The 142,433-nt window shown below is 38.2% G+C and overlaps 12 protein-coding genes, 1 long non-coding RNA gene, 2 other non-coding genes and 1 pseudogene across 17 annotated transcripts; 3 read left to right on the plus strand and 13 right to left on the minus strand.

Annotated features, from left to right (window-relative positions):
* Positions 1-19,944: 19,944 nt before the first annotated feature.
* On the minus strand, positions 19,945-24,671 carry LOC122002324 (probable protein phosphatase 2C 35). The gene is made up of 4 exons (XM_042557455.1): positions 23,489-24,671; positions 20,874-21,005; positions 20,563-20,788; positions 19,945-20,477 (listed from the first exon to the last, which is right to left on the minus strand). The coding sequence occupies exons 1-4, from the start codon at positions 24,476-24,478 to the stop codon at positions 20,461-20,463; spliced, it is 1,365 nt and encodes a 454-aa protein (XP_042413389.1). The 5' UTR covers positions 24,479-24,671; the 3' UTR covers positions 19,945-20,460.
* A 605-nt stretch (positions 24,672-25,276) lies between these two features.
* LOC122002325 (BTB/POZ and MATH domain-containing protein 1-like) lies at positions 25,277-31,571 on the minus strand. Its single transcript, XM_042557456.1, has 4 exons — positions 30,996-31,571; positions 29,903-30,251; positions 25,771-26,047; positions 25,277-25,675 (listed from the first exon to the last, which is right to left on the minus strand). Exons 1-4 carry the CDS (start codon positions 31,439-31,441, stop codon positions 25,509-25,511), a joined length of 1,239 nt encoding a protein of 412 aa, XP_042413390.1. The 5' UTR covers positions 31,442-31,571; the 3' UTR covers positions 25,277-25,508.
* A 3,576-nt stretch (positions 31,572-35,147) lies between these two features.
* Positions 35,148-40,413, plus strand: LOC122002327 (diphosphomevalonate decarboxylase MVD2, peroxisomal-like). Its single transcript, XM_042557458.1, has 10 exons — positions 35,148-35,432; positions 35,533-35,731; positions 35,805-35,868; positions 36,077-36,140; positions 36,228-36,308; positions 37,045-37,131; positions 37,394-37,551; positions 37,703-37,751; positions 39,717-39,841; positions 39,906-40,413. The coding sequence occupies exons 1-10, from the start codon at positions 35,217-35,219 to the stop codon at positions 40,123-40,125; spliced, it is 1,263 nt and encodes a 420-aa protein (XP_042413392.1). The 5' UTR covers positions 35,148-35,216; the 3' UTR covers positions 40,126-40,413.
* A 90-nt stretch (positions 40,414-40,503) lies between these two features.
* LOC122002326 (DUF21 domain-containing protein At4g14240-like) lies at positions 40,504-57,701 on the minus strand. Its single transcript, XM_042557457.1, has 13 exons — positions 57,315-57,701; positions 56,222-56,298; positions 48,662-48,745; positions 48,471-48,584; positions 44,162-44,248; positions 44,016-44,087; positions 43,280-43,347; positions 42,433-42,520; positions 42,258-42,331; positions 41,813-42,191; positions 41,477-41,523; positions 41,316-41,397; positions 40,504-40,859 (listed from the first exon to the last, which is right to left on the minus strand). Exons 1-13 carry the CDS (start codon positions 57,574-57,576, stop codon positions 40,737-40,739), a joined length of 1,557 nt encoding a protein of 518 aa, XP_042413391.1. The 5' UTR covers positions 57,577-57,701; the 3' UTR covers positions 40,504-40,736.
* Positions 57,702-58,183: 482 nt separating this feature from the next.
* On the plus strand, positions 58,184-61,490 carry LOC122002328 (RNA-binding protein Y14A-like). The gene is made up of 4 exons (XM_042557459.1): positions 58,184-58,517; positions 59,851-59,987; positions 60,796-60,941; positions 61,185-61,490. The coding sequence occupies exons 1-4, from the start codon at positions 58,247-58,249 to the stop codon at positions 61,231-61,233; spliced, it is 603 nt and encodes a 200-aa protein (XP_042413393.1). The 5' UTR covers positions 58,184-58,246; the 3' UTR covers positions 61,234-61,490.
* Positions 61,491-61,823: 333 nt separating this feature from the next.
* Positions 61,824-65,281, minus strand: LOC122002330 (nascent polypeptide-associated complex subunit beta-like). The gene is made up of 6 exons (XM_042557461.1): positions 65,213-65,281; positions 64,131-64,198; positions 63,813-63,961; positions 63,682-63,738; positions 63,505-63,543; positions 61,824-62,225 (listed from the first exon to the last, which is right to left on the minus strand). Exons 2-6 carry the CDS (start codon positions 64,196-64,198, stop codon positions 62,071-62,073), a joined length of 468 nt encoding a protein of 155 aa, XP_042413395.1. The 5' UTR covers positions 65,213-65,281; the 3' UTR covers positions 61,824-62,070.
* LOC122002331 (OVARIAN TUMOR DOMAIN-containing deubiquitinating enzyme 12-like) lies at positions 64,131-72,952 on the minus strand. The gene is made up of 12 exons (XM_042557462.1): positions 72,799-72,952; positions 69,987-70,157; positions 69,722-69,795; positions 69,004-69,058; positions 68,844-68,918; positions 68,425-68,498; positions 68,135-68,183; position 67,716; positions 67,192-67,275; positions 66,180-66,236; positions 65,213-66,095; positions 64,131-64,198 (listed from the first exon to the last, which is right to left on the minus strand). Exons 2-11 carry the CDS (start codon positions 70,149-70,151, stop codon positions 66,049-66,051), a joined length of 681 nt encoding a protein of 226 aa, XP_042413396.1. The 5' UTR covers positions 70,152-70,157; positions 72,799-72,952; the 3' UTR covers positions 64,131-64,198; positions 65,213-66,048.
* Positions 72,953-73,490: 538 nt separating this feature from the next.
* On the minus strand, positions 73,491-73,571 carry TRNAL-AAG. Its single transcript has one exon. It is a non-coding gene; the product is annotated as a tRNA-Leu (tRNA).
* Positions 73,572-77,295: 3,724 nt separating this feature from the next.
* Positions 77,296-80,057, minus strand: LOC122002329 (ethylene-responsive transcription factor ERF113-like). Its single transcript, XM_042557460.1, has 2 exons — positions 78,673-80,057; positions 77,296-78,243 (listed from the first exon to the last, which is right to left on the minus strand). The coding sequence occupies exons 1-2, from the start codon at positions 78,821-78,823 to the stop codon at positions 77,519-77,521; spliced, it is 876 nt and encodes a 291-aa protein (XP_042413394.1). The 5' UTR covers positions 78,824-80,057; the 3' UTR covers positions 77,296-77,518.
* A 6,639-nt stretch (positions 80,058-86,696) lies between these two features.
* On the minus strand, positions 86,697-88,019 carry LOC122000443. Its single transcript, XR_006117132.1, has 2 exons — positions 87,032-88,019; positions 86,697-86,950 (listed from the first exon to the last, which is right to left on the minus strand). It is a non-coding gene; the product is annotated as an uncharacterized LOC122000443 (long non-coding RNA).
* Positions 88,020-89,448: 1,429 nt separating this feature from the next.
* TRNAL-AAG lies at positions 89,449-89,529 on the minus strand. The gene has a single exon. It is a non-coding gene; the product is annotated as a tRNA-Leu (tRNA).
* A 3,721-nt stretch (positions 89,530-93,250) lies between these two features.
* LOC122002332 (ethylene-responsive transcription factor ERF113-like) lies at positions 93,251-105,215 on the minus strand. 3 transcript variants are annotated; one of them, XM_042557463.1, is made up of 5 exons: positions 104,916-105,215; positions 103,131-103,238; positions 102,999-103,049; positions 94,628-94,930; positions 93,251-94,198 (listed from the first exon to the last, which is right to left on the minus strand). In XM_042557463.1, the coding sequence occupies exons 4-5, from the start codon at positions 94,776-94,778 to the stop codon at positions 93,474-93,476; spliced, it is 876 nt and encodes a 291-aa protein (XP_042413397.1). In that variant the 5' UTR covers positions 94,779-94,930; positions 102,999-103,049; positions 103,131-103,238; positions 104,916-105,215; the 3' UTR covers positions 93,251-93,473. The 3 variants fall into 3 exon arrangements, with proteins under 3 accessions (XP_042413397.1, XP_042413398.1, XP_042413399.1); XM_042557464.1 differs by lacking the exons at positions 102,999-103,049; positions 103,131-103,238; XM_042557465.1 differs by lacking the exons at positions 102,999-103,049; positions 103,131-103,238 and having other exon boundaries at positions 94,628-95,566.
* On the plus strand, positions 99,039-99,153 carry LOC122003322 (annotated as a pseudogene).
* A 1,074-nt stretch (positions 105,216-106,289) lies between the features above and the next one.
* LOC122000445 (glutaredoxin-C5-like) lies at positions 106,290-106,925 on the minus strand. Its single transcript, XM_042554841.1, has one exon. The coding sequence runs from the start codon at positions 106,867-106,869 to the stop codon at positions 106,495-106,497; it is 375 nt and encodes a 124-aa protein (XP_042410775.1). The 5' UTR covers positions 106,870-106,925; the 3' UTR covers positions 106,290-106,494.
* Positions 106,926-108,544: 1,619 nt separating this feature from the next.
* On the minus strand, positions 108,545-109,117 carry LOC121999686. Its single transcript, XM_042554332.1, has one exon. It carries the CDS (start codon positions 109,115-109,117, stop codon positions 108,545-108,547), a length of 573 nt encoding a protein of 190 aa, XP_042410266.1.
* A 1,711-nt stretch (positions 109,118-110,828) lies between these two features.
* Positions 110,829-115,007, minus strand: LOC122002334. Its single transcript, XM_042557466.1, has 2 exons — positions 114,678-115,007; positions 110,829-113,535 (listed from the first exon to the last, which is right to left on the minus strand). The coding sequence occupies exon 2, from the start codon at positions 113,506-113,508 to the stop codon at positions 110,989-110,991; it is 2,520 nt and encodes an 839-aa protein (XP_042413400.1). The 5' UTR covers positions 113,509-113,535; positions 114,678-115,007; the 3' UTR covers positions 110,829-110,988.
* Between the last annotated feature and the right edge of the window lie 27,426 nt (positions 115,008-142,433).

Below are 142,433 nucleotides of genomic sequence, written 5' to 3' on the forward strand. Positions count from 1 at the left end.
AGGTGGCCTATTTATTTTTTTTAAATTTACCTCTCTATAAATAATTATGATCTCCCCAAATGCGCATAACATTTTAGAATTCTTAAAAGGCATACAAATGTGTCATTATTTCCAAAAGTACACTAAATTATAATTTTACTTCCTCGTATACATGGAACCTTTGTTTTTCTTTTTTTTTCTCTCTTTTATATGCATGCAATTTCTCTTTCCTCTTTTCTCTTCCTCCTAATTAATTTAATTTAAACATCATTTAAATTTTAATAAATAATCATCTAAATTTATTTATTTATTTATTTTTATTTCTAAAACTAATAAACAAATTTAAAAATATATAAAAAGAAGGTAAGTAAAACATTAAAAATATTTTTTAAAATATTTCCAATTTTTAATATATAATTATAAAAGAGTAAAAAATAAAAATAAAATTAATAACCATAGTTGATTTTATTAATAAAAATAATAAAAAAAATAAAAAATCTCTTTGGTGCTAGGTTGACTAGCACCACATTGGCACTAGTTTTTTTAATGGTATTAGTCTTCAGAAATCAGTATCACAATATTCTAAAAGTTTCAAAAGTGTTGGGAGGACTTTAAAATAGTAAAAGAGAACTTATTTGGACTCATGTTCACCTAATAAATCCATTAAAATTGGAATGAGTCTGATCAGAACTCTCTAGGTCCATCAATGGATATCGATCGAAACTCATTAATGGATCTAGATGACTTGAATTTCTAAAATTTTACAATGAGATAGAAGTGTACCATGTGTAGAAGGTAGATATAATGAGGAATCTTGATCCTGAGTCTCCTATACAAAGTTATAGACTCGCGCCAATTTGCACAAAGTTGGAAACTTTCTAAGCCTTTTGAACAATGCTGGAAATCCTTTACAATAACAACGGAGGACGCATTTGAAATCATGGGCACTACAGAACCTACATGAATTAGAATGAGCCCGATCAGAGCTCTCTAAGTCCATCAATGATTTTGACCAAAATTCATTGATGGACATAAAGACTTGGATTTCTAAAATTTTATAATATATGAAAGTGTGGAGTATATAAAAGGTAAATATGATAAGAAATCTTGATCCCGAGTCTTCTACACGAAGTTATAAGTCCATGCCAATTTACTCAAAGTCTTAAATTTTTTAAACTTTTTGAGCAATGCTAGAAATGCTTTGCGATGATAACGGAGGACACATTTGGACTCTTGGGTACTGTAAAAATCTACATGAGTTGGAATAAGCTCAATCAGAGCTCTTTAACTCCATCAATGGGTTTTGACCGAAACTCATTAATCGATCAAGGGTATTTGAATTGTTAAAATTTTGCCATGAGATCGGAGAGGTTAGTGTGTAGAAGGTATATATGTCGTCTAATCTTGGTCCTAATACACGTAAGCGAAGTTGTGGTTGTATTCCAACTAGCACAAACTGTGGTGCTTGTTTTTTAAGACTGGCACCATAGTATTGGTTCTGATTATACACTGCAGTATGTGCTAGTTGGCACGCGATCATAACTTCGTCTACATGTATTTTTGATCATACACTATAGTATGTGCTAGTTGGCACGTGATCATAATTTCGTCTACATGTATTCGGACTAGGATTGGACATTATATATATCTTCTACACACTCCACACTTCTCATTATAAAATTTCATAAATACAAGTTATCTAGGTCCATTAATAGGTTTTGGTCAAAACTTAATAATGGACTCAGAGAGCTATGATCGTACTCATTCCAACTACTGCAAGTTTCTACAATTCCTTGGAGGTCAAGCGTGCCCTCCGTTATCATTATAAAAGATTCTCAGCATTACTCAGAAGGTTTAGAAAGTTTCAAATTTTGTGTCAATTGACACGAGCCTATAACTTCAAGTAGAAGACTTATAACCAAGATTTCTCACCGTATCCACCTTTTACACACTCCACACTTTCATCTCATTATAAAAATTTTGAAATATAAGTCATCTAGGTTTATCAATAGGTTTTTGATCAAAATCTATTAATGGACCTAAAGAGCTCTAATCGGACTCATTCCAACTCCTATAGGTTTTTACACTGCCCTATAGTCTAAGGGTGCCCTCTATTTGTTGGGACACTATGGGAGCCAGAGGGGTGAGGGGGTGCTTAGTTTCATTCACTTCGTCGATAATGATTTGCAGTGGAAAACTTGAAGCAAATGCTAATGTTTTGATTTACTTGGTATCTACCTCAACGAGATGACTAATCTAAGAATCTGATCCTCTCTCATACATCTACTATGAAATAACTCCTTCTCGGAAATACTCTGGATGTGGAGAAATCTTGTACAAGCTCTAAGCAAGAATTCAATACAAACAAGGAGTAAATACAAGAATACAAATGGGAAACCTCTTCTTGCTTAATCTCTTATAGCTTGTAAACACCTCTTAAACCTTGGAAGTCCAGCAACACTTGCCTCCAAGAAGTTTAAAGAACTGACGGAAAAAATTGGAGAAGAAGGGATCTGATTTGAACTCGATGAAACCTTTTATGTCTCGCGATCTAGGGTTTTCAATCAATTAGTCTTACCCCCAATCAATTGCCATGTTAGATCGGATTAAATTTAGCCATCCAAACCTCACAATGACTCTTTTCTTCTTCTCTCAATCGATTACATGGCTTCAATTGATCACCCGATCGATTAAAAAGTCCACTATTTGTCATAAGTTTCTCCTCCCAATCGATTGGATCAGGAAGAAATGCTCTCAATCGATCACCTGATCGATTGGAAGCTTCAATTGATTACCTAATTAATTCAAAAGCTCATTGTTCGCTTATAAACTCTCCCAATTGATTACCCAGTCGATTGGGGAATATCTTGATAAATTACCCAATCGATCAAAACACTTTCTGCACTATTCTTTGTCAACTAATTGATTATCTGATCGATTGTGCCCCCAATTAATTAGCTAATTTATTGGTAAATAGTAGAATGTGTAGATCTCTAAATGAGCTTCGTTTCACATATGAGATCACCTTATTCCGATATCTAAGTCAAAGTTATAACCTTCGGAAGTTTTTTACGTCGGAACTTCCTCGTTTCATGACAACTCCCTGTTGGACTTACTGCTGCCAAGTGCCCGGTTAACTTTTAACCCACTTGGATTTTCTATTTGCAAATTTTCTATTGGACTTTCAATCACCAAGTGTGATTCTCCTTGACCCACTTGAATATTCCTCTTGCCTAACTACAATCAGGACTTTACCTTGCCAACGTGCAATCCTCCATGACCTACTTGGATTTCCAAACATCGGGTGTCTAGTCAACCTTTGACCCCACTTAGATTTTCCAAGCTTCACTCACCAGGACTTTTCTCCACCCAACTTCACTCACTAGGATTTTTCCCCCTGACTTCACTCACCAGGGTTTTTACTGCCTAGCTTTACTCACTAGGATTTTCTCACTCTCTAATTTCACTCACTAGGGCTTCCCAATTGCGTGGCTTCACTCACTTGGACTTTTCATCTGTTTAGCTTCACTCACCAAGACTTTTTAACTATCTGACTTTACTCACCAAGACTTTTTAACTATCTAACTTTACTCACCAAGACTTTCTATCTATCTAGCTTCACTCAATAGGATTTTTCCCATCTACTTAGCATGATTCACTAGGGTTTTTCACCTGACTTCAATTACCGGGACTTTTTCACACCAAGTGTCCAGTCAACATTGATCCACTTAAATTCTCCTTCTTCTGCCAACCTTGTTGGTGCAACATTAGGTCAAGATTGATCTGGGTGACCCGACTTGAGTTGACCTGACTCGAGGTATATTTTGATGTTTGACAAGAATAGAGAATTTATATTTTGATGTTTGACAAGAATAGGAACTTGGGGGATTGTGGGTGCAACCTTTCGTCAAGGTTGACCTGGTTGACCTGACTTGAGTTGACCTGATTCGGGAAAAGTCCAAGTATAGAGACTTGGCACGGAAAAGTCCAAGCAGGGAGCTGGGCACGGGAAAAGTCCAAGCAGGGAGCTTGGCATGGGAAAAGTCCAAGCAGGGAGCTTGGCACGAGAAAAGTCCAAGGATGGAGATTTGGCACGGAAAAGTCCAAGCAGGGAGTTTGGCACGGGAAAAGTCCAAGCAGGGAGCTTGGCACGGGGAAAAGTCCAAGTATGGAAGCTTGGCATGGGAGGTCAGAGAGGGCTCGGTAGCTCGTTCTCTGGACTGGATGGAGTCGGAGATGGCTCGGTAGCTCGTTCTCTGGATTAGGTCAGAGAGGGCTCCGTAGCTCGTTCTCTGGACTGGATGGAGTCAGAGAGGGCTCGGTAGCTCGTTCTCCGGACTAGGTCAGAGAGGACTCGGTAGCTCGTTATCTGGTCTGGACGAAGTTGGAGAGGGCTCGGTAGCTCGTTCTCTGGATTAGGTCAGAGAGGGCTCGGTAGCTCGTTCTCTGGACCGGACGTGGAAGTTGGAGAGGGCTCGGTAGCTCGTTCTCCGGACTAGGTCAGAGAGGGCTCGGTAGCTCGTTCTCTAGACCGGACATGGAAGTCGGAGAGGGCTCGGTAGCTCATTCTCCGGACTAGGTCAGAGAGGGCTCGGTAGCTCGTTCTATAGATCAGAAAGGCTTTAGGGTTTAAGGCTGGGAAATTGGATCGGTCTGTTGACCGATTCAGTGATACACTGGGTCATCTGATCGATCTGGTGACCGATCAGTAACCAAACAGATTGGGAGAAGGAATGGCCTGTTCGGTCCACAGACCGATCAGAGCTCTGGCAACCAACTCTCTGTGAGAGTTGGGATTGGTCTGGGGACCGATCAGCCTAGGGCCTGATCGGTCCACAGACCGATCAGGGATCGCAACCAACTCTCTGTGAGAGTTGGGATCGGTCTGGGGACCGATCAGCGTAGGGCCTGATCGGTCCCCTGACCGATCAGATCCGCCCTGGACCGATCAGGGTGGAGCCTGATCGGTCCAGACCTAGCCGTTGAGTCACAACGACTAGATTTCTGCTTCTTCTTTGTCTTCTTCGCAGGTTCATATAAGAGTGCCACTACAGGGAAGCAGACTAGTTCTTCCTTCTTGCTATCTGAGCTTTGCTAAGCTCTTCATCGCTGAAGCTTCGTGTGAGCTTCCCTCGGCTAAGTTTCCAACTGAACAGCTGCTATTGTGGTTGGCATTCGTGAAGTTGCTGCTTCATCAACAGTCGACGAGAAGGCAAGCAAACTAGTGTTTTACATTCATATTGTTCTTGACTTCTTGCTGTATTTCTTGTACTCTGATCTTGCTGTTGCAAGAGAGATTGTGGAGAGGTTTCTCCACCCAGAAGGAGTATTTATTAGCCGGTTTCCCGGGGTCTCATCCACCGACGGATTGATAGGATTCGTCTACCTTACGGACACGCCGAGGAGTAGGAGTATCATCTCCGAACCTCGTTATATCGTCATGTTTGAGGTTTGATCTTCTCCATTTTCGTTTCTACTTTTTATTTCCGCTGCGCTAACTCAAATTGTAGGAAGAAACGAGAATTTGGGGTCGGCTATTCACACCCTCCCTCTCTAGCCGCATCCGAAGGTCCTAACAAGTGGTATCAGAGCGAGGTCGCTCTTCGTCGGATTAACACTCGGGGGAGCACGAGCTAGAGAATGGATCAACTTGGAGAAAACATCACGATTCCACCCTTCTATGATCGCGACGACTTTGCGTATTGGAAGGTAAGAATGAAGTATTTTCTTATGACTAACCTAGTAAATTGGAATTGTGTACAAGTAGGCTTTATTCCTCCGGTGGATAAAGAAGGAGAACCTCTCGAGAAGAAGAAGTGGACGAAGGAACAAATCCACCAATCCATAATCAACGATGAGGTAACGAAAATCTTTGAATTTTCATTACCTAATGATATCTTGTGTAAGATAGGTGGATACAACAATGCCAAGGAGTTGTGGAACAACTTGGCTAAGTTCCATGAGAAGAGCTCCAATTCAAGTCATGAAAAGGAGTCAAGTGAGTCAAGTAGCTCACATCATGGAGATATGGAATTAGAAGTTGAGGGCTACTCAACATCTAAGGAAGAAGAGGAGGAGAGTTCTTCTTCAAGATTGGAGCAAGAAGAAGAAGCATCTACCTCCGGAAGGGATGAAGGAGAGAGCTTATATCCATCCTCAACCCTAGGTAACTCAAGCAACTTAATTTCAAGTAAATTACATATAATGTGCTTTGAGTGTAGGGAATATGGGCATTACAAAAGTAAATGTCCAAAGAGGATTACGAAGACTCCACCTGCACCAAAAGTCAAGGAAGCCGGAGTCTCGATACGCAAGGGCAAGGAGCACGTGGTGTGCTTCCAATGCAAGCAAAGGGGACATTATAGGAGTCAATGTACAAGGGGGAGGCAACCTCACAAGGACAAGAGACCAAGCACATCTATGGGGGAAGCTAAGGCAAACCCTAAGGTATCCTTTAAGGCACATTCTTGCAATTCTAATAAGACACATGCTAGTAGTTTTATTGCAATTATCAATAATGATAAGCATGATAACCATAGAAACCGATACATGTGCTTAGGTGCCAAACATGTTATCCTAGATAAGGACAATGCTAGAAATGCCAACCCTAGAGGTAACTCATCTAAGGTTAAGAAAAACCTAGATAGGAATCCCAAAACAACTAGACATTGTTGGTGCAATCGACCTAGGTTTTGATGTGTGTGTCAAAGAGTTTAAGTTAGGCTTTCATATGTATTTGATATGTGTTTGAGTCTTGCAGGACTTGGTGGAACACATGAGAACTTGGTGCGGCCAAGTATGGGAAACTTATCCAAGGGCTCGGATCCTTGAGTCGGTGAAGGATGGTGTGGAAGACATCCGAGGGACCGCCGGACGAGGAGCAATGGAGTGGAGCCGAGGGAAGTGGACTTCAAGGCAGCGTGAAGGATGGCACGGAGAGGAGCCGCGGGCTCAGGTGCATCTGAGGGACGAAGGACAAGGAAGATAATTTGCTACAATTGCCAAGGAGAAGGACACATAAGAGATGATTGTCCTCTCTTGAAAAAGAAGGAAGGGAAGAAGAAAAAGAAGGAGAAGACAAAAGAAAAGGGGAAGAAGGCTCAAAACCTAAAAGCAACATGGGATGATCCTTCATCATCATCGGAGGAAGAAGAGCATCACATAGTCAATTTTGCTCTCATGGGGATTGATGATGTAGCCTCCACCTCATCCGAACAAGAAGAAGGAAGGAGCTCAAGTGAAGATGAAGAGGGGAGCTCAAGTGAAGGGGGAGGTCAATCATCGGATTCGGACTTCTCGGTAAGTGAGGTACATAATCTTCCTCCCTATATCTTAATTAAAATTATTTCAAGCACAAATGATGATTTGTTTAAGGCAAAAAGAAAGAACAAATCTTTGAAAAATGACATTTGCATGCTTAAAGAAAAATTAGAATCCATGCCTATTATGGATAATGATTTGCATGCTTCCTCTACAAGTTCAAATGATTCATGTTTAGAAGAGGAAAATAGGAAATTAAGGGAAAAGGTAGAATACCTCACCATAGCCCTTAGAAAATTTGAAATTGGCTCAAATACCTTAAACATGATTATTGGGAGCAAAAGGGCAAGTTTTAAGAAAAATGGGCTAGGATACAATGAACCCAATAATGAAAAGACTTATCATTGTCTACTTGCTAGGGGAAATCAAAGACAAAGATCATAGATAGAAAATGGATCCCCAAGGAATATTTGGTTAACCCAATTAGAAAGAATTTCTATTGGGTGCCAAAATCAATCCTTAAGGGTTAGGGGATTTTGGGTTTAGTCAACCAATGAAATCATAACTCAAATTTTTGAAAAATGGTTGACTTGAGACCTTAAGGGGGAGGACTTAGCCTTGATAGTGATTCATGATCAAGAGGACTAAGTAAAGGTTACCTTTATCTCACAATGATTTGTATTATTTTCTAACCATGAATGTGAGATATTAGGATGATACAAGTAATTCACTTATGCTTATGGCATTTTGATGAGTTATGAAGTGTATAAATGTTTAGTGATCATAGGCCAACTATGGGGAAAGCAAATGTTTAATTAATGGACATCTTGCCCATAGATCATAGTTGGACATTTCAAATGTTTTGAAAATAATTCTATGTTTTATTTACTGTGGTCTAGCTATTTTAAAACATATGAGTGCAAAACTGAGCTTGAAATTGATACAAACTCGCATATTTTCGATATTTTTGAAACTTAGTCAAAATTTTTGAAAATAGGTTGACTTTTCATGAAAACATATTTTTATTAGTTAAAGAACATTATAAGAAATATGTGTTCAAAATTTCATGATTTTTTGAATTTTCTAGAATTTTTTATGGATTTCTGAAGTTGGTTGCCGTAGGCTGAAATTGATGTTCAGTTTGTGCCAGTCGACTGGTGCAGATACCAGTCGACTGGTACCAGCCTTTCAGCATTCTGTTGGTCTTTAAAATAAAATTTTTGGTTCAAATTTGGTTGGAACTGATACCATAGTATGTGCACGTATCTGGTACAATATTTTTGATGGTGTCAAAGGGGGAGAAATGGGTAGGTTTAAGTTAGAAATCTATTTGGGTGTAAATCTTTGAAAATTAAGATTAAGAGCATGTGTTAAGGGGGAGCTTGGGTTTTATGCTTCATATTTACATATTGCTTATACTTTTCAAAGTTGTTATTGGTGCCTAACTTAAACATATTGCCACACATCAAAAAGGGGGAGATTGATGGTGCAATCGACCTAGGTTTTGATGTGTGTGTCAAAGAGTTTAAGTTAGGCTTTCATATGTATTTGATATGTGTTTGAGTCTTGCAGGACTTGGTGGAACACATGAGAACTTGGTGCGGCCAAGTATGGGAAAATCATCCAAGGGCTCGGATCCTTGAGTCGGTGAAGGATGGTGTGGAAGACATCCGAGGGACCGCCGGACGAGGAGCAATGGAGTGGAGCCGAGGGAAGTGGACTTCAAGACAGCGTGAAGGATGGCACGGAGAGGAGCCGCGGGCTCAGGTGCATCTGAGGGACGAAGGCCGAGGAAGAGGACTTCAAAGGCGATTCCGGAAAGGATGAGAGGAGTGAATGTACTGGGACCAGTCGACTGATCCCAATTCACAGAATGCACAGAATGGTTATGTGCTTGTCGGCTACGAGCATCAGTCGACTGGTCCTGAGACCAGTCGACTGGTACATAGCCGTTGGCAGAATTTGGGGTTCTGCAAAGAGCCGTTGGCTGGGTCCAACGGCACACCAGTCGACTGGTGCTTGGACCAGTCGACTGGTGTCGGGGTTTGAGTTGATTTGTGATCAACTCTCTCCTCTTATTTAAGGGGAGCTTTGGGGCATTGAGGAGGTTACTGATGATTGTAGTTTAACTCCTATTCTGTGCCCAAAGCTCCCAAGTCAATTCTCTTCCTCCTAATTCTAACTCCATCTTGTAAAGAGGAAGAGTGCCCTTGTGAGAGGTTTGCTCCACCGAGAAGGAGAAGCTTTAGCCGGAGATTGCCGGGGACTGATCCACCGAAGGACCAAGGGATCGTCCACCTCAAGGACACGCCGTGGAGTAGGAGCATCATCTCCGAACCACGTTACATCGAGTTTGTTAGCGTTTGCATTCTTGTTTGTTTCATTGCCTTAGTTTTAGTATATTCCGTTGTGAACTAACCCTTGTGTAGAGAAGAAATCGATTTGGGGGTGGCCTAACTATCCAATCCCCCTTCAAGCCAGCCACCGATCCTCCAACAGACATATGCCTAGGAATACCTCAAAGAGAAATGGAAAATTAAAGCTTGAGGTATTAAAGAAGAAAAATCAAGTCTTGAGGTCAAGACTTGACACTTTAGAAAAGGCTCTTAAGAATTTGGAGAAGTCAACTCTAGGGTCTAAGGGTCAAAAATCAAAGCCCAAGGATATGAGAGGTTTGGGTCACAAACCTAAGTCTCAAGTGGTCAAGCCCGCTTATCATAATGTTCCATTCGATTATGGAACAAGACCTAGGGCTAAGAAGACCATCACCAAGATCACAAGGGGAGTCACCCCTAGAGTTGATCTTGATGAGTCCCAAATGACCAAGGCTTTAAAGTCTAGGAGAGTCATCAGGAGGGTTGCTAGGGAAGTCATCCCTAGTGAATATTTAGTGAACCCAATGAGCTCAAATAGGTATTGGGTTCCTAGGAGCGTGATTCCTTCACGCTAGATGGTTTAGGGTGTGTCAACCTTAATTGGATAGGTAGTTAACCTAATCATAGCAAAAGATGGCATTTTAGGAATTTTCAAGGTGTAATCAAGTCTTGAAAATGAAATTAAAAATTATTCCTAAGGTGATTAGGATGTGACAACCACATTTGAGGAAGTTTTCTAGGGTCCATCTAATTGGCACATAGTGATCTAAAAATCTTTAGTATATGACTTTAGGTCTATTACACTTAGGAATATAGAATTTATGGTAAAATGATCAAAAATTATCAAAAATGGCAACTAAGGCTAGAATTAGGTATTTTCTATACCTTTATATGTTATTTGCCATATATTGTTTGCCATATGTCATGTCATGACATCATATTTAATTTATTATCATTTGAAATGTCATGATAATGCTTAGGTTAGTTATATGTCATGCCTTATTTAAGTTTCATACTTTATGCCATGACATCATGACATTGGCACATATTTCCACTTATGATATTACTTTATGCCATGTCATCATCTCTTGCATTTATGATCAATTAATTTGATTTAAGGATAGAAACACAATTTGATATGGAGATCAAATTATTGTTTAGAAAATGCATGAGAACTTAGCTTAAGATGACCTAAACTTATATCTCACATCAAAATTGACTTGGATGTGTTTGATACACCTTATATGTGTGTGAGATATTAGGATTATGAGTTAGGATCAAGGTGCATAGTTCTTGTACCTAGATGAGCCTAATTCGAATTTGAGGATCATAGGGAAAACTTGTGTACAAGTCATGTACATTTAGCCCTAAGATTGTGGTCCTAAATTGAATGGTTTAAGATCATTTCAAAATTGATTTGAAAAACCTTGATGAAGCTTTTCTAGTGATAGCATTCATCATTGAGCAAGTTGATACAAAGATGGATTAACCTTGAGCTATTTCAAAGTCTTTCGAACTTTGTATCAAGATTAAAAAATGGGAGTTATTTTCATAGAAAACTATTTTTCCATGATAATATATGTTATGAGGAATGTATCCTCAAAATTTTACAAATTTTGAAATTTTCTATAATTTTTTAAGGGTTTCTGAATTTCGGGAGAAAAATCAGAAATTCTTATCAGAGAATTGTGGACCGATCAGAGAAGATTCTGATTGGTCCAGGGAAGTCTGGATCGGTCACTGGACCGATCCAGGGCAGTGTGGATCGGTCTGGTGACCGATCCAGTAGAGGCCTGATTGGTCTGTTGACCGATCAGAGCGTGCCAAAATGCTGATTTTCGACTGTTGTCTGAAATTTCAGCTGTGGAAGTTGGTGTTTTAGATTTCTAAAGGGTTGAAACTCTCCAAGACATTGTTGGTGCAATGGTCAAGGAGGAGTTGACCTTTAGGGGGAGTTTTACCTATTGGTCAAGGGGGAGTTGACTTTTAGGGGGAGTTTTTACTCGTCAAGATTTCTGAGGATGAGTGATATGGGATTATCACTAAGTTGAGTGTTGACTTTAGTATCAAGGGGAAAATTAAGGGTTTCAATGAAAGGTATGGAACTTTCATTAGGAAGAAACTCTTGACCTTGATTCACTCTTTTTGATGTGTGTCAAAAAGGGGGAGAATGTCTAGAGAATGTTCAAGGAAGAACATTGGAGTTTGGGGAGAATGCTCAGAGAATGTTCAAGGAAGAACATTGGAGAACTATTGGAAAACCTAAGTTAGGTTATCGGGTTAACCTAACTTGATTATGGTTTTTATCAAACATCAAAAAGGGGGAGATTGTTGGTGCAACCTTAGGTCAAGGTTGATCTGGGTGACCCGACTCGAGTTGACCTGACTCGAGGTATATTTTGATGTTTGACAAGAATAGAGAAGTTATATTTTGATGTTTGACAAGAATAAGAACTTGGGGGATTGTGGGTGCAACCTTTGGTCAAGGTTGACCTGACTTGAGTTGACCTGATTCGGGAAAAGTCCAAGTATGGAGACTTGGCACGGAAAAGTCCAAGCAGGGAGCTGGGCACGGGAAAAGTCCAAGCAGGGAGCTTGGCACGGGAAAAGTCCAAGCAGGGAGCTTGGCACGGGAAAAGTCCAAGGATGGAGATTTGGCACGGAAAAGTCCAAGCAGGGAGCTTGGCACGGGAAAAGTCCAAGCAAGGAGCTTGGCACGGGGAAAAGTCCAAGTATAGAAGCTTGGCATGGGAGGTCAGAAAGGGCTCGGTAGCTCGTTCTCTGGACTGGATGGAGTCGGAGAGGGCTCAGTAGCTCATTCTCCAGATTAGGTCAGAGAGGGCTCCGTAGCTCGTTCTCTGGACTGGATGGAGTCGGAGAGGGCTCGGTAGCTCATTCTCCGGACTAGGTCAGAGAGGGCTCGGTAGCTCGTTATCTGGACCGGACGAAGTTGGAGAGGGCTCGGTAGCTCGTTCTCTAGACTAAGTCAGAGAGGGCTCGGTAGCTCGTTCTCTGGACCGGACGTGGAAGTCGGAGAGGGCTCGGTAGCTCGTTCTCCGGACTAGGTCAGAGAGGGCTCGGTAGCTCGTTCTCTGGACCGGACGTGGAAGTCGGAGAGGGCTCGGTAGCTCATTCTCCGGACTAGGTCAGAGAGGGCTCGGTAGCTCGTTCTCTAGATCAGGAAGGCTTTAGGGTTTAAGGCTGGGAAATTGGATCGGTCTGCTGACCGATCCAGTGATACACTGGGTCATCTGATCGATCTGGTGACCAATCAGTAACCAAACAGATTGGGAGAAGGAATGGCATGTTCGGTCCACAGACCGATCAGAGCTCTGGCAACCAACTCTCTGTGAGAGTTGGGATCGGTCTGGGGACCGATCAGCCTAGACCTGATCGGTCCACAGACCGATCAGGGATCGCAACCAACTCTCTGTGAGAGTTGGGATCGGTCTGGGGACCGATTAGCGTAGGGCCTGATCGGTCCCCTGACCGATCAGATCCGCCCTGGACCGATCAGGGTGGAGCCTGATCGGTCCAGACCTAGCCGTTGAGTCACAACGGCTAGATTTCTGCTTCTTCTTTGTCTTCTTCGCAGGTTCATATAAGAGGGCCACTATAGGGAAGCAGACTAGTTCTTCCTTCTTGCTATCTGAGCTTTGCTGAGCTCTTCATCGCTGAAGCTTCGTGTGAGCTTCCCTCGGCTGAGTTTCCAACTGAACAGCTGCTGCTGTGGTTGGCATCCGTGAAGTTGCTGCTTCATCAACAGTCAACGAGAAGGCAAGCAAACTAGTGTTTTACATTCATATTGTTCTTGACTTCTTGCTGTATTTCTTGTACTCTGATCTTGCTGTTGCAAGAGAGATTGTGGAGAGGTTTCTCCACCCAGAAGGAGTATTTATTAGCCGGTTTCCCGGGGTCTCATCCACCGACGGATTGATAGGATTCGTCCACCTTACGGACACGCCGAGGAGTAGGAGTATCATCTCCGAACCTCGTTATATCGTCATGTTTGAGGTTTGATCTTCTCCATTTTCGTTTCTACTTTTTATTTCCGCTGCGCTAACTCAAATTGTAGGAAGAAATGAGAATTTGGGGTAGGCTATTCACACCCCCCCTCTCTAGCCACATCCGAAGGTCCTAACAAACCTTTCCGTTGGTTTTACCCTTACCTAATCTTCAATTAGGACTTTCCCAGTCAACTATCTAGTCAACCTTGACTTACTTAACTTCTGATCAACCTTTGACTGTCAATCTCCAGATAAACAATTGCACCAGTAATCTTCATATATTGTCAAACGCAAAAACTCAAATATCAAACCTCAAACTTAAGCGAACACAATCTTAGTCAACATGGTCAACTTTGACTCAGGGTAAATTGTACCAACAATCTCCTCCTTTTTGATATTTAGCAATACATTTAAATTAGACTCATCCACTAGTCTCAACTTTTGGTTATGCCAAAGCATGAATGAGGGTCTTCTTTATTTTTCCCCTTAACAAGAGGGTAATCTCCCCCTTTAGGTAAGTGAAGGTTTCCTAACTTAAATCCTATATTCTCCCCTTTTAGCACACATTAAAAACTCTCCCCCCGAGGAGTTATCCTCATGTTATTCATAATCTTACTTGTTGTTCACAACATCACAATGAAAGTCTCATACCCTTCATTATATTATCTCCAAATACTCATCTTTGAGCATACACCCATCATCCAATGATCATCCTAGAGCATTCACGACAATGAAGGTTTACAACCTTCCATTGCTTCCTTGTTAAAAAAATATTAAATCAAGTCTTTAAGTAGTATCTCCCCTTGAAACATGCTTTAATTTTTTATCATTGTACCAACAATAACTTGAAATTTCTAAACCTTTAGAAAACCCCAAATTTGAGGTTATGAGGTTAAAATCAACATTGAATGTAAACCTTCTCCTAAACTTCAAATTAGTTTTCTTTAACCAGCTCTTTCTTATTTTCAATCAGAAAACTACTCTTAAATACATATAAATGCATTTTTTTAGGGTTACGGATGGTTAACGCGACTAAATGTGGCTTAATAGATTGAAATCATACCACTTAAGTCAAAATTAGTTTTTTCAATTGATTGTAGTTGGGACTCAAATAATCAAAGTCACTCAATTGATCAACTGATCAATTTTGCGAGTCTCTGTTCGTGGAAAAATACTTTAATCGATCAACTGATCAATTAATGTTCGGGCCAATCGATCACCTGATCGATTCTGTGAGCCCCTGTGCTTAGGAAAAACCTAGTTTAATCGATAATTGATCGATTGAACATCTCCAATCGATTGGGTTTCTAATTTTTATTAAATCAGCTTCCAGCCGAATTTCAAATATTCCTAAATAATTCTACGTTTTTCTAAAAATCATAAAATTTTGTGTAGATATTATTTATGTCATATACTATCATGAAAGAATAATTTTCTAAGAAAATACTTCATATTTTTAAAGATTGACATAAAGTTAAAACCTTTGAAAATTTCAATGTTTCTTCCAAACTTGGGTCTAACTATATAATGGTGATTACTATCAAAAGATAGCCTTCACCAAGGTTTTCCAAAGTATTTTTAAAATAATTTTCAAAATATAGTTTTCAGTTTTGTTCCTTGGGCTAAATGCACATGACTTATATACTAGCTTACCCAATGATTAGATAACACATAATCTATATGTTTTGAAGAAACTAAAGCTTAAAAAGATGCACTAAATCAACATCTTGAGTTTTGTTGATCCTTCTAACATCTCACTTGTATCTAATGTGTATCCAAGTACATACAAGTCAATTTATAGTTCTTATGAGATGTAAATATTAGGTTTCCCTAATTTAAGGAATCATGCATTTCGAGCTAGACATTTTAAGTTTTGATCATCCACATAGAATGTTACTAGATAATCAATATCATTGTCCTTAATTACAAGAAATTAAAATAGTGCATGATGATGATCATGACATATATCACATGCAAATTTCTCAAAATAAATTCTAAGAATAAATTCTAGATCTATCATAAGTGACATGATGCATGTATGAATGTTTTAAAATATCATGGCAAGGTGCATGTGTGATAATGATGACACGTCATGTGATAGGGCATACAAAGCATGACAACATTAGAAACAAAATACCTAGATTATTTATTTAAGTGTCTTTATCCTTAATCTATTTGCTAAGCCAAAAATAATCCTAGGTTGTCCTCATCTCCCAAGAAAATGTAAAAAAATTCCAACTTGGTATTTCTTTGATTTATCCTATTTGTGCCAATTTTAATTATATCCAAATCTTTAATTTTTGACACATTTTACTCTTTCAAAGAGTAAACATCAACTTCTCATTTTTAAAGTGTAACAATACCTTGAAAATGCTCTCAAAGTGTCAACTTCATCAATGGTTGGATTAACTACCATTTTCAATTAGAGTTAACACTCTCTAAACTCATCTAGGGTGCAGAGAATACACTCTTAAGAACTTAAAGTCTATTGGTACTCCTTAGGTGTGCTATATACTCACTAGGTATAACTTCCCTAGTTACCTTCCTAATGACCTTTCTAGACTTCTTAGAAGCATTGGTCACACTAGTCTCCTTAAGGTCAACTCTAGGGATAACTTCTCTTGTGACCTTCTTAGTAACTTTCTTAAGCTTATTAAAAGCCTTAGTCACATTGGTCTTTTCAAGGTTACTTCTAGATATAACTTCCCTTGTCACCTTGATTTGACTCCTAGACCTAGGATTGGTTCCATAACTATATGGAATTCTATGGTACGAAGCCACATCTTTCTTGGCTTTAGGTTTGTATCCCAAACCTCTATGCTCATTGAATGACTCTTGCTTATCTCTTCCTAGATTTTGTTCATTTGACCCTATAAAGACATCTTTCATTCTTTTAAGGGTCTTTTCTAATTTATCAAGTCTTGACCTCAAGACTTAATTTTTCATCCTTAAATCCTTAGATTTAGATTTTTCTTGATTGCATTGGACACTTTTATTTCTAGGCCTATATCTAAAGTCCTTAGAATTTTTGCCTAAATTATTTTCTACCTTCCTATTCTTATGTGAGATAGTCCTAGCATAATATGATACATATTTTTTCCTTAATTATATAATGCTTCCTATTTTCATGATAAATAGCATTAAAATGATAAAAATTATTTCTAACATGCTTCTTATCATGATTAACATAAGTACCATTAACTAGTGATACCTTAATTTTGTTCTTGAAAGATCCCCTTGATTTAAGCTTCCTTCTTGATTCTTGACTGAAATCTTCTTCCTTGTGTATTGATTCTGGTAATGTCCCTTTTGATTGCAAAGGAAACAAATGCTCCTTGCCTTTACACACCAAGGCTTGTGTCTTCTTTGACTTCTTCTTAGCCTTGGATGTCACTTTACCTTTCTTTTTGGTCAATTTTAGACACTTATTCTTGTAGTATTCATTTTGCCTACACTCAAAGCAAATAATATTATTTTTTTTTACAAATTAAAATCATTATACCTTTGCTGGTAAGGGAGGGACTTGGTTCTTCATCAATTGATCTAGAAATTGAAGCTTGTTCTTATTCTTGTGTTGATGATCTATGCTCCCCTCAATCCTTGAGGTGGATGCCTCTTCAATTTCTTCCTTAGTTGTTGAGCATTCCTCAACCTCCGAATCCTCATGCACATGAAACAAAGAGTATCCACGCTTTGCCTTTGTCTTAATTTGCACTCTCTTGAGGATGGATCTTCTTCAATTTCTTTTTCTTCGGATGTTGAATATCTCTCAACCTTTGAATCTTCTTCTTCTTAATCCAATGAGTCTCCCTCTTTAAATTTATCTTGATTTGGTACAGTGAAGGGATCTTCATGAACCTTTGCTAATTTTCTCCAAAGTTCCTTAGCATCTTCATACTCTCCAATTTGCTCAAGATGTTGCTTAGAAATAAATTGACTAATAATTTGGTCACTTTGTCATTGGCTTCACATCTTTGGATTTGTTTCTCGCTCCATTTGCTCTTCTTGAGAATCTTTCCTTTGTTATTTGTTAGAGCTTGAAAACTTCCATTAGAGTAAAACATTACTCTATCTCTATCATTACAAATTTTCAATCCTTGATTTTCAAAGACCGAAGCTTGCCGATATGAATGGTGGTGAGACTTTTGTATCATATCTGAGTTCATCTCAGGAATTCATCTTGAAGTTGAGCTCTCTAGATGAAGTCTTTGACTTGTTGACTTTAGGACTTCAACTTCTTCTTCTTACCCTAACTCGTTGCCCTTTCCAACGATGAGTTTGGTGAAAAGCGGTATTGCTCTGATACCAAGGGGGAGGGGATGATTAACTCCGTTTGCTTCGTCGATGATGATTTGCAATGGAAAACTCAAAGCAAACGCTAACACCTTGATTTACTTGGTATCCACTTCAATGAGGTGACTAATCCAAGGATCTAAACATCTCTCACATATCCACTATGAAATAAGTCTTTCTCGAAAACACTCTAGAGATGGAGAAATCTCGTAGAAGCTCTCAAAAAGAATACAATACAAACAAGAAGTAAATACAAGAATACTCTTTCTTGATCTCTTGTAGCTTGTAAACACCTTTTGAACCTTGGAAGTACCGCAACACTTGTCTCCAAGAAACTTCAAGAATTGGCAGAAAGAGTCAGAGAAAAAGGGATCTGATTTGAACTCAACGAAACCCATTATACCTCGTGATTTAGGGTTTCCAATCGATTGATTTTACCCCCTAATCTATTACCATGTCAGATCCGACCAAATCCAGCCATCCAAACCTCGCAATAACTCTTTTCTTCTTCTCTCAATCGATTATGTGGCTTCAATCAATCACCTGATTGATTAAGAATCCCACTAATTGTCGTGAGTTTCTCCTCCAACCTAATCGATTGGGAAACTCACTGTTCGTCAAGAAGAAACACTCTCAATCTATTACCTAATCGATTGGAAGCTTCAATCAATCACCTAATTAATTTAGAAGCTCACTGTTCACTCACACACTCTCCCAATCTATTGTCCAATTGATTGGGGAAGATCTTGATCGATTACCCAATCGATCAAGAAACTTTCTGCACTTTTCTTCATCAACCAATTGATTACCTGATTGATTGAGCCTCCCAATCGATTACCTAATCGATTGGTAAGTTGTAAAATGTGTACATCTTTAAACGAGCTTCGTTTTGCATCTGAGATTACCTCATTCCGATATCCGAGTCAAAAGTTATGACCTTCGAAAGTTTGTTACGTTGGAACTTTCTTGTTTCATGGCAACTCTCTGTTGGACTTACGACTGTCAAGTGTCTGGTCAACCTTTAACCCACTTGGCCTTTCTCTTTGCAAACTCCCGTTGGACTTCTGATCACCAAGTACAGTTTTTCTTGACCCACTTGGATATTCCTCTTGTCTAATTGTAGTTAGGACTTTACTTTGCTAACGTGCGGTCCTCCTTGACCCACTTAGACTTCCAAATATCAAGTGTCCGGTCAACTTTTGATCCACCTGGATTTTCCAATGCCTAGCTCACCAGAACTTTTCTCCACCTAACTTTACTTACTAGGATTTTTCCACCTAACTTTACTCACTAGGGTTTCCACCACCTACCTTTACTTACTAGGATTTCTTCACTGCCTAGTTTCACTCACTAGGGTTTTCCAATTATCTGACTTCACTCACCATGACTTTTCATCTATTTGGCTTCACTTACCAAGATTTTCTAACTGTCTGGCTTCACTCATCAGGACTTTCCATCTGTTTGATTTTACTCACCAAGACTTTTTACGTTGCTTCACTCACCAGGACTTTTTCTATCTGCTTAGCTTCACTCACACGGTTGTCTAGGTCTATCAATGGATGACCCTCCTCATTAGGAAAGATGAGACCAGAACATTTTACCTAGTTACCTCCTCACGGACTAGGACTTTCATATGATAGTGAAAGATAAAATTCATCATCCCAACGATTTCATACGATCGATCATACCATTTGAAGAGATAAATCAAGAAACTATAATTAATTAGTCCAAGAAAAATTATTTTTCCTTGACTTTATCAAAATTTAAACTCTTATCATATGATAATAATTCTATCCCACGTTAACCAACTCACTCCTGCCCGGAGGCTGAAACATCTACTTCGCAGCTGCTACGGAATATGGGATATTTTCAAGATAATCACCATGAGATGCATGTTTTCTCCTAAAGAGACGCCCTTTGATTTATAAAATTTGGATGGCTCTTTTAATTTCTGCCCCATTATAATCTAGTAGCAGTTCATTTATATATAAACCTACACACATTTAATTTCATGAGCAAACAACACTCCCTTATGTTAACACACCACGCTAATATCAAAAAACTATAGAATTTTAGTACAACCAGCCTAAATACTATCTGTTACAGAGAGTTTGGCAATACATAACATACCCATTTCATTCTGCAAGTTCCGCTCGATTTTGTTACATGACTCAGCTTACGACCATTGAAGAGTTGTGAGAATTAGCCGGCCAGGCCAGTAGGAACATCAGTCGTTTAGCGTCTCTGCCGCCTTCGCTTGTGTGGTAGAAGTCGTCACAAAGTTCATGTGCAGAAATGGTTTACAATGACGACAACATTGCCAAGGTGATGATAGCATAGGTTCTTTTCAGTATCATTATCCTGACTGATATATCAATTATATCGATTGGAAGGAGCTAGCAGATTGAAACTTGATCCATATGCATGATAAGAGTGAAACACATTTCATTTGAGAAAAAAGGGAAAGTAGGATGAAGAGACTTCCAAATAATCATTGTGCTAATACAAGCAATGAGAGGTCAGAGGCACGAATGCTGTAGCTTCAGTCAGTCTGGATTAATCACTGAGATAGTAGGAAAAATGATCAAACTGAAAATTTAGAGAACATAAAAGAAATAATGGAGGCAGGTTTGAAGTAGAAGCCGTACCATTTAAATCAACCGAGCGCGTGGTAGGTGAAGTTACAGTACGTTCAGGACATGCATTTACTGCCGATCCAAGAGAGCATGAATTGGAGTCCGAGCTGCTTTTTACATTGTTACTGGGTTCACTGATCGTTTGCCTTTCAAATTTTACCGTCTCAGAACTTATGGAAGCATTGTTGCAGGTTTGAATGGTTTTCAGAGTTGCTAGAGAATCTGACTGATACGTACTCTGGTGGAAGGTTGCATTAAAATTTTTAACATAGGAACCATAGATAAAGTCTGAGGAGCATCAGATGAAAAAAAGTTGAACTTACATCTTCCATATCTTTGATATGCACAATAATAACTGTTATATCATCTGTCCGGTTTTCATGTCCTAACCACAACTTGTAAGATTCAGCAGTAATTGCTGAACAGGCATCTCGAGGATCAGGAAATCTAGACACCTGAAGGAAAAGATGAATCCAAGATGGAAGAAAATAGTAAGTAACTGAATCTTTCAATAGAGAAGGTGTAGCAAAGTCCATATGTACAGTAAAAGAAGATCGTAAGCTATACCTATTGGAATCAGTTAGTCTGAAATGTCTAGATGTGTATCTTTTCTGACATGTGAGAATTTTGAGTTTTCTACTGCAAGAAATACAATGTGTCTCAATAGCCTAGGGAGAGATACAAGTTGGTTGACACCAGTTGCTGAATGCATAGGCATACAAGTCTATGGACACTTGGCCTATGTAGTAACTGAGTGCATAAGCAAGTTCGATAAGAAAAAGAAAAATCCACATAGGCATACAAACTTACACGGTTGTTTTTTTATACACGTTCAACTTCTTCCATACCACAAAATTTTTGAACTTGACAATTCAAGGCGATCATCAATTACATTTAACATTCTACATTTTTCTAGACATAGCCCTACATAAGAAAAGCTATCCTACATTCTACATTTTACACATAGAATCTGGTTGCAGATTTAGGATAGCCCTACATTTAGGATAGCCTTATATTTGCTCTCTAGATAGGTTCATAGCCGGATTCAGCCAAAATCGGCTAATAGACCTAGAGCTCAGAATGATACGAAACCAGATTCTATGTGTTCGTCTAGTTTTCCTGATTATATAAATGCCCTCAAACATAATTTGACCCACTATATTGAGAGTAATAATTTTTTGAATACGAATGTATCTGAACAATCTAATTCGTATTTTTAAAATCATTGCTCCCAATATATTAGATCAAATTGATGTTTGAGGACATGAATATAATCATAAGAACTAGAAGAACTCATAGAATCTAGTTTCATGCCATTCCGAGTCCTCTAGGTTCATCAACCGATTTTGGTTGAATGAACCTAAAGAGTTTCGGCCAAAACCGGATGATGAATCTAAAGAGCTCGGAATGATGTGAAACTAGATCCAATGTGTTCTAGTTCTCCTGATTATATAAATGCCCTCAAACATCAATTTAACACACTATATTGAGAGCAGTGATTTTTTTAACACGAATGTGTTCAAAAAAATCTAATTTGTATTAAAAAAATCATTACTCTCAATATATTAGATCAAATTGATATTTGAAGACATAGATATAATCATAAGAACTAACGAACTCATAGGTTAATTTCACATTATTCCGAGCCCTTTAGGTCCATCAACCGATTTTGGCCGAACTAACCTAAAGAGTTTCGGCCAAAATCAGTTGATAGACCTACAAAGCTCAGAATGACGTGAAACTAGGTCTTATGAGGTCATATAGTTCTTCTGATTATATTTATGCCCCTAAACATCAATTTGACTTAATATATTTTTTAACATGAATTAGTTTTTCGCACACTTTTGTGTTCAAAAAATCACTATACTCAATTTAGTAGGTCAAATTGATGTTTGAGGGTATTTATATAGTCAAGAGAACTAGACGAACACATAGAATCTAGTTTCATGGAATTCCGAGCTCTTTAGGTCCATCAGTCGATTTTGGCCGAAACTGTCTGATGGACATAGAAAGCTCGGAATGCCATGAAATCATATCCTATGTGTTCGTCTAGTTCTCTTGATTATATAAATGCACTCAAACATCAATTTGACCCACTATATTGAGAGCAGTGATTTTTTGAACACGAATTGGTATTTTTTTTGAAGCTGTAAAATTAATCGAGTCAGACTGCTACAATTGTAACAGGGGCAAAAATGGAATTGGATACGTATTTGGTAATTTTGAAACTATGGTACATGATTTAGGTATTTCAGAAACTTTCCTACGTGGTTCGGTAAAAAGTTGTTTTCTATTTACCCAAATTACTTCAATTGATGAACAACTTTCTATTAGTATTTCTTACAGCAGGCACATGCACCTTTAGGTAGAAAAAGGTGCATATGTTGATGATATTAAAGAACATAAGCACTAAAATAGTCTTGTAGGTTAGTAGTTATAGTTACTATGTTATCCTAGTAGAGAAATCTAAAATAGAAGGAAGCCGAACATCTTTAGCAAGATATAAATACATATGAAAGAGAATCTAGCAACACCACTCCTTTAATACCTCAAACATTAGGCAATTATTGCTTTTAGGAAGTCCCTGTTCACCTTTCCATTTTTAAATGAGCTATTCAAAGTAATTTAATGAAAAACATAATTGGGAACAAAATATAATAGTTTGTGATCTATGGAATTGGAAAGTTGACAATTGTTGTGAGGAATAGCAATGACCAATGAAGGTCTAATGTGAAGTTCAAGTATACTAATCATGGTGACTAAATGTGGGTTTGTTAGCCTTCATATTCATAACTTCACCTGATAAACTAGCTCTCAATTTGAGCAGGGAATTGGAACTTGCACAGCAATTTGTCAATTAGTAAATAGCAGTAAGGAGAAGAGTCTAATGACAACGAAAGCATGAAACAAATAAGAGTTAATCAAACAAGATTATTACCATATCGACCACCATGTGACTTGATAGGAACTCAAAAATACCATCACTTGCTATAACAAAGAAGAGATGGTTTGGCGTAATCTTTACAGTCTTGACCTCTGGAACGGCGATCACGCCGATGCTCTCAGCCGTCATATCTCCAATGCTCCTGGTGAACGCAGTGCCCGGATACATGCCGTTCTGCACCCACAGCCTTGGAGGATCCCCATTCCCATCCTCTTCATCGCCCCAGCTCTGGATATCAGGATCCATCATCCCTTCCACTTGATCAACACACAACACTCTTGCACCGCACTGCTTCACCCTCTGATACTCATCCTTCCGGTATGGTGTCTGGTCAATGGACAACTCCTGGGCCACCACGCGACCCTCACTCCAAACTCCGGCCACCGCTCTCGAATCCCCCACATTTGCAACATAGAGAGTGTCGCCGCTGACGAGAACCGTGATCGCAGTCGTGCCGCTCATCGAATCGTCGATCTCACTATCGTGGAGCGCGGAATTGGTGGCGACGAAAGCAGAAAGGAAGGCCATCACAGGGTCATCCGGAAGGCGAGAATCGGAGTTCAATAAGTCCGTGAGCATATCGCGGACGAACTCGGCGCACTGGGCGCCGAACTGGCCGTGGCCATCAAAGACGCCGAAGAAGTGGAGGTCGGGGTTGGCCTGGAAGCTGGTCCGGACGCAGAAGCTGTCCTGGTTCACACGGTCTAAGGAGTCCGGGTAGTGTCCTCTCTGGGTGAGGGAGGCGAAACGGAGGCAGACGCCAGCGGAGGGGACGGGCACGGTGCCGCCCGGGCCAGCACGATTCGAGAACGCGCGGAGAAGGCAGCGCGGCGAGCCGATCTCATGGACCCTAAGAGGGTCGGGTCCTTCGACGGCGCCGTCGGTGGATATGGAGGGGGGATGGTAGTGGCAGCAGCACCAGCAGCAGTAGCGGCAGTTCAGGCAGCGACAGCGACCGCGGTTCGTGCCCTGCACGCAGCCCATGTCTCGGAGCTAAATTGTCGGCGGCGGTCGGAGCAGCCGGAAAGCGAGCGACCGAGGGCCGTGGAAAGCTCGATCACATCAAGAAGAGGAACAGCGACGGAGCGGGGGGACCATGGCGGCTTGACACGATGAATGAGGGAGGAGATGTGGGGAGATCAATGAGATGGTATCAGTGTGGACCAACAGTCCATGTGTGGGCACTGGGCAAGCGACAAGTCTTCTGTTAATGTGTTTGTTATTGTTATTGTTATTATTATTTTTATTTTTATTTTACTCTTTTTCTAAAAAAAGTATTGTAATTTTTGTCAAATATTTATCAATAAGAAAGTAAATTTTATTGTTCAAAAACGTCTAAAAAATATTAGTAAAGATATATTTTAATCACTTTTAAATTTCTAAATTATGTTTTGGAAACTTAAAGAAAATCATGAACTAGCAAAGATAAAACCCTTTGTGCCTTTTTTTCTAGAATGGAAACGGAATCGCTAGCAAAGGGACAGATTGACTGGATAGTGGATACTCATTAAACACGTTAGCTAGAGCCGATGATAAAGACTTTGGAATGTGATTACGAAGTGTTAATTTCAATATCGACTTCATAAAAAAGTGTTGACGAAAGCTCCAGTGCTTTCTATATTTAAAAAAAAACGAATTAAATAGCCACAAAACTCATACATATCCAACTTAATTTCACTGATTTAATCAAACCTCAATTAGAAAAAGTGCTGATTCAGCCAAGGATATCGCCAATATTTCGACTGTTCTGAACAAATAATTGAAGTGTAGAAGAATAGACACTTGATTAGAACCAGACTAGCAATTTCAATAGCGACGACGGTTTACTTAGGTTACACTTAGAAACCAAACTGGGCTTTTGACAAGTTCAGTTTGGCTCTCCCAAGGTGGGGGTTAATAAAGTAGTAGTACAGGGGCCATGAGTGATTTAACCAGGATATTTAGGAGAACAAAAAATTACGATCTTTACAAATAGTGAGGCTTTTGACAGTACTGATCCATACATGCCACGACATTATATTCGCGGTTTCACACGCCTTCCATTTGCATCGCTGCCATCGAGGGCGTCTTTTGTGTAGACTACAGAGTTTTCTCCAATCCTGACGACGTATTCCAGAAGCTCAGATAGAATAGTTGGGCAACTGAGCTTCAAGTATTCAAATCCCTCAGTTTGCATCACAGCTGCAAAATTCACCAGAAGAGAAGATGATAAAGAGTTTTGATTTAGTGTATTCATGATATGAAAATGGGGCGGTAAGGTCGAATATGAATTGCACCTCGCAAGTTCTCAGGTAATGCAACAAACTTGAGACAAACTGATTTAAGCTGAAAACAGTGGTGTTGCTCAGCAAGTGCTAGAGTAGTGGCCACAGTATTTATGGCAACATCTTCACACAGCTTTGCTTCACATAGTAGTTTAAGCCTATCCAATGCATAGCGATCAGCAGCAGCAAGCATATGTTGAGCCATTAGAGTGGAAGCACATTTTGTATTTAGACCGGCAAGGTCTTCCATATCAGGTAAACAGTCCCAATAAATGTAATGGAGTAGAGCCTGACAATAAAAATACCAAGTTATGAAAATTCAATTCAAGAATCAAAGATAACCATAATAAGAGGTGCAAGTAGATCAATCTTGCTAAAGTAGTGACAAAATCAAGTTATACGGGATTGTACGGCATTCTCCTTCACATGTAAATGGCAAAAAAGATGAATTTGAGACTTCGACATTTCCAGATGATGCATACTATACAAAATGCTTCATATGAGGTATCTGTTAATAGAGAACTTAAACAATATAATACAACAGCAGAAAAAACATGTTAGCCTAAAGTTTCAATACCTAGGTCACCAAAACAATACAAGTTTTGAAGATAAAAAAACAAATTTTGCAGATAATAAAACATATAATATGCTGATATCTTGAGCATGTCGATAAGGTTTAACTCATCTAAGTATCTCAAATGACCAAAGATGGAACAACCAAATACAAGCAAACATAAGATGAAGAAATATTCAAAGGGAATGTGATGGAACAATTCAACACAGAAGCATTAAGAACAGAACTTGCAAGTATCAATCTACTTATTTGGTAACATTTGACGTACAATTGTTTGATATAATCTCTAATCTTGTTTAAATTCTTTCATCAGCAAGCTACATCAGAGTCTATATTGACAAAATTGTGTCAAAAATGACAATAAAATATTAAAAAACTGTCTTTGATATTAGTAATCTAACAAACTCTTCTATGAATCGAGTAATGGACAAAAACAAGTTGCTGTAAAATGTTCTGTTTGGCCTTATTCACCCTCAAAACATTTATTGGCTAACAGGATTTAAACTCTATAAATACCTCATATGAGCCATCAAACCCTTCTTAACGATATTAGAAAGGAAATATTGAGGCATAATGAGTACATTATTTGCATTCAAGTGGGATTTTGACTTAACCAAGAAACCACTCATCTCTAAGTGGAACCATCTGACGTCCAAGACATCAAGAAGCATCCAAAAGTTCAAAATGGCATAAAGATGATCTTTTTTATTATAGCAAGCATAATGTTTCTTCGCTTTGTTGATTCTTTCTGCGTTCTTGCTAAATTTGAGTGCTTAGTTGCAAGCACCTTTGAGATTGGCAACAATTTCAAAAGTTTATGCTTAGTTCTAAGTTCGTGAGTATTTTAAGTAAGCACCCTTGACACCTTAGATTTTCTTATTTTTAATGAAACCTTTAGGAAGAACTAGTTTGGCAGTAGGAGTGATACACTATCTAAGGGTGAGCAAGGAATCCCTACGCAAACATAAGAATAGGATTCTTATTTAATTGTAATATAGAACTATTAATCATAAATGATTTGGCCCTAGAAATTCTAGAAACAAGATCATTAATGTTATGAATCCTTAGAGAGAGAAAATAGGAGCAAGAAATGAAAGGCAGGGAAAGAAAATAAAGAGAAGATTGAAACAAAAGATGAATTTTTGTGGATCCTTAAAGAGAGAGAAATTAAGGAAGCAAACATAAAAGACCGTAATACCCTCTTTTTTTTACATTGAAACACCCATTGCTAATGTTCCACTACATCTTCGACATTGTACAAGGAATTTATGTCATAATGCACAAGAGCTGTGCTATCTCAACTCACAAGAGTTATGTTGCTCATATAAGAGCATTACTGCTTCCATGTCCACATGTTCATCCATAGCCATGTGCAAGAGCTCCAGCTATCAGGACTTGGAGTTAGCAAGAAAAATAGAGAAGCTGAAGGCCAGTCTTGAAAGTTTGTAGCATAAAAGATTTTCCTCCTAATTTCAGAGGAAACACATCAGAAAAATGGAATTTTTTCCTCACAATTAAATCTTCCTTCCCTCAAAATAAGCATTTGATTTTAGTCTTCCTCTTCTTTCCTTTTACCTTCTTTCCCTCCTATTTTCTCTCAAAAGAAACAACATAAATGAGGATTGCCTCAATTGAATAATCCTTCTGAAAATCTCATTGTAAATATTGTGAATCGACTTGTTTTGTACTTCCATGTCTAAGTGAATTTGCTAATTGTATAACGTCAGAATTCAATAAACTATTATTCTAATAACATCATTTATTTGGCACTCACATTAATATACTGGCTAATTGGCAAACTATCTCTTGAATAGATTGTCTGTAAGCCAAGCATTCTTTTAAGGTTATGTTACAATTTGAGTAATTTCATCTAGCACCTGTTGTACAACTCATCAAGTTGTGAAAACTGAAAGCACACTGTATGAAAAGTTTTCCTCATGCTTACCCTTTATCACACAATTCACCCATATCTTGTGTATTTGATCTACTTTCAGACTATGAACTAGAGATTTAAGAAATGATGAAATCAACTGACTAAATAATGGAGTGCTGCATCTAGCTCATATAAGTGAACAGACATTCATTTCATAAACACAATGTTGGTCTCCAGCTGCTTTTAAGACTAGTCAGGGAAACAAACTTCCACATACTTTGTACAAGATGGAAAGCACATATATATATGGCTCACGATTTATCTACTTATATCTCCAAATTCTGAGTTTCATATATAATGCAGAATCTAAGTTAACATATATGTTATATGTACCTCCTTCCCCCAACAAGCACACGTACAAATGCCTTACTGGATGAATGGGATCAGGGGAATAGATTGGCTCACACAAAATGGTCACTTCATAGGCATGAAAGAAATTAGGTACTATTTTTTTGATGAATCACAATTAGAACTTCAGCAGAAGCCAAGTGGTAAAAGAAGAAAGATAAGAGTATATGAAAAAAATCATTAAACACAAATCTATGCAAAGGACCAACAAGCAAAAGTAGCATGCTCACACTAACCATAACTATGACATCCACCAAATTTAATATTTATAATGGCAGATGTAACATTATGCCTTATTTGACAACTGAATAACAAACTGTTTTTAGTTTGTAATTTTCAAAACAAATAAAATCATTAAAAATATTTATCACATCATTCACCTCTAATAGATTCAAATATGTAAAAAAAATGTAAGTATTGATTCTATTTTTCTTTTCAACTTTTAAATTCTATTTTCTAAGTAACAAGAATAATTTTCAAAAAAAAAAATCTAAAACAAATAAGGTCTTTGCATCTATAGCACATGGTACAACTGCTGATAAAGGTTACCAGAGTAATGATTTCCCAGAAGTTGGAAAAGGGGTCATTCTATGAATTGAATTATTAACACCACCTCATGTGTGAAAAAATGGAGTAGACTAGCTGAAGCAATGTAGACTATCTCATCCAGAGCAATATGTCTTTTGTATATCACAAACACTGGTAAGATTTGGATGCAGAACATCTTGCTATTATACCATGGTAAGTTAATTGGTTAATCACTAATATAAAAAATCCCCAGCTTTTAATAAAGGCACATTATGCACATTTTTATTCTTAAAAACACACAAGAAAGGCTTAGTACAAGAACGAAAGGTGTAATAAATCAATAATCACACAACTATGTCATATAAAACAAATAGATTCCTGATTGATGCAATCGCACAAGAATCTTTTATGGTAACAGATTGCATCTTCCATACATCATTGCATAAGTGAAAATAAGAGTGCTGATCTTCATGACTAATACACATTCAGTTAACTGCGGCAATTGTATAGCACTGGCAGATCAAAATTATTTAAATTAAATATTAGATATATAATCATAGCACAGATAGGATAAGTTTGTTATGAAGTCATTACAGTGGAAGAAAGTTAGGAGCTACGATGTCTTAGAAACAGCTTAATCTTACAAAAAAAGAGTGAAAAAACTACATAAGGGAATAACAGCAACCAATGTTGTGCAAGTTAAATGGTTAAAGATGCCATCAAACAAAGTAGCAAGTAGAAAGTAGATGAGACGAGACTACCTTAAAAACAGGAGCTTCAATATCTTCGACCTTTAAGCAATGCAAGTTCCTGTCTTTCATTGGACCAAAAAGCTGGGCCCTGAACACAGGTGACCGAGCTGCAAGTACCAATTTGTGAGCATTGAACATCTCACCATCTACCTCAAAACACACATCAGTGCCCTCTCCACTTTGTAGAAACTGGCCAAAATGCTGGGCTATATTTGAAGGTGGTACTGCTATGGTGTAGATCTTGGGTGCCTCAGTATGTGATCTAACGACGCCAACAGTACAGTTAACTAAGAGACAGTCATCTTTAAGGTAATCTGATGCCTCTAAAGCAGTTCTTTTGAAAAAACGTTTATAGCCCCTGCGTCATTCAAAGAAAAGCACAGCCATGCAATTAGTCATCCATAGTGTGCATTACTGCAAAGTACTTTATTTGAAATAAATGTAAGTACTCAACCTGCAAACAAAATGAATATAGTACCAAAGGAGACAATATGTTACCTTTACTATCAACAGAATCCATTTCATTACCCACTTCACTAATTACTTCAAATCACTACATTGTTTGATTGGAAGTTTGAACTTTTACAACTACCATCGTCATCATTGTCAACCGGTGTTTATCTCAACTGTTTGGTGTTGGCGAGATTTTTCACCCCAGTGAGTTCTATTCCCTTGCATTATTCAAATCAATTGAATCACTCCTTAATACATTGATAAATGCTTTCTTTGGTCACCCTCTATCCTTTACACCTTCCACTCTAATTGATTTAACTATTCACTACCCATGGCCTTTGAACATGTCTCATTTCACCCTATTTTCTCATTTTATCTCTGTTGGAGGTATAATAACTAATTGCTCTCAGATATTAGTAATTTTGTATCCTTTTTAGTAAATCTACACATCCATCACATCTTCATCTTTTACAACTACCACGACCTCCAAAATAGCAGAAAGAAGCAATTTGGAGCAGATGAAAAGTGAAGACGCTAAGTAAAACTAAGTCTATGATGCCAATGTGATTTAAGAGTATTCAGGATATAACATTTACAAGCGAACAAAAAAAAATGAAGCAATTCAATCCTTGTGATCAACCAAACTCACCACATGCTGCCTCGGTACTTGAGGGTGTAGGGTCCGCTCTCAAGCCTCCTTCCGAAGTGGCTGTGGACTTTGTGCCGCTCTCTCCCGCTCTGATCCAAAAGCGTCAGCTCGAACAGCGCCCTGACATCGGCCCCCTCGCTGGCCAGAGCAATGAACAGAGACACATACGCCGCAGCATCCTCCGTGCTCTTCCCGTCGGGGTAGAAGTAGACAGCCCAGTCGTAACCCCCCACGGAGAACGTGTCCGACGTCGTGTATTTGCCGATTCCGATCCCCTTAAGCAACGAGAATCCGGCGATCTTGAAGTGGTGCGACCCGTTCAAGGTGTCAGTGACGGACGTCGAAGCCGTCTCAGTCGGAGGGGCCGCGGGGACCGCCGGCGAGGACGAAGCGGACAAGGAAGTCCGGGCTGAGGGGCCACCCCTGCAGACCCTGCCGCCACCCATCCGAGAAGCGCGAGATCGAAGCCGATCGATCGTGGCGGAACGGAACTAGGGTTTCCGAGGCGACCGAGAATGAATCTGCGACCGCGAGTAAGAGACAATGAATTGGGGAAAGAGCAAAACGGAAAGGGCCGGTGAGGTGTATTTAATGGAGAGGGGAAGCAAGCCACCCAGCCACACGATTTGCACCCTACCGAATGATTAGAAGAAGTGAGCGGGGCCCGCCCAAGGACCAAAGCCCCACCTGCCGCGGTGGACTTCGGCGACTAGCAAGAGAGGCCGAGGAACGGGTATTATTTGGGTAGATGAGTAACGTCAGGAGAAGACAAATCTACTTCTCACTGTTCTCATGTGTCCAGTTGACTAGAGTGACGATAATAAGGAACGCATAATCTCTCCCAAAAAAAAAAAAAAACCCTGATTTATCTTCCTTCCTCTAATTAGAACGAATGATAAATAAATAAATAAAAATAATCATCTTTTACCCCCAACAAATCGATCAGCCTAATATTATTTCCGAGAATAATATATGATCCGGCGATGGCGTAGGGTGGGGCCCCTTCGCTAGGGAGGTTCAACGATCGGATGATCATCACATACAGAGGAGAGTCAGTTAAGAGACGAGTCAGGCGGCAGGCCCATGTGGCCGAGCGGTGGGGTAAACTCACGAAGGTTAGGTCGAGCCCACAACCTAACCAGGCTGAAGAGTTCAAAGAGGCCGATCTGAACCTAGGAAGAGCCGAGAGAATGAAGTCCAATTCGATCGGAATATATATATGTAGAATGTCACAAAGTGGGCTGGCCGGATAGATCAAAGAAAGTACCATGATTAGCGGCTGACATTTAAGAAGAAAAGGGAAATATGTTTTAAACATCCTTTTGGGAGTCAATGTCGCTGGCTGACGGCGCGAATGGACAGGAAATCGTACAGACAAAGATTGCGCCGCCCTAGCATAAATGCGTCTGCCCCTTTAAGGTAAGGTGTCAGGGATCCCTTCCCGATGTTAACTATTGAGAAAAACGTGGGAAGTCACGTCCGCTCGGGAAGTGTGTAGTCAGCCCATCGAAGCTCTATATAAGAAGAGGAGTGGTTATCCGTGGAGGTACGCGCAAAAACGCTTTTGAGCACCACTATTTCACTTCTTCATTTCTTTATATTTTCTTAGAGCCGATTATGTGACTTGAGTGTCGGAGGACCGTCGCCGGGAACCCCCTCCCGGCTTGGCACTAACGACTTGTGACTGCAGGAGCGAGATGTTTCCACCACCCGCGGAGGAGCGAGGTGTTTCCACCACGCGCGAAGATCCACATCAACGGTATTTCCCGGTAGCCATCCACTCAGCTTCGGGGCAGGATTAATATATATTATTTATTTATCATTCATTTTATTTCTCGTAATTTGAAATTTTATATATCTATCCTAAATAATTTATAAAATGAAAATATATTTGTTTTATTAATATAGATCCTAACGGAATATTTCTTCCCCTATAATAGGAGGAGAATTCCCTCTTCTCTTTGTTAACTGAGGTTGAAGCTTTGTCGTCCAATTAGATAATAATTTATATTTTAATCTTTTTTAAAAAGTTAAGATTGTAAGAAATTAAAGGGAGTTTTGATCCAATGATAAAATTACTCGTGTGATTTAGATGTTATAAGTTCAAGTCCTCAAAAAGAAGATATACAATAAATATTTCACTAGAATTTTAAGGGAATATAAGTGGGGAATGAGAATGAGAATTATTGATTGTCATTGTTAATGTTTGGATTATAAAAATAGGAATACAAATAAGGGAATGAATCCTTGAAATTGGATAATAATTCATTCTCATGTACCTCCCCTTCAATGAGTCATTACCCTATTTTCATCAATCAAAATATTCCCTTATTCCAAAAAAGCTCTTGATCTAAAATTAAAATTTTCTCCCTTAATATCAAATATCAAAATATATTTATTTATTTTTTTCTTACATATCACTTTTCTCTCCTTGTTCTCTCTCATCATATTTTCTCTCTCGTCATTTTATCACACACTTTCTCTCTCCTATCACACTCTCTTTCCTCTTTTTTCTCATTACAATTTCTCTCTCCTCAATCTCTTCCATTGCACTTTCTTCTTTTTTTTCTCATCATACTTTCTCTCTCCTCAATTTCTCCCGTCACTCTCTTTTCTCTTTTTTTCTTATCACACTTTCTCTCTCCTCAATATCTCTTATCACACTCCCTCCTTTTTTTTCCTCAACACACTTTCTTTCTCATCATACTTTCTCTCTCCTCAATCTCCCTCATCTCACTCATTGTTTTTTCTCATACACTTTCTCTCTCATCATACTTTCTCTCTTACCATACTTTCTCTCTCCTCTCTCTCTCATCACACTCTCTCTCCTCATTTCCCCTCATTACATTTTCTCTCTCTTCATCCTCTCCCATCATATTTTATCTCACATCATATTTTCTCTCTCATCTTCTCTCATCATGCTCTCTCCTATCACATTCTCTTTTCTCATTTTCTCTCATCACACTTTCTCTCTCATCATTATCTTTCATCATATTTTTCTCCCACATTCATCTTTCTCTCACATCTAATTTTTTTCTCTTATTTTCCTTTAAGGGTAAAAAAGAAAATTTTAATTTATTCCGATAGAAAATATGCAACTAACCAAATATTGCTTTTAAGAATGATATTTATGCTCATACTCATTCCCATTTCACAATACAATGATTCTCATTCCGATTTCTATTCCTAGGAAAGAACCAAATACCCCCTTAGATTGATAAGAACATTGTGCACCGACTTATCATTTTAAGATGATAGAGAATTAACATTTAAGGTGCAAGAGCCTATAACCAAATGCATTGTTAAGTTCATTTATCATTAGTAGTCACAGTAATAATGTATTTCTCATGGTTCGGCTAACCACTTTTAACGATCAAGTCTAATCATATTGGAGAGATTTTTCAGTATGCACATTATTATTCAGAGCTATTATTTGTTAACTAAAGGAGAGCTATTAGTGTTTATTTTTTGATTAAAAATTATACTTTTACTAATAGTTTAGTAATATAAAATAAATAACGGAAATAATAAGGTTTGATGAGAAAAATAACACCTACTACTTTGATATAAATGCTCTACGTCCAAAAAAATAATATTTAAATCTCAAGTTTTCTATATAGAAAGCAATTTCACAACCTACGGCATTTAATAAAAATCTAGTTAGCAAGTAGTTTATACTTTAATTAAATATTATATCATACTACATTCATTACAACAATTTTAAAATATTATTTGTTTTACTTTATATGAACATGGATTTAATATTAAATTTGAAATATCCAATATCATGTAAAAGATATGGTAATATATTATAATTTAATATTATTAATTTCTTTTCTATCCAATCTCTTGATTTAATATTTTATTGTAAAATGTAGAAAACTCTTATCTGGAAACTCTTTTTTTATCCTTCAATTTTTTATTAAGTTTTAATTTTTTATTCAAATTTTCCTTTTAAAAATCAAAAAATATATTTTATGCTTTCTAGTAGCATTGCATTACTCATTTGATAATAATAAAAAAATTGGAATGTTGTTAACCTTTGAATGTTTTAGGAATTATTAAAATATTGACGGTGTTTTGCAAAAAAAACATTTGCTTAAGAGGTAAAATGCAATTAACCTCGCATGATTTAGTTCTATATAAGACGGCAATTATTCCTCAACATTCGGCCGCCTTCCACCAAATTTCGTCGATTTTTCCAGATCGAAGTTTGAGCCGATGGCGTCCGAGGCGGAGGGTTGGATCCTGACGGCGACGGGACGAGCTCCGACCAACATCGCAGTGATCAAGTACTGGGGGAAGCGCGACGAGGCCCTCATCCTCCCCGTGAACGATAGCATCAGCGTCACCCTCGATCCCGACCACCTCTCTGCCACTACCACCGTCGCCGTTAGCCCCACCTTCGATCGCGATCGGATGTGGCTTAATGGCCAGGTAAACTCCCCCCACTTAAATCTTGGCCTGCAACTCTTAGTCTGAGTGAGCTGATGATTTTGATGGGATTAAATCTAGTAACTTTTTTCTGATTTTGTAGGAGATTTCTGTTTCCGGGGACAGGTTCCAGAATTGTTTGAGGGAAATCAGGAAGCTCGCGAGAGATGTGGAGGATGTGGACAAAGGCGTCCTGATCCGGAAGGAAGATTGGCAGAAACTGCATGTCCACATTGCTTCTTATAATAACTTCCCCACTGCTGCAGGGTTGGCTTCTTCAGCTGCTGGCTTTGCTTGCCTTGGTTAGAACTTGTCTTCCCTGCAGTTTATGATTATTGCTTCGAAAATGGCTCTAATGAAATGTATTTCTGATAGTTTTCACCCTGGCAAAGCTAATGAACGTAGACCAGGATCACGGAAAGCTTTCATCTATAGCGAGGTTTGTGTTCCTACTATGGATTTACAGTTGTCAATGATCTCATTTACCTGTGGTGCTCATAGTGTAAATGTTTGTTCATTGGCCTCCGCTGTAGATTTATTCTACTGCTATCTTGTGTAAAAGAATCCAGGGCTTAGTAATATGGTGAAATGCCAATTACAGTAGACATGTAATACATGGTGCAAATTTGTGTGGCATTGTTGTGTAGGCAGGGATCAGGTAGCGCGTGCCGTAGTCTGTATGGTGGTTTTGTTAAATGGGCGATGGGTGATGTAAGTTAAAAATGATAAGTCAGGATGTTTCAGTTGATGGTATGTTCAAATTTTATCAGTTGATGACTTGATAGTGCTATTTTTCAGGATGCTAGCGGAAGTGATAGCATTGCAGTTCCCCTTGCCCCAGAATCTCATTGGAATGATCTTGTTATTATCATTGCTGTGGTATGTTGTCATTAAATATCCAGACTTGGTGTTTCTATTAGAGTTCATGGAGATTTAGTCTATGATTTGGAATTTTTAGGCTTTCCCAACGATGCAATCTTGCTTATAAGATGTACAAGTCACATTATGTAGCCAAATTCACATTATGCAATCTTATAAAATTTTAAGATTAGAATTTGCTAACTTTTTTAGTTTAAGCACTTGGGCCAAATTCACATTATGTAGCCAAATGTTACATGCATTTTGTGATACACACACACACACATAGATATATATCAATTTTCCTGATAAACTATACAGAATCATTTGAAAAGTAGTTATGCCCTGCCATCAAATTAAATTTTGCAAGTCTAAATGATCAGAAATCTAATATAAGTACCATAGTAAAATACAACTTCCCTATATTCTCAAGTTTTTTCAGAGTTTGATAGGTTGTGGTTACTTTCTTGCTCTACATCATTTGTTACTTATGAAATCCAACATTTCTTTGACAGCTATATTGAATGACAGGAGTTACATGTGTGAAATTTTCTAACCTCTTTAGAGATGAATTGTTTGCTAGCTCACTTCTCATCTTGCATGGCATTCTTGCTTGTAATTTGTAACTTGAATGGCAAACCTGGCAACAGATTTTTGTTTGTGATCAACATTCCCTTGTTAATGTATTCTTGTATTTTTTCTCAAATTTGGGCATTTAAGTGGTCTCCCGATTTTAATTAACCAAAAAAAAATCCAGGTTAGCGCAAAGCAAAAGGAAACTAGTAGCACTAGTGGGATGCGTGATAGTGTTGAGACAAGTCCCCTTTTGCAGTATAGGGCACAGGTTTGTTCTGCCCAAACTCTTTGCATCTTTTTCTTTTCCAACCGATGAAAATTCATTATTTTCTGTTCAAAGTTCTTAAAATTTGCAGCTTGTATTCTGTGATTTTTAGGAAATATTATTTTTATGCTTAGATACTTTTTACTTTGAAATACCTTTGAATCTTATTACATTCAATTATCTTCAAGAAGTGACACCAACTTACTTTCTTCGTTCTTTTCTTCTCTTTTGTGTAATTCTTTTGTTCTCTTGTTCTCAACCCCAGACTGTTGTCCCTCATCGAGTTCAGAAAATGGAAGAAGCCATTAGAAGTCGTGATTTTGCATCTTTTGCTATGTTGACTTGCTCAGACAGCAATCAATTTCATGCTGTTTGCTTGGATACTAGCCCTCCTATATTCTACATGAATGATACATCACACAGGCACGATATCATATACTTTACATATGAATCATTTTTTTACTTGATTGATTTTTTCATAATCAGAAATGATTGATTTTTTACTATATGCAATATAATAAGCTATGTTTTTCTTGGGATCTAATGTCAATGACTATCATGTCAAATATTTCAGGATAATCAGTCTTGTTGAGAGATGGAACAAAGCTGAAGGAATTCCACAGGTTTGTATGCGCAGATATATGGAGAGCTTATTTTCTGAATTTTTCGGTTATCCATATAAGATGGTCTTTGTTCTGTTTCGGTTATCCATATAAGACCCGGTTTCTTATTTTTGCTTGATTGACTGCTCTCAAGTTACTTAACTCCTCTACATGTATGCTTTATATAAGATCTTGAAAATTTCTGTTTTTTTTAAATTGAATGCTGTAGAACCATTATTATTCGTGTAGCAATTATTGAAAATTTACTAGTCCCAACAGTACTGGTGTCAGGAAGGTCATGCTACACATAAGCTGACAATAAATTGATATTGGAGATCAAAGAACATGTTAGAGAAAGGGCAAAATGATAATTCCACTTTTAATTATAGGAAGCAGATCTTCCTTGAATTCTTAAAGCTTTGACTCCTATTGTTTCAACTCAGCCAAGTACAGATCGTATTGCTCATTTTCAAACATATCCATAGTATCTTGATCTATTTTCTCTCATTTTATCATCATTCGGGCTACTTCTGATTGCTCACAGGTAGTAGTACTTTGGTTTTGTTTCTCTAATGACCCCGCATCCATCTTAGAATCTTATATTTGCTATATTATCTTTTCTATGCACCATAGACGGACAATTTAATCCATATAGTTTATTTTTCTTTTGGCCTAAAAGATTCACAATTATCACACAATATTCTAGAAGCTCTACCCAAACTTCTTCATAGTATCCCCTTGATGTGCTATAAATTCAAGATATCTAAATCTATTATTTTCCAGATTTTTTTTTCATGCACATTCATAAGCGTGGACAGTGCAAGTTGCATCCCCAAGTTAAACATTAGTCTAATATGGACATATGTACAAAAACTACTCGATGGAACATGTAAGCCAATTTTTAGAGTAAAGCATATGCACAAGTATAAAACTATAGAAGGTGAAACTTAAGGAAGAACAACTTCGCTCAAGCTTCGAATGACAAAAAAGAAATAACCAGTATCCATTGTCAGGTGGAAAAACATGTATATTGAACTTGACTGAAGGTGCCTTAGGTTTATGAGTAAACTTTTTATGTTTAGATTCTCAATCATTAAGTTGGATATTTTCAGGGGAAAAAAATTATAACTCAGTTATTTATACTATTTCATGATGTTTATAGGAATTCACAGGTCTTGTGATATCACAGATCATCCAACTCAAAGTGCTTAACTGGATTGACCAAAAAGACCTATTTTTTTCCTAGTTAGAAAAAGATGCATCTTGATTGGATGAATGTTGTTAGTCAACATGAGTCACATAGATCACTGCATGGTTGTGAACATTCAATCTAATCAATTCCTTCATAGTTCTCTGGGTTCTGATTTTAGTTATGAATGCTTCAACTAATGCATCAGTAAAATTGTCAAATCTCTGGTTTGCAAAATTTGTTTGTATGTAATTTATCCAGAAATCATCAGGAATTCAGATATTATTGACCCAATATTCTTTAGAACATTTAGTCTCATAGAATAAACATAACAAGATTGTCTAGAGATTGTTGTCCCAATGGAAAGCAAATATCATTTAAGATGTACTGTTTTTTCAAGATCATGATGAAAGCAAAGTATCATTATGTGGAGCTTACAAATTCAAAGAGAAATCAAGGTCAGACACAAAAAAAATGGAAATCTCAGACTTAAGCCAAATATGCGCCGAGAATTGCGCCCTCAACAATGACCCTATTGCTAATATTCCGAAAACTTAATTACACTCAGTTCAGTGCAACTATATAGTGGTTTGAACAGATCAAATTGATGTAAACTAGGAAGAGACATTGATTTAAATTTTGAAATTACAATTGATTTTGGTACTTGTCCTCTTTTAGGTGTAGAAAGCTTGGTATCTTTTAATTTGGTTAGAGATTAACAGCTATCTTTTAGTTTGACAGGAGGATTTTGATATCGTGAAATATTTTTATCATTCAATGATTTGAATTTTTTTCAGGTAGCCTATACCTTCGATGCGGGGCCAAATGCTGTCTTGATTTCACAAAACAGAAACACTGCAGGGCTTCTGCTTCGGCAACTATTGTTCTGCTTCCCTCCACCACCAGACAGTGAACTATCTAGGTAACTGAATTTCACATGTTAGCAAAACTCTAAAATCAATATAGTCACACATCTACTTTTTCAGTTATGTAATAGGAGACAAATCAATTCTTGGTGAAGCTGGTGTGCAGTCTATGAATGATATCAAAGCCCTTCCACCACCTTTTCTAAATAAGGATGGATCTCCATGTCAAAAAATTGCAGGCGAAATTAGCTATTTTATCTGTACCAAGCTTGGAAGTGGACCAAAGCTACTCGACCAGAGCCAGTCTCTGATAAGTCCATCAAGCGGGCTTCCAAAGTGAGCTAGCTCACTATAACTCCTGTTCCCAAATAAATCCACACTCATGTTGCCATGCTTAATTGCTGCCCTCACCTGCCTTTCTTTTTGTCCTTCGTGATTGTTGTTCGGTCGTCATCCTAGGAATAGCTAACCCATAAGAGGCTGAAATTTATTTTTGGGCTAAATTGCTATCTATTTAAAGTGATACTATCTGGTGTCTGAGTCCAAACTTGGCTTCCTGTAATCTGTTGCGTTTGCTTCACAATTTCCCGTCTTTGAGATGCTTCGAAGTGGTCATTAGTTTGATTCACACATTAAGAGCCTTGAAATGGTTATTTACTTTTAAACAATAATTTCCTACATACATTTGACTAACTAACTAGATCGTGGACATCAAACCTACACTAAATAACTCATCTTTATTCAGCAAAATTATATCCCAGCCATGGGGATCCAACTTAACCATACAAATGTCCGAGTCCAGATAGGTTCCACATCCTCCAACCATATCGTCCGTCCTTATTTTACTTGCAATCGCTAATTACATCCATTACCAGCGATAAATAGCTCTTACACATGCATCACAAAGCTTTTACACGAGGAGATTCCTTCTGGGGCAAAATTTTAGGGTTGTTATCTTTTGGTTCCCAATAGCGGTTCCACCAGGTTCACTTGATGCCGTGGCGTGTGCAAGTCTCCTTCAGTGGGTTTCTTTAGGATGCCGGCGGGCTGTTGTCCTTGCCGACTTAGAGCTCCCTGGATGAGTAAAAATGGAATGATTCACTGCTAAATTTGGAAACTACATCGCGGAATACAAATATGGTGAACACAGCTGAATTTTAGTTATAATTATTTTACAGACTAAACTGAATTGGATATTTTCTTTAGAAACTGAGTCGAACAAATTTGGAATGCTTCAAATATTAGCTTGGCTCAGTTTTAGAAATACTATGTGACACCAGAACTAAACTGAATTTTGATATAGAAAATTTGGAATAAAAAAAAAAAGCAGGTTTGTGCGTGTGAAAATTGAACTGAACTAATATTATATAGATAGATATTTCGATTTTTTATATGAACCAAACAATGATCACTCCTAAACCTAGACTCTTCCAAACACAGATCATTGTTTAATGATGATAGCAAGAGTTTGATAAACTGTAAGCTCAAAGATGAAAACAGAGAAACCATTGGAGTTATAAAGATACTAACCGCTGATTTTTGTTTAGTCAACCTCCTGTAAGATGGAGCTCGTGCGACTGAAGAAGCAGCGGCGGCAGCTGCCACACGTATCCTGAAAAAAGATACTTCTGTAAACGAAAGGTTTTAAAGGGAGGAAACATCATATGCCAAAAAATGGAATTGCTCAACACCTTTTATGAACATCAACATATTCGTCGGTCTCGTCAACTATCTCCTCCTGCATGTGGATCATTTTGTACATGGTCAGCGTCTTACAATAATGAAATCTACTATATTTTACTCGTAAGTAGTTTAACATAACTTCAACTGTTAGGTTTGCACGTTGTTAGGAAGTAAAAAAATTCAAAATCTTGTTTCAAAATTCAATAATGCGCGCCTAGTTTAACATCCAACACCTCGATACATTGAACGTATAGCAGTATCTACCTCAAGAAAAAGCAATTTAGCAGCATTGAATGACCACAACCAATGATGTTGGGACAAGTGTGATGATTTTTTAACTTTACCTGTAAGAGTTCTTCAAAAACATCCTCAAGTGTGATGATCCCAATAACTTCTCCTTCTTCGGTATCTTCTGATAATCGAGAAACTACCTTTGCTTCTGCATCATTCTGTTGCAAAGTCGTGGGTTTATCTTCACTAATAATTTTATTTTCATACCTATCAACGTCGACGACAACACTGTCCAAATTTTCCTTTGTCTTAGACAATAAAGGGGTCGTAGCATTGGATTCAATATTTAGTTCTTTATTTTCTCCAGATTTTTCACCATCGGTCAGTGACATACTCTTAGGTTTCCCTTTCGACTTGACAACAGCAGCCATATGACTGCTTCCTTTCTGAAATTCATTTAGTATGTCATACAGAGGCATATCGGCAGGCACCCTGAACATTCCAAATATGAGGGCATCGTTCAATGAATACAGTAAGTGTATACAACAAGGCAAATACCTGGGGATTCTTCTAATTGATATAGCACTGACAGGTGTTTCAGTCTCAGGTCGAACTGTAAGAAGACTTTTCACCTGATATTGTTGCAAAGTATTATATGAGACCAGACCAGAACAAAATTACCAGGAATTTGTGATAGGACAAGGAAAAAAAAGGAAATGATAATAATACCTACCAACAAAAGGCCTATAATATTCTTTGGGTTCCCTGAATAAACAGGGACACGACTGTGGCCCCGAGCAAGAATCTTGCCAATAGCCTCCCTATCATAATAACTTTATTAATCACAGGCATAAGTTACAAAAGTACAAAAACGTAACACAACTAGTCTAAATAGGCTACTATAAACCTCCTCATCTCCCAAATTCAATAATTACTCAGAGGTTCATGACTAAGGCGATACAGCAATTCTAATGGGAGAAGGATAGCTTATGCTGGTTATTTTATTTAAACTGCAATTGAACTATAAGCAGGCTTAAACCCAGTGTTACTCCATTTAATATGTTCAAAGAATTTTTCACACATACTATTATTATTCAAGTTAATTTCCAGTATTAGAAGGAAACCAAATAAAAATTGGTGAACTGGTTCACCAAAAAACCACCTGCCAAGGAGTCGAAAGACATCTGCAAATTTCAAAGAATTGAATCAAACTCCTTGAATCAGTCTCCATCGTATTATTTCCTGCATCCCTAATGTCTGAATATTGTCCTTCCAACTATAACATGCAGTAAATCTAGAGAAACCAGAAGTTTGAAATGCAGTAAGCCAAGATGGCCCACCATGTCTCTCTGTAATTTCAGATTCCGATGTAAAAACAAGCCAATCTTGCATCAATTTGATTTCTTGCTTAAAGAATGGGAGTTCTGCATATACCTGAATAGTTTTGAAACAGTTGCAAGTAGCAAGGAATAATAGATCACGATTTACAAAGTACTATTCTTAGAATGTCATGTATCTCTTGAAAATAGATCACTGGTATCACAGGAAAGGAAAGATTTATTATATGTACAGAGTCTCACCAGTCTAATTTTGAATTGACGTCTAAGGAGAAGGTAGACTCAATGGGTGTCATAGCAGCCTCAGCTGTCTGTACATATGATCATATCATTAGAAATTAGAAGACCTAAATTTACAACATTCTAGACAAGGCAAAACATGGATCCATTACAGAAAGTCAGAGTACTATTATTTATATCATCAAAGAAGCAGCATAACACTTAACTATCTTGCTTAATCAAGATTCTAATTATAACCTAGACAATTAGACATGCACGATCCACGTATTCAAAATTACAAATTAAATTAATGGTAGACACGAAGCCGACCCCACCTAATGGAATAAGGTTTGGTTGTTGTTATTGTTGTCATCAAATAGGAAGATGAAGTACATTAACGGGAAAAGACACGATGTTTAGACATAGTTAAGAAACAGGTTAATGGCATAAAGTCCCGTATCATTCTTGAGGGGCAAAGAAAATATGTTTTGACATAGTTAAGAGAAAGAACAATGGAATGAGAGATTTATTAATCTATATTTACGAGTACCAACCAAGAGAAAGAAGAATAAAAGATAAGAGGGTAATGGAAGAGAGGATAATGACACAGGAGACTGATTAGTCTATATTTACTAGTACTAATCAAGAGACAGGGACAGGAGATTAGATTAGAATTTCGACATCTACTGCACGAGCAGACAAATGTAGGAAGGAATCTAAATTTGTGACATGCAACTGGAACAAACTTAGTAAAATACACCTTTTCAGTCAAATCAAGTGCCCCACTTATTATTGTGGTTTCATCGTGTGTAAGCTCTCCACCTTTTCCTGCCTAAAATGGTTGAGAGCAATTGTAAGCACCACAAATTGCAATTGCTGATATAGTAAGAATGTAAATAACTATACCTCTTTGCTGTGGATAGAGACCAGAGCTTTTAACTGAGCGCGCCTAAAAAGCGCAGACTCATTATGTCCAAGTGCACAATCTAGAATCTGAATCCACAATTACAGTTGGAAAAAAAAATCAATCTTAGGTAAACAAAGAATGTGTTTGAAACTCTAACGTTATGTTGTAGATAGAATACACCATACACTACTAATAACCAGGACAACTCTAAGAAAACCGTAGAGCTACAAGCTTAAAATAACAAAATGGAAAAGACAACAAATTACTAAATAGTCCAACACAATCTCTATTGTCTAGGTTGGCATCCAAACTCTCTAGAGATTAGAAGTTACAATGAAAAATATGGTAGTTCTATGATCCTACTGATTGTTTAAGTACCAATGGCTGCAACAAGGTAAGCAATTGGACAAAAGCAATAAAATATCAATTTTAAGAAGATATAAATCTGTTCCTGCATTTTCAAGTTGGTGTTCTGCTTCCTCAAATTACTTTGGAAGCAGGCCAGTTTATAAGAGGCAATGTGTATCTAAGCCTCTATTGCTATGTATATATATATAAGTGCATATGATCTATAAGAAAATATAAAGAAAACAAATTGCAAATTCAATATGTCAAATTTAGCAACTTAGATTGTAGACTGGAAAACTTTATTCATTTTAGAGGTTGTTGTAGAACTATCTTATTTATAAGATAAAAATGACAACATGTATCTACAAGATTCCTATTAAAGCAAAAAAGACTGAACGAATGCTCCTCTAGCTAATTCAATAATAATTCAGTAACTAACATTGGAAATTTTTTGCCAATGTAAAATATCACATATTGCCAATTTTGGAAAGGTAACATTGCATAAGACAAACAAAATCAACTAATGATCAACTAATGGAAGCCTACATATTGTCCCTATATTAGTATTAACCCTAGTACCAATTATAAGATGATTGACAAGGCCACTTTTTGTATCATATTTCACTTATTAATAAAAGACAATATTGGTTATTATATTTACTTCAGTTCAGTGTCGAATGAATAAGTATAATAATGTTATAGAGTAGAAGGTTCTAGTATCAGTTGGTTGAATTGATAGTGGGATATTGTGGATATATAGAACACTACTCTTAACCATTCCTAGTCAAACATTAATATACAAGGACAATATTAATGCGTTGAGATTAACATGTAGGTCAACGGATGACTTAATCTCACAAGTCATGGATATGCAATATTAGATTGACACATGAGTATATATTAGAAAATATGTACTGAATTGACTCGCCATGAGATGTTTCATGGATCGTTATATGAGTTTCATAAGCATTCTCATAGTGACTATTAGTGTGAATAGTCCTTAGATCTGAAGTCACTACGGTTCCCTACATAAGGAGTTGTGTACTTTGGTATCGACAAACGTCACCTATAACAAGGTGGAATATAAAGTCGATCACTAGGTATGCAATAAGTTATGCGGAGGGATGTGAGTGATGTAGATGAGATCTATCTCTTCCATATGACGAAGTGATATCTATGGGCCCTTGATTAGTAGGACACAAGAATGCATGGTCATGCTCAAATAAGTCAATATACGATATTGAGCTTATTTGATTGAGTGTGTCTACTTAGAGATCAAGAAACACAAAAATTGACAAGAGGATGACACGGTCTATGCCTAATTGATCAATTTAAATATCAAGGATAAAAGGATTGAGTCATACAAGATAGTGGACACGGAAAGGTTAAGTCAGATGATCTCGATATTTTCGCCATTTGGGTAGCAATGATGTATCGCTAGATGTCATTAATTGTTTATGTATCTAAATTAGTTTTAGAGACTCAACGCTACGAGAATCTATTGGGTCACATACAAAGAACAAGTTTATTTGGAGATAGGTTTATATGATGGATCATTGGATTAAGTCTAATTTAAATTGGACTCATTGAGTCAGACTCACTATTGGATTGAGTCCAATTCGAATTAGACTCATTGAATCAATTTGGATTGATGATTAATGAGTTAGACTCATTGAGTGATTTGATGAATTTAAATTCATGAAGGAAGAGGAGTGCTCAATTTAGAATTGATCATGAATTGGATGAAAAGTGATCAATTTTGAATTGCTCATGTATTAGATGCATTGGATGTAGTCAAATATTAATGTTAATTAAGGCAATTGACATTAAGGTAATTTCATGAATGAGTACACAAGAGGTTTTGATTCATTTTCATGAAGAGACTTTTGTGTTCTTGCTCCTTCTCTTCCTTCTTCAACTCTTGGTCGAAACTTCCAAAGAGGTTGCTAGCACAACCTTTGGTTGTTTTTCTTCTCCACTTCGTGAGTTCGTGAGACGAACGGAAGGCTTGTTTGTGTGGATACCCAAAGAGGCGCGAACACTTGATCGTGCTGAGATCCAAGCTATCGGGAGTTCATGTTTACGCAACAAAGGTAACTCTCTTTAACAAATACTTAGCATATGGTTTTTCTTCACATGGATCTTCTGGAAAGGAACTAATTTTTCCGTTGCGCTTTTTACGTGTTTAGCGCAATAGTTCCTTACAAACGAACGGAAGACTTATTCGTGTGGATACTGAAAGAGGCGTGAACACTTGATCGTATTGAGATCCAAGCTGTCGAGAGTTCGTGTTTACGCAACAAAGGTAACTCCCTTTAACAAATACTTAGTATATAATTTTCCTTCGCATGGATCTTCTAGAAAGGAACTAATTTTTCCACTGCGCTTTCTGCGTGTTTAGCGCAATAGTTCCTTACACCCTAGACGACACAAATTAAAGTGGGGCAATCGCTTTGTGTTAATGAAAAAACACCAAAAAATCATCCAGTTAGTTTCATTTATAAAGTGACGAAGACAATCGAACCATAGTTTGAAATCTCATGCCAAGTCAAGCAGATAGAAATATATGATTCAAATAAATTTATAAAACTTGATACTACTCGGCCAGGGAACATCTCATGTGTCGTTATGTCAATTATATAGATGAGTAACACCGAACTTGGGACGACTGGCCTGACCTACTCCAACGGAAGTTTTCCACCGGCCGCGCAGAGTAAAATGGGAAGTGCTCGGGCGGCCCAGAATGTCAACATCTCGTGGTTACACGCCCCATTTGGAGGAAAAAAACCCTGCAAATGCACCGTAGCTGGGATTGAACCGTGGATGCATGCCTGGATGACAACTTGGCGCCCTTCCGCTGTACATTTGTTTTTACCATCGTTTGACATGCAACAAGACATGCCAAAATGAATTGAAATTTTGTAGCTTGTGTTTGTACAATATAATATCAAAATTGTACCATTTCAGATTGAACACAAATTATGAACTAGGTATGTTGGTGTTTTCACTTTTTTTTTCCCTTTCATGATGCCCTTCCTCATACTTCCAATTTGCTACTACACCATAACGGAGAATGTCAACGCGGTATCAAAATCATATTGATCATTCCAGTCAAAATTTGAAACTTTGACAAGATTCAAGATTTTAAACCTTAAATTGAATAAAAACATGAATATGAATTTTACAATTAAAAAAGTGGAAACTCTCTGGACTAGTTTAATTCTAATGCTTTGGCACTTGAACTCTCCGTCTACTCCTTTGTATGAATGTCACACATTGACACTTGGATAGTGACACTTTGAATGGACACTTAATACCCTTATTGTTCATATGCAAAAAAATTTCAAAGCAGCTATGTTGGACACCTATATCCAGAGACATGTGAATACTCATACCCAAATCCAAGTAGCATAGCTCTAAAGTTACTTACATTTCAGTGCATGATTTGATCCTTTTTTAGTTTATCTATAAACGCAATCAATACCACCTACTAAATTAAAGTGGCTTATTCTAAACACAAGTAAAAGATCTTAGAAGGCATTAGGAAAAACATTCTGAAATCTCTACAGACTATACACACAGATTTATAAACATCAGCAATTATTTGATGGTCAGAATCGGCATCATAGTAGCATTGCTCCTTTGTAATGTGCATGGCCAGTGTTCAAGACAAAAAGCTGCATTGCAAGCCTCATACTGGTGTGAGATTTTTTCTAGAATAATTTTGAAATAGGCACGGGAAGAAAGTAGGCTAACAAGAAGATGCTTAACATGAGCTCTTATTCAATAATTTATGACTCAACAGTCAAAGGAATTTCTAAGAAGAAAAAAAAGGAATGAAGCCTCCAAGTTTGCAGAATTGGAGAGTATTACTTGCATCATCAAATTATGTTGTTTCTTGTTGTGATGGCTATAAAATAATTGTCAACATTAGTTACAATCGCACAAACAAAAAATTACCTTGCCAACAGGATAAGCTATTGGGTAGCACATGATCATTAATATTCGCACTAGCCAGACCAAGTTAGCCCCCACTGCTAACCCATATCTTGTGCATATGGCTTGAGGAATAACCTGGACAAAATACAACATAATAAGTTCTAAAGAGAGAACAATGGAGCTATAATCTATCAATAGTGAAGCACAATTACCTCCCCAAAAGCCAGGACGAAGGTCACAGACAACACAATAGCAACAAATGGATTGAATATTCTATCAAGATAGAGAGGAAGAGCCTGCAATAAACAAATATTTTAGCCTCATTAATTGTAGTTCCATTTCAAAGAATCAAGTATCAAAAGATAAAATTTAACAAGTGAGCTAAACTACAAAGTTATACAATACATTAAAAAGATCATTTACGGATATGTAGTGTTGGTATACCCTTTCCCTTTTTCTTAAAACATAATTACAGTTAATCATAATGAAATTATCTTAATTGGGATGATTATATAAATGCACCGAATTCTGATTGTCAACTTTCATGAGCATATAGAAGAATGTCCCGAATGTAGTAAGTCTAGTAGTGAACTTACTGAAAGTGCCCAAATTTTGAAAAGAAATCCTTGGGGTGACAACTCTATAAGTTGTTGATGCAATTGTCCCTTGGTCGAAGTTGATCAATTTGACTCAAGCTTGAATTTTGATATTTGACAATATATGGAGATTGGAGGCGCAATTGTCCTGGTAAAATTCTCCACTGGTCAAAGGTTGATCAGTTTGATATGAGAGAGTAGTCAAGTAAGTCAAGGTTGATTGGAAAATTCTTAATTGGAGGTTAGATAAGGGCAAGACTAACAGGATAATTGGCAGAAGAAGAAAAATCAAGTGAATCATGGAGGACCGGACAATTGGTGTGAGAAGCCATATGCACAAGAGCTTCAGCGATTAAGGCACCCGAGATAATCCTAGAAAAGGATTTTGCGTAGCAGCTCTCGAAACAACACTCAGTATTGGCAGTTCTTGGAGCTAAGTGTCATTGCATTTCCTTCTACCAAGAGGGAGATTCGAGCAACAAGAAGAGAGTAAGCTGAGATTTCATTATTGTAATCTCATGTAAGATTTCATTATATTTGTTCTTGCTCTTCTTGGTATATTTCGTGTTGTGAGCGTGTACGAAGCTTCTCTACCTCCGGATTGTTTCCAAGGAGTGTTTTCATAGTGTAGATGTGCGCATTGTGTGGATCCTTAGATTAGTCATCTCAAGGAGGTAGATACCAAGTAAATCCTCGTGTTGGCATTGGAGAATTCTTCGCTTCAAGCATTCCGCTGCAACTCATCTTCGTCGAAGCGAGAGAAGTTATCCCCCCCCCCCCCCCCAACTCCCCTTAGTCTCAACAAGTGATATTAGAGCGAGGCCACTCTTCACCGAACTCATCGCCGAAAAGGGAAAGGAGCTAGAGGAAGAAGTTGAAGCCCTAAAGTCAACAAGTCAAAGATTTCATCTAGAGAGCTCAACTTCAAGATAGATTTCCGAGATGGACTTAGATTTGATACTCGAGCACCTCCACCATTCACATCAACAAGCTTCGGCCTTTGAAAATCAAGGATCGAGAATTTCTTGATGATAGAGATAAAGCAATGGTTTGCTCTAATGGAGGGGATTCAAGCTCCAACGAATGACAAAGGAAAAATTCTTAAGAAGAACAATTAGAGTGAGGAACAAATCAAGAGATGCAAGGTCAATGACAAAGTAACCAAATTATTGGTTAACTTATTGCCTAGCAACATTTGAGTAAGCTCGGAGAATATCAAGATGTAAAAGAGCAATGAAGCAAATTGGTAAAGCTCAGATCCATCCTCAATGGAGTGTAACGACAAAAACAAAGAGAAATACTCTTTGTTTCATGTACATGAGGATTCAGAAATTGAGAGATGCTCAACGTCCGAGGAAATTGAAGAAATATCCACCTCAAGGAATGAGGAGGAGCGTCAATCTTTGACACCGAAGCAAGAAGAAGCCTTTACTTCTTGGTCAAATGAAGAAGAGTCTTGTGTCATCCCTACCAGCAAAGAAGGTATAGCAATTTCAATTTGTAAAAATATAAATCATATCATTTGCTTGAGTGTAGAGAAAATGGAAACTACAAGAGCAAGTGTCCAAAGTTGACCAAAAAGAAGGGTCAAGTGGCACCCAAGGACAAGAAGAAGCCAAAGAAGGTCGGTCCCTTGGTACGTAAAAGCCAGGAGCATATTAGATGCTTTTATTGCAATTAAAAGGGCCACTACCGAAATTAATGTCCAAAGGGAGGGGGGGATTCCAATCAAAAACCAAGAAGGAAGTTCAATTCAAGGGAGAACTCTTAAAAGTAAAAGGTATCATTTATTGATGCAATTCCTTTAAGAAATGATAAAAAATATGCTAGAAATAATTTATATCATTTTAATGCTATTTATCATGAAAATAAGAAATATGATAGGATTAAAGAAAAATATGTAACATATCATGCTAGAACTACCTTATCTAAGGATAGGAAGGTAAAAAATAATTTAGGGATGAAATCTAAGAAAAATAGATATATGCCTAAAAAGAAAAATTCTCAAAAGATAAATGAAAAATCTAAGTTTAAGGATTTATAGAAGGAAAATCAAGTCTTAAGGTCAAGACTTGGAAAATTATAGAGAAAACTTAGAAAAATGACAAATGAAGAAAAGGGGTCCTTGAACAAAAACCTAGGTCAAAATAAACAAGAACCATCCAATGGTAGGAGGCGTTTGGGATACAAACCAAAAGCCAAGAAGGATGTATCTTCATACCATAAAGTTCCATATAACTATGAAACTAACCCTAGGTCTAGGAGTCAAGTCAAAGTTACAAGGGAAGTTACCTCTAGAGTTAACTTTGAGAAAACTAGTGGGACTAAGGCTTTAAAAAAGCCTAAGAAACTAATTAGGAAGGTTTCTAGGAAATTATCCCTAGTGAGTATCTAGCACATCCAAGGATCACCAATAGGTTTTGGATTCCTAAGAGTGTGTTCTCTACACCTTAGATGGGTTTAGAGGATGTCAACCCTAAGTGGAAGGGTAGTTAACCTATCCATGAAAAAGTTGGCATCTTAGGGCATTTTCAAGATGTTGTAACACTTTGAAAATGAAAATTTGATTTTTAAGAGTAAATGTGTCAATTAAAATATTTGAGGAATTGAGCTTAATTAAATTGACACAACTATGATAGAAGGCAAAATATACTAAGTTGGGATTTTGGCACATTTAAAGAAAAAAGGTGCTTTTAGGTCTAATTAGGTTTAACTTAGCAAAAATAGATTAATGACAAAACTTAGATGAAAATCTAGGTATTCTTATTATGCTAAATTGTCATGCTTTGTTTGCCCTATCACATGTCATGCTATCATGACATCATATTTGATATTCATATTTTATTATGAAAAATGGCATGATATTTTTAATACATCTCATACATGCATCATTCCATTTATGATATATTTAGATTGAATTTTTGGAAAGTAAGCATGTGATATATGTCATGATTATATTCATGCATTATTTTAATCTTTTATAATTAAGGACAATGACATTAATTATCAAATGACATCCTAGGTGGATGATCAAAATTTAAAATGTCTAAATAGAAATGCATGATCCTTTAAATTAGGGAAAACCAATATCTACATCTCACAAGGATAATAAGTTGGCTTGTATGTGTTTTGATGCATATATATACCAGTGAAATGTTAGGAGGATGAACAAAACTCAAGATATTGATTTAGTATATCTATTTGAGTTTTAATTTTATCAAAACACATAGATTATGTGTTATATAATCATGGGAAAAGCAAGTGTACAAGTCATGTACATGTAGCTCCAAGATCATGGTTGGAAATTGGTTTTAAAAATGATTTCAAAAATGTTTTTGAAAACTTTGGTGAAGACCATTTGTTGATAACAATCACTATTGAATAGCTAGAAACAAAATTAAGAGAAATATTGAAGTTTTTAAATGGTTTCCAATTACGTGGCAATCTTTGAAAATAGGGGTTATTTTCATAGAAAATTATTTTTCCCTGATAGTATATGACATAAGTAATGTCTACCCAAAGTTTCATAATTTTTAAAATTTTATAGAATTATTTATGCATTTCTGAAATTCGGTCTGAAATCAAAATCAGAGATTTAGTTATGGTAATCGATTGGATCAATCGATTACTACACCCAAATCGATTATGGTAATCGATTGGAGCGAATTTCCACGAGCACAGGCTCGCAGAATCGATCAAGTGATTGATTAAGAGGTACTAATCGATTAAGTCAATCGATTAGAACTGCAGTAATTGATTGAAACCCAACTTCAATCGATTCAGAGACGCTATAATTGATTGATAGCTAAAATCAATCAATTAAGAATGTTGATTTTGGTTGAAATGGTCTGATTTCAGTCCATTAAGCTACGTTTAGTCGAGTTAATCATCCCCAACCCTCTGAAATGCATTTATAAGTATTTAAGGGAAATTTTCTTAATAAAAACAAGAATGGAATGGTTAAGGAAGACCAACTTGGAGTTTAGAAGGAGGTTTAGTTTCAAAGTTAAATTTTGAATCTCAAAACTTCAAGTTTAGATTTCCTAAAAATTTAGGAATTCTGAATCTTTGTTGGTATAATGATAGAAGTTTGGAGCATATTTTACGGAGGAGTTTTTCCTTAAAAGCATGATTTAGATGTTTTTTTAATGGAAGATTGGAAATCTTCATTGAAACGAATGAATGTTCTAGGATGAGCATACAATATATACTTAAAGGCGAACATAAGATAAAATGAATGGTATGAGACTGTCATTGAGTTACTTTACAAAATTGACTACCAAGGGGAAGAGTTTTTGAAGTTTGTCAAAGGGGGAGAAAATGTGAGGTTTAAGCTAGAAACTCACATTCATGCTTCGAGCATGGGATGAAATTGGAAGTTGGGCTAATATGGGCTAGCCTAACTTAAACATATTGTTAAATATTAAAAAGGAGGAGATTATTGGTGCAATTTTCCCTGGTCAAAGTTAATCAATTTGATTCAAGTTTGAGTTGTGATGTTTGACAATATATGGAGACTGCAGGTGCAATTGTCCATTTGGGATATTGTTGGCGTAAGGTTGACTAGTTTGATATAAGAGAGTAGTCAAGTATGTCAAAGTTGATGGGATACTTGACTAGGAAAGTCGTAATCGGAGGTTAGGCAAGGGCAAGACCAACGGGATGGTTGGCAGAAGAAGAAAAACCAAGTGGATCATGGAGGATCAGACACTTGGTGTGAGAAGTAGGGGTGTAATTGAATCAAGCCGAGCTCGAACTTTATTTAACGAATATATTCATGGCTCACGAGCTTATTCAAGCTTTTATCAAGCCTAAACGAGATTAATAAATATAAATTATAAATTTAAATATTCATTAAAAATTAAATTATATATTTAGAAAATTATAATATTTATAATTTTATTCTAATAAATAAATTTAATATATTTGCCTATATTTTTCATAAGTAGGGTGTAAAATCTATAAATTCAATATCAAAATTATTATTTTTTCATTTAAAAGTTGATTCATGAGCTTACTAGCCAACATGTTCACGAGCTAACGAGCTAAGTATTATAAAATTTGAGCTTGGTTTGTTTATCTTAACGAGCCTTATTAAACAAGCTTAAACGAGTATTTATCGAATCGACCTTCGAATAGCTCATGAGCGGCTTGGTTCATTTACACCCCTAGTGAGAAGTCCTGGTGAGTGAGAAGGACCTAGTGAATGAAGCCAGGCAAATAGAAAGTCCTGGTGAGTGAAGTCAGACAATTGGAAAATCCTGATAAGTGAAGTTAGGCAATTGAAAAGTTCTGGTGAGTGAAGCCAGACAATTAGGAAGTTCTAATGAGTGAAGCTAGGCAGTGAGAAACATTGGTGAATGAAACTAGGTGAGAAAATTCTAGTGAGTGAAGTTAGGTGGAGAAAAGTCCTAGTGAGTAAAGCTAGACATTGGAAAGTCCAGGTGGGCCAAAGGTTAACCGGGCACCTGGTGTTTGGAAGTCAAAGTGGGTCATGGAGGTCCGGATACTTGACACGAGAAGAAAAGTCCAGGTGGATCAAAGGTTGACTAAACACTTGGTGTTTGGAAGTTGAAGTGGGTCATCGAGGACCAAACACTTGGCACAAGGAGAAAAATCCAAGTGGGTCAAAGGATTAGCCGGACACTTGGCGGAGAAGTCCCAGTAGGTCACGGTTGACCGGAGATTAGACAAGAGAACCCTAGACTTGGATTCAGCAAATTAGGGATCGATTGACTCTATGCAAATCGATTAGGTAATCTATTAGGAGGTTCTTGCGAGAACACAGAAAGGGCCCGAATCGATTGGGCGAGCCTAATCGATCAAACCAATCAATTAGGGCTAGGAGATTTGTGAAGAGGAATTCACGAAAAACAAGGTTGAATCGATTGGCCCAATCGATTCAGCCACTTTTAATCGATTGGGTCAATCGATTAGGAAGTGCTTTGCCGCGAGAAGAGAGAATTGATTGAGGCAATCGATTAAGAAGACTTAATCGATTGAGCTAATTGATTAAGGCTTTTTTTGTGAGTGATATAGAGTTGCGGAATTGATTGAGCAATCGATTAAGGCCTTTTTGCGAGTGAACAGAGAGTTGCGAAATCAATTAAGACTCCCTGAATCGATTGGGATGGCTCACCAAACGATTAGAGTTCGAAAAAAAATCGTTATGCAGGTTCTGAGCATGTTGTTGGTGTGGTAATCGCTTAAGGGAAAGCTTAAGCGAGTAAGGCGCCGGAGGTAATCCTAAAAAAGGGTTTTTTTTTTTACAACTCTCGAAACAACACTCAATGCCAATTCTTGGGAGTTCTTGGAGCTAAGTGTTGTTGCATTTCCTTCTATCAAGAGCAGATTCAAGCAACAAGAAGAAAGCAAGCTAAGATTTCATTGTTGTAATCTTGTGTAAGATTTCATTGTATTTGTTCTTGCTGTTATGAGTGTGTATGAGGTTTCTCCGCCTCCGGATTATTTCCGAGAATGAGTGTTAGATTTTTGCACATCACTTCAAAAGTTGACCATTCAAGCCGAACCTAAACAGAAAATGTAACCTATTTATATCTGCTTGGAAACTGCTTGAGGTTGGGTCACTATTTTTCAACTTGTTGCTTTAGAAAGAGGCAAAGATAGAAAGTTATCAAATAGAAACTGATGGCATACGCTGTTTGTTCATTGACAATGAATTCACTCCGGCATCTACCATAAAATCACATGTTTGTAGGTCATTTTTACTTCCATAGTTTGCAAAGTGATTTGGCGTTCACGTGTTTCTTATATAACAGTATGAGTTGACAATAGATGGCATGCAACTATCAATCCCTAAACTAACCGAAACAAGGAATATGGTTCAAGTATATTGCAGGAGTCTTGTAGTGTTAAAAGTATAATGGAAGGCAAGAGATCAAAAGTCATTAATCATCTTACTAGCTAATCTTTGAATCAGGAAATAAGTGGTGGCATGATCTTAAAACTTATGAAAATAAAATACTAGTTACTGAAAATTGTAATGTAGTTTGTTTTTGTCAAGATCCAACAAAGCGCGATAGACATTTATTTGTGGTACTTAATGCATTAAGAGTTTCTGACTTTCATACCATAATTACTGCAGCTAAGGCACTTAAGAAACTAGAAGAATTTAGAACAAATCAATTATTCAGACAGAAACAATTAAACGCACACCTCCATGGCAGCAGCATTACACAAAAGCAAAGTTACAAGAAGCTGGTGTTGCTTTTGAACAACAGGTAGAATTGTAGCTGCAATGGAAGTGCAATGCAATCAACAGAAAAAATACAAGAAGATACAGATAATATGCAAAAAAAACAGTACATAACACAAAACTTTGGTAATGTGTGAGGGTGAAATATAATTCCTAACAACATATAATCGGCTATAATGTTCAGGTCAACATAGTGAGCATGCCAAAAAACTAATCATCTATCTCTCATTCTTTAACAGTAAAAGTAACTCGACAGATTGCTATTTTTTCCTTAAGAAGCTTAGAACAACGTAATTGGCAGTGGAAGTAATTTTTAATCCTCTTATCTTACGAATGTGATCAGGTACAGTGGATTAGCTAGGAGTAACTCCAAAATATACAAAGACACCCATGTGCACGAAGCAAGTGCAATAGCAGTCAACAATCTTATTCATAGATCAAGTGACATACTGCAATCTAAGATGGCCCATATTGTGGCAAAAAGGCGAATACGCTCGCCCCAGTGCCCCGTCAATCTGTCTCAGGACCAACACGGAGGAGATAAATCACAATGACTGAGAAGGCAAGTGGCAGATTAGGCGAGTTTACATGGGTTGCAGGGATTTACGCCCTGCCAGTCCCGAGATTTAATGCCAAGACCTTATGTGACAATCAACCTGTCACTTACCAACTCAGCTAAGATGGCCCATATTGTGGAATGTAGCATCATTAAGTGCAATCTAATCCGTTCAAGTGACATACTGTAAGATTCCATACTTTTTTAACTACATCCACTGACTGATCTACATACATGACATTTCAGCAAAACATTTATGTAGAATATATTATCTCGCAGGCAATCCGCCTCCCATTGCGTTAAAAAAAAAAAAAAATCCAAACTGTCGGAATGAAAATAAATTGGCCGAGTGGAAAAATCAAGTAAATAACAAAAAAGACATCTTTTTATCCTAGAAAAGAAAACATCGTCACTCTTCATTAAAAAAACAGGAAAAGAAACCATCCATCCCGGCAAAAGGAATTAGAAGAGTAGTCTAAAAGCATCGAAGAGCCTACCTGCCTGCTTCTTCTCGATGGGAGTCCCACTGCGCTGCAGGATCTCGAGCTCGACGAGGCCGAGCGACATCAACCCCAGGGTAAGACCCGACATGATCCCCGCAAATAGAACGAGAAAGCACGAGATACCTGCGTACGCGTACCACATAAACGACCCGAAGGGGATGTCCTCTCCCTTCAGCATCACCGCCCCGTCATTCACCGCCGACGAGGCCACCGTCGTCAGCATCCTCGCCGCCACCATCGCATTAATCGCGTGCATCGTCGCCTTACCTCGTGATCCCACTCGGATCCCCCCTCCTTTCGCTGACCGATCCGACCGACCGCGAAGAGGCTCGGCGACGGGACAACAAGAGGCGTACGACGACACGGATCGGGAAGGAAGCCGGAGATTTTTATTTATGAAGATGCAGCACAGCAAGACACCAATCAGGATCCACAGAATAAACCCACGTTTACAAATAAAGGACAGATTCATCCCATGGAAACCCAATTCTCTATGGCGACTTTTGAAACGTGTGTGTCTCCCCCACGACAGCGATTAAAGGAGTGCGGTACAGCGTACTTGCGGAACAGTGAAGCATTTAACTGGTCTCACCCGTAACTGTCGTGAGAATTGAGCCCGGTTTCAGGAAATTTGAACGGCTAGATGAGATGCGGCTGGGTTATTTGGACGGATGAAAAAAATTAGGAATTGGTTATATAAATTAGTAGAAAAGAAATATCGACCCGATTCACTTATTTCAAACTATTGATTATATTCTTTACTAAATAAATTTTAATTCTAAAACTAAAATAAAGTTTTTAAATGTTTATTATAATCATTTTTATATATTTATTAAACAATATTGCTTATCTTTAAATAGTGTAGCTTAACATTTCCTAAGCCATACAGAGCGGGAGGACAGAGAGAGAGGGGGGAGGGGAAGACCATGGCGGCTGCTGTAGGTGACGTTGAGGTGGTGGATTTTGAGCCCGACGAGGACGATCTCATGGACGAGGAGGTTGGCATCGCCGAGGCGGATCCCTCGCCTGCCCCTAAGCTCCGATCCACCATCGCTGGCGTCGGCTCCTCCGGATTAATACCCAGGAAGACCAAAGGCCGGGGCTTCCGCGAGGAGGCGGGTCCGGATCGCGGCAGCCATCTGTCTGCCAGGGATTTCGATTCTCTCGATTCAGATGGAGGTCCGGGGCCACAGCGATGTAAGTCGGGAAACCCTAATGCTGAGCGATGCTTCCTTTTTTATGCCTTTTCGTTGTTTTTTTTAGCATAGTACTCCATTTTGTATGTTCATCTTATTTACCATATCATGGCAACGTTCATAGATCTCTTAATTTTCTTTAAGAAAAAAAAACATTTTTTTTGTAAAAACAAGTGAAAGGATAACGGGAAAAAATGTGCAACAATGTAGGATGTTGTCATTTGTGATCGTCTATGAGATTCAGTCCAATCCTTTTAACTGATCGGTGTGATTCCACCTGTTGTTTTGAGATAGGATGCCCTGCAACTATTTTTTTTTTTATAAACATCTGAACATTGTATCCTTTGAATTCATTGTCATAGTTTTGTAATGCCTGATTCAAGTTATCCGAGCAGAATTTATGGTTGTCGTGATTGTCGACATGAGAAACATGATATATGTCAAAAACATGGATTCTTGTATCTAGTATAGTCTAATCCCAACAAAGGCAATCCATACCCTGCTTGCTCAATTGTATGGTAAAAAGAATGGATTCTTTCTGTTCGTTTTCCTCATCATGCTATGTGTATCCCTTGAGTTATGGTGTATCATTGTATGCATGGATGTTTATCTACTTACCTTTGCAGCAAATGAGAAGAATATATCTGAAATGAATGAGGAAACCCTCTAAAAGTTAGCATATCCAACACCAGCTTGATTTACCTAGGCTTCAAACTTGGTTGTAGTGTTTAAGTCTTATGATTTGTGAAAAATGATGGTGATTCTTTTCTTTGTAGTTTTTTAAAACTTTGTACAAAATGGGATATTCATTTTTCTTATAGAGATTTATATCTTTTAAGTGCAAGTTTCAAATCAAGTTAAACAATTGAGATGCTGATTTTTGGTCTAGCATATTCTACGGTTTTTTTTAATATTAGGGAATTTAAATTTAGCAATAACATGATCAAGATTTTAAATTTTTGTGTGTTGGTGATGTATTGGCAATGGGATATATGGTACAAGTTGTTTCTAAGTCTTCTCATATTTCAATTTATAATGACAATTGATGATTTGGAGCATGAACGATGAAATAAATCTTCATTGCAGGATGTTTATCTCTTTCATTGTGTTTAGGATTCTCTTATTGTATATGAAACAGACCTTTATTATAAGATATTTGTTTCTTTCATGTTGTTTAAGATTCTATGTTTGTACTTGGTTTTTTTTTTTGTTCTAAAAGGTTATTGTTTTGTTTTACCTTTTGTTTCATTTTTTGTGGTGAAGAAGTCCCAAATTTTTGCTTAGTCATGCCATTTATGGAATTGCTTATGACTAATACAAATTTCCTCTTGCAGCTATTGAGGGATGGATTGTGTTAGTATCTGGAGTTCATGAAGAAGCACAGGAAGATGATCTTCATAATGCCTTTCGTGAATTTGGTCAAGTAAAAAATTTGCATTTAAATCTTGACCGCCGCACTGGTTTTGTGAAGGTAGTTATAATAATATTTTTAAACTTGGTAAAATTATCCATGTTTGAAGTACTGGAAAAGAAGATATTACTGAATAATTGCCCATTTTGTTGTACAAAGTATTATGCATTATAGTATTCATTTGCACTGAACAGAAAGGCTTTAGTTGGCTAATTTCTTTAGAATGACTTAGTGGTCCCATTCTACCATGTCATAGCTATTCTAGATGAATAATTTGAAACACTAACAGATGAAAGCATTCAAATCAATATTTTTAGGTGGTACCTTGAGAATTCTCTCATATCTACCATGTCATAGCAAATTAGTCTTGTAACTGGGTAGTCAATGTAGCCTGGTTTATGTTGCTTGCTTTGTGCATCACTTTTGTCTTTCTGTTCCATTTATCTACAACTGCATTTGTGTTTTGTAAATATTAAATATAAACATGAAGCCGTGGTTCATATTAACTATACCATATGTTTAGATCACAATGTCACCATCCTGAATCTGTCAACTAGGATTGAATGCCAATCAAGCTAATGATTAAATATGGGTGAGTGTAGTTTAGGGGCAGCAATAAGGGGTCTTGGGTTCAAGAATGGGTGTCTCGTTTGTTACAAATATATCTTACAGAATAGTTGTTTTTAAATACTTCTTGAGAATGACATCCAGAGGAAAGCAAACAAAATTAATCACATTCTTGATGCTAGATCTATTAAAACTTGTGTCAAAACTTCAACATGGCAAAATTAAACTTATCTATCTTCTTTTTCTAACATTTCCTCTTTTTTTGCATTAAAGTTTTGACGTGTACTTTTTGCTTGTTTAGGGTTATGCTCTAATTGAATATGAGAACTATGAGGAAGCACAGGCTGCAATTACAACACTTAATGGAACTGAGCTCCTTACACAGACAATTTTTGTTGATTGGGCCTTCAGCAAAGGTCCAGTTATGCGGAGAATCACTAGGAGAAGGTAATTTCTTATAAGATGTGATTTTTTTGCGACCTCATATCTAGGCATCTAATTATTTGATTTTTCAAGAATTGAGCTATGAATAAATTTCCATTTCTGCATTCTCAAACATGGTGGTTTATTCATCTCATCTATGTTGCAAATATTATTTGATATTTTTTCCTGCTTTATTCAGTCTTTTTGAAAGTATGTGAGAAGTCTGAAATTGCCTTTTCATCTATTTTGTTCTGTTTCTCACCACAGATCCCCACGAGCTCATCGTTCAAGGAGCCCCCCTAGGAGAAGATACTGAAGCTACGTTGCTTGACCAGTGTGATTTTGGATGTTATCCTCTTACCTTTGGATCTCTATTAGATAAAATTCAATGGGAAAACACAGGACTGCAATGGAATCTTGAGAAGTTGAAGAGTGATTGTGCTTGTATTTCATATTAATGCTTACCATTGTCTGCCTTAGTTGATGTTTGTGGCATTGCTTAGTGATTTTAATGGCACCTTGGTTATTTCATATTTTGCTAAGTCATGATATATCCGAGGTTAGTTTTGACAATTGGTTTGTCAGTTATCGTATACCAATTCAAGATGCAATATTTTTAGGCTTTGTGATTTGCTGATGTCTAATGACATGTAGTGTATCTTTAATTACTGGATAACAAATAACTTGATCGAGTAATTTTGTTGCTACTAGAGATATTCTTGCTAGTGATTATCCAGCAACTTGGATCTACTCATAGGTTCTAAGACACTTATGAGCCCAAACGTTTTCCAACAGTGACTTTCTTATTGCACTGGTTCCAACGGCTTAAAGCAGAATTACAATTTACATGAGCAATCTGCGTGCTAGGATCTTTAATAATGACAGTAAAATGTCATTCAAGACGGGTGAAAGACAATGAACCGTAATTTTGGTTTGAGGAAATAATTTGTTAGAAAGAGTTAAACGAGGTACATTGCCATTTGGGAAATCCATGATCTTGAGCTTCAGGTGGAACTCCGCCACCAAATACAGTGCGAGTTACTCTAAACCATTCTAAAGAAAAGGAAAGAACAAAAAAGATTTGCATCTTGAATGCTAAGACGTAACAAGCACCTGAAATGTCTAAAATAAATTATCTGAAAGTATAATTTCTCTACGAAGCTTGATTTCCGTCTGCAGTAGCTTCAAATGTCTCTCCGGACACCAGCTCAGGGACGTCGTCGTCATCATCCTGCTCGGTCTTAGCAGCAGGCGCATGCTTCTGTAGGTGCTCAGCAAGCCTCTTCAGGTTCTCTAAGTTGTCAGGGCCTGGAAGAAGGAACACAATAGTGCATACTTAGGAGCATAATTGTGAAAACAAAACCAAAATTTGAACCAAGCTCGAAGGTACTGATTCACAGATCAAACTGATTAAACAATTAGATTAATCAGTCCAGTTTATATTTATTACAACCATCCGAAAAGTTAGTTATGATAAATCATAATTGTATATAAAGCAATAGAAGATCCTATTTACTAAAACCTAAGAAGTATTAATTAGAAACTGATCCTTAACAACTAATCTAATACAGGTTTTAAAACTAAAGTCCTACATTAAATATGAAAGATTCAGAAGAGAACCTATCGGTTAGGTTGACCAGTGTTGGTCCATAACCTAGAGGCATTGGATGGCTGGACTTGCTGGTGTGGGAATGGAATAGCAGAAGACAGGCTACGGAAACAACCAACAGAGTGAAGGTGTGAAATGCTTGGTGTGCCTACATTAGTCGTCAACCATCAACAGGGAGATTTGTTCGGTGGGGCAGCAGATGCAGGCAAGGGCATTAGGAAATCTAGGATTGGTTATTGAGCACAGGGCAAAGAGGAGGCCAGCAGGTGTCTGTTTGCAGCTGTCAGCAAGGTTAAGAGAGTAGGAGTATGTGTCAACTGCAGTTTTGAGGGAAACTAGATTTGTTATATAATTAGATTTGGTTAAAACAAGTGTGTTTTCAACCATTCAAGGTCTTTGACAATGCTGCTCTGATTTTGGTTGGACTGGCTGATTTTCACTAGTTACTAAAACAAGCCAATTCATTTGAGCTTTCCCAATTTTTGAACATTTTAGATCTCATAAACAACTAAACCAGTGAGGGAATCAGGTCCCCTTTTATGGTCAGGTAGGCTAGTTCAGTTCGACTTTAAACAACCATACCTTGAAGGACAAAGTAACAACTTGAGTCATAATAACATTTCACCATTCCAATATAAACGAATTGAGTTATTAAGTCACCATCCCATATAAACAAATGCAAACAGAGAAGAAATGACCACCTAAGGGTATAGCATACTAAATACAATTGAGCTAACAGAGGGAAAATACGATTCCATAAATATCTATCTAACAATCAACAACAAAAAGTGAACAACCTAAGGGTATGGCTTAAAAACCTGTTTCAAGTGAAGATTATTCTGTTGGCCTATGAACATTATGTCATGGGTCGGACAACTATAAATCAGTGAAAATAGTATTGAAGATTAACAAATGAAAGTCAAGAACGGTCACTAAAGATAGTGCTGAACAACCACAGAGGGGTAGAGATAAAAGTACCAAGTTGGTTAATGATCCCGGGCAGCAGATCTTGAAGTTCTGTCAAGAAAATTTTGAATTAGTGATTCTCAAAGAATGATGAAATTTGAAAGAAGATATACAAACTATAGTTAATGTATATCAGATTCTTATATTAGACTAATAACTCTTCCGCTTGATATTAATCAGATAACTTACTCTTTGTCTGAGAAGCCCCACTGACAACCCATGTGTTTGCAGCAATTGAAGCTTGTACTGAGTAAACAAAGGGAAACCAGAGCGTAAATCAGCAATTAATCAATGCCTTTTTATGCTTATGATGTGCTTACCTTTAGGATTAATAAATTGAATGACATGATCATCCTTAAAAATATTGACTTCTTCTATAGCAGGGATGGAATTTACGCCTATTCTTTTCAAAGTGCTTTGAAGCCTCTTGTCATCTGTTGTTGTAGCCTTGTGAACCACCTTCTTCTTTCTGATAAAAGGGACAAGGAAAAATAAATATGTTCAACCAACCACCATAAGCTATTAACAAAATTGCACATGAGCAAGAATTCTAGAATCGGGCTATAATCAATGATAAGCAAATAAACAGTTAAATTTGTGTAAATTTGTCCCAAATGTGGCAATAAAACAAAATTTACCTCCGTACACTTCCTTTTCCGCCGGTGCGAACGACACCAGCCATCCTCCTAAGCTTCTCCACATCCATCTGCACAGAATTTAAACATTTTGTGACTTCAGAATTACATGGTGCCTTATCAAGCTAGAAAATTGTCCTTGAGCAAAAGCTTTCAATTTTTACAGCTGGCAAACACCAACTTAGTGGCAAGATCATAAGGTTTTTTCAAGAAATGTCCTGATTACTCACTCCTCTTTGATCAAAAATTTTAAAATTCAAACAAAAACAATAATCCTCATTACACATATTTTGGTATAGACCAAGAAGCCACTATGTTTTATTTTTCACTCTAAATATTAGTAAGTACTAGGTGAAAAAATAAGCCTAAGTCACCCATCCACCAAATGGCGATGGATTAAAGCTCTCCAACGGAAGATTATAACAAAAAAAAACTTAGCAACCGATATGTTGACTATAAACAATTAAATCCATTGGCAACGCTATAGATGATCAAAATATGAACATACATAGCTAGTAGCACAAGTTTTGGAAGCCCATCAAAGTCCCCTAATCACCTACGTAAAATCAATAATCCCCTCATAAATAATTACTGCCTAATACAATTACTTAGAAATAAGTTTGCAGGAGAAGACAATAAAAGCACATCTCCACTGTCCATAAATTGACAGCAGGGAAGAGTTACACAGGTGACACTCGTCCAAGCGTGGAAACCATAGAGAAGAGAAAGGTAGGAGCGACTTCGGAATAGGAAAATAAACTCAAAATCCATAAAATGGTTATCAAAAAAGCCAAAAAAAAAAAAAAGTACTCGATTCACAGGCAAAAGTAGAGCCTATTACCAAAGACGCGGCTAGCGGAAAAAATGAGTAGACAAAGATCAGGATGGATCTCCCAACAAAAGGACAAACCTATAGGCAAGAAGCACAGCAGACAGAAACCAGATCTTGCTCTTCAACATTCGTAAAATCGATTAAAAAAAAAACAGAAGCCTTAATAAGCCAGAAACCCATAAACGCACAGGTAAAAAAAAAACATACATCAAAAGTAATGGATTTAGCAACGGAAAAGAAGAAAATTCGTTACCTTTGCGATGCAGCCTGCGATTGAGCAGAGAGGAGGCCGCTGACGCCGCAACTTGATTCGAAGGGAAGAGATAGGGCGAAGAAGCGCATATAAATGGCTGACTACGACGACAACCTAATTACTAAATTAGCCCTGAACGCCAATGAAAATGACGAAAGTGGCAACACGATCATCGGGCTAATGCCCGAAACCCGGTAGGAATAAACCGATCCGTGTTGGCTGATGCATCTTGGATCCGCGTTTGCTGATACACCACATTGTTTATATAGAAATATTTTTTTTTGACTGCGAAAACTTTTTTTTTATATATTTTTATTAATCGAGGTGCAAGCTGTGCTATCACACTATTTGTGAACATGAGCATACAGCGTAATCTTCATTTAAGCATTTATAGCGCCCTCAGATCACGCGGTCTCCTAAATATTCATGATTTCATTTTAATTATGATGATGGGATGTCGTCTGCAAAATTAATCAGTTAAAAAAATTAGATAAAAAAATAAAGCATTTATAGCTCGTAATCCAGTGTGTGATTCACGAGATACGTACAACAGATGCTCAAAAATGGCTGACCTGAGTGAAAGAGTCTTGAACAAAATTATGGAAGCTCGGATATTGTGGGGCTAGTTTTGCTAACAGATACAAAATAAATGTCGATAGTTATAAAGAATACAAAGAATGGCATTAATAGTACCAGTGTCATAGTACAAGTAAAAATCTGTGCATAAGTAATAAAACGAGAAGCAAATTATATGAAAAATCAAAATCAGTGATGTTTTTTTTAATGTACATAGCCATCCAAATGGTTCTGTGTCATTCCCAACATATAAGAAGACATTAGAATAGCCAATACTTCTTTCTAGGCTTGGGTTGCATACGAAGATCTGTAGAAACAATTGAATGCAAATGTTATTAGTAGACAGCGGTAATGTAAAATACCATCTCAAAATGGTTGATTGATCGAGAACCTCGTAGTTCGTAGATGGAATTATAGTGCACCTCGGACCAGAAACTCAGCCATAGCTCTGGAATATAAAATAAGCAAATAAATAAAACATTATGCACAAAGAAATTAAGGCAATAATTGTGGCATTCTTAGGGAAAAGAAAACTGAAACAAACTTCTGAAAATGAGCTTTCTAACTCACATGCTTCCTAGATCCTACCACTATCTGTACCCTATAAAGGTTGTATCGAATAAATAAATAAAACATGATGCATAAAAAAATCCGAAACGAACTTACAAAAATGAGTTCTCCAATTCACCTACTGCCTAGTTCCTACCACTATCTTAACCCTGTAAAGGTCCATGTCTCAATCCCGAAGAAGACCTTACCGCATCGACACCAACTGATGGCAATATGGTATAAGAGTTGATGCCTGAGCTGTGTTTTCTGTGCAGGTTCCTGAGACACCTTCGCAATGAATGCCTACAACTGGGGAAGAAGAGAACACCAAGAACGGAGTTCTGCACCTGTTCCCTTATGGTAGGAGTTCTAATGTTAAAAGTTTAAGGCAGATCAGATAGTTGAGTGTAAGATTAGACCCGTCTTAAATAAAACATGTATACTTGTCGAACAACTTTCTATGATTGGTTGTCATGATTACTTTTCGATCAGCAAAACATGATTATCAATTTACTTTAGTGCTGAAGAATCTGAGTCAATTGACACAATACAGTAATGAACATGAGATTTCAAGTGATTACATGCATGGGTGGATGAGCACGGTAGATACTGTCACATAAGTTTGTGAAGCTCACTACTCAGGCGGTCATTAGATAACATATTAACTTGGGAACTATTATTTTTCTAACACAGCTCGTTTAGTAGCGCAAAATAATGTGATAAAAAACCACTTTTGCAGGCTTAGCAACAGAAAACAAACATCACATTTGTCTACTTATTTTATCATAGTTAAAGTACTGGAAAGAAGAGTGCAAAAAAGAAGCAACACTGCTAATAGAAGTATGCAGAATTACCTCTTTGAGGTGCCTGATTTTGTGGCATGATCTCAATAAAAGACGTATCTCTAAATGAAGTTAGAAGGCATATTTTGCTTGAAACTGCACATAAATAAACAAAATTACTTTTTATCAATATTGATTAATGCACAAAGAATCTAGAATAACTAACAGAAATTGCTCATATTACAACTAGATCTTCTAAGAAATATTTTGGTCAAAAACAGATTCTCAAATCAATTAGAATACAAAATCAGCCAACTATAAAAGAAACATTATTTAGGCAGTCCTCTTGCCAGAACTATGATAAAGAGTGTCAATCTTAAGTGTGCATAAACATAATTCCGCATTGATCTCACTCATTCTTGTCACTCAGGGAACAAAAGGAAGGGTAGTGTGGTCATAATTGTTTGGAATAAAACTAGAGTGCAAATAGGGATGGATGAAATAGCAACAATCAGATTACCACTCAGATTACCACATGTGAAATTCAAATAGTCATCCATGAACTCCTAATAGTTATTGTTATTTCTGTTGGCAGCACTATTAATTTACACATGTCAAAGGGGCAAAAAGTTCACTTCATGAGAAGCCATCCATATCAAAGATAGGCCATCCATATAAGGATTAAAAATGAAAATTTGCCAGTACATCATAATATAGAGCAGGCTCTGATAAGTTCAGAGTAGTTAAAACTCCAAAAGAGTCATTTGAGCAGCTAAATTCCCTGATTGTTCCAAGAAAGAGGATAAGATTTAAATTTCTATTGCATTGCTGACTCAAAATTAAAGTTCCTCATAGAAGAATGTATGAATTCATCTTTCATCAATAAACATTGAGTCAGAATTTGGCAGGTGCTAATGCTTCAAAAATAACAAGATCAGCAAAAACAAGAATGTATCGGAACAAAGTAAACATTGGTGCAGATCAGTATCATTCAAATGAACCAAAATCTATATACCTTATCAGCTGCAGCTTGTAAGGTAACATGATCTCCCCATTCACCGAATCTGTATAATAATATTACATCAATGGCCTATACTAGTAGCTCATTCATAATGAAATACAAAGAATTTTTCATTTTTTAAAAGCAAGCAGCTAGCCACTAGGCAGACATCACAAGGCATAACGAGAACAAGATGTGGGCAACCTTTAGCCTGATTCATTTTTGACATGGTTAAGCCAGCACTTCCTAACCTCTAAATCAATAAAACACTAAATCAAAAATGTAAATTAGAGTAAATGACTTACTTGGCCATTTTCTTATAATAACGCTTGTACTTCATGGGTACATATCCTTCATAGTAAGAGCGGAACTCCTTAAGCTGCATTATAAAATGATTAAAAAAAGAATGTAAGAAATCATAAACACCTTTATTGTTCCTTTGAAATACAACAAAATTAAGATAACCTTCTAATAAACCAACAAAACAAGACCAGAGCAAGAGTAACATAAACAATCCGGATAATTAGATATCAATCAGAATTTTTTATCAAATATAATATTTTATAATAAAAAAGGCTTTAAAGTAGAAAAGTAGGAACTATTCCATGAAGCTAAATATTAGAATGGCATAAGCTACTCAAACTTATAGAAATGCCACAATAATCCATAATGATAATAAAACAATAAACCAAATAATATATAAACAGAATAAACTTAGTCAAACCTGCTTCACTATCTCTTTACGAACATGCTTGTGATATTCTGCAGACCTGTATAGCTGATCTGAGAGTGCACGAAACTTCAATATGGAGAGGACATCAGTAGGCATTGAGTCTTCCAAGATCATATGTAATCACTGAAAACATGAAGTACCAAGTATCTACCTGACAATTGCCATCCCCGGAGACCTTAACTTCATATAGGCCATAAGCATTTAATCTAGCATAGAATATAATTGTCAGTGTTAAATCTAATAAAACAAGAAAGGACTACAATTTATTGTATAATTTCACATTTTTTGGGTGCTAATCACATATATGAACTGATATAAATTTTCAATTGGGCTTGTCTATCAAAATAACTTAATAAACCCAAACATAAAGCTGACTTTGTCATCCAATCAAACATTTTTAATTTAAATATATATTATTACTTTAAGAGGGCAAAGTTTCTTTCTTTCCCTCTATCTACCTCTCTCTCCCTTTCTTCTCTCTTTAACTCTCCCTCTTCACCCAAAGTTTCTTTCTTTCCCTCACATCTTCCTCCATCCATCTCTTGTCATTTTCTTCCTACGAAGCAATGGCCATTGTCCTTGTTTCTCTCTTCCTCGCTTCTCTAGAACCCTCTCTCTTTTTCTCATCTCCCTTAGTGATGCTGTCCCTTTTCCTTCCTTTCTATCTCCTTTTCTCTCTTACTCTATAGGTTGTCTCCCCTCCTTATAATTTAAAGTGGGTAGCAAATATCATGGAAAAGAAAACAACATTATAGTAGAGCTTATAAGAGGTTTTAACTAGAGGAAATTAGAAAAGCATGCAATACAAGCATCACAACTATAAGCATCTGTGTGTAGCCAATTAAAAATTTCCAAGAAAGGAAAAGAACCTCTGAAAAAGTCGTTGGTGATCTAGACTGGCATCACTAAAGCTTGGGAAGAATGAATTTACTCGTGGTACGTGCTGCCAGAATATCAAATGTTAGAAGTTTAAAGTTACTTAGGAAAAACTAGTTGAAACAAAAAAGACAAATATCAAACATACATGCAATTTCATCTGCTTCCATAATGTTTCTATACATAAAAGGACTCACAACCGCAATGAAACATTGACTAATTCACATAGCACCCAAAAAGCAAGAAACAACATCATACAGGCACTGAAGACAAATTGGAAAGGCGTCTAGCAATGGCATTGTCTAAGTTGGCATATTCTTCTGAGAGAATGAGTGCAATCGTCCTATCATCCTTAGTGTCATTCTCGTAACTGCTTAATATATTTGTTGAAGGGCCAGCCTCATTCTGATGTATACGTGCCATATGCACCTGGAGAATAAAATGGTTTCAGTATGAAAAAAGCACCTTACAACATAGACCATGAGACAATACGATGAAAAATGGAAATACAATCTGTTCATTTTTTTTTTCTTTTTTCTTATGAAAAGGTGAGAACTCACCATACAGATGAAAAATGAAATGAAGTAAAAATATAAAATGGAACAATATGTTCATGTTTGTTAAAATAAGTGCTTAAAAAAAAGAGTTCTATGGTACATAGTTTCTTCGGAAATTTAATTGCCAGGTAGCTGGCTGGGGCTGAAGCCTTGTTGTTGACATGTAAAAATGATTAAGCAACCAGAATTTTGAGAAAAACAGATATGATATAACTTCCAAATGACTTTTACAAAGTGGTCGCAATCTTTTATTGTTGATTAGAAAACAAGGATTACTATATCAGATTAGTCAACATCAGTTTAATTCTCTAAATATTCTTTTAGACCTAATTTATAAATTGCCAAACTACAGAAAATGCATATCATTACTTTTTTAATTTCACCAAGGGCCAACAAACTTCTCTTTTGTTGGTAAGTGCACAAACAAGCTTCGTTGTTGACATGTTATAAAAATGATCAAGTCCCTAGAATTTTAGAAAACATTATGATGGAACTTCCAAATAACTTTACAAAGCACTAGCAACATTTTATTGTAACTTCCAAATAACTTTACAAAGTACTAGCAACCTTTTATTGTTAATTATAAAAGAAGAATTACTGAAGCAGATTAGTCAATACCAGTTTAATTTTCTAAATATCATTTTAGACCTAATTTATAAGTCGCCAAACTACAAAAAATACATCTCATTGCTTGTCTAACCTTTACTAAGGGCTAACAAACCTCTCCTTTGTTGGTAAGTGCACAAACAAGCTAGTTGTGGATTTGTTGTTAACATGATCAAATCCCTAGAATTTTCAGCAAGCAGATATCATATAACCAAATAACTTTTACAAAGTGCTAGCAGTCTTTTATTGTTGATTGGAAAACTAGAATTAAAGAATCAGATTAGACAACACCAGTTTAATTTTCTAAATATCCTTTTAGACCTAATTTATAAGTTGCCAACTACTGAAAATGCATCTCATTGCTTGTTTAACATTTACAAAGAGTTAATACACTTCTCTTTTGTTGGTAAGGGCACAAACAAGATCTATTGAACCAAGATCATTATGTGTCCACTCTTTAAGCCTACTTATATACTTATATATCAACAAACTACTTTCAAAATTGTGTGACACAATCTGCCTACATTGTCATGCTTAGCCCTTAGGATTCTTCAGGTATGATGTCTAAGTTACTACCTTCCTCTAATACGTTTTAAACTAAGTTTCATATTCCTACCCCGCATATCTTTTAATAATTACACCACTTTCTTGTGCTGCTTCAAAGGGACTTCTAGCTCTAAGGTCAATTTATTTGGGTAGATAATTCGGTGAATGTATTGGTAGGGCAGGTGAATGACTTAAAATTTTGATCAGGTTCTTTGTTTATGGATGAATGGGCTAGATGGATACAAAATCGAGTTGAACTTAACGGCGTTTGATCTGGCCGAATATCAGCAAATGGATTAATGGGAGGATGGATGACTTAAAATTTGATCAGATTCTTTGTTTATGGATGAAGGGACTAGATGGATAGAAAAACGAGTTGAACATAATGGCATTTGATCCATCATGTTGATCTGGCCAAATATGTCTTGGCCGAGGAAAGATGGATGATCCAATTTATTAAGCCCAGAAGTTCCTCACACTTCTCCGCGTGGGTTCTGCTATCATCTCCTTCTCCTCTTGGTTGCTAACACCAATTTCCTCTTTCCTTCTGTAGTCATCAGAAAGTGTTGGAAAAATGCTGTAATGCATTATTCACCTTCCTTCCCTTTAATGTGTGTGCATATTTATCATCTTCAAGTTCTCATTCTTGTGCTCAAGTAAGTTTGTGTTACTATTTAGAACTTTGTTATATGTGTAAATATATCCAAATCAATGGAGCAAAGCAATCTAGTCCAAAAGCAGGGAAAAGACACATTCAAAACTATTACTTCCTAGCTTATAAGCACCAATGCCGTGCTGCAGCGGCATCAAGTCAAAATAAAAATCCAAAACCTTGAGCAAGTGGAATAAGAATCATGATGTCTCACGCATTGTATGGGCGGGCATATGGAAATTTTTAATAGAAATATAAGAACACAGATATTGCTTGTGCAATTGGGAGGCTAGAGTCGGATACATCGCTTTAGTATGTCGTTATGATAATCAAGATCCATCAACCCTGCTACCCTCCCAATCAAACAAAGAAGAGGACAGATTGAAAGCTTGCTCATCTTGCTTATCCATCAACGTAAATAATAATACTAATAAGATCATAATCAACAACAACCCTTCTCTGTCCCAACTATTTGAAGTCATCTACACGAAACCTCATACCTCCAATCTGCTTTAGCTACATGACCCATGGGTATTACAAATAAGCATCATCCAGGAACCCAAAAACCACGAACAGGAGAAGGGAGCCAACATGGATGCTCAAACTGGAACTACGAGATCCTCCCAAGAACAAACAAAGAGGCTAACCACAATCGACCGAAATTGAGAGGTACAGAAACGAAGGAACCATGAGGGTGAGGAAGACGAACCACAAACTTGAAGGAGGAACCCCGATCGATATGGCGACAACATCAGCAAGAAAAGAACCTCTTCTCCGTCTCTCCTCCTCCTCCTTCCGGCGTTTGTCCCGTGCCACAAATGAATGATCCTCCTCGATATTTGTGTTATTTTCGAATTTCTCCAAGAAATTTGACGCGTTTTCTGGGAAATTTAACGCGCTTTGGGATCGTGCATTCGGGCAGGCGCCCCCGAGTCCATATATGTAATTTTCACTAAATCCAAACACTGAAAAGCAAAATGCAAGTTTAATGAGAAAATAATGATAAAAAAAAGTAGAAAAAAATTAAAAAATAGAAATTAGAACGAGTTTAACATTTATGGTTATTAAATCCATTACCCACTTTATGGCTTTCAATAAATTAATCACGTTGCATTTAAAATTAATTGTACTGCCGCGCAAGAGATTTTTTTTTTTCGAAATACAATTATTTAATAAAAATGAATAGCCTTTGAGAAAGAAAAAAAAAATAATAAGATGAATGTTAAAAATTATTTTATTTCAATTTATCTTGTTTTTGCGCCTGCCTTGGTTGGGCCGAACTCCAGTTCATGAGTGGATCACAAGTAACTTCGCCCTTTACAAAATGGGCCCATGTAACTTTAATTAGGCCGAAATCCTTTTACAAAATGAGCCCACGAAAAAAGGGTAGACATAGTTGTTTGTTGAGAGTGGGATTTGAACCCACGCCCTTTCGGACCAGAACCTTAATCTGGCGCCTTAGACCAACTCGGCCATCTCAACAGTTGAATTCAAAAATGGAGATCTTATAATATGCCTACTTTTCGTGAGCTAGAGTATGAACCAAAGTCTCATCCGTAACTGGTTACTCTGTAAATTTAGCACCAAAAGTTGAATGTCCGTATGCCTCGATATACACAACTCAGTAGTGGATGATTCCTGCTGACTTCTGCTTTGTAATCTTCCTCTCTTTTTTCTGAATTCCAACTTTACTGCAGGGTTATCATCATAGACCAGGCATCATTCTCTGAACAAGAAAACAAAAACAACCAAGAAAGTGAGGGCAATAATTCATTCACAGCACTCATTCTGGCACTGGACAGAATGCAGAGTTCTGTGGTCTCCTTTCTCTCCTCTTAAAAACAAATTATGCATCCATTCTTCTTCTTCTTCTTCTTCTTCATCATCTCCATGCAGTTGTTTTCTTTGAATATCAATGATAAAATAAACACAAACGTGTTTCTCGCCACCAAACTACAGTCAGCATTCTTTAGCATGGCCACCATCCTCTCCAGAGTCAAGTTTTTTGGGTGGCAGGCCACCAAACACTCGATGACAGGGATTTGCGCATTACTTGGCGTGTAGTATCAGTGTTTGGGGAAGACATTTTTCCATGGCTAATGAAGTCCTTGATGTGGACTGGAACTTAAAACATTATGTATTTATGTCGAGGCAGCTGATTCATCCTCAACAAACTGTTCTATTTTCTTTTTCTTTTATAATCATATTGAATAAATTCGAAGAAAAACTTATGCACGGTAAATATTCATCTCATTTAGAATTTAAATCTGGTTTCTCTTATTATTTGGGCAAAAAAAAAAACCACTAACTCAATCCCGCCCCAGATGATTATTGTATCTACATAAGATTATATAATATGGACTATTTCATAATGTTTGTCGTTGTCAATCATCAATTATGTTAGTCCCAATTATTTGAAGCTTGACTACTAATGACTGTTGTTTTCTTTGGAATTATGCAATACTATTATCCAAATCAAATTATATCATCCAATGCTATTCGGTCTAACTCGAGTTAGACCTAATTTCAATATAGTCCAATCATTTTATTAATTAGTGTTTGGGTCAAATCGGTGGGTCAAAGATTCCAATTGTGTGGTTTAATTATGGTACAAACCCCCGGAAAATTAATTATATTACTCGGGGAACTTTCCAGAAACGGAATTAATACTAAATTAATGAACCAGTGAAATGTGTCTACGTGACTAATTAAAATACCTTGTATGCGTGCAAATGGGATTTTAATTAATAATTAATTTTGTAATTAGTTGTTCGGTTAGAAATTATGACCATAAATAAATTAAGGACAGTCTGACTAAAAAATATAGATAACACTTAATCTAAGATAATGATCTTGAGGAAAAAATCTTATAAATACATCGTAGTTAAAAATTAAATCATAAATCTCTTAATTACAATGTAACGTCATTCTCTTCATCATACACCCGGGGGCAAAAGGTTATTTTACTAGACTCTGGTTTCGTTGGTCCACGAATAATTAGCTGGCCTAATCTTCGACTTAATTTATTTGTAATTAAAAAAAATGGTCCACGATAATTTGTAATTTAATTAACGTGGTCAAATTTATGGGCTTAGCAATGTGGTCCATTCAACTTTATTATATTTGAATTGTATTCAATTCAAACATATCATTTATTAGCCTCGACACGAAAAATTAGATGTTAAGTTGATTAAAAGATGATAAATTTATTGTAATAGAATAGAGCTTAAATTTTAATATATGTTTTTTAAAAAAAAAACACTTTTCACCCTGCTTCAAATATCTAGATGTGTTATAATCATTTTTTACTATAATTTATTTAGTTTTTTTTTAAAAATATTCTCATAATGGTAATAAGTTTTTGACAAATTATAGAAGAAAAAAAATTTTCAAAAATCTCAAGGGGCGTTTGATTTGTCTCATTTTCATTTTCATTTTCTGAAAAAACGCACGTTTTTCAGAAAATGACTTTTCCGTGTTTTTCATTTTCTTAGAAAACGTTTTCACATTTTCTTAAAAATGAACGTGGAAAACGCAAACCAAACGCCCCCTTAGTGTGTTTGGGGATGCTCTACCTAGGGGTGCAAAAGAATTGAGTCGACTCGTTAACTTTTTGAGTCGTCTCGAAAATGATTTGATTCGTATTTGAATTTATCAAATTCGAGTCAAACTCGAGCATGTTCAAACTTTTTTTCGAGAGTTCAACCTAAATTATATTGTTCGATAATTCACGAGCTGCTCGCGGACCTTAATTTTTTATTAATATAAATTAAATATATATTAAATAAATAAATTTCGAACCTTCCGAATATCTATTTTCGAATAATAATTTGAATAGCTTGTGAACATGTTCGGATCTTTCAAATCGAACTTGAACTGGAGCCCTAATTCGAACCAAACTCAAATAAAAAATTTTAAAATTTTTTAGCTTCGAATCGAGTTCGAACTTGAATATACCTATTTCGAGTCGAATTCGAGTCTTATATTTTTTTTAGATATTCGGCTCGATTCAATTTATTTACACCCTGCCTCTACCCCTTGCCCTTAGTCTTACCCTTACCAATCTTTTATAAATTTTAAATTTACCTAAGTTTTTTTTAGGGGGGAATAATGAAATGTTGACTTGATTTAACAATTTGAAATAAAAATACTAATCATTATTTTTTGATTTTCCAGACACTTTTGAATAATAAATCATTTTAAAAAAAAGACTTGACCTACACACAACAATTAAAATTTTAAAATAAGCAAAGGTCATAGAATGACTAATTACGAATAACAAAAGATCATGAATCGAATGCCTTGAATGTACTGTTGTTGCTTTTGAATTTTGTATCGAGTCTAATTAAAAGACACTTTTTAACTTATAATTTATTTAAAATATTAATTTAAATAAATAAAACATTTACAAAAATATATGCATTTAAGTAAAAATAAAAGAAATAAAAGGAGTTAAGAAATGCTGTTGCTTTTATAAATAGAACATTATGTTTTATAAAATACTATGTTTTTATGTACCATTGTAGTTGTTTTTTTTTAGCTTTTGTATGTCAATATCGAATTATGATTTATAAGAAAAGGGCGGATACATGTGTTAGTCTTTAACTCAGGATCATTTTAAGTAGGGGTGTTAAAAATAAATATAATATAATAATTCAATCTGAATCGATCTTCAAAAGTCAAATTTAGACTCAAAATTTTTAGGTTCGGATCATATTCGAATTAAGAATTTTGGGTTGATTTAGTTTCTAATCGAGTTCGGCTTCGGCTTTTTATATACATAAATAATAAAAGTAAAAATTTATAAGAAAATAATAAAAATACGATAATTCTTTTTGGGTCAGATGGATTGATCGGATTCGGATTTAAGGTTGACTTCCAATTGGATCAGATTCGGATTGAAATTATTTTAAGATAACAAACACATCTGAATTGACATCCATAATTTTAAGTTTTAGGGAAGAAGTTCATATATTTAAGAATTTCTTCCTACATCTAACCATTTTAACTAATTTTTCACTCAATCAATCCTAAATTTCCAAATCAAGTACTCATTTGCACTATCGGGATTCATCATTATCAAGTGGCCAAATCGTATTTGTTGGATTCATCGCTATTGAGGACCTAAATCATACAGAAAAGCTTGGATAAATTTTCATTATTTTCATCGTGATCGATCACATTCCATCAGCAAAATTGCTAAGAATTTCTACAACAAAAGTTTATTACTCAGATATCACATGTAAGCAAATAACAATGGAAGAAGGGAAAAAAAAACTAGCAGCATTCTATCGATCACAAAATTTATTATCTCATCTGTACTTGCGAATTCATCAAACAAACTAGCACAATTCACTGAACCAATAAAATAAACACATTAACGCAACTCAATTAAATCGTAGCTTCGATCGATCACTTGTCAGAATTATTCATCGACTCTGTCTGCTGCTATCTTTGTCCTTTGGCTCGCCATGTGCCCATGAACTCGTACTGGAAGAGGAGGAGGAGGAGGAGGAGGAAGAGAAAGAACTCCTGTAACTACTATACTGAGAAGAAGAGGAAGAGGAGGAGGTGGACGAAGAAGAGAAAGAACTCCTGTAACTACTATACTGAGAAGAAGAGGAGGAGGAGGAGGAGGTGGAAGATGAAGTTGATGGTGATGGCGATGAGTAAAAACTGATGAATTGAGAATGAGGCTGAGAGGAGAAGCCCAAGAACTGCTCTTGCATGTAAGGCTCAAACGAAGGCCCGCTCGAGGAGAACGAGCTGCCGACGGCGTACGTTAGCCCCGCCGCAGCAGCCGCGGCAGCCGCCGCTTGCTCTTCCTCTGTGCTGCTCTGCAGCAGCTGGGCGTACTGCAGCAGGTCCGGGTAGGAGACCGGCGGAGGAGGAGGAGGGATTGAAGGTGGCGCCGGAGGAGGGCGCTGGGCGGCGAGGAGGTGGGAGATGCGGCCCTGGACGCGCTCGGGGAAGTTGAGCTTGGCTTTGGTGCCCTTGAAGCGCAGCGCGGCCTCGTCGTAGGCGACGGCGGCGTCCTCGGCAGTGTCGAAGGTGCCGAGCCACACCCGCGCCGCCTTCTTCGGATCGCGTATCTCCGCTGCCCACTTTCCCCACGGCCGCTGCCGCACACCCCTGTAGTGTCGCCTCCGGCTCCCTGTTAACATCGAGCAGTGTTAACATTGGGTGGTTTAATGTCGACCATAATTTTTAATTTTATTATTATTATTATTATTTGATTTTTTTATTGTTTTTTAAATAAAAATAAACAAATTTATTTAAATTTAGTAACATTTAAAATTATTTATATTATATATACTTACCATTACACTAAAATAATATGATCTGTTAATAAAATTATTATATTTATTAAAATGCTAATATAATACTTATGCGCATCAAAAAACTAAACCGATTAAATTTTAACCACAGATGAAAATTTAATGAATGTTAAATTTATTAACTAAACCTTTAACTATCAGAGATATATTTGTCCTGAATTAATTCGATCAGGGCGCACTTTAGATGCTTAATTAGATTAATTAGCTCAAAAAAAATAAATTCAGAAACTAATAAATAAGCATACCTTGATCTTCTTCTGGGGCTGGGTGGGGCCCAGCTTCCACCGCAGAGGAGGAACTCTCCGCCACCCGCGGCGCCGACCCGCCCGCCGCCGACGGTTCGCCTCCTTCCTCGCCGGCGTCGGAGCTGATCACGCGTGAGAGGGCCGAGACCATGGCGAAGGCGTCCTCCTCGGCGCGCGCCGACGAGAAGGCGACGCGCCGCTCGCTCCCTCCTTCCTCCTCCGCCTTCGCCTCTTCCTCCTCTGGCTGGTCATCGGGAGGAAGAGGCCTCTTTCCATGCCGTCGATCCACCTTCAACAGCTCTCCTTTCAATGTCGAAGTTGAAATAATATGAATATCAACAGAAGCAGCGAAAGCGAAGGACGAAATGGATCGCGATATATAAGATTAAGCACAGGGACGGTCGTGTATAATCTTAGGTAGTTCGAGAAGAAGGAAAAGGGCTTTTAATTTAATCCCATTTCATATACAATTTTCGTCTCCTGTTCTCATTATTTAAATAGGAAATATTTTCATTTTAACCCTCAAGATTTAACTTATTCGAATTCAAAGATCATTAACCTTTCCGCCATTTTAACCCTCGCAACTGCTGTTCTTTAAATGCCATCCAAACGGTGGCTCATTAAGTAGACTCGTGCCGTGTATGCATTGCCTTCTATTTCACATCTTTAATATATATATACAAACAATTTATTTTATACTATTTAGAAAAAATAAAATCAAATGAAATCTGCTGCAAGTGCCATGCCTGGCTTCTAGCGTGACACGTATGTCCTAACGTACACTTGCCCTTGCATGGTTTCCTTGGCGCGGTCCTTCCTGGTCCATGCAAATACGTCCCTATGGCTTCCGCTTTCGGGTCACAAATCACAATATGCTCTATTTGACCGTCTTAGTTCGGACTTTGGATCATTTTGGACCTTATATATCCGTTGGATTTTCTGAGAGCAATTATAATGGATAATAATGTCAAGCTATTACATTTTTATATTTTAGCATGAGATATTCCACAGATTATATTTCATTATTTGAAACAAAAGTAACCAGGTTCAAACACAAATAGAGCAAGATCATCCAAGATCACATCCTTAGGAGTTCCATTAGTACATTGGGATATTATTTATTTGCTAGTTGATACGTATAAGTTAACGACTCTATGACAAGTATGCCTAGGACTAGGTTTTTCTTGTAAGTCGGTTTCTAAACTAGAGTTCATCTTTACTCAACCTTAGGAAAAAATGTGTGTACTTGGACTTTTGCCAAACTAAAATCTCAGACCTTGGAACTATCTACTGGGATTATATTCAATGATAACTGTACTATGTGTTGGAGTAGATCTTGATGTATCATAACTTTTGTATTGGATCGACTATATATATATATATATATAGATTAATTTTACTTGCTCATGCAATTCACTCGCTGGACACTTGGCTGGAATATTTTTAGCTTCTTAATGTTCTTTTCCTCCTTTTAGGTATCAATCAAATGCAATAACTATACATGTGGCTTTGCTCCTTGAGAAAGGAAGCATCTTGTTTCATATCTATCTCAGGGACATATCTTTTTGTGCCGCAAATCTAGAGGTTTGTACTATAGTATCTATCTCGTCTTGAGATGTAAGTGATACCACACAGAGAGATACCATCATAGATTGATCAACCGCTCGGCTTGACTCACCTAATTCAATTTTCATCGCACTTACAATTGTTAGCCAACTCTGGATAAAGCAATCGCTACCGAAACAAGAATACAATTTGTGGCAAGTTAAGGCCTACTGAGCCGAAAAATCATGGGTCACTAAGTGCGACCTATAATCGACTAAAATGCCACGGTGGTCTTTGCACCACACACCTAACAAAGCAAATAAGTAGGTTGTAAGGAAGCAAGAAGAAGGCAGCCACAGAAATCTAATCAACCTGTCCCGGTCAACAGATTAGAAATGAGCCTATTTTGCCTTCCATCTCATTAAACCTAAAGTTAGCACAAGATCCAAAGAAATTTTTAAGAGTTTCAAATGAATAAACTTGTTGCAAGTCAAAGTTCTCTATGCATCATTGAAAAGTTCAAAGTGAAGCATGCACGTGTTATAATTGAGACCACGATCAAAGAACATGTTTATGGCTGTCATTAAGGCAGACTTAGAGGGTTTGGTCGGTGACTTTTGTGGTCTGTTCACGCACTAATTGTCATAATCAAACAAAAACAACGGAATTTGATGTGTTCCATGGTATGAATTGAGCCGTAGAGATTTAATTATCAGATTTTATGTCAACGAGAAGATTTCAATATAGTGGTTGAGAAGGAAAGTTTTTAAGTTGGCTGTGAGGTCAAAAAAGAAGAATTCAAGAACCAAACAAGCAATGGTAGCAAACAATCCGTCATCCCAACAGCTCCACACGGCCGGCTCTATGATAAATTGTGAGGAGGTAAATTGAGAAATTATAGTTGGTCAGTGCAAGGGAGACTTTTTTCCCTCAGCTTTGCGGAGATTCTAAGATAACAACTTTGCCCCCACACTAGCAACTTAACCCTGTCCCGATGCAATAACCAAACAAGCAAAAAGGTGAGGACAATGATATGCCATGTGTTAGGAGATATATATTAGGCTAATTAAGATTGTTGATTCAATGTGTTTAGTTCTATGATGACACTTTATGTTTTTTTACCGAATCGTCAAAGAGACGCCCTATGTTGATTTTTTTATCAAATGGGCATTCATCCTCTTAAAATGACACAAATAAACTATGATATACTACCTACTTTTGACACGTGTGTGCTTCTAACAGACACACATCTCCCACCTATATTTCCACCTAAATATTCGCATTGTAACAACTACGTCATCGTAGCTGCTACTCAATTGTAGCAGCTATAACCTAAATAAAAAAGACTAAAGTTCTTTGGAACCCTCTACTTTAAACGACATTTTTTGAATCTAAGAATGGATCATTATGGATCAAGAAACTAATTCAATGTGTGCATCTTTGAGTTCGTTTATGATAAACTAATTCGAGTCCAAGTCGAGAAATTAATCTGATATGTGCATCTTTAAGTTTGTTTCTGATAAACTAATCTGATGTGTACATCTTTGAGTTCATTTATAATAAACTAATCTGAGTTTTGGTCGAGAAACTAATCCAACGTGTGCATCTTTGAGTCTATTACTATAAACTAATCTGATGTGAGTTTTTCATCTTTTTAAATTCTCTCAAAAAGCTGATTAGATTTTTGCCTAATTCTTCAAATGAAAATTATGACTTTGCTAAAAGAACTCCTTGCATTAGTAACTAACAGGGTTTGATGAAAAAATATTTACATATTAGAAATGTGTGGTTAACAATATGTCAGCCTAATTAATACAAGACATGACGAGAATAGATTTGAAAAATCCTTCATCGACGCCTTAACTCACCACTCTTCATTGTAGTTGTAGCAGCTACGAAATCGTAACAGATACAACTACATAGCAACTATGGTTTCATAGTTACTATAATACAACTCCGTATCAAAATTTAAGTGAGATTTTAAGAGAAAGGTGCATGTCAGATGCAAATACTGTATCGAAGGGAAGTTGGGTAATTATACATGGGGTAAGATGCTTTTTTGATAAAAAATAAAGTGGTACGCCATCTTAATCTTATTATTTAATTAGGAATCTAAATCCTTTAATAACTAATTTTGGTGAAGCTTAAAATTAAATTACATTAATATTTTTTTTTCTTTTCACACTGGAAATAATTTTAAGACTTGTTAGTAGGGATGACAATTTTTCCCGCGGGTTGATAATTTTCCCCACGGGTGCGGGGCCCCGCGGGGAAAATCCGAAACGGGATGGGATTCTCGATTTTTTCGGGGATGGGACGGGTTTAGGGCAGTATGAGAATACTATCTCCATCCCCGAACCCACCCCGAATATTATTATTATTAATATTAATAAATAATAATAAGATTTTTTTAAAAGTATTAATAATAATATTATTATTAATATTGATATTAATATTAATAATAAAATAATAATAATAAATTAATATGGAAATTAAATTGGGAATGTGGCTGAGGATGGAGATTTGATCCCCTATGGTTCGGGTTTGGAGATTTCCCGAACTCGAAATTATGGGGTTCGGGCCGGAGATGAAATTTGGAGGCGGGGATGGGGATGACAAACCCGTTTCCACCCTGCCCCATTGTCATCTCTTGTTGTTGCGGGGCCAGTAAGAGGAGAGGGGTTAATTGCCTGTAAATAAATAATACCTTCCTCAAGACTTTTCAACTCAAATATTAATAGCAACGATCAAATGTAAAACAACATTTATAAAAGAGAAATATCTAATATAACTATAAATTAATTTTTTATAGAGAGAGTCAGCGTCACCCTTGCAGACCTAGGGAATTAATTTACGCGTATTCATATTATATTACACATGTAACACATATATGCGATGACTAGTGATTTAGAAAAAAAGAGACACTATTTTACCATTTGCCCAATTTAATTTGGTATTAGACTAATCCCTTTTCTAGAGTTCCTTTCCGCCTTAATGTTAAAAAGCATATTTACTTGAGAGTAGGGAAAGAAGAAAGAAATAAAGAATTAACTTGGAATCAAAACCATCTCTTTAATAGAGTCCCTTTCTACCTTAATTTCTAAGGATATATTTGCTTTAGCACAGGGAAAGAAGAAAGAAATAAATATGAAACCTTGACACAAATCAAAAGAATTTCTATAAGCAAGCAAGTTTGAACACAACAATGAACTTGCAGCAAGACAAAGATCTTATTAAAAACTTTTTCATGAATTCTCCCAAGAGAAAATAAAAATACAAGGAAAAGAGACGATTATCAAAGTGCTTGAATGGATAAGTTATAGCCTTGAAACTTGTTCAAAATCTTAGATATGCTTTAAACACTTAATAGCAACGAATCACAGTAAAACCTCTTGAAAATAGAGTAGATCGATGCTCAAAGCATTTCCAAAAGGCCTTATATACTATGGTTCAACATTCACGTCCAAAAAGTTGAAATTTGTCAGCTCCACTGCTAACCTTGTTCAATTGATTAGATAAATGTAAATGGCGGATCTAATGATAACATCTTCAGTCAAACAAAAAGTATTTCAATTGATTAATAATCATTCCAACCAACTGGAGCTCAAATAGCAACTTCTGTCGCCTAGAAAATAGCCTCTTGTTGACTACCAGTGTTTTTAGTCTCCCTGTAAATTACCCACCCTATGTTTTGGGATGAATCATCCACAAACACGACTTGAGAACATCCCAGAACGCTTCCAAGCTCTAGGTACCTAGGCTATCACAATATTAATATAATCTCAAACTACATCCCAAAGCAAATTTAATGTTACAACATCATCAAGCTTGTTGATTATTCATTAGTTTGAAGCTTCTCAAAGATCTATACTCAATCTATGAATTCTATCATATAAGCTTGATTACATCAAACTCTAATTGTCTAGATAAGTCATGCACACTTGATGCCAAAAGATCAAATATAAATGTCTGACTTAATCACATCACCAAAATTTCAAAACACCATGGCTAAATCTCATCATAATCGAGAAATTCACTGTCCCAATATGAATTTACACTGGCCTCAAGTTACATTTGTTCGTGCAAAGATTCACAACTCTTCCTAAGATAAATTTTGTTAATACCACCATATCAGTTCATATAGATCTCATATGACTTCTCCTTGTGATAGCTTATCCAGATCGCTTTGTTGTTTGTTTTTATTTTATTTGTCTTGTTGTCATGGTATCCAATACACAAATCTCTGGTCTTCTTAGCTTTATCTTTCCTTAGATCTAATATCTAAATTTGCCACTTATACATTTTTTTTTTTGCTTCTACTCAATTTCCTTGATCTTATCTTTTTTCTTACCTGTCATTCACTAGCTAGTAATGAAGAAAAATATTGAGTTGTGTTATCCATGTAGATTCTAAATGTTTCTTAATTACTAATTTATTTTTATTTTCATAAATCAGTATAATAACTTGCCTTGTAGATGAATGCATGTTATCATGCTCTTTTGAGCATTATTAGAGTATTAATTCAGAGTTAGTGACTCTCCATGATGTGGATTTTAAGCCTAGGTTGATTAAGGTTTATTTGAATTTAATTTAAGTTTGAACAGGACACATTTAATTTGATGAAGAATTTGGTTGGGTTCATTGGAAAATCAGTTTGGTTCGATTATTTTAGAGAAAGTATGTCATGGGAAGGGAGAGGAATCCATAACCTCTCATCCTGATCACCCACCGCATAAGAGAAAAAGTCATGCGAACTCTTCTAACAGATAAAATCAATCCTATCCCTTTGTCTTCTTCCTCTCTGGTCCCCAAACCCTCAATTCTTTTTCACAAGCCCTCCATTGCGTTTTTTGTCTATTTTTGCTCCTCTCATTTTTTTTTTACCAACATTAGCAACAAAAAATGCATAGGTCAATCTCTTTTTTGTTTTTTGCAAGTATAATAGTGAGTTTTTGACCCAACATGTGTCCTTTTTCAACTTCCTCCCTTCAATATAGATAAACTTTTGTGTATTTGTCCTGGTATTATGGTCATCTTGCAACTCTCTCTGTCTAGGGCCAACAACTATAAGAACTTTTATCAAACTTTGTTTCTAGTGTACAGTTTGGTTCTACTTGTATAGGAGTATATAATGGTTGATCACTAAATAGTTGATGTTAGGCGAAACACCATTTAGTATGGGATTTGAAATCGTTGGCTAGGGAAAATTTTGAGGATTAATTCAATCATTTTTTATTTTTTATTTTTGCGGGTGTTAACAATTCAGTTATCAGAACAATAAAATAATTTCTAGGGTCTCCTAAAACTGTTCTTTGAGACAAGAATATTTTCAGAGATGGGATTAAATGCAATTATTATTTTCATAAGGCAAAGTTTTTCATATCATGTGGCAATATTACTTACGTAAATATTATTGTCTTAGTAAATTATGTAATTGACTAGAATTCTTTTTCTAGAGGCATGTATCCTTGTATCCATAAGACATATTATCGAAAAAAACTTCACTTTTAGACAAGGATTGAAATATCGTGCTGAGATGGTCGAACGAACGAAACATTCGTTTCACTCGTCGACCGGCACAACTTGACACCAGTCCCAACGACAATTGTGGAGACGTCACATAAGCATCGCGGTAGCCGCAGAAGACTCGCGCGACCCCAACGGTTGCGCTAGAAGGGCACGCGACCCCCACGGGGGCGCTTGTCGCCCTGGAGGGGTCGCACGATTCCAACGGCCATGTCGGAGGTCGCAATGTCTCGATGCGTTGATTTTTTTTAATTAAAATTGAAACTAAAACTGAACTTAAGTCTATTATCTCAAGCAACTCATACTTATGATAGATATAATCCAAAAAGGCTTCATTAAACTCTAATAAAATTATATATTTTTTATTTATTTTAAATTTAAAAATATATAATAAATCATATTTATTTATTTATTGATCTTTTAGTTATGTTATTATTTTTTTTAATGGATCAACCCCTAACTTAAATAGATAACCAAATATATTTCTTAAAATTTGAATTATCCTATTAAAATATATAAAAATGTATTTAAAATTCTAAAAAAATCTAATAAAATTTTAAATATTCCTAAAACCCTCCGCTATAATTTTTTTTAGTTATCTGGTTTAATTGTTTTATCGAAACCGTATCATTCTGGTCTAGAATTGAAACCTCGACACGGGTCGAGATTTTAAACCTTGCTTTTAGAGACAAAACATTCTTGTCTCAAAATATTATCCTAAAAATAAATTTTATTGTCTCAGAACATCCTCACTTGCCTAGACATATCTATTTTCTATAATCCTACATCAAACATTGAACTTAATTTAATATTAAAATCATTTCAATTAATATTCATATCAATTATAAATTTCCTAATAAAATTTACACAAAATATTATAATTTAATTTACCACTCGTTTAAGTAAAAGTTTGATAAAGGATTCAAAATTGATCAAAGTACATTAAAAAAAAATACATCAATTCATCATCCATTGATAATATTAGATGTGCTTAAGTATTTAGAGAAAATATAATACTACACACCAAATTTGATTAAAAAATTTCATCTGATTTGGTGAAGTTGCAACAAAGCAAACTTCAATAACAAGGCTCTTGGTCAATGATTAACTAATAATATTTTTACATGACTTTTGAGAAGGTTTCATTGATATTCACCTCATCTGAAACTCCTTCAGGTAGATTTGTATGTACTTGAGCTATTTTTTCCTATAAAAAACAAAATCATATTTAATTCAAAGTTCATAGATGATTAAACGAAAATTTAGTCTATTTTATTTGCACTTTCACCTTAATGCTTGTCATTATTTCGCCCAGGTATAACATTCATAAAACATCTTCACATTGGATGGAGCCTTACTCATGTGATTTGTCAAATCAAAAGGGTAATGATAATGTCTGTGTAGATAAAAAGCATCATCATACTTAAACTATTTATAACAAGAATATAAATTTCTATAAAATATGAACTCACTGACTTTTGATTATGGAAAAGCTTTTCTTATTTCTGTTGTGATCGGTTGATTTATTTCTATTTGAACATTAGAGAGTAAAAAATTAAGGAGAGCTGACCTCAAAATATAATACCCACCATACAAGGCGAATACTAGATTGAAGCATGGTGAAGAAGAGAACAAATAGTATACATTGGTGAGAGCAAGAGAACAAGTAGTCTTAAGAATGTAAGAAAGAAATGAGACCAAGGTCGAAGGAAGGGTGTGAATGTAAGAAGCAAAATTGTTAAGCAAGTAGGGGGGACTTCAGAAGTGAAGAGCACGAGACTGATTTAAATGCGAGGTAATTGCTCCACCACTACAGAGAATTGTTTAGCTTGAGAGATGGTCATTATGCAGGTGCTTTGTAAATCGATTCTTCCATACTAATCAATAACTAGAACTTAGTGTGTTAATATTTAAAAGAGATTTTAACTAATTCCTAGTGTTTCTTGAATTTTTTTAGTCCAGCATTGGTGGAGCGGAGAGAAGGGATTTCTTTTTGCTTAAATTTAATTTTCTAAATTAACCAATATTTTAAAAGGGTCACAACCTTTTTTAAGAGTTAAATTCCTTGCTACAACCTTTGAACCAGATTTTCTTAAACTAAAAGGGTTTCCTAGTTCATTTTCTTTTTGACATCAAGAAATAAAAAGAAGATCCTAGTTTTTCCTTCACTTGCTTTGAGGCTTCTTGCACAGACAATAAGATCACTTTCGTGTTGCATTTGGAAGTACATAAACAGCACAGGTTCGTTGTCAGATCTCAATAGGCTGTTAAACTCTTTGTACCATTGAGTTCTCATTCTTGTGCTCAAGTAAGTTTGTGTTACTATTTAGAACTTTGTTATGTGTGTAAATATATCCAAATCAATGGAGCAAAGCAATCTAGTCCAAAAGCAGGGAAAAGACACATTCAAAACTATTACTTCCTAGCTTATAAGCACCAATGCCGTGCTGCAGCAGCATCAAGTCAAAATAAAAATCCAAAACCTTGAGCAAGTGGAATAAGAATCATGATGTCTCACGCATTGTATGGGCGGGCATATGGAAATATTTAATAGAAATATAAGAACACAGATATTGCTTGTGCAATTGGGAGGCTAGAGTCGGATACATCGCTTTAGTATGTCGTTATGATAATCAAGATCCATCAACCCTGCTACCCTCCCAATCAAACAAAGAAGAGGACAGATTGAAAGCTTGCTCATCTTGCTTATCCATCAACGTAAATAATAATACTAATAAGATCATAATCAACAACAACCCTTCTCTGTCCCAACTATTTGAAGTCATCTACACGAAACCTCATACCTCCAATCTGCTTTAGCTACATGACCCATGGGTATTACAAATAAGCATCATCCAGGAACCCAAAAACCACGAACAGGAGAAGGGAGCCAACATGGATGCTCAAACTGGAACTACGAGATCCTCCCAAGAACAAACAAAGAGGCTAACCACAATCGACCGAAATTGAGAGGTACAGAAACGAAGGAACCATGAGGGTGAGGAAGACGAACCACAAACTTGAAGGAGGAACCCCGATCGATATGGCGACAACATCAGCAAGAAAAGAACCTCTTCTCCGTCTCTCCTCCTCCTCCTTCCGGCGTTTGTCCCGTGCCACAAATGAATGATCCTCCTCGATATTTGTGTTATTTTCGAATTTCTCCAAGAAATTTGACGCGTTTTCTGGGAAATTTAACGCGCTTTGGGATCGTGCATTCGGGCAGGCGCCCCCGAGTCCATATATGTAATTTTCACTAAATCCAAACACTGAAAAGCAAAATGCAAGTTTAATGAGAAAATAATGATAAAAAAAAGTAGAAAAAAATTAAAAAATAGAAATTAGAACGAGTTTAACATTTATGGTTATTAAATCCATTACCCACTTTATGGCTTTCAATAAATTAATCACGTTGCATTTAAAATTAATTGTACTGCCGCGCAAGAGATTTTTTTTTTTCGAAATACAATTATTTAATAAAAATGAATAGCCTTTGAGAAAGAAAAAAAAAATAATAAGATGAATGTTAAAAATTATTTTATTTCAATTTATCTTGTTTTTGCGCCTGCCTTGGTTGGGCCGAACTCCAGTTCATGAGTGGATCACAAGTAACTTCGCCCTTTACAAAATGGGCCCATGTAACTTTAATTAGGCCGAAATCCTTTTACAAAATGAGCCCACGAAAAAAGGGTAGACATAGTTGTTTGTTGAGAGTGGGATTTGAACCCACGCCCTTTCGGACCAGAACCTTAATCTGGCGCCTTAGACCAACTCGGCCATCTCAACAGTTGAATTCAAAAATGGAGATCTTATAATATGCCTACTTTTCGTGAGCTAGAGTATGAACCAAAGTCTCATCCGTAACTGGTTACTCTGTAAATTTAGCACCAAAAGTTGAATGTCCGTATGCCTCGATATACACAACTCAGTAGTGGATGATTCCTGCTGACTTCTGCTTTGTAATCTTCCTCTCTTTTTTCTGAATTCCAACTTTACTGCAGGGTTATCATCATAGACCAGGCATCATTCTCTGAACAAGAAAACAAAAACAACCAAGAAAGTGAGGGCAATAATTCATTCACAGCACTCATTCTGGCACTGGACAGAATGCAGAGTTCTGTGGTCTCCTTTCTCTCCTCTTAAAAACAAATTATGCATCCATTCTTCTTCTTCTTCTTCTTCATCATCTCCATGCAGTTGTTTTCTTTGAATATCAATGATAAAATAAACACAAACGTGTTTCTCGCCACCAAACTACAGTCAGCATTCTTTAGCATGGCCACCATCCTCTCCAGAGTCAAGTTTTTTGGGTGGCAGGCCACCAAACACTCGATGACAGGGATTTGCGCATTACTTGGCGTGTAGTATCAGTGTTTGGGGAAGACATTTTTCCATGGCTAATGAAGTCCTTGATGTGGACTGGAACTTAAAACATTATGTATTTATGTCGAGGCAGCTGATTCATCCTCAACAAACTGTTCTATTTTCTTTTTCTTTTATAATCATATTGAATAAATTCGAAGAAAAACTTATGCACGGTAAATATTCATCTCATTTAGAATTTAAATCTGGTTTCTCTTATTATTTGGGCAAAAAAAAAAACCACTAACTCAATCCCGCCCCAGATGATTATTGTATCTACATAAGATTATATAATATGGACTATTTCATAATGTTTGTCGTTGTCAATCATCAATTATGTTAGTCCCAATTATTTGAAGCTTGACTACTAATGACTGTTGTTTTCTTTGGAATTATGCAATACTATTATCCAAATCAAATTATATCATCCAATGCTATTCGGTCTAACTCGAGTTAGACCTAATTTCAATATAGTCCAATCATTTTATTAATTAGTGTTTGGGTCAAATCGGTGGGTCAAAGATTCCAATTGTGTGGTTTAATTATGGTACAAACCCCCGGAAAATTAATTATATTACTCGGGGAACTTTCCAGAAACGGAATTAATACTAAATTAATGAACCAGTGAAATGTGTCTACGTGACTAATTAAAATACCTTGTATGCGTGCAAATGGGATTTTAATTAATAATTAATTTTGTAATTAGTTGTTCGGTTAGAAATTATGACCATAAATAAATTAAGGACAGTCTGACTAAAAAATATAGATAACACTTAATCTAAGATAATGATCTTGAGGAAAAAATCTTATAAATACATCGTAGTTAAAAATTAAATCATAAATCTCTTAATTACAATGTAACGTCATTCTCTTCATCATACACCCGGGGGCAAAAGGTTATTTTACTAGACTCTGGTTTCGTTGGTCCACGAATAATTAGCTGGCCTAATCTTCGACTTAATTTATTTGTAATTAAAAAAAATGGTCCACGATAATTTGTAATTTAATTAACGTGGTCAAATTTATGGGCTTAGCAATGTGGTCCATTCAACTTTATTATATTTGAATTGTATTCAATTCAAACATATCATTTATTAGCCTCGACACGAAAAATTAGATGTTAAGTTGATTAAAAGATGATAAATTTATTGTAATAGAATAGAGCTTAAATTTTAATATATGTTTTTTAAAAAAAAAACACTTTTCACCCTGCTTCAAATATCTAGATGTGTTATAATCATTTTTTACTATAATTTATTTAGTTTTTTTTTAAAAATATTCTCATAATGGTAATAAGTTTTTGACAAATTATAGAAGAAAAAAAATTTTCAAAAATCTCAAGGGGCGTTTGATTTGTCTCATTTTCATTTTCATTTTCTGAAAAAACGCACGTTTTTCAGAAAATGACTTTTCCGTGTTTTTCATTTTCTTAGAAAACGTTTTCACATTTTCTTAAAAATGAACGTGGAAAACGCAAACCAAACGCCCCCTTAGTGTGTTTGGGGATGCTCTACCTAGGGGTGCAAAAGAATTGAGTCGACTCGTTAACTTTTTGAGTCGTCTCGAAAATGATTTGATTCGTATTTGAATTTATCAAATTCGAGTCAAACTCGAGCATGTTCAAACTTTTTTTCGAGAGTTCAACCTAAATTATATTGTTCGATAATTCACGAGCTGCTCGCGGACCTTAATTTTTTATTAATATAAATTAAATATATATTAAATAAATAAATTTCGAACCTTCCGAATATCTATTTTCGAATAATAATTTGAATAGCTTGTGAACATGTTCGGATCTTTCAAATCGAACTTGAACTGGAGCCCTAATTCGAACCAAACTCAAATAAAAAATTTTAAAATTTTTTAGCTTCGAATCGAGTTCGAACTTGAATATACCTATTTCGAGTCGAATTCGAGTCTTATATTTTTTTTAGATATTCGGCTCGATTCAATTTATTTACACCCTGCCTCTACCCCTTGCCCTTAGTCTTACCCTTACCAATCTTTTATAAATTTTAAATTTACCTAAGTTTTTTTTAGGGGGGAATAATGAAATGTTGACTTGATTTAACAATTTGAAATAAAAATACTAATCATTATTTTTTGATTTTCCAGACACTTTTGAATAATAAATCATTTTAAAAAAAAGACTTGACCTACACACAACAATTAAATCTTTAAAATAAGCAAAGGTCATAGAATGAGTAATTACGAAGAACAAAAGATCATGAATCGAATGCCTTGAATGTACTGTTGTTGCTTTTGAATTTTGTATCGAGTCTAATTAAAAGACACTTTTTAACTTATAATTTATTTAAAATATTAATTTAAATAAATAAAACATTTACAAAAATATATGCATTTAAGTAAAAATAAAAGAAATAAAAGGAGTTAAGAAATGCTGTTGCTTTTATAAATAGAACATTATGTTTTATAAAATACTATGTTTTTATGTACCATTGTAGTTGTTTTTTTTTAGCTTTTGTATGTCAATATCGAATTATGATTTATAAGAAAAGGGCGGATACATGTGTTAGTCTTTAACTCAGGATCATTTTAAGTAGGGGTGTTAAAAATAAATATAATATAATAATTCAATCTGAATCGATCTTCAAAAGTCAAATTTAGACTCAAAATTTTTAGGTTCGGATCATATTCGAATTAAGAATTTTGGGTTGATTTAGTTTCTAATCGAGTTCGGCTTCGGCTTTTTATATACATAAATAATAAAAGTAAAAATTTATAAGAAAATAATAAAAATACGATAATTCTTTTTGGGTCAGATGGATTGATCGGATTCGGATTTAAGGTTGACTTCCAATTGGATCAGATTCGGATTGAAATTATTTTAAGATAACAAACACATCTGAATTGACATCCATAATTTTAAGTTTTAGGGAAGAAGTTCATATATTTAAGAATTTCTTCCTACATCTAACCATTTTAACTAATTTTTCACTCAATCAATCCTAAATTTCCAAATCAAGTACTCATTTGCACTATCGGGATTCATCATTATCAAGTGGCCAAATCGTATTTGTTGGATTCATCGCTATTGAGGACCTAAATCATACAGAAAAGCTTGGATAAATTTTCATTATTTTCATCGTGATCGATCACATTCCATCAGCAAAATTGCTAAGAATTTCTACAACAAAAGTTTATTACTCAGATATCACATGTAAGCAAATAACAATGGAAGAAGGGAAAAAAAAACTAGCAGCATTCTATCGATCACAAAATTTATTATCTCATCTGTACTTGCGAATTCATCAAACAAACTAGCACAATTCACTGAACCAATAAAATAAACACATTAACGCAACTCAATTAAATCGTAGCTTCGATCGATCACTTGTCAGAATTATTCATCGACTCTGTCTGCTGCTATCTTTGTCCTTTGGCTCGCCATGTGCCCATGAACTCGTACTGGAAGAGGAGGAGGAGGAGGAGGAGGAAGAGAAAGAACTCCTGTAACTACTATACTGAGAAGAAGAGGAAGAGGAGGAGGTGGACGAAGAAGAGAAAGAACTCCTGTAACTACTATACTGAGAAGAAGAGGAGGAGGAGGAGGAGGTGGAAGATGAAGTTGATGGTGATGGCGATGAGTAAAAACTGATGAATTGAGAATGAGGCTGAGAGGAGAAGCCCAAGAACTGCTCTTGCATGTAAGGCTCAAACGAAGGCCCGCTCGAGGAGAACGAGCTGCCGACGGCGTACGTTAGCCCCGCCGCAGCAGCCGCGGCAGCCGCCGCTTGCTCTTCCTCTGTGCTGCTCTGCAGCAGCTGGGCGTACTGCAGCAGGTCCGGGTAGGAGACCGGCGGAGGAGGAGGAGGGATTGAAGGTGGCGCCGGAGGAGGGCGCTGGGCGGCGAGGAGGTGGGAGATGCGGCCCTGGACGCGCTCGGGGAAGTTGAGCTTGGCTTTGGTGCCCTTGAAGCGCAGCGCGGCCTCGTCGTAGGCGACGGCGGCGTCCTCGGCAGTGTCGAAGGTGCCGAGCCACACCCGCGCCGCCTTCTTCGGATCGCGTATCTCCGCTGCCCACTTTCCCCACGGCCGCTGCCGCACACCCCTGTAGTGTCGCCTCCGGCTCCCTGTTAACATCGAGCAGTGTTAACATTGGGTGGTTTAATGTCGACCATAATTTTTAATTTTATTATTATTATTATTATTTGATTTTTTTATTGTTTTTTAAATAAAAATAAACAAATTTATTTAAATTTAGTAACATTTAAAATTATTTATATTATATATACTTACCATTACACTAAAATAATATGATCTGTTAATAAAATTATTATATTTATTAAAATGCTAATATAATACTTATGCGCATCAAAAAACTAAACCGATTAAATTTTAACCACAGATGAAAATTTAATGAATGTTAAATTTATTAACTAAACCTTTAACTATCAGAGATATATTTGTCCTGAATTAATTCGATCAGGGCGCACTTTAGATGCTTAATTAGATTAATTAGCTCAAAAAAAATAAATTCAGAAACTAATAAATAAGCATACCTTGATCTTCTTCTGGGGCTGGGCGGGGCCCAGCTTCCACCGCAGAGGAGGAACTCTCCGCCACCCGCGGCGCCGACCCGCCCGCCGCCGACGGTTCGCCTCCTTCCTCGCCGGCGTCGGAGCTGATCACGCGTGAGAGGGCCGAGACCATGGCGAAGGCGTCCTCCTCGGCGCGCGCCGACGAGAAGGCGACGCGCCGCTCGCTCCCTCCTTCCTCCTCCGCCTTCGCCTCTTCCTCCTCTGGCTGGTCATCGGGAGGAAGAGGCCTCTTTCCATGCCGTCGATCCACCTTCAACAGCTCTCCTTTCAATGTCGAAGTTGAAATAATATGAATATCAACAGAAGCAGCGAAAGCGAAGGACGAAATGGATCGCGATATATAAGATTAAGCACAGGGACGGTCGTGTATAATCTTAGGTAGTTCGAGAAGAAGGAAAAGGGCTTTTAATTTAATCCCATTTCATATACAATTTTCGTCTCCTGTTCTCATTATTTAAATAGGAAATATTTTCATTTTAACCCTCAAGATTTAACTTATTCGAATTCAAAGATCATTAACCTTTCCGCCATTTTAACCCTCGCAACTGCTGTTCTTTAAATGCCATCCAAACGGTGGCTCATTAAGTAGACTCGTGCCGTGTATGCATTGCCTTCTATTTCACATCTTTAATATATATATACAAACAATTTATTTTATACTATTTAGAAAAAATAAAATCAAATGAAATCTGCTGCAAGTGCCATGCCTGGCTTCTAGCGTGACACGTATGTCCTAACGTACACTTGCCCTTGCATGGTTTCCTTGGCGCGGTCCTTCCTGGTCCATGCAAATACGTCCCTATGGCTTCCGCTTTCGGGTCACAAATCACAATATGCTCTATTTGACCGTCTTAGTTCGGACTTTGGATCATTTTGGACCTTATATATCCGTTGGATTTTCTGAGAGCAATTATAATGGATAATAATGTCAAGCTATTACATTTTTATATTTTAGCATGAGATATTCCACAGATTATATTTCATTATTTGAAACAAAAGTAACCAGGTTCAAACACAAATAGAGCAAGATCATCCAAGATCACATCCTTAGGAGTTCCATTAGTACATTGGGATATTATTTATTTGCTAGTTGATACGTATAAGTTAACGACTCTATGACAAGTATGCCTAGGACTAGGTTTTTCTTGTAAGTCGGTTTCTAAACTAGAGTTCATCTTTACTCAACCTTAGGAAAAAATGTGTGTACTTGGACTTTTGCCAAACTAAAATCTCAGACCTTGGAACTATCTACTGGGATTATATTCAATGATAACTGTACTATGTGTTGGAGTAGATCTTGATGTATCATAACTTTTGTATTGGATCGACTATATATATATATATATATAGATTAATTTTACTTGCTCATGCAATTCACTCGCTGGACACTTGGCTGGAATATTTTTAGCTTCTTAATGTTCTTTTCCTCCTTTTAGGTATCAATCAAATGCAATAACTATACATGTGGCTTTGCTCCTTGAGAAAGGAAGCATCTTGTTTCATATCTATCTCAGGGACATATCTTTTTGTGCCGCAAATCTAGAGGTTTGTACTATAGTATCTATCTCGTCTTGAGATGTAAGTGATACCACACAGAGAGATACCATCATAGATTGATCAACCGCTCGGCTTGACTCACCTAATTCAATTTTCATCGCACTTACAATTGTTAGCCAACTCTGGATAAAGCAATCGCTACCGAAACAAGAATACAATTTGTGGCAAGTTAAGGCCTACTGAGCCGAAAAATCATGGGTCACTAAGTGCGACCTATAATCGACTAAAATGCCACGGTGGTCTTTGCACCACACACCTAACAAAGCAAATAAGTAGGTTGTAAGGAAGCAAGAAGAAGGCAGCCACAGAAATCTAATCAACCTGTCCCGGTCAACAGATTAGAAATGAGCCTATTTTGCCTTCCATCTCATTAAACCTAAAGTTAGCACAAGATCCAAAGAAATTTTTAAGAGTTTCAAATGAATAAACTTGTTGCAAGTCAAAGTTCTCTATGCATCATTGAAAAGTTCAAAGTGAAGCATGCACGTGTTATAATTGAGACCACGATCAAAGAACATGTTTATGGCTGTCATTAAGGCAGACTTAGAGGGTTTGGTCGGTGACTTTTGTGGTCTGTTCACGCACTAATTGTCATAATCAAACAAAAACAACGGAATTTGATGTGTTCCATGGTATGAATTGAGCCGTAGAGATTTAATTATCAGATTTTATGTCAACGAGAAGATTTCAATATAGTGGTTGAGAAGGAAAGTTTTTAAGTTGGCTGTGAGGTCAAAAAAGAAGAATTCAAGAATCAAACAAGCAATGGTAGCAAACAATCCATCATCCCAATGGCCATGGCTCCACACAACCGGCTCTATGATCAACTGTGAGGAGGTAAATTGAGAAATTATAGTTGGTCAGTGCAAGGGGAGACTTTTTTCCCTCAGCTTTGCGGAGATTCTAAGATAACAACTTTGCCCCCACACTAGCAACTTAACCCTGTCCCGATGCAATAACCAAACAAGCAAAAAAGGTGAGGACAATGATATGCCATGTGTTAGGAGATATATATTAGGCTAATTAAGATTGTTGATTCAATGTGTTTAGTTCTATGATGACACTTTATGTTTTTTTACCGAATCGTCAAAGAGACGCCCTATGTTGATTTTTTTATCAAATGGGCATTCATCCTCTTAAAATGACACAAATAAACTATGATATACTACCTACTTTTGACACGTGTGTGCTTCTAACAGACACACATCTCCCACCTATATTTCCACCTAAATATTCGCATTGTAACAACTACGTCATCGTAGCTGCTACTCAATTGTAGCAGCTATAACCTAAATAAAAAAGACTAAAGTTCTTTGGAACCCTCTACTTTAAACGACATTTTTTGAATCTAAGAATGGATCATTATGGATCAAGAAACTAATTCAATGTGTGCATCTTTGAGTTCGTTTATGATAAACTAATTCGAGTCCAAGTCGAGAAATTAATCTGATATGTGCATCTTTAAGTTTGTTTCTGATAAACTAATCTGATGTGTACATCTTTGAGTTCATTTATAATAAACTAATCTGAGTTTTGGTCGAGAAACTAATCCAACGTGTGCATCTTTGAGTCTATTACTATAAACTAATCTGATGTGAGTTTTTCATCTTTTTAAATTCTCTCAAAAAGCTGATTAGATTTTTGCCTAATTCTTCAAATGAAAATTATGACTTTGCTAAAAGAACTCCTTGCATTAGTAACTAACAGGGTTTGATGAAAAAATATTTACATATTAGAAATGTGTGGTTAACAATATGTCAGCCTAATTAATACAAGACATGACGAGAATAGATTTGAAAAATCCTTCATCGACGCCTTAACTCACCACTCTTCATTGTAGTTGTAGCAGCTACGAAATCGTAACAGATACAACTACATAGCAACTATGGTTTCATAGTTACTATAATACAACTCCGTATCAAAATTTAAGTGAGATTTTAAGAGAAAGGTGCATGTCAGATGCAAATACTGTATCGAAGGGAAGTTGGGTAATTATACATGGGGTAAGATGCTTTTTTGATAAAAAATAAAGTGGTACGCCATCTTAATCTTATTATTTAATTAGGAATCTAAATCCTTTAATAACTAATTTTGGTGAAGCTTAAAATTAAATTACATTAATATTTTTTTTTCTTTTCACACTGGAAATAATTTTAAGACTTGTTAGTAGGGATGACAATTTTTCCCGCGGGTTGATAATTTTCCCCACGGGTGCGGGGCCCCGCGGGGAAAATCCGAAACGGGGATGGGGATTCTCGATTTTTTCGGGGATGGGACGGGTTTAGGACGAGTATGAGAATACTATCTCCATCCCCGAACCCACCCCGAATATTATTATTATTAATATTAATAAATAATAATAAGATTTTTTAAAAAGTATTAATAATGGTGTTAATATTAATATTAAATTTTTTGAAAATATTAATAATAATATTATTATTATTGATATTAATATTATCATTAATAATAATAAAATAATAATAATAATAATAATATAAATTAAATTTGGGAATGGGGCAGGGATGGAGATTTGATCCCCGTGGGTTCGGGTTCGGGGATAGATTTGATCCCCGTGGTTAGGGTTCGGGGAATCCCCGAACCCGAAAAAATGAAGACGGAGCGGGGATGGGGATGACAAACCCGCCCCCACCCCATCCCATTGTCATCTCTACTTGTTAGTAATTTTTTCTCTAGTTATTTTTCATATAAAAAAATATGTACTGTCATGGTTCTCTTTAATCTCACATCTTAGGATTGATAACATTGCGAGCGAAGAAACTTTTATAAATACCTTAGGCTTGTGACGTTAGAAATCATGTCTATCTCAGTCTTTTAGCTAAGATCAAATATAATATCTGTTCTTATCAGTGTAATATCTAATATAAAAAAATAAATTAATTTTTTATGAGAGAGAGTCAGCGTCACCCTTGCAGACCTAGGGAATTAATTTACGCGTATTCATATTATATTACACATGTAACACATATATGCGATGACTAGTGATTTAGAAAAAAAGAGACACTATTTTACCATTTGCCCAATTTAATTTGGTATTAGACTAATCCCTTTTCTAGAGTTCCTTTCCGCCTTAATGTTAAAAAGCATATTTACTTGAGAGTAGGGAAAGAAGAAAGAAATAAAGAATTAACTTGGAATCAAAACCATCTCTTTAATAGAGTCCCTTTCTACCTTAATTTCTAAGGATATATTTGCTTTAGCACAGGGAAAGAAGAAAGAAATAAATATGAAACCTTGACACAAATCAAAAGAATTTCTATAAGCAAGCAAGTTTGAACACAACAATGAACTTGCAGCAAGACAAAGATCTTATTAAAAACTTTTTCATGAATTCTCCCAAGAGAAAATAAAAATACAAGGAAAAGAGACGATTATCAAAGTGCTTGAATGGATAAGTTATAGCCTTGAAACTTGTTCAAAATCTTAGATATGCTTTAAACACTTAATAGCAACGAATCACAGTAAAACCTCTTGAAAATAGAGTAGATCGATGCTCAAAGCATTTCCAAAAGGCCTTATATACTATGGTTCAACATTCACGTCCAAAAAGTTGAAATTTGTCAGCTCCACTGCTAACCTTGTTCAATTGATTAGATAAATGTAAATGGCGGATCTAATGATAACATCTTCAGTCAAACAAAAAGTATTTCAATTGATTAATAATCATTCCAACCAACTGGAGCTCAAATAGCAACTTCTGTCGCCTAGAAAATAGCCTCTTGTTGACTACCAGTGTTTTTAGTCTCCCTGTAAATTACCCACCCTATGTTTTGGGATGAATCATCCACAAACACGACTTGAGAACATCCCAGAACGCTTCCAAGCTCTAGGTACCTAGGCTATCACAATATTAATATAATCTCAAACTACATCCCAAAGCAAATTTAATGTTACAACATCATCAAGCTTGTTGATTATTCATTAGTTTGAAGCTTCTCAAAGATCTATACTCAATCTATGAATTCTATCATATAAGCTTGATTACATCAAACTCTAATTGTCTAGATAAGTCATGCACACTTGATGCCAAAAGATCAAATATAAATGTCTGACTTAATCACATCACCAAAATTTCAAAACACCATGGCTAAATCTCATCATAATCGAGAAATTCACTGTCCCAATATGAATTTACACTGGCCTCAAGTTACATTTGTTCGTGCAAAGATTCACAACTCTTCCTAAGATAAATTTTGTTAATACCACCATATCAGTTCATATAGATCTCATATGACTTCTCCTTGTGATAGCTTATCCAGATCGCTTTGTTGTTTGTTTTTATTTTATTTGTCTTGTTGTCATGGTATCCAATACACAAATCTCTGGTCTTCTTAGCTTTATCTTTCCTTAGATCTAATATCTAAATTTGCCACTTATACATTTTTTTTTTTGCTTCTACTCAATTTCCTTGATCTTATCTTTTTTCTTACCTGTCATTCACTAGCTAGTAATGAAGAAAAATATTGAGTTGTGTTATCCATGTAGATTCTAAATGTTTCTTAATTACTAATTTATTTTTATTTTCATAAATCAGTATAATAACTTGCCTTGTAGATGAATGCATGTTATCATGCTCTTTTGAGCATTATTAGAGTATTAATTCAGAGTTAGTGACTCTCCATGATGTGGATTTTAAGCCTAGGTTGATTAAGGTTTATTTGAATTTAATTTAAGTTTGAACAGGACACATTTAATTTGATGAAGAATTTGGTTGGGTTCATTGGAAAATCAGTTTGGTTCGATTATTTTAGAGAAAGTATGTCATGGGAAGGGAGAGGAATCCATAACCTCTCATCCTGATCACCCACCGCATAAGAGAAAAAGTCATGCGAACTCTTCTAACAGATAAAATCAATCCTATCCCTTTGTCTTCTTCCTCTCTGGTCCCCAAACCCTCAATTCTTTTTCACAAGCCCTCCATTGCGTTTTTTGTCTATTTTTGCTCCTCTCATTTTTTTTTTACCAACATTAGCAACAAAAAATGCATAGGTCAATCTCTTTTTTGTTTTTTGCAAGTATAATAGTGAGTTTTTGACCCAACATGTGTCCTTTTTCAACTTCCTCCCTTCAATATAGATAAACTTTTGTGTATTTGTCCTGGTATTATGGTCATCTTGCAACTCTCTCTGTCTAGGGCCAACAACTATAAGAACTTTTATCAAACTTTTGTTTCTAGTGTACAGTTTGGTTCTACTTGTATAGGAGTATATAATGGTTGATCACTAAATAGTTGATGTTAGGCGAAACACCATTTAGTATGGGATTTGAAATCGTTGGCTAGGGAAAATTTTGAGGATTAATTCAATCATTTTTTATTTTTTATTTTTGCGGGTGTTAACAATTCAGTTATCAGAACAATAAAATAATTTCTAGGGTCTCCTAAAACTGTTCTTTGAGACAAGAATATTTTCAGAGATGGGATTAAATGCAATTATTATTTTCATAAGGCAAAGTTTTTCATATCATGTGGCAATATTACTTACGTAAATATTATTGTCTTAGTAAATTATGTAATTGACTAGAATTCTTTTTCTAGAGGCATGTATCCTTGTATCCATAAGACATATTATCGAAAAAAACTTCACTTTTAGACAAGGATTGAAATATCGTGCTGAGATGGTCGAACGAACGAAACATTCGTTTCACTCGTCGACCGACACAACTTGACACCAGGCCCAACGACAATTGTGGAGACGTCACATAAGCATCGCGGTCGTCGCAGAAGACTCGCGCGACCCCAACGGTTGCGCCAGAAGGGCACGCGACCCCCATGGGGGCGCCTGTCGCCCCGGAGGGGTCGCACGATTCCAACGGCCATGCCGGAGGTCGCAATGTCTCGATGCTTTGATTTTTTTAATTAAAATTGAAACTAAAACTGAACTTAAGTCTATTATCTCAAGCAACTCATACTTATGATAGATATAATCCAAAAAGGCTTCATTAAACTCTAATAAAATTATATATTTTTTATTTATTTTAAATTTAAAAATATATAATAAATTCTATTTATTTATTGATCTTTTAGTTATGTTATTATTTTTTTTAATGGATCAACCCCTAACTTAAATAGATAACCAAATATATTTCTTAAAATTTGAATTATCCTATTAAAATATATAAAAATGTATTTAAAATTCTAAAAAAATCTAATAAAATTTTAAATATTCCTAAAACCCTCCGCTATAATTTTTTTTAGTTATCTGGTTTAATTGTTTTATCGAAACCGTATCATTCTGGTCTAGAATTGAAACCTCGACACGGGTCGAGATTTTAAACCTTGCTTTTAGAGACAAAACATTCTTGTCTCAAAATATTATCCTAAAAATAAATTTTATTGTCTCAGAACATCCTCACTTGCCTAGACATATCTATTTTCTATAATCCTACATCAAACATTGAACTTAATTTAATATTAAAATCATTTCAATTAATATTCATATCAATTATAAATTTCCTAATAAAATTTACACAAAATATTATAATTTAATTTACCACTCGTTTAAGTAAAAGTTTGATAAAGGATTCAAAATTGATCAAAGTACATTAAAAAAAAATACATCAATTCATCATCCATTGATAATATTAGATGTGCTTAAGTATTTAGAGAAAATATAATACTACACACCAAATTTGATTAAAAAATTTCATCTGATTTGGTGAAGTTGCAACAAAGCAAACTTCAATAACAAGGCTCTTGGTCAATGATTAACTAATAATATTTTTACATGACTTTTGAGAAGGTTTCATTGATATTCACCTCATCTGAAACTCCTTCAGGTAGATTTGTATGTACTTGAGCTATTTTTTCCTATAAAAAACAAAATCATATTTAATTCAAAGTTCATAGATGATTAAACGAAAATTTAGTCTATTTTATTTGCACTTTCACCTTAATGCTTGTCATTATTTCGCCCAGGTATAACATTCATAAAACATCTTCACATTGGATGGAGCCTTACTCATGTGATTTGTCAAATCAAAAGGGTAATGATAATGTCTGTGTAGATAAAAAGCATCATCATACTTAAACTATTTATAACAAGAATATAAATTTCTATAAAATATGAACTCACTGACTTTTGATTATGGAAAAGCTTTTCTTATTTCTGTTGTGATCGGTTGATTTATTTCTATTTGAACATTAGAGAGTAAAAAATTAAGGAGAGCTGACCTCAAAATATAATACCCACCATACAAGGCGAATACTAGATTGAAGCATGGTGAAGAAGAGAACAAATAGTATACATTGGTGAGAGCAAGAGAACAAGTAGTCTTAAGAATGTAAGAAAGAAATGAGACCAAGGTCGAAGGAAGGGTGTGAATGTAAGAAGCAAAATTGTTAAGCAAGTAGGGGGGACTTCAGAAGTGAAGAGCACGAGACTGATTTAAATGCGAGGTAATTGCTCCACCACTACAGAGAATTGTTTAGCTTGAGAGATGGTCATTATGCAGGTGCTTTGTAAATCGATTCTTCCATACTAATCAATAACTAGAACTTAGTGTGTTAATATTTAAAAGAGATTTTAACTAATTCCTAGTGTTTCTTGAATTTTTTTAGTCCAGCATTGGTGGAGCGGAGAGAAGGGATTTCTTTTTGCTTAAATTTAATTTTCTAAATTAACCAATATTTTAAAAGGGTCACAACCTTTTTTAAGAGTTAAATTCCTTGCTACAACCTTTGAACCAGATTTTCTTAAACTAAAAGGGTTTCCTAGTTCATTTTCTTTTTGACATCAAGAAATAAAAAGAAGATCCTAGTTTTTCCTTCACTTGCTTTGAGGCTTCTTGCACAGACAATAAGATCACTTTCGTGTTGCATTTGGAAGTACATAAACAGCACAGGTTCGTTGTCAGATCTCAATAGGCTGTTAAACTCTTTGTACCATTGGAACGCAATATTTATTTTAAAAAGTCACTTTTAACTCTCATTTTGCAATATTTTGGTGGTATGTTCTATATATGCATTTAACCATTTTCCTATTGGATTTCAGGTTCCATGCTAAATTGCATCTCTGTCGTTTTCTGTTTTTCAACTTGCATAGAGTTTAATGGAAGGAGAATAACATCCATAATAGTCAAACCCCAAAGTTAGGATTAACACGATTTGGTGATGATTGTATTAAATTATTAATCAATTACTGGTTCTCAGTTAGGCAATCAGTGAAATATGGTTTGAATTCGAATTCCAACTTCATAATTAACCAGTTTTTTCTTTCCTTGTCTTGACGAAGAATAGTTTTTTATCATGTAAATCAGCTTGCTATCTGATTTCATATTCCAACTTGTTGCAACTCACTTTCATCCACAGTTGGTTTCCTATTTCCCACCCCGATTATAGATGATATTGACATAACTATATACAAATATTTCATTTCACTACAGTCTCAACTGAAAAACAGTTCGACATCCTATCAAGCATGTACTGCCTACTTCAGACTCGAGATCTATCGACAAAACTTAACAAGGAAAACAACTAAACTCTATAGGATAGATACACTACTACTTTAGGAACCAAAATGGGGCAAACTACTTATCTGAGACATTTATTTCGCCTCCCTATCAAATCTAAACGATCCGAAATCCACAGAGATGCGAAACAATATAAAAGGGGGGAAAAAAGACAGAGGTAAATATCTAGGGTTGTAAGCTGAGAGATCTAGGCAGGAGAACCAACCTCGATCTGGGTGAAAGGAATACGGGAGCCTAGAGTCTTGGAAAATCTGTCTGAGGTACCGGCTGAGGCGGAGCTATTCATCCCGGCGCCAAAGGCGGTGCCATGACCGGTCCCGTGTCCGTCTTCCGAGAAGCCATTCCCATAGGAAGAATTTCACCCGCTCAGAACGGTAGGAGGAGGAGGAAGAAGAAGAAAAAGAGGGAGGAGCGGAGGAAAGTTGTGCCGAAGGCGGCGGAAGCATTCGGAAGAGACGATGAAGAAGGCTCTATTGGGTGAAGATTGCCTGTTACAAATAGTACAAAATTCACCATGTCCACACTGCTTAGTTTCATAAGACTGGTCCCCACTGTCCCTGCAGTTTCGTGACTAATCATTGGTTAAGACTAACTGTGACGGACTGTTACGGATTGCAGATATTAAACCAAACTATTAGCACAACTTATTTACCGACAGCAGCCACTGCCCGTGGTATGCTGGACCGTTCTGATTGGAAGCGGGCCGAGCCGTGCCGTGGTCCAAACTCAAATCTTTCCGGACCAAAACTATCCGCCGTCGTGTACATCTACACGAATCATAAAGTGATCTAAGCGGTCGAAGTTATAAGTATCAGAGAGATTTTTTCTAAAAAAAAAATGCTCTGAAATAAATAACTACCGTTTTAAAATACCCCTTAAATGCTCAAGGAGGTATTTGACTGACAGGTATAAATTCGTGTGTGAAAGGAGCTAGCAGAGAGGCCTCTCGCACAACCAGCTATCGCTAATGTTCATGCGCGAAAGGAGTAGAGGCCCTTCACGCGATCAGGCCGGCGTGCAAGGCTCCGCGCGATAGTTTAATTTGCTATGATCATGTAGAGAATCAATAGCCTCATGTGTAGGTTTGCTTGTGCAACGGCAGGCAAAAAGCTGCTGCAGCCCAAGCTGATACTGCTAATCCTTGATCTTTGTTTACAGTATCAGATCCATTCTTAGCTTCTTGCGAGGAAATCAGGTGGGTACACTTGTAAGCGAACTTTACCATCATGATTGCAATTGCACATGTATATATATATACGTCTCCTGTCCTGTGTGATAATGTGTAGTTCAAAAAGTTCATTCGTTTTTGAAACAGAGAGAGTTTGTTTGTTTCATTGTTTGTTAGCTGCGAAAACATGACTTACAAATAACCTTGCATGGTTCGACTTCTCACGCATCGTCGCCGAGACACGCGCCATGGGATCACGCGTGCGATGAACTGGCAGCATCGGGACGCGTGGAGGCCTCTCTCTCCTTTGTTTTTACAATTTCTTTTAATTTTAGCAATAATTTAATTGTTGATGGGAAGATCTTTGTATAAAAATGAGGATGATATATATCGGCAACCAAAACGTTACACTGTCACAAGATAAAGAAAAGCTTGCTTGCTTGCATGCACACGTACCCAAAATGGAGGACCCGATTTAAAACCCACTCCGTCCTCTTCCTCTCAATCTCTCTGTCAAATGACTATGCAGTAGAGCTCACACACTCGCTAGCTAATTAACAGCATTAATCATAATTAACAAATTAATCGTTGATGTATACGATATATTAATTACTAGCTAGAGCCAGAGAGCGCCGGCTTGCTTGAGGAGGGGGACGAGGGATCCGTTGATGTGGGCGGCCATGACGCGGTCCATGGCCCCGACGAGCTTGCCGCCGATGAAGACGACGGGGACGACGGCGGAAGGGCCGTGGCAGCCCAAGAGGCGCGCGAGGGCGCGGGCCATGTCGTCGCCGTGGGGCTCGTGGTCGAGCTCCACCACGGCGGGGCTGACGCCCATGCCGCAGAAGAGCCGCTTCACCGCGTGGCACATGCAGCAGGTGCTGACGCTGAACACCACCACCGCGCTCTCCGACGCCAGCCGCTCCACCCGGTTCAGCCCTTCCATCGCCGCCGCCATGTATCCCCACGCCACCGCCGCCTGGTACTGCATCCTGACCGATTAGCTAGGTATATCTCACTGCTGAAGACTGAAGCTTTGTGTCTGCATGGAGCGGAGTATTTATAGGAGAATTATCAGATAAACAAGCAGCGATGAAATAATTCATAAATATAAAGAATTTAAATTGTATCATAGAATAGAATAGAGTGCGTAGGGGGAGGAGTGGAGGCTTTAGCAGAAGGAAATGGACATGTCGGGCAAATGCGGCTCTTGGTGTCCTTCTTGTCGGGTGGGCCACTACGACACTACGTACGTCATAGACATAGCCGTTAAGTTTCTGTTTTGTCATTGTTCTCACTCTCCTGTCGTCAGATTGATGCAGCAGACAATTTTAAGAAACACTTAATTTGGAAATTTTTTTAGTTATTAATGGTTTGCCCAAGGCGAAACGGGGCCGGCCGAGGTCGGTTCGGCGGTCAACTGGGGGACTGGCCCGGGGTCAAGAAGGTCAACGGCGGAGACAGGGTCGTATCAGTGCGCGAGCACGTGGGAAGCAGGCGGGATGATGGTGTCGGCGACGAACGCGGCACGTGGGCGGGAGCAGGGCTGCTCGCTCGCCGCGGCCCGAATTTTAAAGCGACTTCCTTTGCATGCGCACGCTTCTCGACGCATGCAGGCTTCTTCATGCTAGCTCTTGTCTCGTCCCCTGATCTCTCGTCCCTTTCTCCCTGTTTATTATTTTATAAATTAATTTCATTCGGAAGAAAAAGAAGCCAAAAGAAGAGAACAAAATTGTACCAGGTCGCTCGCGGTGTTTCCCAATGCCTCAACTTTGTCTTCGCTTCTCTTTTTCTTCTTTGTAAAGGAGGGATATGGATGGCGTGCTTTGTGTCTCTTGGATATATAGCTAGTCTTGTAAAGGGCCAAAACTACATATCTACCTTAGCACGTCCAATCTTTTGTATTTATCAAGTTCATTTGAGTCTAATACAACTACCTTAGCTAACCAATTTGACTAGCCAAGAATGACCAAATTAAATCTAACATGCTAACGCCATATCTACTCAGATTCTCAGAGAATCTAGCAAACGAGGATCCAACTCGATTAAACCAAACGAGGTTAATTAACTTATATTGTATTTACAGTTTCTCATGAGCAAGAGGAGGCACATATAATTATTATTAGAAGGCGTCAGCGTAAATTAGGACTTGTGTTGACATGGAACAATCATGGTGTTTGGGAGAAGATGAAGGATTGACCCTCGTGTCAGAATTGCTTGTTCCCCGGTCTGCTGATGAGGGGTGAGGGAATGGCGTGCACAGAGCCACAGGCAAATAATCACTCGTGATGAGGATGGAGCAAGCTAATTAAGTGTGGTGATCCTTAACAATTCTGATAATGAATAAAAAGTATATTTAAAGACCTTTTATATGAATTTGCTCATGGATGATCAAGCAAAACTTGCATTTTGTGAATGATCTTCATGATCTCCGGGAAGACGACAACATAATTGTGCTAAGAGACATTGTCTCTGTGCATGAGATCAATAAGATATATCAGCAAATTAAATGTTTTTTTGCAAGAACTGGTTTTCCGTGGCACGATCATGAAGATGAACATGTGCGCATGCATGCTGCTGTGTTCGTTTTTCTTTCATTAATTATTATATTACTTGTTAAAGATTATTTGAGATTAGTAAAATCTCCAAGGCAACTGTTTCTTCTTTCACTCGCAACAAATGAGCATTTTGGCTTCGAGCTTCCTCTGCTTATTGACCATGGCAATGAAGTCTTCAACTCTTTTGTTAAGTTCTTCTGCAGGCAACCATTCTTCTTCTTCTTCTTCTTCTTCCATCACATCGTCTACCTCACTTTCCTCATCTTTCTCTTCTCTTAAAGCCTCTGCTTTAACTATTTGATCGGCAAAAGCTTCATTCTCCTTCACCTCCGCCATGGCCAAGCTCTGCACGGTTGGGCTCTTCATGACATACTCCTCGTAGAGCCCCACTCTCTCTGCGGGATTCTTCGGAAGCCTCGAGCCGCCAACGAGAATGACGATTATAACATTGGAGATCATGAATATGAACCTTGGCCCAGCGGCCATGGTGCAAATTTTTGGCACGCGAACAAGAAAGAAGAACTTAACGGAGGAGAAGAAGCAGGGGAGCCAGTTGGGGCTCGACATGAAGAGACCGAGCAGCACCACGCGCAGCACGAATTGCATGAGCACTCGCAGGAACTGGGAGCCTTTCCTGTACCTCTCCATGGCTTCGAGCTTCTCCTTCTTAACCGAATCCATGCCTCAAAATTGGGATACAAGGAACAGGGGAGGTGAGGGCTTGAGCTTGGAGGAACCGGGAGAAGCATAGAAAGCTATGGATCCGACTGAACATTTAGCAGTGGTAGAGCAGGTTTAAATAGAAGGAAAAGGAAGATTTCAGAGGTGATGAGATTCTCACATTGGAGCTCTTTCTTCATATTATTGAGATGCCTTGGCAGATGGAATAGTTCTTTAAGAAAGCCATGAAATCGGTGTCTTCTATGGCCCTCCTTTGCTTAGTTTTGGTTTTGTGTTCCTTAATCTAGTTGAACAAAAGTGTGTCAAGGCAAATTATTAGCGAATTGATGTGTTCAAAAGGTGCATCATCTAGAGCTCAAACTGGAAAATTAATTGTCTTTTCTTTGTTGGTGTTGCTTCATTCCCATAATTATTAGGCCTTGAGCATAGTTTATTCCAAAAGCTTGTTCGTTCCTATCCAATTTGCTTTCTTCAAAGTAGCTCTCCATTTTAAACCAGCAACAAAGGAATATCAACTGACCTACCAAAGCTTAAAAGATGAAGCAGGAGAAGTGGGGGAATAACACAAGTGAGACTTTGATTCTTCCTGGAAGGCCAAAGTTCCTGAACCTTAAGGACTAAGGAAACTTGGAAGGAATATGAATGGGTCCAAGGCAAGAACAGTGTGAGATTCTTCCTCCATTTGCAAGAGTACTAGACGGAGAAGTGGCATTGGACTTCAGTTGGAAGAAGGTCAGCATCAGCCAACTGTGGAAGGGAAATTGTTTGATTATGTTTTTGTTTCTATGGTTGATGAAACAAATGGCCGTTTTGTTGTTGAGAAGTGGTTTTTTGTGCTTTCTTTAAGAGTTGTTGCCGGAAGATGAGAGACCGTGGGCATGGTTTTAGTTTGGGATGTTTTTGCCTTCTTTGAGGTAACAATTGATGCAAATTTTTTCTTGATCTTGTCTTTGTAGGCCTTGCCCTTGGTAGAGGAAGAACAAGGGTTTGTTGCTCCACCATACTTGTTCAGTATCAAAAAAAGATTTTAAAAAAACTCATTCAAGTTCCAAGAAAACAACAGATTCCTACATCTGCAATTGAAAATCTGTGGGCAAATGCTATAGCTCACATGAACAATCTATCGTTGAACTAGAACCAAGCTAACATGATCAGTGAGCTGAAGAAGTTTGCATTTCAAAATAATGCCAAAGCACCAAACTTATGAGGCCAAATTTCCAGCCAAGATACTACAACAGCAACAATCAAACTTTATCCCATTAGATAGAGTTGGCTATCCATTCATTCAATATTTGTCATAGTTTTGACGTTGGTTGGCAATCTAACACAACCCTTCTTTATCCGAGCTTGGGATTGATCATGACGGGAGCCAGCAATCTAACACAATCCTTCTTTATCCAGGCTTAGGATTAGTCATGATTGGTTCAGTGAAGATATTATTTTGAAAAAAATGATGTAAAAAAATTATATCACATTCATTATTATCTCAAAACCAAAATGTGCACAAATCTGAAAACAAAAACATAATGAGTAATATATGACATATTTCTCACAGTATCACCATCAAAAGAATCTACCAGACAAGGCATCAAATCTATAACCATCAAATTAACATTCTCCTAGCAAGCAACTACTTATAATCTAACATACACTTGTTTGAGACTAATAAGATAACTCTTCCTGTAACAAACTTCATACATACCTTCTTTTTCAGTATAAGAAAAACAAACTTCATATACCTCTATGCCTGCACACAATGTTATTTACAGATTTCTTTTTTCACTATTCTCTCACACAAATAGATTTATTGGAAATTCTTTCACAAAGATTCAATTAATTATCACAACAAAACAAATGAACAAGCTAATGGTTTAAGTTGTAGATTCTAGTTTTTTATCCTGAAGAGAGATCACAGTTTCGAAGGCGCCAACCAATGCTTTCACCTTGCTCTTCCTGGTCTCCACAAGCTTGCTTGCAGTTTCTTCAATCACATTGTTGAACAATACTCGTTCATCATTTTTCTCCTGCATATCTTGATGCTTCAACATAATGCCTTTAGCTTCTGCACCAGATGCATTTGCCGGCTCAGTTATCTCACTCTTTTTGAAGTTCTTCCTTTCTGTTTGAATGTCTTCAGCACCCACATCCGCTGTTCTTCTCCTAAACCTCAGCCTTCTTGGACCACAGCTTTCAGGTTGGAGCTCAATTGTCTTGCCTCTCCTGAATTTTAATTTGTGTGCTGTAGGATTTGTATCTTCTGGATGGATGACTGTGTTTCTTTTCGACCTCCTCTCTTTTCTTTTTGAAGGTTCACAATTGCCTTTGTCCTTTTCCACTTCATGCTCAGGCTCCACTTCAGATTGCTCGGAATACGAGTACTCAGATACCTCATCCTTTTCTTCATCATCTGTAGCCAATTGGTCATCATCAGATTTCAATACTGGAGAATTAATATCCATGGTATCTTGGCCCACTAAATTTTGCTCCGTGGAATTATCAGTATTGACTTGTTCATACAATTTGTTGTCATGATGTTTAAGAGCTAGGGAAATAAGAACCATATCATCTGGTTTCAGAATCTTTTGCACTGTTAACCCATTCTCTGCCTTGAGCAATTTCAACTGGGTAGGTTCCATTTCTATGGATTCAGAATCAATTTCCTCTGGCTTCAAGAAATTTTGCTCTGGGAATTTGATGCCATTATTTTCTAGTTCAATCAATCTCGAGTCATCAGAGTTTAATGCTACTTTACCACTTTTAATATTCTCTGGGTCAGGTACTTCCTGCTCTGCAAGATTTGCATTGACATGGTTTGCTTCAGGTGATTCCAGATCTGTATTCAAGTTAATGTTCTCCAGTCCCAACAATTCTTCAACGAGGAAATGTGTGTCAACATTCTCTTCTATTAATTTCTCCTCCGATGAATCCAAATTGGCCTTCTTGGGTATCTCATCAACAACTTGAAACGTCTTCTCTTCACTACTTTCATGCTTCATTAGCGTTTGTTTTTGCAATTCAGATAGAACATTCTCCGCTTCCAAGACTTTCTGCTCCGAAGAATCCAAACTGACCTTTTCAAATGAGTTATCAACGACCAACAATGTTTTCTCAACACTAAATTCAGTATCATGGTCAGCTTTTGAAACTTGATTCTTTATTAGAGTTGCTTCTTTCACAATCTTGTCTGTTCTTTGCCTCAAACTCAAAATGCCACCACTAACACGCTTGACAGATGGAGAGGCTGTAGATGGTCTCAGTATTTTATTTTCTGATGTTTTTGTTATTTCTCTACTAGTATGACCAGTTTTTTCCTTCTCCTTGGTTATCCCAATTTTCTTAGATGTGGCATACTCTTCATTTACCTGAGACACTGATGAATTATGATTCAGATCCGAATGATTGTCATGCATAGTTAAAGATCTCTGCCTAACAAGCTTAGCTTTAGAAGATGCAGTGGGTTCCAGGAAAGTTGGGTTTTTATTTGTGATAGCACCTGACCTTTGAAATGAGCCAATTCCTTTTGCAGGAGGTGAATTCTTCTGCTTGCCAAATTTACTCTTGTAACAGAATGAATCTGACTTGTGAGTCTTCAGTTTGATAACTTGTCGCTTAGTTTCATCCTTTAAATTAATTTTTTCAACCTGAGTTTCTGATGTTCGGAGAATTTTCTGATCAGCAAAAACACTGCTTCCCTGGAACGATAACACAGATTGAAACATCATATCTATATAATCCTCAGGAGTACCATCTTCCTTGAGCTTTGATTCAGCCTCTTTACATTCTGATGTACGAAGAACTTCCTGATCACTAGTAACACTGCTTTTGGGGCACAATGACACAGTTTCAAGCTTGATATCTATATATTCCTCTGAAGTTCCATCATCCTTGAGCTTTAATCCAGACTTCAGATTACTATCAGCAGATTTCTTAGAAAGCTCATCTTTCTGGGATGAGCATTTCTTCTTGATTGTAACCTTATTCTTACCATCTTCCACATGTAGATTGCTTGCTAGAAGTGACTCATCTCTCAATCTCAACTTGCCACCTGATTTGGAGAGAAAGGGACGTTGTTTAGACGCAATCTCAGATTCATGCTTCTGTCCATACTTGCACATATCATGGCATGATCCAGTAGAAGCTCTTTGATAACGAGATAGAGGTTTTTGGGGACGCTTAGACTTGGTTACAGAATCGTGTTTCCTCCCGTACTTACAGATATCATGGCAAGAACCTGTGGAATCTCTTAGATAATGAGGTAGAGGCTTTTCACTTCTGATGGAAGAAAATGAAGAATCATTAGTAATTGTTATGCCAGTTGAGCATTTCCTGGTACAGATTTCTGTGCCACCCTTCACTGCTATTTCATTAATATGGACTTCCTTTTGTGCCATTGATCATGAGGGGGTTACAATCAGGACCTGCACAAGAAAGTTTACATAAGAGGCAAAGTGAGATAATCCTGCAATGAGACTAAAGGTGAAATTTAGATAAGCATAATCATATGACCTTTATTACCTCACAACCATATGAGCAGTATAATTTGTTGGCTTACACAGGATTTAAACATTATTAACTTATTATATATTACCAGATCAAAACCAACTGTATCAATGCATTTGGTTAATGACAGCATTCAATATGTCATTACATTGAACAATCACACAGTATGAGTGTATCTACATTGTTGATGCAAAAGATAAACTCTAGATATAGTAAAAAAACAATAAGGAAAAAAAAATGACCTTCTTTGTAGAAAGAAACGGAACAAAAAGGGGGCAAGGATCCTCTGATCCCGGATTCCTGGACGAGTCGGACCCCTGTCCATTCATTAGTGGGATGGACTGGACCCTACTAAACAAGTGGGGTCCAACTCACCCCACCAATGAACTTGAAGGGCCTCCCTTGGTCTAGAAGATCCTGGACCAGAGGATCTAGCCTCACAAAAAGGATGGTGAAACTCTAACAAGAACTTGTTTCTAATCTCTTGAGACCAATGAAGCCATTGCTTTCAGTGGCAATCAGAAAAAATAAATAATAATCAATAGCTGAATTATGTTAGTTTCAAGGATAGTTCTTCTTTTCATCTTAAACTGATTGATTGACAAGAGATCCTTCAGTGGCTGATTTTAGTTATCTACTATCAACAAACACAAGTCCTCAGTGCAAATCAATAGCTGGATAAATGGAATAAGCACAACACATCATATTCCACAGAAAATAATTAACTTTGAAGAGACAGGGAAAGTAACCTAAGGAAACCTCAGGAAATGAAGATCGCAGTTCTAGGCAAGTTTTAACATGAAAAAACATTCAACAATCTTGAATCGACAGAATGAGAAAGTGCCCTAATCTGCAGAAACGCAGCAAGATCAGATTTTCAAATGAAAGAAAAAGGAAAAAAAAACAACCATAGTGAAGTCTACCACAAACAGATCCGGCATTCGGCCCAAACAGTGTTGAACAGTCATCAAGCCGATCCGAATCGCAAAAAACGAGGCAACTTCATGCTGAAAGTAAATCACGACCCACAAAACGCCGTACCGTTAGGTGAAATCCTCACCAGAAGGCGAAGAAGGAGGACTCGATCCTGCCTCCCGTCGACGGAGAAGATTCCATGGAGATCGTGCTACCAACCAAAGCAAACACTCGTAACACAAAACAAAAGAAGACGGCAGTCGATGCAACCCAAATCTTCTTCGAACGTTACCCAACCAATATCGCTCTCAACGCGACTGTTTCATTACGAAAGATCTGCCTGCCGCAGAGAGAAGTAGCGAAGATCTGTCTGATGAGAGCTACAGATTTGCCTCGGTAGCATTACGATCGCACGATGCTCGCGGGCGAATGGCGAGTTCATCCATCCGAAAGAGATTCAACAAAAAGGTTTTTTGGTTTTGTGGGTTCGCCAAGTAAAAGAGTGCACATTGGAGTAACACTTTAATGCCAAATTTTAAAATGACATTTTTCAAAGGAATTAATTAATAGGAAATATCAAAATAAGGATAAATCAAAAAAATATACTTAGAAATACTTTCTAATTTTTCTAGACAATCATCATAATAAATCAAAAAAATTGCTAATTATTCTATTATTGATATATTGCCATATGCACCATGATTTGATCATGAGAAAAATATCCAAGAACAAACAAACAAGCTCACTCAATATTTGAAATATAAATCAACTCAAGAAATATTTTTTTTTTAAAAATAATTTGATCAAGAAAGAAACTCTACCTTTATTGTTGATAATCTTGTTTAATTGACTTCCATCTAATTGCTACAACTTTGAAGAAAAGATGAAGAGAGCTAGCTCATGCATGAGAGAGGAAAGAAGGAAGGAGATGAAGAACACAAGAAGGAAATTAAAAAAAAAAACAAAAAAAGGTCAATGGTCAAGGAAATTGTATGTATAACTTATTTATTATGTCAAAATAAAATTGTGTACCATTCATGTTTTTGCTAATATTAAAATGTAAGTGATTTGATGTAGTGGGGTGCATGAATAGATTCAAATATTTCATTAGGTTTACAATATTCAAGAAGAAGGAGAGGTGTTGGTCAACAATAAATTGTATAATCATACAAATGCATTTCTTTTTTTTTTTAAAAAAAATAAAAGTATGCTTCAAATTGTTTAATTTGTATTTAGAAAATTGTGTCACTAAAAATGAATTATGTGAATTATATATATATATATATATATATATATTGCCACATTAATAAAACTATATATTGGGCCTCAGCCCAGATAGAATTCGGTCCACCTTTGGCCTGTTGACAGCTCACCAATCTCAGTCGTGGGAATGATCGACGATTATCTTCGTTCCTCGCGGCACCTTTCCCGTGTATTTAGGGTTTTGCGATCTCATCCGTTGCTTGTCTGGGTGGTTCCATTTCCTCCGTGCCTGCGCTGTTTGGCTTTCCGAACCGCAGAAGGTGAATTGTTCTTTCTTTAACCATTTCGCCCCTGTTTTAGGGTTCTTTGGAGATTATTTGTTCGGTCTGCTGAGTTTTTGGTAATAGGATTTCTTAGTAGGGATCATATGCGCCTTTGCTCGGATTTGTTCGATTTCGAGTTGGCTATAAGATTGTTGTCATGTGTAACTTTATCTTATTGCTTGATTTAGTCTATAAGGCTCGTTGATCATCGTCAAGTGAGAAATTTATTGTGTTTGATTGAGGATGCGCATAGTGCAAGATAGTTTTTCCTTTCCTGTCGTGTTTTACCAACACGTGAAAGAAGTTATCTTTCATCTTTCTCCTCCGAACGTGTTCCACTACAACTTCCCTCCAAAGCCCTTTTTTGGCATGGATTCCTATTATATGGGGAGCTGAAAAGATCATTCGTAACATTTTAAGGGTCTGGTAAGCTGATGCCAGGTCCGAGGCGGCAGCGCCTCTCCGGGGAGCGATTCTAATCCAGCCGTTCTTCGGCGGCGCGGCGCGGACATGGTCAGAGACGAACTAGCCGCAATCCTCGAAGTCGGTGCTGAGCCTGGCGACGTCGGATTGCTACTGGCGGATGGCCCTGTCGGCGGGGGCGGACCGGGACCACCGGTGGTGCAACCCCCTCGCGGCGAAGCTTCCGGCGGCGGAGGCCTCCAGGCTTCCGGCTCTGCTGGTGTGCGACTCGGAGTTGGACGACATTCTGAAGGACCGGAGCCGGGACTTCTGCAAGGCGATGAGCAGCGCCGGCGTCAGAGTCGAGCAGGTAACAATGGCCGGAGTCGGGCATGCCTTCCAAATCCTCCATAATTACCCTTCGTCACAAGCGCGGACCACCGAGATGTTGACACACATCAAGGATTTCATCAACGACAGATCAAAGTGAAGAACAGAAGACATCAAAATGGTTTCTTGATTGATAACTCTTTTTTTTAATCTTTATCTTTTTCTTTTCTAATTGTTTGTGTAAGATCGATACGTTTGGCTTCATTTCGATTCTGTGGTATGTTTTTGGCGTTGCAGTCACAATTCTTGAGCCTCACGCAATCGGCTGGGTTCATGTGGTGGGAGAAACAGGGCATTTGCATTTCTAAAGAACAAGGCCACTGTCTTGATTTAACTTGAGGGATTGAATTGGCTTGTGATTTCGACAAATAGGTTTTTTTTTTTTTCATTTTCTTTTCCTTATAAAAATAAATGATGTTTCTCGTGATGCACAAGTTTGGATGTGAAAGAAAGAGGATTATTTACTGATCCTGTCCGAACAACGAATCAACGGATGCTGGGCACGTAGCGCTTTCTAAACTGCTGATGTAGATCTTCGACCGGTCGTGCAGACCTCCGGCGAACCTGCAAGGAAATCGGGCCGGGAAGGGGTTCCCGGCAACGATCCTCCGACGCTCAAGTCAGGCAAGTGGATAACAAAGAGGTGGCTTCGAATATCAAAGAACGCGTACCTCCGACGAAGGGTGAGGACCCTTTATATAGAGCTGTGAAAAGGCTCGGGCACACATACCGAGGTGCATACGTGTCCTCTGTCCATACCTCGGTATGGGCTTGTCAGAAGAGCTTACCTGACACCATACTGCTACAGTCCGAGCACATCTATGATGGGACAGCGGAATCCTCTGTTGTAAGATCTTGCGTATGGTCTAGTCGTTGAACATACCCGCTGTCAGGAGATGTTCCCTTGTCCTTTTGTCTCTTCTTATCCCATGTCGAGCATCCGGCCGATCGGCGATCACCTCACGTCTGACCGGTCGTACGTGCTGGTCCGCTCGGGAGATTCCCGGTTGTGTGCTCTGCTGACTGTTCGCAGTATTGCTACTTTATGCCTTCTGCCGAGCGGGCTCACTGATCGGCCAGGCGACCCTGTTCCCCATGAGCGTTGGAGACCCGACTCCCCGTCGGGTTGTTTTTGATTCTGCTGAGACCCCGTTCGGCCGACCGGTCTCCTCTTCTCCGGTCGACCGTTAGACCCTTTGACTTCCACATGACGTTGACTTCCCTCAGAGGTGGGTCCCTGTTCTTACCACCGGATCACTTGCCTCCCCTTCAAGTCTAGTCGAAGGAGGCGATTAGTCCGACTGACTGGACGATTGTTTCGCCGAACGGCTCATCCAAGATACCATCCTCCGCTCGGCCTATGTGGTGCTAACTACGACCTCAGTCAATGCCACCATCCCTCGAATCTCCTCAGAATCCGCGTCAATCTCCGTCATTAAGGCCAAGCACGCACTCTGTGCCTCGATAAGACGCTTATTAAATGCTCTCCCATGGTGGAATGCCACGTGGCATTGCTGCCGTCATCATACGGCGGCGGTGCCGCGGGTGACGAGACCGAGGCGGTTCGAAATGGACGACGCGATGCGTGCTCTGGTTTTCACGACCTGAATCCGACGGTGGAGGCCGCTCGGGCTCAACCCTATAAAGCCTTCGTTTTCTCCGCCTTCGCCGCATTCCTGCTCTCGCATGCCCAAAAGCTTTGGCATTTCAGTGCTCCGGCGACTTCGATTCTCCCTTTCCGGTGATCCTGCGTTCTCTGTCGATCCTCCTTCTTCTCTGTAAGGCCTTTTTTCTGTTCTATCTTTGGTTCTTCTGTCTTCTTTGCGTTCTCAGGGTATCGCTTCGTGTGCTGTCTTCTTTCTCATATCCTCCACCTTCGCCTTTTTTTTTTATTTCGTCTGCTCGGACAATGGCTAGCTCCTCCCAACCTCTTGACCAAGCTCTCGGCCCGTGGTATGTTACCATGGAGTCACACTTCGATCGGCGTGATGCCGATACTCTGATAAATAGCTTTGACATCCCTTCCGACCTTAAAATAATCTTACCCACTCCCTCCGCTCGGCCACACAAACCGCCGCACGGAGCCTTTTGTGTTTTCCGCGATCAGTTCACCGTCGGTCTACGACTTCCAATTCATCCCTTTATCATTAACGTTTGCAATTTCTTCGGCATTCCGCTCGGAAGCCTAGTACCCAACACTTTCCGCCTTCTATGCGGTGTTGTCGTCCTATTCAAAATCCATAGCATTCCCCTCCGACCGGAGGTCTTCTACTATTTCTACTACCCTAAACAGTTTGAGCCGGGCACTTACATGTTCCAGGCTCGGCCCGGCCTAGTTTTCTTCAATAAAATACTTTCTTCCAATAAGCATTGGAAAGAATTCTACTTTTATATCCGCCTTCCCGAGCGGGCTCCCTTCCGAACCCAATGGCAGACTGGACCGCCAGTCTCCCTTGAGTTCAAAAGGTTCAAGACCAGACCGGACTATCTTCATGCTGCCAACATGCTGGCTGGTCTGAGGGTCGACATCAACAAGTTCCTGCCAGAAGGGATGATGTACATATTCGGCCTGAGCCCGATCAGAACCCCCCTTTCGGGCGGCTTCGGTAAGAATCTAGCTTGGTACATTTGTCTTGATTGCTAACTGATTTTCTCTTTTTTCCTTTGCAGCGAACACTGTCATGGAGTCGGTGATGGCCGGCATTCTGAAAAGAAAGGTGACGGCGCTCGAGGCCGCGGCGGCCAAAGAGATGGAGACGCTTGGCATCCAGTCGGTCGGCTCCAATGAAGGGGAGAGCGACACGAACGCGGGGGAGTCGGCTGCTCAGGCTTCTCTCCCGGAACAAGCGGCTGGAGCAACTGCTAGTCGAGAGCCTTTCGCTCGGGAGGAGGGCTCGGCACAAGAGGAAGAGACGCCGACAAAAAAGACGCCGGGCGGAAACGCCACCTCGCTCGGCTACTTCTGCGATCCATCCATCCGAGCGGGTCATCGTCGTTTCTCGAGGCAAAGCTCCAGAGGTGGAGGCGATTTCGTCCGATCGGACTCCCTCCCAACTAGACGCGTGTGCAGACCCCCTTGAGGCCATTCCGATCAGCGCCCTTCCACCTGCTTCCCGCAAAGTTCAACGTTTAGTGATTTTGTCCCAATTTTCGGCGCCGGCCTCCGATCCATCCTCGGCGTCCGCCCAGACGACTCCCGGTCGGCGCCGCACCATCCGGGTTTCCCTGCATCTCCCCACCGAGGAATTAATGCCCAAAGCCGATCGGCCAACTGCGCCCGAGCATATGATCACAATGAAGGGGCCCTTAGTCGAAATGTGGGCCAACGTTTGGGCGCGCGTGGCGATGATTCCACTCAGTAACTTGGCCAATAGCCACATGCAACAGGCCACCGGGGTAAGTGCATTATCTCAAGTCCTTTATACATTCTTTCCGATCGGCTACTAACAATTTTTCTTTTGTCAGAGATGGGTGGAGGAGATTGCTGTCTCCAATCGGCTTGCCATGGTGGACGAGGAGCTCAAAAGGCTACGGAGTTCGGGCGGCGCTCCTTCCCAAGGCCCTTCATATGCCGAGCTTCAGAAGGAGCTCAAAAAGACCCAAGATCTGTTGGAGGACGAACGGAAGAAGACGGCCGACCAGGCTCACAATCTGGCCGAATTTGATCGCGTGAATAAATCACTGGATCGCAAGATAAGCCTGGCGACCGAGCGGAAAAACACGGCTATCTCCGATCTGGAGAAGAAGAATGTGGAGGCTCGGGGGCTGGAGCAAAAAGTTAAAGAGCTGATGGAGCAGTTCGATGAGAAGAAGGCGGGCCGCTCGGCCGATGCAATTAAGCATAAGGGCGAACTGAAAACTCTACAGGAGTCCCTCGCCGCCTCCCAAGCGGCCTTCAAAGAATATCAAGAGGCTGACCTGGCCGAGTCGCAGCCCTAAGGCTAAACTACATCCGTTCGACCGCATTTTCAGAGAAAGTCTGCGAACGGATGTACACTGCCTTTGACCTTGCTATGACCGCCACCACAACATAATTGAAGTCCAAGGGTCTTCTTCCCGACTCTGCTCTCATCCCGGCCGCAGATCAAGTGGCGCTCCTTGACAACATCCCGAAGGATCTTTACGATTATCTAGAATAGAAGTTTATATGTAATTCGATCGCTCGGCTAAAAACGGTCACTTTTTTATAATTCAGGCGCTCGACCTTAAGGTCTTAAATGCTATCCTTTGGCTTGCTTTTTCATTTATTATTCAGTATGTGTGCTAGCCGCTCGGATTACCAACTACCGTTGTTCGTATTCCCTTAATTCTCCTTGTCATTCGCCTTTCCTCCCACCTTTCTCATGTTCGGCAGGGATTTTTACGAAGTCTTTTGGATAGCTAGTCCGCTCGGCTGAATATATCCCGTTTTACAAAGTCCCTCTTTATTGTCTTCGTCCGGCCGGAGGGTTTATAGTCGCCGGCTCGACTCTCGATTTTTAACGTCGGAGCTTGACGGTCTTCCGCTCGGAGGGTTTATAGTCGCTGGCTCGACTCTCGATTTTTAACGTCGGAGCTCGACAGTCTTCCGCTCGGAGGGTTTATAGTCGCCGGCTCGACTCTCGATTTTTAACGTCGAAGCTCGACGGTATAGTCGCTGGCTCGACTCTCGATATTTAACGTCGGAGCTCGACGACCTTTAAGGCTAATTTTAACACTTCCGTTCGGCGAAGATATTTGCCATCTTTTATCATTTTGTTTCCTGCATTACAAGGATACGGACGAGCACAACATATATAAAATTACATTTAGCGCACCTCTCATTCAGCTCGGTACGGCTGGAGATGATTCGCGCTCCATGGTCGGTCCAGCCGCCGTCCGTCTTCATCCTCCAAATAATAAGCACCCGAGCGGAGCTTCTCGATGACTTTGAAGGGGCCCGCCCAAGGAGCCTCCAGCTTGCCAACATCGCCGACCGACTTTACTTTCTTCCAGACAAGGTCGCCAACTTGGAATGCTCTAGGGATCACGCGCCGGTTGTAGTTCTGCTTCATTCTTTGCCGGTACGCCATCAACCGAACGGACGCTTTGGCACGCTCTTCATCGATCAAATCCAACTCTATGTTCCTCCGCTCGGCATTATCATCGTCATAATTCTAGATCCGGACGGACTCGATGCCGACTTCGACCGGAATAACCGCTTCACCGCCGTACACCAAATGGAATGGCGTGACGCCCGTTCCCTCCTTTGGGGTCGTGCGGATAGCCCATAAAACGCCTGGCAGCTCGTCCACCCAGCTTCCTCCCATGTGGTCAAGTCGAGCCCGAAGAACTCTAAGGATTTCTCTGTTGGTTACTTCCGCTTGGCCGTTGCTTTAGGGATACGCCACGGACGTAAAATGTTGTTCAATGTCATAGCCTTTACACCAGTCTTCGAGCTGCTTCCCGATGAATTGTCGTCCGTTATCATATACTAGCCGGCGCGGGATGCCAAACCGACAAATTATATGCTGCAAAATAAATTTTTTGACCATCTACTCAATGATCTTGGCTAGTGGCTCGGCCTCCACCCATTTGGAAAAGTAGTCGACCACCACTAGTAGAAACTTCCGCTGACCGGTCGCCATAGGAAATTGACCCACAATATCCATTCCCCATTAGTCGAATGGACAGGATACGGTAGCAGCTTTCATTGCCTCTGCCGGTCGGTGGGAGAAGTTGCGGTACTTCTGGCAGAAGAGGCACGTCGCGACGGTCCGAGCGACGTCTGTTTGCAGGGTTGGCCAAAAGTATCCGGCTAGCAGGATCTTCTTAGCCAACGAGCGTCCGCCCGGATGCCCTCCGCACGATCCTTGATGCACTTCTTGAAGGATGTAGGCCGCGTCCTCTGAGCTTACACATTTCAACAGTGGTCGGGAGAAAGCCTTCTTGTAGAGTTGGTCTCCAATGAGCGTGAACCGACTAGCTCTCCTCCTTAATAGCTGTGTTGCTTCCCGATCGGATGGTGTTGCCCCCGACCGAAGAAATTCTATGATGGTTGTCCTCCAATCGCTCGGCAACTCGAGGCCCTCCATCCGGTCGACGTGCGGCACCAAAGATACTTGTTCAATTGGATGCTGGATGACGACCGGTGATATTGAACTTGCAAGTTTGGCTAACTCATCTGCTGTTTGATTTTCTGCTCGGGGTATCTTCTGGATAATAACTTCTCTGAAGTTGACCTTGAGCTTTTCGAAGGCTTCAGCGTAAAGTTTGAGCCGAGCATTGTTAATCTCAAAAGTACCAGAGAGCTGCTGAGCGGCCAACTGAGAATCTGAATACAGCGTCACCCGAGCGACCCCCACATGTCGGGCGGCCTGTAAGCCGGCTATAAGGGCCTCATACTCCGCTTTGTTATTTGTAGCTCTGTAATCCAGCCGGACGGATAAGTGCATCCTTTCTTCTTAGGGAGAGAGTAATAGCACGCCAATCCCGCTCCCGAGCCGAGTGGACGATCCGTCCACAAATATTTTCCACATACCTTCGGGCTATGACCTTTGCACTTCGGTGATAAAATCTGCCAAGGACTGCGCCTTTATCGCCGAGCGGGGTTGGTACTGAATGTCAAATTCGCTCAATTCTGTTGTCCATTTGATGAGCCGTCCGGACGCTTCTAGATTCAACAGCACTCTTCCCAATGGGCTATTCGTCCGGACGATGATAGTATGAGCCAAGAAATAGGGACGAAGTCGTCGAGCGACGAGGACCAGAGCAAAAGCCAGCTTCTCGAGTCCGGTGTAGCGAGATTCTGCGTCCTTTAAAATATGACTTAAGAAATACACGGGTTCTTCTCGGCTCGCCCTCACTAATGCCGAGTCTACTGCTTGCTCAGTTGAAGATAAGTAAATACAGAGCGGCTCACCCACAGCTGGCTTGGCTAGCACAAGCAAAGAGTTCAGATAACCCTTCAGTTCTTCAAACGCCCGATCACATTCCTCGTCCCAATGGAACTTGGTAGCTTTACGCAGGATTTTGAAAAACGGGAGGCTCCGGTCGGCGGTCTTGGAGATGAATCTGGACAACGCAGTTATCCGACCGGTCAAGCGCTGTACTTCCCTTAGATTTCTTGGGGGTGGCATATCTTGTAGTGCTTTCACCTTACTGGGATTCGCCTCGATGCCCCGCTCGGTCACTATGTAGCCCAAGAAACGCCCGCCTTTTGCTCCGAACAGACACTTCTGAGGGTTCAGCTTAACTCCATACATCCTCAGCGTTCGGAAAGTCTCCTCCATGTCTTTGAAGAGATCGGCTGATCGGACGGACTTGATGAGAATATCGTCCACGTATACTTCCAAATTGCGTCCGATCTGCTCCTTGAACACTTTGTTCATCAAGCGCTGGTAAGTTGCTCCCGTGTTCTTCAGTTCGAACGGCTGTAAGCGCTGGTAAGTTGCTCACATTGTAACAGTACGTGCCGTCGACTGTAACGAGGCTAACCTTCTCTTGATCTTCTCGGGCGAGCGGCACTTGATGATAGCCCTGATAGGCGTTGAGCATGCATATCAACTCGCAGCCGGCTGTGGAGTCCACCAATTGATCGATTCGGGGTAAAGGATAAAAATCCTTTGGGCATGCTTTGTTGAGATCCCAGAAATCGATGCAAACTCTCCACCTGTTGCCCAGCTTGGAGACTAGTACCCGTTTGCCAGCCAGCTTGGGAACTGGACCTCGCGTATGTGGTCGGCCTCCAGGAGATTTTCGACTTCCGCTCGGATGATTGCATTTTGTTCGGCGCTGAAGTCCCTCTTCCTTTGTTTCACCGGCCGAGCGTCTGGTCGGACATGGAGCTCATGCTGCGCTATACTTGGTGAAATCCCGGGCAGCTCATGTGTCGACCAAATGAAGACATCACAGTTTTTCTGGAGACATTTGATTACTTCCTTTTTCTGGCTCGCCTCCAGATCGGCCGCAATGAATATGGTGGCCTCCGCTCGGGTCGGGTGAATCTGCACTTCCTCTTTTTCTTCATACACCAAAGAGGGTGGTTTTTCGGTTATGGCATTTACCTCGATCTGGGGCGCCTTCCGAGTGGAATTGGCTTCAGCTCTGACCATCTCGACGTAGCATCGCCGAGCCGCCAGCTGGACTCCTCGTACTTCTCCCACTTTATCTTCCACCGAGAACTTGATTTTCTGGTGGAAGGTGGAGGCGGCCGCTCGGAACTCGCTGAGCGCCGGTCGCCCCAAAATGACGTTGTATGATGAAGGAGAGTCGACTACGACAAAGTTGGCAGTCCTCGTCCTTCTGAGCGGTTCCTCTCCCAGCGAGATAGCCAGTCGAACTTGTCCGACCGGCAGAACTTCGTTGCCCGTAAACCCATAGAGGGGGGTTGTCATGGGCAACAGCTCGGCTCGATCAATTTGTAGTTGGTCGAAGACCTTTTTGAATATAATATTGACCGAGCTTCCTGTATCAATGAAAACACGGTGAATAGCGTAGTTGGCTATTACCGCTTTGATGAGGAGAGCGTCGTCGTGTGGCACTTCGACTCCCTCCAAGTCCCTGGGCCCGAAACTGATTTCGGGCCTGCTCACCCGCTCTTGGCTGCAGCCGACCGCATGGATCTGAAGTTGTCTTACGCTCGCCTTCCTTGCTCTGTTGGAGTCGCCACCAGTCGGCCCCCCAGCAATGATGTTGATTTCGCCTCGGGAAGTGTTTGATAATGGGTATTTTTGTGTATTATTTTGGCTCTTATACTTAGCATTTTTACCTTCTCACATGCTTAATTTTGTGCTTATATTATATTTTGTGAGTAGAATTTATTTTGGACTTAAATGTAAATTCCCTACAATTATGGAATTTAATCTCATGTGTTTTATGTGATTTTGTAGGAAATTCAAAGAGCCATTAATTAGGATCGAGGCGGATCAAATTTGGCTTGATTTGGATGTCAAACGGAGGAGATCAAGCTGAATCAATGTGGACCGTTGATCAAGATCTAGTGAGATCCTGCCCCTTCATTTAGATCTAAGTGATCCAACCCTTCATCATGATTTAAAGCGATCTGGACCGTTGATCTAGAGCTTAAGGCATCCAAGGGTTCATCCAAGAAGTGAAGCTCCAATTCAAACCTAATCTAAAGGTCCACTATTCAAGCCCAATTTCAAAAGCCCAATTTCATCCTCTTAGTGGATCCGGATCCCATTAACACAATACCTCAACTTTTCAACCCAATATCCAAAATCCAAAAGTCCACTTTTAATCTTATTGATTAATGGATCCGGATCCTTTTCCTTAAACCCAAACCCGAAACCCATTAAGAAAACCCCTTTTCTCCTTCTCACCCGCACGGAACAGTGGAACACCTTCACTGTTCGCATCTCTTCTGCAGCAGCTAGGGCACGCGCGACTTCTCCACACCGCCGGCCTTCTTCTTCCTTTCTTTCTCCGGCCGGCGGCTCTCTTGTCTTCCCTTGCCGCCGGCCGGCCAACCACAGCCCATATTCCTCTTCTAGATTTCAATCGGCGAGCGACAGCGGCAGTCTTCTCGGCGGGCAGCAGGTTTTCGACAGCGACTCCGATCATCTTCACCTCACCGGAGGGGTTCTCCGGTGTGATCTCCACTGTCCGACCTTCTTTTGGCAGCTCCGCTTCTTGGGGTTCAAGCGGTGGAGCAAGGAGGAGGCGTCAGCTGGTATTCCACCGTTTCCAGTCATTTCCAGCCGAGGGTTCTCTGTTGGAAGATCCGTTCATCCTGTCGGTGTCGAAGCTAGCAGCAAGTCCATCAGAGTGCTACTGTTCACTGGTTCTTGGAGGTTCCGGAGCCGGGTCTTTGTGTGACGACGAAGATAGTTGTTGGAATCGGAAGAAGAAGTGTGAATGTGGTTGGATTAGTTTAGATTTTCTTAGTTTAATTATGTTAATTTTGTTAATTTGCTTGTGTTGAAGTTCTATTGTTGAATGCTTGTAGATAATTGGACCTTTCATGTTTAAATTGCACTTACTATGCTTAATTAGTTACACGCTTACAAAGTGTTCGATGAAATGCTTCAATCAAGTGTTAGGTTTATTATAATGCATTTTGGGTTGTTTAATTCTTTCTTTACTTTGCTTTTTCAATTTCATCAAGTTCTAGTTTTCATTTGAATACCATGAGGTTAGATTAGATTTCTTTAATGCTCTAGGTTTACTTCGATGCTCTGTTATTCCATTCCTTAGTTTAATTCTACCCATTGATAGATAATCTTGTATCGTAGTGTGATAATGCGATATAGGAAAATCTTCAATGGTTAGTTAGGATAGATATAGTTTTCTTTATTTGCATTGTCTTTCATTATTTAGATTAGATTTCATTTGATGCTTTGCTATTTCATTCCCTAGATTAATCGTGTTGATGATTAACCCATAGCATAGAGTGACAATGCGTTGTGGATTAGTTATTGACACCTAGTTAAATTTCATTTCAGTATTAGATTAGTTTCTTTCTTGTTCTGCTTTTCATTTCTTAGATTTAGAATAAAAAAAAAACCAAATCCCAATTCCATATTAAAACCCCCCAAAAAAATAGAAATAATATACGATCCTAAGTTTACCATCCTATCGTTGCTTTCGTTGGCGGACGACCCGAGTCATTCCTATGCTACATTAGTGTAGGAGGGGTTTGGTACTACATCATTTGATTCCCAGTTCGCGACAAAATTGGGCCGTAATCAAATTGGCGCTGTTGCCGGGGAACAAGTAGCGGTGTTTGGTAATCTTAGGATTGTTTCCTCTCTTTTCTTGTTTCTATTTTTTGTGGTTGCAAAAATTCAAAAACATTGTTAGGGGCTTAATTATTTCATCTCTTGTATGCATGTGTGTTATCTTGTATATTTTCCTGTGTCTTTTGATGGTATTTGTATGAGTGTTTCAGGTAAGACCAGGAAATCTTTGTGTGTTATCAGCAGCTTTAGAGATTCAGTGTGATCAGACCTTCAGACTTGATGAGCAACATGGAGAAGAACACTGAAAAGACTCTCAGAGAACTTTGGGCACCAGATTTGTCAACTGATTCATTTTGCATCAGATATTCTGATTTAGATGTAGACTTCGAGTTATGGGATATTGTTCATCTATTACCGAAGTTTCATGGACTTTCTGGTGAAGATCCCAACAGACATCTGCATGATTTGGAGATGGTTTGTTCTTCATGGAACCCACATGGCATATCAGAAGAAGATGTTAGACTTAGAGCATTTCCATTTTCAGTTGCAGATTCAGCAAAAGATTGGTTATATTGTCTCCCACCCAATTCAATTTCTAGTTGGACCGAGATGAAGAAATTATTTTTGACGAGGTTCTTTCCTGCTTCTAGGATCGCAGCTATTCGGAGGAGTATTTGTGGAATCCAACAATTCACAGGAGAACCATTTCAAAATTATTGGGATAGATTTAAAAGACTTGTTGCTAGTTGCCCTCAGTATCAGATAAGCGATCAACTACTGATTATGTACTTCTATGAGGGATTATTTCCCATGGACAGGAGTATGGTTGATGCAGCTAGTGGAGGGGCTCTAGTTAACAAAACATCTGCTCAAGCTAAAGAACTTATCGAGATTATGACTGCAAATTATCAGCAGTATGAGATTAGACTGATGATTACCGAAGATGTTAATTCCTTTGCCAGTGTATTCCCAACCAAAACCCAGTATCACCAGCCTGATCCTCAGTATTATCAGACTCATCAGCAGGACAGGTATAATTTCGTTGCAGGATTCGAGTATGGGAACACACAACAAAGGAAATCTGATTGGTCCCAACATTATCAGTCATATCTTCAGCATCAGCCTGAGCAACATTTTAGGGAGCAGTCACAACAATATTTGCAACAACAAGAAGCACAGTTCAAGCCAAGAATACATTTATCGACACAGTTACAGTTACATTCAGATCAACCTACCGCATCAATTCCTGATGAGATGAATTGTAGAGTTTGTGATATTCCTGACTTTTATTCTGCTTCTCTACATGACTCTTCTAATTTTTTATATTGTGATGTTGTAGTTGATCCTGATAATGTTGTTGTCGATGATATTGTTGTTCCAAATATTCTTGATGTTGCAGGTATAGGAGATGATGATGGAAGTGTAGGGGAAACTCAAGAATCACTTCCTTCGATTATTCTACCACCGGTTGAGCTTTTTATTGTACCTAGTGACGATGGAAGTGTAGGGGAAACTCAAGAATCACTTCCATTGGTTGTACCTGATCTAGAGCCAGTTCTTTCACCTGACCAAGATGATGCCACATTCACTATACTAGAACCTTTAGGTATCTTTCAGGATAGTAAGGTTGATATTTCTTCTGAATCTTTAGGAAATTCCATGGAGGTAGTTCATTTTGATTGTAGTGAATGTGATACATCTAGTTATTCATGCTCTGTTGATTTTGTTAATATTTCTAGTACATCTTACACAACATGTGTGCAGGAAATGCATCTTTTTCTTTTTAGCGTACAGAATTTCTTCAGATATTTTATTTGTAGTCAATCATGCAAGGATGCATTCTACCACTTGAAGAAAGCTCTAACTCTCTATGCAATAAGCAAGCTTCTGAAGTGGATATTTCAAGTGAACCATCTCTTACCACTTTCAGATTGGCTGTTAAAACTGAATCGACTCCGACCTCCAGAATTTCAGGGGAGTCTGTTCCATCTCACTTTTTCTATTCCTTTATGCTTGTATCTATTTCTTTGCTTTGTTTGCTTTTACTGGGTAGTTCATTTTTAGCTTGTCTAGTCATCTTTCATAATAAATTTCTTATGCATTCTTTTTATCATTTTAGAAATTGTGAAAGTTAGTTAAATTTGATTGTCGAATTTGATGATTTATTGTCATGATTGGATTTTTGGATTACATGTGATTACAACTTGATGATGGATTTCTTGTTGATAGATTGAGATGATAATTTTTTATATACCTAGTGAGGATATTTTTAAGCCTATTATTCCTATTGATCTGTGATGCACTTGTGGTTAATGCTACTCTAAAACTTGCTTAATTCTTTCGAGACCACATTATCATAGGTTTGCATGATTTTTATGAAGGTTATCTCACTTTCTTTCATTCATTCCTTTTGTTATCACATGTTTCTTGAATAAAATCCATATCATTTATCATATCATTCTTTTCTCTCTTCCATTTATTTCCATTTATTTCACTCTTACTCTCTTGGGATGTGGATATCTTGGATGTTACATGATGAGTATTTTGCCCGGGACGGACAAAAATTTAAGTGTGGGGGGGAGAGAAATAGCTTAGTGGAATTTAAGGAAAGCATAGGTAAACCATGCTTGATCACCATAGGTAAACCATGCTTTGTATCTTTTTGTTGAGCTATTGATGATGTATAATGTTGCATAACATGTGAAAAAAAAAATGGAAAAAAAAAAGAAAAGTAAATCAGAAAAAAAAAACAGAAGTGAAAAAAAAATGAAAAAAAAAGTGAAAAGAAAAAAAAATTGAAAAAAATTTTTTTTAACATGTTGTGCCCTTTTGTATTTGTGTGCGGTAGAACTTTTTAGAGAGACAATCTTTATTGTAGCAATATTTAGATTTTATTGTATATCATGAGTAGTGATTTTTATTGGAAAGCTATAGTAGAGGTTGTCTACATGTTTATTGGATTTGTGAGAAACGTTGACATGTGTCATTTTTATTCATTTGTGGTAGAATTTTTGTAAGTGACAATTTTTACTTTAGCGATATTGAGATATTATCGCATATCATGTGTAGATTTTAGTGTGAAATGCTAGAGTAGGAGTTGTTCACATTTTTATTGTATTGGTGAAAGATGGTAGAATTTTTTGTGAGTAACAATCTTTATGGTAGCAAAATTTGGATTTTATTGTAGATCATGAGTGATTGTTTATTGAAAAGCTATCGTAAAGATTGTTTACATTTTTATTGAGTTGTGAAAAGCTAGTTTGGGAGTTTGGATGAGATATATTTTTTGGGCATTGTTCTATTGTACTCATCTATGTAACACTCCATTATGTCCATGTCTTCCACTAATAACTTGTTTTATCTTCTTCATCTCTTTTCTTATACTACATTTGCTTTGATCATATTTCCCTTACATTTCAAATAATGTCTTCATTATTTTATTGTGCACTCTTATGTATATAGTGGTGGAGAGTAGAAGAAAATCAAGCTTATGGTAGTGCATTAATCATGAGTAGCTTGAGTGAGCTCCACTATTGCATTTATATAAGAGGAGAGCCACTATTACTTGCCTTGTGAGATTATTTTATTATCATTCTCAATTTATTGATTATGGATTGAAGTTATCATGTTTGTTAATTGATGTATAAATTGAATTCATGATTGCTTTGGTCATTTGAATTGGACAATCCTAGGTAACTCTCTTTTCACTATTTTCTATGTATGATTGAGAATTGCTAGAGGAATGCATTTTTAGTTATCTTTCTTGTTTTGTTGATTTGCTCGAGACGAGCAAGAATAAGTGTGGGGGAGTTGATAATGGGTATTTTTGTGTATTATTTTGGCTCTTATACTTAGCATTTTTACCTTCTCACATGCTTAATTTTGTGCTTATATTATATTTTGTGAGTAGAATTTATTTTGGACTTAAATGTAAATTCCCTACAATTATGGAATTTAATCTCATGTGTTTTATGTGATTTTGTAGGAAATTCAAAGAGCCATTAATTAGGATCGAGGCGGATCAAATTTGGCTTGATTTGGATGTCAAACGGAGGAGATCAAGCTGAATCAATGTGGACCGTTGATCAAGATCTAGTGAGATCCTGCCCCTTCATTTAGATCTAAGTGATCCAACCCTTCATCATGATTTAAAGCGATCTGGACCGTTGATCTAGAGCTTAAGGCATCCAAGGGTTCATCCAAGAAGTGAAGCTCCAATTCAAACCTAATCTAAAGGTCCACTATTCAAGCCCAATTTCAAAAGCCCAATTTCATCCTCTTAGTGGATCCGGATCCCATTAACACAATACCTCAACTTTTCAACCCAATATCCAAAATCCAAAAGTCCACTTTTAATCTTATTGATTAATGGATCCGGATCCTTTTCCTTAAACCCAAACCCGAAACCCATTAAGAAAACCCCTTTTCTCCTTCTCACCCGCACGGAACAGTGGAACACCTTCACTGTTCGCGTCTCTTCTGCAGCAGCTAGGGCACGCGCGACTTCTCCACACCGCCGGCCTTCTTCTTCCTTTCTTTCTCCGGCCGACGTCTCTCTTGTCTTACCTTGCCGCCGGCCGGCCAACCACAGCCCATATTCCTCTTCTAGATTTCAATCGGCGAGCGACAGCGACAGTCTTCTCGGCGGGCAGCAGGTTTTCGACAGCGACTCCGATCATCTTCACCTCACCGGAGGGGTTCTCCGGTGTGATCTCCACTGTCCGACCTTCTTTTCCAGCCGAGGGTTCTCTGTTGGAAGATCCGTTCATCCTGTCGGTGTCGAAGCTAGCAGCAAGTCCATCAGAGTGCTACTGTTCACTGGTTCTTGGAGGTTCCGGAGCCGGGTCTTCGTGTGACGACGAAGATAGTTGTTGGAATCGGAAGAAGAAGTGTGAATGTGGTTGGATTAGTTTAGATTTTCTTAGTTTAATTATGTTAATTTTGTTAATTTGCTTGTGTTGAAGTTCTATTGTTGAATGCTTGTAGCTAATTGGACCTTTCATGTTTAAATTGCACTTACTATGCTTAATTAGTTACACGCTTACAAAGTGTTCGATGAAATGCTTCAATTAAGTGTTAGGTTTATTATAATGCATTTTGGGTTGTTTAATTCTTGCTTTACTTTGCTTTTTCAATTTCATCAAGTTCTAGTTTTCATTTGAATACCATTAGGTTAGATTAGATTTCTTTAATGCTCTAGGTTTACTTCGATGCTCTGTTATTCCATTCCTTAGTTTAATTCTACCCATTGATAGATAATCTTGTATCGTAGTGTGACAATGCGATATAGGAAAATCTTCAATGGTTAGTTAGGATAGATATAGTTTTCTTTATTTGCATTGTCTTTCATTATTTAGATTAGATTTCATTTGATGCTTTGCTATTTCATTCCCTAGATTAATCGTGTTGATGATTAACCCATAGCGTAGAGTGACAATGCGTTGTGGATTAGTTATTGACACCTAGTTAAATTTCATTTCAGTATTAGATTAGTTTCTTTCTTGTTCTGCTTTTCATTTCTTAGATTTAGAATAAAAAAAACCCAAATCCCAATTCCATATTAAAAACCCCCCAAAAAATAGAAATAATATACGATCCTAAGTTTACCATCCTATCGTTGCTTTCGTTTGCGGACAACCCGAGTCATTCCTATGCTACATTAGTGTAGGAGGGGTTTGGTACTACATCATTTGATTCCCAGTTCGCGACAAAATTGGGCCGTAATCAGTGTTGCTTCTATTTTCTTCTTCCCGAGCGGACGACCTAGTCAGCTCCCTAGACCTTCGGGGATTGTCCTCACGCCTCGGAGTATGATGCCGATCGGGAGTCTGTCTCTGCCGCCTGTCGGATACCATCCGATCGGCTTCATGAGGGTGTTGTTGCCTGTCGGGCGATGGCGATCGTCGGTGGCCACCTCGGGGCATGGGGTGGGCGATCAAGGGAAGGCTTCGGCAATCTCTTGTATTATGTGTGTCTGTCCGGTGAAATGAGCAAAACATTGGGGTCCATACCTTCTTTTTAGGTTTGGGCCGCTCGGTAGATACTTCCTGAATGGCGTGGGATCTTGCGTGTTGCTGGGGGCGGGCTGCTTCAGCTCGCGGGGCGCCTGCTCGGTTGGAGTTTCCTTCCTTCGGGCCGCTTGGGCTTCCTCCACATTGATGTATTCATTGGCTCGGTGCAGCATATGATCGTAGTCTCGGGGCGGCTTCCGAATGAGCGAGCGGAAGAAGTCACCGTCCATGAGGCCTTGCGTAAATGCGTTCATCATCGTTTCTGAGGTGGTCGTTGGAATATCTATGGCCACTCGATTGAACCGTTGGATATAAGCTCTGAGTGGCTCCCTGGGCTCTTGCTTGATGGCGAACAGGCTGACACTTGTCTTCTGATAACGCCGACTACTTGCAAAGTGGTGGAGGAAGGCCGTGCGGAAGTTTTTGAAACTTGTGATGGATCCGTCCGGCAAAGCCTCAATAGTACCAGCTGAAGTCTTATACCATTCAAGAAGAGATGATGTACACCATAGAGTGTATGTTCATAGGTCAGAAGAAGCCATACTTGTCACCAGCAATCAAGTTGATAGAGCATTCATACAACCAGAAAGCTTTACTCAACTCCAAAGAAGTGGTATGCGTTTCCTTCATATGGGGGTAATACAAGTAAGAATCCAAATTTTGCACAGGCAAGAAGAAGGAACATTGGCGCTGGTTGTTTTTCGAGACAACAGATGGCAAGGCGACCAAGCCATCTTTGCCACCATGGAAATTGACTTAACACATGGAAGTCAATTAGTCTATGTTATACCTGATACAATGCTTATAATTTCTGATTTCTACAGAAATATACAGGTATCAATACAGCCACGAGGATATGAAAATTGGAGAAATGGAGAAGCCAACTTACTAGTCACACGAGGACTGGTAGGGCGATTATCTAATACACCTAATGTTGGCTTCGCTTATGAAATCCAAAATGTAGTTGACTACTTGGCAAGCCATGGTGTGAGAGCTCTCCCAGGAAGAAGTTATAACACCAGAGATGTCTTAGGGCATAACTGGGTTATAAGACAATCAACTGTAAACCTGCCCATGCAACCTACCGAAGTTAATACGAGAAACATGCTTGATGGCAGTGTTTCACTGCAATTTAACCAGTATCAAGCAGCAACTTCATCATCTCCACCAAAATTTAATTCGAAGGATGAGGAGATACAGTCAGATGAAGAAGAGTTGACAAGCCATACTATTGCAGTACTTGTGGAAGAAGAAAGAGGTCCTGAATTGCTGGTTAAAGAATATCTTCGCTCGCACAACTCCCTGTCAGGCGAACACCCGGAGCTGCGGGGTATGATATTTCTATTACTCATGCTCAGGATATACCTGCTCTTGACAGGTATTTATTATCAACCAGCATTTGTATACAAATTCCACAAAATACCTATGCAAGAATAGCTCCCAGATCAAACACTGCCTTAAGAGGCATTATTATAATGGGAGGCGTAATCGACTCAGATTATCAGGGAGAAGTCAAGGTTAAGGCCTTCAACATAACAAATGAAGATATATTTCTCAACAAACAAGAGTGCATTGCGCAACTTATTATAGAACACATTGCTACGCCAGAAGTACGGGAAGTTGAATTATTGGGTTCAACAGAAAGAGGGATATCCGGCTTTGGCTCAACAACAAGAAATCAAATACCTCAGGTTTGCTCTAGTCACAAAGCTAATCCTGCATGCCTTGGTTGTCATTATTGCTGCAGTGATGAAGATTATGCTGAGGATTATGAAGTATATGTTCAGGCTGATTGTTCACTTCAAGAAGACCATAAATTAAAGCAGAAAGAGGTTATTACTTGAAGCATGAAACTAGCAATGCAAAAGAAAGCTAGGCAGTATGCGATTGAGCAACACAAATATTATGAAGAAGAGGCATATCTGAATTTAATAGATACACCTCCATCAATGGAGCGAAGTTTTGCTATTTCACGTCGGCAATTAAGAAACTCAAGAGAATACCGACGATAGTTACAAGCAGAACTTGATGCTATGCCATCCTCCTCACAACACTCATCAAACTCAGGGCAGTTTCTGTGTATGTTTACAGAAATACCCACTGATACTGATGATAATGATTATCTTGACTACCTGCAATATCTAGCTTTGCAGGATTTACCTCATTATCCAACCTCTGAAGATGAATTTATCAATCCATTCGCGGAAGGTGGTGGGGAAGAAGTAATAGCAGCAGACACAGGCAGCAGCAGTGGTATTACAAAACCAACGGATTGGGTTTCTGATTATCCACAATTACAGCAGCTGCAAGAACAAATTTATTCTCAAGCAGAATCTGCATATAGGTCACCTGCTGATACAACAATGAATCCTGTTGGTTACCCCCCAAACCGTGCTCCTAAAGATGAACCCATAAGTGTTGCAGTTCCACCCACAACTAAGACAAAATTCAAGCATAATAATCAAAATGAATGGTGGAATTTACCAACATCCCATCAACAAACAGGGGCGATTCTTGCACTCCCACCTCAGCTACATAGAATAGAAGATGTCTTCTTAAGATGGGAAGCGGTTACTAAGAATGTAGTAGCCTTACAGAATTTCACAGACACTCAAGACAAGGCTGACTATGGACTCAGAAAGTCCACCACTTACAAGGGCAAACCTCATCAGACACATGCAAGAGTAGAGAAAAAGAAGCATCTACTGCGAAACAAGAAGTGCAAATGTTTCCTTTGTGGTGAAGAGGGTCATTTTGCACGAGATTGCCCTAAAGAATTCAAGAATACAAAAAGAGTGGCTCTTTTTGAAGGACTGGAAATCCCTGATGACTATGAAATCCTGTCCGTACAAGAGGGAGATGAGCCCTCAGACGCCATATTTAGTATATCAGAAGGAGAAGACCACCAGGTGAATACTGTTCTTAATCAAGAATTTCTATTTGTTTTTATAGAACAGACAAATTCCTACATGATAGGAAAAACAGAAGGGTGGCAACCTATGGTTAAAATACCAAAGGTACAGCATGACTGCAATCATATATGGGAAATCAATGGAGAGATAGCATCCCCCTACCAAAAATGTACGTGTTGCAAAAGGGAGACGATGCAGAGGCACCGTATGCACTGCAGTACTTGCCATATAACTTCATGTGGTATGTGTACAAGGAATTATTTCGACATGAGCATACCTATAGAAAGGTCAGTACCAGTTCCTTTCTCTCCAACTACATTGATCCAAGAATAGCAAAATTATATTGCATGGTCAGCAGCGGAGATTGAAAGGTTAAAGCAAGAAGTTATCAGCACCAAATTATTAGCAGAAATTCAGATAGAAACATTGAAGAAAGAATTCACTGCTGAGAAAGAAGAACTGCTGAGAATTAGTAGTGCCAATACCTTAGAAGTCTGCACCGAAAATGAAGAACTTCATTTCAAAATTGATCGCTTAGAGTTGGAAAACAAAGATTTACTAAAGAGATTGGAGAAAGGCAAAGAATCCTTCAATCCTGAGAATCCTGAGGAAGAAGATGAAGAGATATGTGAAGAAGAAATATGATTGATTCAGGAAGAGAGAAAATATTCTCTATAGAGGAGGCAAAACAACCAAGACCAAAAACAAATGGCCTCTTTAACTTGGTGGTAGAGCTTTCTATCCCCGGGGTGGATAGCTTCAAAGTAAACGCCATCCTCGACACCGGCGCTACTACCTGTTGTATTGATCAGGTATCCATACCTCCTCTTGCCATTGAAGATAATACCTTTGTTGTTAATTTCAGTGGTATAAACTCAAAGACAACGGCCAACAAGAAGTTGAAATACAGAAATATGAAGATAGGGGAACATCAATTTAGGATACCCTATACTTATGCTTTCCCACTCACATTGGGCGGAAACATCACTATGATCCTAGGTTGCAATTTCATCCGAGCTATGCACGGAGGAGTCCGTATTGAAGGAAACGAGGTAACATTCTACAAAAATGTTACAACTATACATACTTAACAAATTGTTCCTGCAGCCCCTATTATTGAGGAACTTGAGCTAGAAGAAGAAGAATATAATCAGATTCAGGAACAAGTATGTTTATGGCAACCTGGACAACATCTTCAAGATCTAATTGCAGAATTAACCGATACGGGTTATATTGGGGATAATCCAATGAAGTATTGGGAGTCTAATCTGGTAACTTGCAAGCTTGAAATCAAAAATCCAGATCTGATCATTGAGGATCGACCGCTTAAGCATGTTACTCCCCAAATGCAAGATTCTTTCCGAAAGCACATCAGATCTCTGCTAGATTTAAAGGTTATTAGACCAAGCAATAGTCGTCATAGGACTACTGCAATTATTGTCTATTCAGGTACCACGGTAGACACTAAAACAGGGAAGGAAACCAAGGGAAAAGAAAGAATGGTCTTTAACTACAAACGACTGAATGACAACACCCACAAAGACCAATATAGCCTCCCCGGTATTAACACTATAATACATAGGATTGGGAGAAGCAAGATCTTTTCCAAATTTGACCTCAAAAGTGGGTTCCATCAAGTAGCCATGGATCTTGATTCGGTGCCATGGACGGCCTTCTGGGTACCTGACGGGCTTTTTGATTGGCTCGTTATGCCCTTCGGACTCAAAAATGCTCCTGCGGTTTTTCAGCGCAAAATGGACAATTGCTTCAAAGGTACTGAAAAATTCATAGCAGTTTACATTGATGATATTCTTATTTATTCAGAAACTGAAGAGGAGCACCGAGAGCATCTGAAGGCTCTTCTTAAAATATGCAAGAAGAATGGACTAATATTAAGCCCAACAAAGATGAAGATTGGCAGCCCGACTATAGAATTTCTAGGAGCTACTATTGGAAATTCAAAGATTAAACTTCAATCTCATATTATCTCCAAAGTAGCCAATTTCAGCAATGAAGAGCTGCAGACCACCAAAGGATTGAGATCGTGGTTAGAGATCTTAAATTATGCCCGTTCTTATATCCCTAATCTGGGAAAAATCCTTGGTCCCTTATATTCCAAGACATCTCCAAATGGAGAGAAGCGCATGAATTCTCAAGACTGGGCGCTAGTTAATAAGGTGAAATCTATGATTAAAGACCTTCCAGACTTAGCAATACCTCTGGCAAATTGCTATGTTATAATTGAAGGTAGGTGATGGTCTTTTTTTTTCCCCCTGTCTTCTCGGGCTTTGGATCGGCTTCTCCACTGGAAAAAATCAACACCATGAGATATAACACAAGTTAAGGCTTGAACTCGCTCCCAGGCACAGTTGCTTTGATGTTCAAGTTGTTACCGATCAAAGAGGAGGCAGAGAAAACTTGCCTCCGTTTATAGGAATTAGAGAACCAACGGACACTTCATCTGATTTTACATAGCTAGAAATGTCACGCCCCAGAGGAGTCCCTGTCCGAAGAAATTTCGGCAGCATCTCCCCTGTACGGGTGACAATCTGAAGCATTTCTACATATAAAATATACATCAGCCACATACGGCTGGAATATATATATACAAAATACGAACAACTGAACACACAATTTAATATACTCAGCCTACCCGGCTGGACAAAAATAAATACAACCACGCAGTTTAATAAGCCTACATGGCTGAACGTAAACACACAGCAGCGGAAGACATAAAACGATACGAACGTAAAACCAACAATGACACTAACAAAAATACCTGTCATCACAGACTTGACCCAGAACACAAACCAATTCATACAATGCTAAAATCGCTGTATACTAAAAATACAAGTAAAGCAGAAATAAAACCGATATAACGCAGGACCCAGGACTGACAGTCGGCATCTCTCCAAGCATCCACGACTCATCTACTTGTTACCTGGCGAAAGAAAACCATTTTGTGGGGTGGTGAGTATTGGAACTCAGCGGGTATAGAAAAGATAGTGCATGAACATAATCAACCAATAGAGAATACCCAAAAGGAATACAATCTCATAAGAGAATAGCAGATACAAAAAATAAAACCATGATAAAGGTTCATACCTGGAACCATATCCTAGGCTAGATATAGAAAGTCAGAAATGGTACTAATCTGCTACAGTACTGCTCATAACTACAGAGATAACGTGTAAGGTATATAAACATTTCCAATTTAATAAACCAAGGTTTAACCACCTACAACGTGAGCATATCTCAACATAAGACAACATATCAGCATAAGTGAACAACAGCAAGGAGCAACGGCAGCATAAATATACCACAGCAGCATAAGTAAGCAATAACAACATAAGTAAACAGCAGCAGCCAAAGCAGGCATAATAACAGCGTATGCACGGATGGTCACTCCCGCCCACCTCTCCGCACCATGACCTCTGTATGGTCGAGAGGCCTGGTCAGTGACAGACTGTACACCACTCCAGCTACCACTCACACGAGTGGCCTAGGGGACAGTTGCATAGTAGCTAACTAGCTACATCTGCGACGGGGTCCCTGCTGCTCGTACTCCAGCTACCACTCACACGAGTGGTCGAGTGCGGCACGACAGGACAAGCGACATCAACTCCAGCTACCACTCTCTCGAGTGGCCGAGGATGCGGCATGCATGCAATGACATGATGCGAACAATGCAACAATCATCATATATATATAAGCAGAAACAGGTATACTACATGAAGCCAGCATGCTCAATATAGTACATAAATAAACAACAGTCAAAGCATACAAACATGGTATCTAGTGTTGGGATCCTTCGTACTCGGCTAGAGAGGGGGGGTGTGAATAGCCGCCCCAAATCGATCGCGTTTCTTCCTACGATTAGGTTAGTGCAGCGGAAATACAAATAGAAACGAAAGGAGAAGAAAATCAAACCTTAACACAGCGATGTACGAGGTTCGGAGATGATACTCCTACTCCTCGGCGTGTCCGTAAGGTGGACGAGCCCTATCAATCCGTCGGTGGATGAGTCCCCGGAGAACCGGCTAATACAATATACTCCTTGTGGGTGGAGAAACCTCGCCACAATATTTGCAACAGCAATAGGAGTACAAATAGGAACAAGAAAACAAGAACAGAAATGTAAACTACACTTGCTTGCCTTCTTGAAGTCAGCAGGAACCCTGGGGAAGCAGCAGCTTCTCGGATCCAAGCCTAGCTAGAAAACCAGCAACAGGAAGAAGCTCACGCGAAGCTTTAGCACCCAACGAGCTCAACAACGCTCAGCAAGAAGGAGAAGCAGAAGCTTCAGGCAGGAGAAAAACTTCCAGAAGGAAGAAGAAGAAACTCTGTAGAAGCCCTCAGCCCCTTTATACCTGCGAAGAAGAAACAGCGAAGAAACTAGCCGTTGCGTCGGCTAGAACTCGATCGGTTCACGGACCGATCAGGGCCGATCGGTCCCCATCGATCGCACGTAACCTTCAGCGTGCTACGTCGATGGCGTGGACCGATCGAACACATCTGATCGGTCCACGCACCGATCCCAACTCGGCCGTGCCGCGACGCCGTCTCGATCGGTCCCGGACCGATCAGATGTGATCGGTGGACCGATCACCGCCTTTCTTCGCCTGTTGGCGATCGGTCACCGATCGACAAGAACCGAACAGAGCTTCAGATCCGATCGGTCACCGCACCGATCGAGCAAGCAGTAGACACCGGATCGGTGCGGTGACCGATCCGAGCTTGGTTTTTGCCCAAACCAAGTCCCAAGACTTCAAACCAATATCCGGTCAACCTTGACCTATTGGTACTTCATCCCTAGCATCCGGTCACTCCCTCGACCTGCTAGAACTCCTCGCCAAGTGTCCGGTCAATTCCTTTGACCTACTTGGACTTTCCAACACCGTAAGTCCGATCATCCCCGATCCATCTGGATTTCCCTTGCTCGGCTTCACTCACGGGACTTTCACCGCTTCACTCACCAGGATTTCCACACCGCCTAACATCCTAGTTAGGACTTTCTCACTGCCTGGCTTCACTCACCGGACTTTCCCACTGCCTTGCTTCACCCACCCGGACTTTCCACACTGCCTAACATCCCAGTTCGGACTTTCCCACCGCCTGGCTTCACTCACCAGGACTTTCCCACTGCCTGGCTTCACTCACCAGGACTTTCCACACTGCCTAACATCCCAGTTAGGACTTTCCACTGCCTGGCTTCACTCACCAGGACTTTCCCTTGTGCCAAGCTCCCTGCTTGGACTTTTCCCGTGCCAAGTCTCCATACTTGGACTTTTCGCGTGCCAAGCTCCTTGCTTGGACTTTTCCGTTGCCAAGTCTCCACACTTGGACTTTTCAGGTCAACCAGGTCAACCTTGACCTAAGGTTGCACCTACAATCTCCCAAACACCTATTCTTGTCAAACATCAAGAATACAACTCTCTCACGATTGTCAAACATCAACATGCAACTCAACTAGGTCAATCTTGACCTAAGGTTGCATCAACAATCTTCCCAAGTCAAACATCAAAATACAACTCGAGTCACGTCAACTCGAGTCGGGTCAACCAGGTCAACCTTGACCTAAGGTTGCACCAACAATCTCCCCCTTTTTGATGTTTGACAAAACCATAATCAAGTTAGGTTAACCCGATAACCTAACTTAGGTTTTCAATCATCTTCCAATGTCCAATGTTCTTTCCTTGAACATTCTCTGGACATTCTCCCCTTAGGTTAACCCGATAACCTAACTTGGGTTCTCCAATAATTCTCCCCCTTTTTGACACACATCAAAAAGAATTCCAATGTTCTTCCTTGAACATTCCTTGACATTCTTTCCCTAACTTAGGTTAACCCGATAACCTAACTTGGGTTCTCCTATAATTCTCCAATGAACACTCTCCCCTTTTTGACACACATCAAAAAGGAAAAGGAGAGTATCAAGGTCAAGAGTTTCTTCCTAATGAAAGTCCCATACCTTTCATTGAAACTCGTAATTTCCCCCT

Source organism: Zingiber officinale, chromosome 7A (assembly GCF_018446385.1).
Source record: "Zingiber officinale cultivar Zhangliang chromosome 7A, Zo_v1.1, whole genome shotgun sequence".
In the NCBI taxonomy this organism is placed as follows: Eukaryota; Viridiplantae; Streptophyta; class Magnoliopsida; order Zingiberales; family Zingiberaceae; genus Zingiber; species Zingiber officinale.

What these genes read in the sequence shown, in the direction of transcription:
- LOC122002329 (XM_042557460.1), bottom strand. Translation starts at nt 78,823, where the DNA reads ATGGTCTCGGCCCTCTCACGCGTGATCAGCTCCGACGCCGGCGAGGAA. An exon ending in AGCCCCAGAAGAAGATCAAG is followed by an intron (nt 78,244 to 78,672) that starts GTATGCTTATTT and finishes CGATGTTAACAG; the next exon opens with GGAGCCGGAGGCGACACTAC.
- LOC122002332 (XM_042557464.1), bottom strand. Translation starts at nt 94,778, where the DNA reads ATGGTCTCGGCCCTCTCACGCGTGATCAGCTCCGACGCCGGCGAGGAA. An exon ending in AGCCCCAGAAGAAGATCAAG is followed by an intron (nt 94,199 to 94,627) that starts GTATGCTTATTT and finishes CGATGTTAACAG; the next exon opens with GGAGCCGGAGGCGACACTAC.
- LOC121999686 (XM_042554332.1), bottom strand. Translation starts at nt 109,117, where the DNA reads ATGGATTCGGTTAAGAAGGAGAAGCTCGAAGCCATGGAGAGGTACAGG.
- LOC122002327 (XM_042557458.1), top strand. Translation starts at nt 35,217, where the DNA reads ATGGCGTCCGAGGCGGAGGGTTGGATCCTGACGGCGACGGGACGAGCT. An exon ending in TGCTGGCTTTGCTTGCCTTG is followed by an intron (nt 35,732 to 35,804) that starts GTTAGAACTTGT and finishes TATTTCTGATAG; the next exon opens with TTTTCACCCTGGCAAAGCTA. An exon ending in TTAAATGGGCGATGGGTGAT is followed by an intron (nt 36,141 to 36,227) that starts GTAAGTTAAAAA and finishes GCTATTTTTCAG; the next exon opens with GATGCTAGCGGAAGTGATAG.
- LOC122002334 (XM_042557466.1), bottom strand. Translation starts at nt 113,508, where the DNA reads ATGGCACAAAAGGAAGTCCATATTAATGAAATAGCAGTGAAGGGTGGC.
- LOC122000445 (XM_042554841.1), bottom strand. Translation starts at nt 106,869, where the DNA reads ATGCAGTACCAGGCGGCGGTGGCGTGGGGATACATGGCGGCGGCGATG.
- LOC122002325 (XM_042557456.1), bottom strand. Translation starts at nt 31,441, where the DNA reads ATGGGTGGCGGCAGGGTCTGCAGGGGTGGCCCCTCAGCCCGGACTTCC. An exon ending in TTGAAGCTCCTGTTTTTAAG is followed by an intron (nt 26,048 to 29,902) that starts GTAGTCTCGTCT and finishes TTTTATTGTCAG; the next exon opens with GCTCTACTCCATTACATTTA. An exon ending in ATTACCTGAGAACTTGCGAG is followed by an intron (nt 25,676 to 25,770) that starts GTGCAATTCATA and finishes TGAATTTTGCAG; the next exon opens with CTGTGATGCAAACTGAGGGA.
- LOC122002326 (XM_042557457.1), bottom strand. Translation starts at nt 57,576, where the DNA reads ATGCACGCGATTAATGCGATGGTGGCGGCGAGGATGCTGACGACGGTG. An exon ending in GTCAATTCAAAATTAGACTG is followed by an intron (nt 42,521 to 43,279) that starts GTGAGACTCTGT and finishes TTATTATGATAG; the next exon opens with GGAGGCTATTGGCAAGATTC. An exon ending in ATATTATAGGCCTTTTGTTG is followed by an intron (nt 42,332 to 42,432) that starts GTAGGTATTATT and finishes CAACAATATCAG; the next exon opens with GTGAAAAGTCTTCTTACAGT.
- LOC122002328 (XM_042557459.1), top strand. Translation starts at nt 58,247, where the DNA reads ATGGCGGCTGCTGTAGGTGACGTTGAGGTGGTGGATTTTGAGCCCGAC. An exon ending in AGGTCCGGGGCCACAGCGAT is followed by an intron (nt 58,518 to 59,850) that starts GTAAGTCGGGAA and finishes TTCCTCTTGCAG; the next exon opens with CTATTGAGGGATGGATTGTG. An exon ending in GCCGCACTGGTTTTGTGAAG is followed by an intron (nt 59,988 to 60,795) that starts GTAGTTATAATA and finishes TTGCTTGTTTAG; the next exon opens with GGTTATGCTCTAATTGAATA.
- LOC122002324 (XM_042557455.1), bottom strand. Translation starts at nt 24,478, where the DNA reads ATGGGCTGCGTGCAGGGCACGAACCGCGGTCGCTGTCGCTGCCTGAAC. An exon ending in GTCACATGGTGGTCGATATG is followed by an intron (nt 21,006 to 23,488) that starts GTAATAATCTTG and finishes CTTTTCCTTCAG; the next exon opens with GTGTCTAGATTTCCTGATCC. An exon ending in ATATCAAAGATATGGAAGAT is followed by an intron (nt 20,789 to 20,873) that starts GTAAGTTCAACT and finishes ACCTTCCACCAG; the next exon opens with AGTACGTATCAGTCAGATTC.
- LOC122002330 (XM_042557461.1), bottom strand. Translation starts at nt 64,198, where the DNA reads ATGGATGTGGAGAAGCTTAGGAGGATGGCTGGTGTCGTTCGCACCGGC. An exon ending in TCAATTTATTAATCCTAAAG is followed by an intron (nt 63,739 to 63,812) that starts GTAAGCACATCA and finishes TTGTTTACTCAG; the next exon opens with TACAAGCTTCAATTGCTGCA. An exon ending in TGGGGCTTCTCAGACAAAGA is followed by an intron (nt 63,544 to 63,681) that starts GTAAGTTATCTG and finishes TTTTCTTGACAG; the next exon opens with AACTTCAAGATCTGCTGCCC.
- LOC122002331 (XM_042557462.1), bottom strand. Translation starts at nt 70,151, where the DNA reads ATGGCACGTATACATCAGAATGAGGCTGGCCCTTCAACAAATATATTA. An exon ending in CCGGGGATGGCAATTGTCAG is followed by an intron (nt 68,919 to 69,003) that starts GTAGATACTTGG and finishes TCCATATTGAAG; the next exon opens with TTTCGTGCACTCTCAGATCA. An exon ending in TATTATAAGAAAATGGCCAA is followed by an intron (nt 68,184 to 68,424) that starts GTAAGTCATTTA and finishes ATTATTATACAG; the next exon opens with ATTCGGTGAATGGGGAGATC.